This window comes from Miniopterus schreibersii, assembly GCF_964146895.1.
Source record: "Miniopterus schreibersii genome assembly, chromosome: 18".
Classification (NCBI taxonomy): domain Eukaryota; kingdom Metazoa; phylum Chordata; class Mammalia; order Chiroptera; family Miniopteridae; genus Miniopterus; species Miniopterus schreibersii.
Genome location: NC_138121.1, coordinates 4,080,503 through 4,210,569, shown reverse-complemented (window position 1 = coordinate 4,210,569; position 130,067 = coordinate 4,080,503). Strand labels below are relative to the sequence as shown.

Sequence of the window (130,067 nt, the reverse complement as noted above, 5' to 3'; positions counted from 1 at the left end):
GTGTGTTTTATTTGGGAGGGAGGGAGGTTGGGCCTAGGGGTGGAGCTTCTTGGCCTCAGATTAGGCAGTGACTGACACCTTAAGCCCCCTGTCGCCTTTATATGGAAACATTAAGCTGCTCTGGAAGGTCAGGGGCGGATGGGGGAGGACTTCAGGCTCTGGAGCCTTTCCCTTCCGTCCTGTCTACCTGTCTGCGGGGCAGGGGGTTGCCCTGAGTCCTAGTAGCATCCGCCCCTGAGAGCTGGGCCATGTTGGACGCAGACAGGGCCCCCTGGAGGTGAAGCCCCTGCCCCATCTGCTGTGGGAAATGGACACAGTCATGTCGGCCTTACCAGCTGCGTATGGGACTCAGGATTTATTTGGGATGCAGTCCTGTGTTGGAAAGGCTCAGAACCCAACTGGCACCCACCCCCGCACTGCATGGGTCTGGGAGGTCTCTGAGCCTGTTCCGCAACCTGTGAATTGGGGCAATGACCCTGAACTCCCAGTATCCTGAGCAGTCAAGGTGAGCGGTGGGGTCTGGTGGAGTCCAGTGGGTGGGCTGTGGACATCCAGGGAGCTCATCCCAAGGCCTGGGACATATCAGGTGCTCAGAACATCCTATGATAAGGTTGTCCATGGTCTGTAGCCTGAGCCCAGGGAGCCCAGGATTTGCCGTTTTGGAGCTGAGGAAACTGAGCCAAGGGACAGACCAGCAGCTGTTTCCTGTGAAAAGCAAAGTCCCCAGGGTTGTGGTTAGAGAGGTGAGTGAATGTGAGGAGGCCGAGCCTGGGGTGGGGGCTGGGTCAGTGGGAAGCTAGTCCACCTCCCCCTACCCTGTCATCTGTGGTTTCTGAGATGGGAAGGAGAACATAGTGGGCACTTCTGGGCAGGAGAGGACTATAGATGTTGAGGGCAGAGCCTGGATCCTGACCTCAAACCTGCCCTCTTCAGCGACTAGCCTCAGTTTAGTAGCATCTCTAATAGCCATAGTAGTTAAAGGTGAAAAGAGAGGGTTGGGATACATCATGGATGCTGGACACTGCCAGGCCCAGTCCACTCTGACCTGAGCTGCGGTTTTGCATCTGTGGAATGGGCCAAAAAAAAGCCACAGGTGGCAGGGCTGTCCAGGGGGTCATGGACAACAGGTGCAGAGCTGGAGGTGGGGCAGCGGAGGGGAAGGGGGGAGAAGAACCCCTTGGTACTGAACTTGCCATTGACTAACAGCCCTCTCTTCAGATTGAGTGCCCCCAGCCCTGCCAGGAAGCCCATCAGGATTCCAGAGCCTGACACAGGGGCACATGATATGCAGGTGCTTGGTAAATATTGATGGAACCGGTATGCCAAATATTTCACTCCTAGCCCAAACGGGTCCTGAGGTCCCCCACGGTAGCTGCTGGAGGGTGATGAGGTCTGCAGTTCCATACCCTGCCCCTTCCTCTCCTCCACCCTGTCTAGCTGATGAGGTTCCCTCCCATTTCACAGATGAGGAAACTGAGGCTTGGGAAGGGATGTGACATCTAGTAAGTGGCAAAGCTGGGATTCAACCTAGAACTGCCTGATTCAAAAGCCCAAGGTCTTTCTTCTGGATCCTTCTTCCCTTCAAGGTGGTGGGTTTTTATTCCCATCCCATGGATGAGTAAATAGAGGCTCCAGAAAAGGGAGTCACTTGTCCCAAGGCTCATAGTGGGTCAGCAGCTGAGCCAGGATTGGGCCCTGGGTCTATATGACTGGAGGCCCTTCCTGACCTTATAAAGTCCAGTTTCCCCATTTTACAGTTGAGGAAACTGAGGCTCAGACTTGCCCAAGGTCTGACAGTCAGGGAGTAGCTTGGGTTGTGTGTGTGTGTGTGTGTGTGTGTGTGTGTGTAACAGCTTCATTGAAATACAATTCACATACCATACAACTCACACATTAAAGTGTACAATTCAAGGGTCTTTAGTACATTCACAGAGTTGTGTAATCATTACCACAATCGATATTAGAACATTTGTATATCCCAATAAGAAATGCCATGTCCTTTGGCTATTAATTCCCAATCCTTCCATCTCCACAATCCTGGGCATGACTAGTCTACTTTCTCAATTTATATAGGTTTGCCCATTCTGGATATTTCAGATAAATGGAAGTATACAATGTGTGGTCTTTTGTGATGTTTTCAAGGTTCAACCATGTTGTAGCATTTGTCAGTACTTTCACTTTTATGGGTAATACCGAGGAGTAGAATTGCTGGGTCACATGGCAACTCTATGTTTAACCATTAAGGAACTGCCAGGCTGTTGAGGGTGCCAATTTCCGCACATCCTTGTCAATGCCTTTTTCTGGTTTTGTTGTGTATTGTTTATTATTCAGCCGTCCTAAGTAGATGTGAAGACGTATCTCTCGTGGCTTTGATTTGCATCCCTGTTGGCTAACGATGCCATGATTTTCATGTGCTTATTGGCTATCTGAATATCTTTTTTTGAGAAATGTCTATTCAGATCCTTTGCCTATTTTTAAATTGGATTGTCTTGTTATTATTGGGTTGTAAGAACTCTTTATATATATTTAATACTCACCCGAGGATATGTTTTTATTGATTTTTAGAGAGAGAGGAAGTGAGAGAGAGAGAGAGAAACATCAGTGTGAAAGAAAAACTGGTAGCTCACCCATTCCTGGCACCTCTGACACTTCTGCCCATTTCCTGTCCTCGCAGGTTCGGGGCGCCCGCCCCCCACTAGGCCAAGTGAAGGGGGTGTCCCCGCCTAATGGGCCTGGCCGAGGCCCTGCGCCGCCTGAGCGGCGCCCTGGAGTCGGGGGCCAGCGGGGCGGGCGATGAGGAGGCCGGGCCTGCGCTGTGCCGAAACGGGTGGGCGCCAGCCCCGGCGGCGGCGGCGGCGGCGGCGGGGCGGCGCCGCGGGCGCTTCGTCAAGAAGGACGGCCACTGCAACGTGCGCTTCGTGAACCTGGGGGGCCAGGGCGCGCGCTACCTGAGCGACCTGTTCACCACGTGCGTGGACGTGCGCTGGCGCTGGATGTGCCTGCTCTTCTCCTGCTCCTTCCTCGCCTCCTGGCTGCTCTTCGGCCTGGCGTTCTGGCTCATCGCCTCGCTGCACGGCGACCTGGCCGCGCCGCCGCCCGCCGCGCCCTGCTTCTCGCACGTGGCCAGCTTCCTGGCCGCCTTCCTGTTCGCGCTGGAGACGCAGACGTCCATCGGCTACGGCGTGCGCAGCGTCACGGAGGAGTGCCCGGCCGCCGTGGCCGCCGTGGTGCTGCAGTGCATCGCCGGCTGCGTGCTCGACGCCTTCGTCGTGGGCGCCGTCATGGCCAAGATGGCCAAGCCCAAGAAGCGCAACGAGACGCTCATCTTCAGCGAGAACGCCGTCGTGGCGCTGCGCGACCGCCGCCTCTGCCTCATGTGGCGCGTGGGAAACCTGCGCCGCAGCCACCTGGTCGAGGCCCACGTGCGGGCGCAGCTGTTGCAGGTGCGAGGCCACCGCCCAGCGAGGCAGGGGGGGCCGTTCGCCGGGCGGGTGGGAGCCCGGGGGGATTGTGGCAGATGTAGGCCTGAGGGCGAGGTGTGCCCGCCCTGGAGGGTGCATGGACTACAATTCCCAGCAGTCTCCCGGCCGGGACCCTCTTGCTCCACGTGTGGCCTGAGGTTGAGTCCCGGAGCAATGGTAGGAGATATAAACCCAAGAGAGAAGTCTGTGACCAGCTCTTCTTGGAAGCCTAGACGTGAGACAGATTTTGAGGCATAGAGAGCTTTCTGGGGCTTGAGGATGGGCCCCCAGTGGGATTGCGAGAAATCTAAACCTTGGGACCACACCTAGCCTGCAAAGCCTCTGAACTACAATTCCCAGAAGCCTCTGGGGGCAGGGTAAGTTCCCCCCACGAGATGGTCTGAGGAGGCGCAGTTTTGTGCATGGTGTAAATCACCGCTCAGGTTCCCAATTTCCAGCGCCCTATGACTGGCAACTGTGGGATTGTGGGAGGTGTAGGTCCCAGGATGGGGTGCAGCTCACACCTACAGAGCCCTGGAACACAATTCTCCATGATCTCTGGGGGGTTCTGGAGCCTTAGTGAGAAACTTTGTTCTCCACTTCAGTGGCCCAGTATGTCCCACCATCCTCCTGCTTGGAGGAGTATAGGGCCGGGGATGGGAAACTTGAATTTTAGCTTCTCGGCAAAACAAAATAGCAGCTCCTATTGGCTCCTGGGGTAGTGGCTTCCTGCGTCCTGCAAAGGGCGCGTTAGTATTTCTAGAATTGTAGTCAAACTGCCCAAATTCTGGGGCTAGCTGCCCTTGTCCAAGTAGACACTTAATCTTGGGCTGAGCTTCTACTTGGGTAAAAAAGTGGACAGGGTGGTGGTAGGAACTACAGCTCCCAGCAGTGACTGGGTTCTCTCAGAGACAGGTGGGAGAGAATGGGTCCCAACCTCCACCTCTGTCTCCAGCTTGACTGAGACACCAGGATTCATGACCTGGGAGGGATGTTGTCAATCCCAGAAGTCTGTGGGGTGCTGACATGGCCTGGGAGGTGGGTATGGAATCAATGGGGAGGTGGGGTGAAACTATCCTTACCTGGCCTGTAAACTGCACACCCTCACCCCCCCCACACACACATATACACAAGGGCCTGCAGCGCTTGTCATTGGGGTGGGGGTGGGGGGCGGAGAGCCCAGGGGCCAGCCTGAAGCTGTGGTAGAACACAGGATGTCGGACCTAGACTGTCACCCTGGCTTATCTTTCTCTGGCTGTTTACTGAAAGCCATTTTTCTTTTTGTCTCCTCCTATTGCTGCTTGGATGTCATCCTTATCTTGTTTCTTTGACTTCTCTGTCTTGCTGATTTCTGTGGCTCTATGCCAATATCACTCTATTCCTCTCTATCTCTGGGTCTCTGACCCCTCTTTCTATGGGCCTCCATCTCCCTCTCCTTCTGGGTCACCATCTCCCTCTCTCTGGGTTCTTCTACTCACCCACCCCCACCCCTGCCGGTCTCTGCTCTTTTCTTTCTCTGAATGCCCCTTCCTATCGCCATCTCTGTCTTCATCCCCATGCTCTCTGATGTCTGTCTTCGGCCACCTGGTTTTTTGCTGCAGCCTCGTGTGACTCCGGAAGGTGAGTACATACCACTGGACCACCAGGATGTGGACGTGGGCTTTGACAGTGGCACTGATCGCATCTTCCTTGTGTCTCCCATCACCATCGTGCACGAGATTGACTCCTCCAGTCCACTCTATGAACTAGGACGTGCCGAGCTGGCCCAGGCCGACTTTGAGCTAGTGGTCATTCTGGAGGGCATGGTTGAGGCCACGGCTATGACCACACAGTGTCGCTCTTCCTATCTCCCTGGTGAGCTGCTCTGGGGCCATCGTTTTGAGCCAGTCCTCTTCCAGCGTGGCTCCCAGTATGAGGTCGACTATCGCCACTTCCATCGCACTTATGAGGTCCCAGGGACACCAGTCTGCAGCGCCAAGGAGCTGGATGAACGGGCACAGCAGGATTCCCACAGCCCCAAGTCTAGCTTCCCTGGCTCTCTGACTGCATTTTGTTATGAGAATGAACTTGCTCTGAGCTTCTGTCAGGAGGAAGAGGAAGCCAAGGAGGGGGAGGAGGAGGAGGCAGAAGATGGGGCCACCAGCCCCCGAATACTCACACCAACCCTGGCGCTGACCTTGCCCCCATGATGCCAGCTGGTGTCCCCCATGTGCATCCCCTTCCCAGAGGCAGCAAGATGGAAAGATCGGGCCCTCTCCTGGGATGGAGCCAAGTGTTCCCCAAGACCAACAGGCCTGCTGGATACATTATTAGCTGGTGAAGTTCTGCCATGCCTATGGACCCACCATGGACATACTGGATTTTAATTCCTCTGCATTGCGTGCTCCCTCCTGAGACCCCTTTATCAGCCTGATTCCTGAGTCTCACCAGAGCTAAGAGATTCAGGATTCTGGACCACCCAAGAGGCAAGGGCAGGTGGTTCTAGATTCTTCATGGGGCTGGCTTGGGTTGTTGAGCAGGGTCAGGAATCAATGGTATAGACTGCCTCTGGGGGAGGAAGTCAGCAGCTCTCAAGCAGCAAGAGAGGTCAAGAGTTTATAGGTCTGGATTGATCTAAGATTCAAGGGACTGTTGTTTCTTTACTCAGCCAACCAAGTAGCAAGTCATTTTTTCTAGAGCACCTAAGGAGGGAAAGTTATGGAATGCCCTAAAAATTCAGTACTCTCTTGATTAACCAAAGACAAGGAATGTTGACTGCAAGTCAAGAAAAGACCTGTGGTTCCAGAAAGCCCATGTTTTGAGATTCTGTGAATCTAGATTCACCACAGAGACAAGTACTGATGGTTCTTGAATGGATTTCACCTAGATGGCAGAACTACTCCAGAACCCAACGAGTTGCGTTTCTAGAATGCACAAAACAATGGAGACTCTGTGGGTATAAAAGGACTAAAGTGACAGATTGGGAGTTCTTGATATTAAATAACTCCAGGCCACTGGCTGTAGAACATCGAAGCAAGGGGATAATCAGTGCTTCTAAATAATCCACAGGTTGTTGTTTTTTAAGTGCCATTCTAGAATGTCCAAAGGAATCAAGATTCTGTGGCTCTAAATTGATCACAGAGTCAAGGAAGGAGTGTTGATTCTAGATGACTTCCTTGTGGTTCTGTAATGCCAAAAGGAACCAAGGCTTCAGGGATCAAGAGTTGCCCATTATCAAAGCCTGGAAGTTCTAATCAGCTCCTAGAATGTGGCAGTTCTAGGAGGTGGACTCAGGATTTGATAGGCAGCATTTCTGGGCTGACCTAGAAGGTGGACCCAGATAAGACCCTGCGAATAACAGGGCTAGTTATTGGCCAAGGGAAGTAGAGGCCCAAGGCGGGTGAGTCTGCAATGCTCTGGAATCCTACACCTAGTGATGTCTATCTATTTCTTAAAGATGTTATACATATGTGTATTATATATAATATAAATACAGATATCTAATTTTTCCCATGGTTCTTAACAGAAGGGTTAGAAATGGAGCTTGAGCTAATTGGAATGGAGTCTCTTACAAGGATCTAGGAAGCTTTGCTCTAATCCTAACTCTGCTTAAGCATCGTGTGACTTGGGGCAAATCACTCCCTTCCTGGCCTCAGTTTCCCCCTCTGTAAAAATGCGGCATTGGAACTTGAACTTCTCCAAGGGCCTTTCCACTAGAATGATTCCTCACTTCACTGAGGGTACAGTGGGGGTGAGGGTCCTAGATTTCCCACCTCTCCCTGGTGCTGGAACTCAGGGCCCTTTCAGGGGCACCTGGGATGGGAGATTCCCCTGGAGGCTAGCTCTGAAATTGGATGTCTGAATGACAGAGCAAGCAAGGTATAGTGTGGGCTGTGGCTAAGGGCCAGAATCACCTCCTCCCTGGTCTAGCTTGGGAACAGGGGAAGGAGGTAGCTCAATGGTAGGGGAAAGTATGTATTTAGGGGGAGACATGTCCCCCCAGGTGGTGTGTCTGAGTGTGCTTCTGGGGCTTGGCCTCTGCCCATGCTTCTATCTACCTAAGTGCCCAGCAGGCAGGGAGCCAGCCACAGAAGGAACCAATGCCAGGGATGACATGTTCCCATCCTTGTGTCCCAGGATTGAGGGTGGGCACTGACAATGCCCATCAGCCTGCCCAACTACTGCACCAACCCAGGTCCCCCCTTCTGGCTTTCCCCACCTTCCTTTATCCTTCAGAATCCTCACATAATAACCGGATGGGATTAATTAGCTGGCGGCTCTCCCAGCTCAGGGTGTCTGGGTTGGGGGCAGGGGGCAATGGAAATAGGGATGGAGAAGGATGTTAAGTGTGAGGTAAAGGGACAGGGAAAGGGTTCTATTTGAAAGGGGGGAGTGGGGTCAGGGCTGGCACAGCCTGGGTTTCCACTGGGGAAGGCAGGTCCTGGTCATAAAGGTCAATGAGATTAGGAAGCTCTAGTCTGTCAGCTTAACCAGGTCCTAGCCCTGAATCTACTCCACCTGCCTCGCTCAGGGGCGGCGAATGCGGACGAGGGCCAGATACCCCTCAGCCCCAGTTCGGGACCTGCCCATGGCAGGGTGCCCAGGTTCTCCATTCCGGCCGGGGTCCTGCACCGGCTTTGGCAGCAGGGAGTGGGAATGAGAGGTTGGGGTGGGGTGAAGGCCTTAGATTGAGAACTCTGAGAGGCGGGAGGAGAGCAAGTGTGAGAGGCGGGGGAAACCTGACGTGAGGCGAGTAGGAGAGGAGGGCGAGGACTCCGAGAAGGGGTAAGGAATCCGAGAAGGCGGGAGGGCGCCGAGGAAAGGGGCGTGGTCGTAGGTGGAGGATGCTAAGATACGGGGAGGAGTTTCAGGGAGGGGGAGGGGCTGGCGCCAGGAAGGCGGAGCCTGTGTTTTCACTAGATTTGCGATTCCTCTATTGTCCCATTCTCCTTCACAGATACCAAATAGCGTGACATTAAAAAGGCAGAATAAGTCTTTGTTTCACCACTTCTTAACTCTCAGGAGACTGGGGTGGTGGGGTGATGGGAGTGGGTAAGAAAGGGGTCTGGAGATCGGAGGGGCCAAAGCGGGAGAAAGGAGGCCGAAAGAAAGGGGAGGCAAACCTGCCCCCGGTTGCGGGGCAACCGCTGCTGTCGAAAGGCAGCTAGGTCGCTAGGAGGTGCGGCTCACCGTAACAACCGACAGCTGGGGCCCCGCCCCTGGCAACAAGGCTAACAAAGTACCGCCCCCCAGCAACATATAACTAGCGGAGGGCTCGGTTTAACAAGTACCCAGCCGAGGCGCCCGTAATCCTTGCGCAGGCGCAGTCCTCTTTGCTCCCGCGTAGTCCCGCTCCAAGCAATTCCTTTCTGAGGTTTCTCAGAGGCGGGCAAACCGGCCAAGCGACTTCTTTTGTTTCAGAGGCGGTGCCCAGCCCTCGGCCCGCTCTCCGATTGGCCCCACATACTGTCCACCTCCGGCCGGACCCGGCTACGTCTGCTCCTTGCGCGCTTATTGGCCGTGGAGAACGGTCCTTTGGCAAGGAGGGCGGAGCAGACGAGAGGGCCCGAAGTGGATTGGGCGGTGTCAAGACGAGGGGCGGTCCCTACTGGCGGGGCGGTTGGGAGACGAAGGGAGAGTCTTTTCAGCGCTGAGGACTGGCGCTGAGGAGGCGGCGGTGGCTCCCGGGGCGTTTGAGCGGGCTCACCGGAGCCCGCGGGCCAACGCGGAACCAGGCCCCACCGGCGGGACCGCCCCGGACTCCCCCCGGGCCTTCCTAGCCGCCATGGAGGACGGTGTCTATGGTAGGTCGGTGAGGGGTGGGGCCGGTTGGAGCGGATGAAGCCTTTCCTCCCGAACGTTCGGCCGCGATCGTTTCCCCCGATGCGCGCCTCACGGAGCTGTTCGGCACCGTCGTGGGGTCTCGCTTTTGTGGGGCACAGGATGGGCTTCCGGCGGGGCCCGAGAACGGGGCGTTCCAGGCCATTGTTTGGGCCGATCCTGTTTCCGGTGGCTGCGGGAGGGGGCGGGATGGAGCGGTGGAGTCGAGGCCCGGCGGAACCATTCCCCCTGGAGGGGCCGCGGGAGCCCAGTGCCTGCTGGGACCAGGGAGGGGGGCTTCTGGGGGCTGTGGGGTGAGGGAGAAATCTTGGGGCTACAGAGATCCCACTAAGACCGTGGCCTTTGATGCCCCGCCCCCTTCCCCAACTCTTACGAGCTCTTATCAGCTTCCCCTGCCATAGTTGCTTTTCATGGACCCAGGAGTCCCGACACCCAGGCATCCAGCTACATCCCTAAGAATGGAAATAAAAAACTAAGGCCTCAGCCCTTTCCAAGTAATGAACCAACAATTCAGACTTACAGCCCATTCTTCCCCCAGACCTAAGAGTTCAGATTCCCAGCCCCCTTCTCCCTAAGACTCAGGAGTCCGTACCCCGGGACCCTCCAACCCCAAGACTCAAGAGTCTAGATCCCCAGCTCTGTCTCCCCTAGAGTGAGGAGACCAGGCCCCCAGCCCCTCCGGCAGACATAAGGGGCCTGACCCTCATCTTCATCCTCCTCCTGAACCTAGGAGTCATGCCCCCAGCCTTGCAATCCCCCAGGTTGCAGGAAAACAGACTCCCAGTCCCCAGAACTGACCTCCAACCCCTGACCCCCAGAACCCCCAGACCTGACTCCAGAGGAGCGGATGGAGCTGGAGAACATCCGGCGGCGAAAGCAGGAGCTGCTGGTGGAGATCCAGCGCCTGCGGGAGGAGCTCAGTGAAGCCATGAGCGAGGTGGAGGGTCTGGAGGCCAATGAGGGCAGGTGAGGGCTGGAGTGGGGCACTTGGTTGGGTCATGGGGCCAGGCCAGGACCTGGGATGCCCGGGCATTGACCCTCCATTCCCCTGCTCTCTGCCTCTGCAGTAAGACCTTGCAGCGGAACCGGAAGATGGCAATGGGCAGGAAGAAGTTCAACATGGACCCCAAGAAGGTGCTTGGGGCCACAGGGCTGGGGTCAGCCTGGCAGACATCCCGCTGGGGGTTTCTGGCACCTCCAAGTTCCAGTAGTGTGATGGTTAAAGGCCTGCTTTAGGTGGACAGACTTGGTCCTAATCCCTGTATTTTGATATTGACTGACTGTCCATTTGTTCTCTGAACATTAACCAAGTGCTCCGACCTCCTTACCTTTGCTTGTGCCATGTCCTCTGCCCGGAGATCCTCTTTCCCCTTTTTGTTCATATTTCTGGACCCACTTCAGGTGTCATCTAGAGTCCCAGGAGGAGATCGTGTCTGGTAGGAACCATGGACAGTGACATGCACAAAAGAGAGTTGACCTGTGCCATAACAGAGGCACAGTGGCTGTGGACACTCAGAGGAGGGAGCCTGGTGCAGTTAGGGAGGGCTTCTTGGAGGAGGGAATATTCAGGTCAGGTTTGAAGGAAGAGTCGTTGTTCATCAGGTGGAAGAAAGATATTTGTTCATTCAGTCACTTATTTTATACCCATTTCCTCATGCCTTCCTTGGGCCTGCTCCTCTGCTAGCTAGTGCTGGGGACCTAGAGAGTGTTCAACCCTGCTTTGCCCTCAGGGAGCCTGTAGACATGATTACCATAATCCAGAGTGAGATGGGTTTGTAATGGAGGTCCTCATGGCATACAGAAGGCCAGAGTCCGGCTGGAGGTTTGGCCCTCACAGTTCTTGAAGGACTGCTGTTTACTAAGTTTCTCACTTTATTCTTCCTGCCCCAAGCACTATAGTTTGTTCAGTCATTCAACAAACATCTGTTGAGCTCCTGTTCCTTGCCAGACCCTGTTCTTGGTGCTGAAATTGACCAGGCAAAGGCAGAGGGAACAGTAGGTGCAAAGGCTGTGTGAGGTGGGAGGGAATGGTATCTAAAGACCTGAGAGAAGCCTGGAAATGACACCTGGCCCTGCTCCGTTAGCATGGGGGTGAGTTTGGGTGCTGAGGTTTCTGGGGAGGTCGTGGGAGTGGCTTTCTGAACATACTGGCACTGAGACCCAGTCCCCACCCACTAGGGAATCCAGTTCTTGGTGGAGAATGAACTTCTGCAGAACACACCTGAGGAGATCGCTCGCTTCCTGTACAAGGGCGAGGGCCTGAACAAGACGGCCATCGGAGACTACTTGGGGGAGAGGTGAGATTCCTCCCCAGCTCCTCTGGGCCTCTCCCCACTACTCCCTGCATCTAGCTCCTGCCCTCACACTGCCAGCTCCTCTTTCCAGGACAGGCCCTGATAGACTAGCCTTCCAACTGTGACAGGATGGACTGACACAGGGATCTGGGGACTGTCTGAGCGTCTTGGGGGTGTGGGGACCTGTAGACATCTGAGAAGTGTGGGGACCATCCATTTATGACTGGGGATGGAGAAAATCTGTGAGTTTCATAGGAATGTGAGGATCATGTGTAGACAACTGGTGTGCATGGGAACCGTGTGGACATCATCAGTGGATATCTGGGGAGCATGGGGATCCGTGGAAGCCTGGGAGCATGAGGACCTCTGTGGACTGTGGATTGTATGGGGACTGTCTAAAAGTCTAGGGTGCATGAGACTGGACATTGGGAGTGTATGGGCACCATCTGTGGATGTATGGGTGCTTAGGGGTTGTGTGGATATCTAGGGTGTATGGAACTTTCTAGACATCTGAGGTGTATTGGGACTGTCTGTTGATGTCTAGGAACCTTCTGTGGGCATCTGGGGTATGTGGGGGCCCTCTGTAGATCCCTGGGGACCATCCATGGACATCTGGTATGTGTGGAGACTGTGGACATCTGGCACTGTGAGGATCGTTTTTGTGGACATCTGGGGTGTGGGGACTGTCCACGGATATTTGGAGGGTTTGGGGACTATCTCTGGACATCTGAGGAACCTAGGAATGATCTGAGAGAGGTGACAGTAGGCAGAGCATGTTTGCTGCATTTCACCCAGCTGTGCAAAGGTCAGCCAAACCAGGGTTCTTGCAACAGATAGTCCTCCAGAGAGCATATTCTGAGTATCCCTGCCCTGGTGCCACGCCTGTGATGGGGCCAGGCCAAAACTTTCACCCTCTATGGAGGCAGCTGGGGTACAGAAGTGGTGGCACAGCCTCCCCAGTGCTTTGTCCACTCCCACCTTCCTAAACTCCTTTTTGTGAATGATTGTGTCCCTGTCCTCCCAGGGAAGAGCTGAACCTGGCAGTGCTCCATGCCTTTGTGGATCTGCATGAGTTCACCGACCTCAATCTGGTACAGGCCCTCAGGTGAGAGGGACTGGGTTGGAAGGTCAGGAATGGACCTGTCAGGCCTCTTTCTGTACAAGTGGTGATGCCTACCCAAAACAAAAACAGAAACAAAAATTAGGGAATTGGTTGCCGCATGTAACACAAAGATCCACATTAGATCCTTCAGGCATAGCTGTATCCAGGTGCTCAAATGGTGTCAGAAGTTCAGCTTTATCTCTCGGTTGTGCTTGCCACTATGTTGGCAATGCTCTCTGCAGGCCCTCCTCCCACGGGACAACACAAGCCTCTAGCAACCTTCAGGCCTCTTTAGCAACCTTAGCAGAAAGAGTAGTTTCCTTAAATCCACCAAAAGTCCCATAGTCAGTGCTCATTGGTCAGACTGAATCCTGTGTCCATTCCAGAAACAGCTGCTGAGGCCACAAGGGTTGGTGCTCTTGACTAGTTCCTAATATGAGGACTGAGGTTGGGAAAGGGCTTCTACCTGTCCCAGCAGCCAGCCTGACCCCTCTCTAACGCAGGCAATTTCTGTGGAGCTTCCGCCTCCCTGGAGAGGCCCAGAAGATTGACCGGATGATGGAAGCCTTTGCCCAGCGATACTGCCTGTGTAACCCGGGGGTTTTCCAGTCCACAGGTGGGCACCCAGACTCCTGGGGCCTGGAGGGAGGGGCTGGGGGCTTGAATTCCTGGAGCCCGGGGGGCAGGAGGTAGGGGGGCCCACCTACCATGTCGTCACCACTTGGCTGTGCTGCAGACACCTGCTATGTGCTGTCCTTTGCCGTGATCATGCTGAACACCAGCCTTCACAATCCCAACGTCCGAGACAAGCCGGGCCTGGAGCGCTTTGTGGCCATGAACCGGGGCATCAACGAGGGCGGAGACCTGCCTGAGGAGCTGCTCAGGGTCAGGCCCCTCTCCCCTCCCCACAGCGCGTCATCCATGGGTCTCCCCCTGAGCGCTCCCCCTGGGATCCGCCCTTCATGGTCACCATTTCTTTTCTCTCTCCCCAGCTGCTTCTTTCTTTGTCTCTTTCCCTCCTCTGACTCTCAGGGTCTTGGTCCATGTCATTATCCACCTCTGTCTGTTTCCATCTGTGAGAACTTAGTAGGATCCTACAGCTGCGTCTGTCTCCTCTCCGTTTTGTCTGTCTTTCCTCCTTTCTCTCCTCCCGGGGCTCCCTCCACTCCTGCCTGCTGCTTCCCTTATCTCTCAGCCTCCTCCCCCTCCGTGGGCTGTCCCACCTCTGGTCTCATTGCCCTCCGCCCCTGCCAAGTGGCCCTGGGAGGGTCCCAGGGGCCTGGAGTGACTGACTGGGCTCTCGCCCCTCAGAACCTCTATGACAGCATCCGAAACGAGCCCTTCAAGATCCCGGAGGATGACGGGAATGACCTGACCCACACCTTCTTCAACCCAGACCGGGAGGGCTGGCTCCTTAAGCTGGGTACGTCCCCTGCTGACCCCGCTGGCTCCCTCTGCAGGGGGAAGTTAGTGTGCCTGGGCTCTGGACTCGGCTTCCACACGTGCCTGCTGTGTGACCTTAGGCGAGTGATTGGACCTCTCTCAACCTGTTTGTACATCTGAATAGTGAGGCTTAAAACAGATCAGGGCTGCGTGCTGGGCCCAGGCCAGGGCCTGGCGTACAGGGGCTCCATGACATTTGTGGGTGAAGAGGAGGTTCAGGAGGGCTGACTGCTGCCAGGCTCTGCTTATGAATAGAGACCCTGGCCAGGGTGGAATGTGTGGGTGGGGTGGCACCAGCAAATTTGGTCAGTTAGCAGGGGTCACACAGGTGCCTCTTACTGAGGACTGGAGTGGTTCTCAGCCCTGGCTGCACAGGAGAGTCACCTGGGAGCTTTTAAGCCCCGATGGTTGGGCTGCGAAGTCAGGATCCGGGGCAGGAGAGCCATCAATCATGGTGAAAGCTCCCCAGGTGGCCCTACAGCAAGCAGAGCTGAGGTTGAGAGTGCCGCTTGGAGCCATGCCTGGTAACGGTGGTGCCACGGGAGCGTTAATGTGGCTTTTTAATGGAGAAGCCATGAATGGCTGCTCCAGGAGACAGAGTCACTGAGGAGGAATCATAGGCCAGTGTGGACAATGGACACAGCCAGGGCAGTGGGAGGCCCAGAGGAAGTCCCAACCCAGTGCAGGGCCAAGGCAGGACTCTGCTCCTCGGGGCCTTCTTGCTCCTCCCCAGTGTGGGATTGTGCTCCTGAGCCAAGGCACACTTCTCCAGCCCCAGAGCAGATCCCCACCCAGGTGCAGATGGGTCCTGGTGCACATAAATGCATATTACTTCCACCAATGTACTGGGGCCCTTGGGTTCCTGGGGGGATTTAGGTGCTGCCAGGCCAGCGGTGTCCCGGCAGTGAGGATGTGTTGTTGGGATAGGCACCTTCACCGGGAAGATTTCCCCTCCACACCACTCCCATCAGCAGGCATCCTTCCCGTTTCCCAGATTAGGACATTGAGGCTGGGTCACCATCCAGTAGCTGCAGGGCAGAGGTGGCCTTGGACTCAGATCTCTAACCCAAGCACGTCTCTGCTTTATGGCCATTAGAAAAAGGCACTTCTTAAATACAGGAGAGGGCTCTGGTAGTGGCTGTGTTCACAGCGATGGTTGACAAAAGCTATTATTACTGTTCCTATTTAGTCCTTGCACCGCAAAGAACACAAGCAGGTCATCTGGAAGCAGGAAGGTGGCCTAAGAGGGCAAGAGGTTGTACTGAGGTCACACAGCCAGTTTGTACTAGACCTGACATGAGTCCCCACACCCACTTCGGGCCAAGGACTGGGGTTGTGTCTTCTCCCTCGTGGGGATGCCCTCCAGGGGAGAGATTGCTCACAGTGGCAGTGGAGGGCCCTCCTGGCCAAGGACGTGTCCTGAGGGTGGGCTGGAGCCGGGCACTGGTGAAGGAGGTGCTCACTGCTGCCTCTGTGGGGCTCAGGGCCGCCGCCTCCCCAGGAGGGAGAGGACCTGGCCGATCCTCCCTCATGTGGATGTAACTGGTTTTCTTCCCTCTCTCTCCCCCCTCCTTCCCTCTCTGCGTGTTTCTCTTGCTGTTTCTGTCTCTGGCCTACCCCCTGAGCATTCCTTCCCTCGCCCTCCCTATTTCTGTTGCCTGCGGCTCTTGGGGGCACCCCATTCTGCCTTCCCTTCTCGCCTGGTCCTGCCTGCTTTCTCGCTGTCTGCCCCAGGAGGTAGGTACACGGCCGTCCTAGCTCCCCGACACTACAGGGAGAGGGGGCTGGGGGCTCCAACTCTTGGGCCCTGGGCTGACCGACAAGCTTAGAAAGTGTAAAGCCCCGCGCTGGGGGTGGGCCAGTTCCTGGGGCCCAAACACGCCTGGCCCTGCTTGTCTGTCTCTCCCGCACGTCGCTTTGTCCTAGGCCGCGGCAGCCCGCCCCCTGCGCTTGCTCTGCCTCTCACTCCCCTCCCCCCTCCCAGAGGCCCTGTCCCCGTGCTGAGCCCAGGCCCCCTCCCACCCCTTCCCTTTCAGGGGGCCGGGTGAAGACGTGGAAGCGGCGCTGGTTCATCCTCACGGACAACTGCCTCTACTACTTTGAGTACACGACGGTGAGGACGGGCGAGCTGCGCTCCGGGCCCTGGGGGGAGGGGGCGCTGGGAAGTCTGAGTCCTGTCCCACTTGCTCTTTCAGGACAAGGAGCCCCGAGGAATTATCCCTCTGGAGAACCTGAGCATCCGCGAGGTGGACGACCCCCGGAAACCGGTAAGAGCGTCTCTGTGCCCCTTCCTGCGCAGTGGGGGCGCCTCTGGCCCGCGGGCCGCTCTTACCCACCAGCGCGCCTCTTCGGTGTTCCCCAGAACTGCTTTGAGCTTTACATCCCCAACAACAAGGGGCAGCTCATCAAAGCCTGCAAGACGGAGGCGGACGGCCGCGTGGTCGAGGGGAACCACATGGTGTACCGGATCTCGGCCCCCACGCAGGAGGAGAAAGACGAGTGGATCAAGTCCATCCAGTGAGCGGGCTCCGGGGGCCTCGGGGCGGGGGGCCGGGCCGGGCCCCGGGGCCCTCACCCAGGGGTCCCTCCCCTTCTGCAGGGCAGCCGTGAGCGTGGACCCCTTCTATGAGATGCTGGCGGCCAGGAAGAAGCGGATTTCTGTCAAGAAGAAGCAGGAGCAGCCCTGACCCCTTGTCCCCAACCCCATTATTTATTACTGAGCCGCCCCGCCCGGGTGGCCGGACCCCTGGGACTGGGGCTGTGGATCCTGGTTCCCGTTTGGAAAACTTACCACCTCTAGTTCCTCTCTCGTTATTTGTAATTAACACGCTGTTGGTAATATTAATTATTGAACTGCTCACGGCCTGCTGACCCCTTTATTTCTTGGGGTTGACAGAGCTGATGTGCTTTGGGAGACAGCCAGTCAACCCCATCCATGACCATGACCGGTGCCAAGGGCACTGGTCTCTGTTGGGATCTGTTAGAGCACAAGGCAAGGGTGCTGCCCAACAGGGTAACCCCATGGGGGCCTCTGGGTGGCTCAGTTCTGGTTGCACCCCAAGCCTGCATGGGTGGAGTAGTGGGAGGCAGTTAATGTGGCTGGAGTTAGTGTTGCTTTAGTTTCACTAGAACCGGGTATTCCCGGGCGAGGCACAGCATCCATCCCAGACCTTACCTGACAGCCCCGAGCTGGCAGATGCTGGCCCCTCCCTTAGTCCTCATGAGGCTTGTGGTCTTTGATGAGCAGCAAATAACAGCTGATGGGGTTGTTAGCTGGGCTAGTGTTTTGAGGGGAAACCAGAGAGCTGGGAGGGCCTGGGAAGGATGAATCGGGAGAAAAGGAAGGCCTGGTATCGGGCACAGCAGTGGGAGGCCTTGCTCACGCCTTCAGCAAGAGGTTGCTGGTGTCGGAAGTGGGCTGGGCCCCTCTTGGATGGTGCCAAGAGGGCAGGGATGTGGGTAGATGGACCGGTTTCTCAGCTGGGGATTAACCTCCTGGTGAGGACATTTTACACCAAACAGGGATGGAGAACCTGCGTTTCTGTAGCATCTCGTCCCTGGGAATCACAACCTTGAAGTATAAGGACCACCTTTGAGGGCCCGTGAATCCCAGGTACTGGCCTGTCCAAGTTTGCCCTCCAGCTTGGGGTATGTATGGTGTCCCCACAGAGCAAAGAGAGGTGGGTTGGCAAATTGGGCGACCCACCCATGTCACTCTCCTATGCTCAGATCTGCAGCCTCACCCTGGGATTTGCAGAGTGCGGTTTCTCCCACACTCTGCATCCTCCAGAAGTTGAATCCCTAATTACTGAGCACTCCTGGTGGGATGGGGAGGGCCCGGAACCTTGGAATCTCAGGCCTTGGTCCCAGCCCCCCTTTGGTCACAGGCATCCTTTGGTGAACAGCGCTCCTAAGTGCAGTAACACCCTCGGAGGAGGCATCCTATCTCCTGTGAGACTGTCGGGCTACAATTCCTGGCAAGCTGTGCAGCTCTGGGTACCCCACTGACAGGAGAATCATTCTCAAAGTCTCCAGGGAGTTGTAGTTTCTCAAGACACCACTGTCGGGATTACCTTAACCTGGTTCCCAACCCTTGTGCAGGTTGGGAAAAGAGGCCCTGACTGCTTTAACCCCTGGGGGCTGATGGGAAATGGAATTCCCAACTCTTCCCAAAGGTTTCATGGAAATGGAGTCATCAAGCCAAGAAGGTTCTGGTAAAAGATCCTTGGGTAAATAAAGGGCCCCATCACTAACTCACCCTATCCTGCATTCCCACAGAATGAATCCATAGGTACTGAGTGCCTACTAGTGGGGAAATAGCTGGCTCAGTGCAGAGGCCCTGGAAGAGCATTCCAGGCAAAGAGAACAGCATGTGCAGAGGCAAAAAAAATGCATGGTGTGTGGGAGTAACTGACAGCAGACCAGTGTGCCTGTTTTGTGGTGACAGTGGGGGAGGGTGATAGAAAATGAAGGGATGCATGGGCCTGATCATTCGGGGCCTGGGACTTACAGAATGTATTCTTAGTTGATGGAAGCCACCCAGGGGTGTGAAGCAGGAGAGTGACTTAGATGCCTCAGTCCCCAGGCTGCTGCAGGACAATAATTTGGAGAAGGGCCGGCTGGTGGGAGGGAGGTAAGAGGAGGCTGTGCAGTCATCCAGGTGGAAGAGGTTGTGGCTGTACAGGTGGAGAGAAGTGGCCTCATGTGAGTCCTTTTGGAAGAAGAGCCAGTAGGACTTGCTGAGGGCTGGGTCAACTCAGATTCTGGCCTGAGTATCTGGTGAATGGCAATGCCATTTACTTTGATCATTTGAAATGATCAAGAGGGAATTTTTGGTGGGGGCAGTGGTAGGAAATCAATGCTTCTGTTTTAGCCAAATTAAGCTGGATTGTCGGTGGAACATTCAAGTGAGACTCCAGTCATTCAAAATTGTCCTTCAACTGCTCCCTGCCTCCATCTTCTCTGCAATCTTTTCTCCCAGGACCCCAAACTCTCAACCCTCTTGTTACAGGTGTCCCTCCAAAACCTATATGTTGAAGTCCTAGCCCCCAGGACCTCAAAATGTGACCTTATTTGAAAATAAGATCATTGCAGATAAAATTAGTTAAGATGAGCTCATTAATATGGGCCTTAATCCAATATGACTGCTGTTCTTACACAGAGGGAACTTTTGGACAGGGAGACAGACACACCGGGGGAGAACACTGTGTAACAATAAAGGCAGAGCTCGGGGTGATGCATCTACACACAACAGAACCCCAAAGATTGCCAGCAAAACACCAGGAGCTGGGGGAGAAGCAGGGAACACATCCTCCCCTCACAGCCTTAGAAAGAACCGAGCCTGCTGGCACTTTGAACTTGGACTTCTAGCCTCCAGAACTGTGAGACAATAAATGTCTGTGATTTAAGCCACCCAGTTTGTGGTACTTTGTTAAAGTAGCCCTAGTGAACTAAAGCACCCCTCCTCCCTCAGACCCAGAAGTCTGGGCCCTCACCACCCTGCCTGGCTTGGTTCCATGCAGCGCCCCAGGGCAGGCAGGGGTCAGTTCAAGTGCCACCAGGGCTACGAGCAGTGGCGGTAGTGGGAAAAGGCCCCAACCTAATCCTCTCTCCCTTTCACCATCCATCCCCAGACTCCAATGTGACCCTAACGCCCACATCATCTGGAGCTAGGAGTCCACAGCATCCCAGCTGGATACCCTCCTGGTACCCAGGTGATGGAACAGGCTGAAACCAGAAGATCGGAGCCAGACACAGTCAGTAGGGAAGACAGAGGTGGAAGCAGAACCGGTCAAGAGTCAGGAGCCAAGAAACAAGAAACCAAGACAAGGCAGAAAGAGACAGGAAGGCGACGGGGAGACACAGACAAAGGGGCAAAAGTAGTGACAGGCAAACTCGAAGAAATAGAAATAGAATCAGATGGGAAAAAGAGCCGAGTGACAAAGACCCAAATGGAGAAATGGGAAGATTCCAAGACGGGGGTGACCAGAACTGGGCCTGGTGAGACACGGAGGTCAGAGGGACAGCACCGAAGGGAGAAATGTCAATGGAGATGCAGTTACAGGGAGGGCTGGAGGTGAGATCGTCAGGGAGGTGGGTGGTTGTATGGAGAAACAGGTAAACTGAGGAAGGGCCACAGTTGGCAGGGAGATAAAGGGCGACCTTAAAGGAACAGGCAATGCCACTCCGAGGTGTGTGGAATGTGGTGATGATTCGTAGGTGCTGGCAGGTCACTTTTGGCCACCGCCGCAGGTCGCTTTGTGGAAACACGGCTCTGACCATAATCTGTGACCTTCCCCGACCCTTGCCAGCGCCTCATGGCCTCTTGTCAGCTGAGGCTGCAGCTGAAGTCAGTGATGCAAACACCAGCCAGGGAGCTGGGATCCAGAGACGCAGGAGCTGGGGCTTCACAGCTGTTTGTCAGCCTCTCTGAGCCTCAATGTTCCCATCTGTCATGCCGGGTGGTGAGGATGGCGACTCCAGGGTGGCACCTGCTCCTACACCCTCCCCTCCTCGCCCCCTGAAACACACGCAGGCCCTGCGTTCCTCCAAAAAGTTGTTTTTGTCTTTTTTAAATAATGTGAAAATGCCACGCGAAGGTTTGAACCGGAAGCCCCTCCGGGGGCCAGGCTGGGGGGGGCGGGGAACGCGAGATGGGGGAGCCAGGTCCCCGAAGCCTGCTGCCCCTATCTGAGGCGGGGGTGGGTGAGGCGGGGCCTCCGCTGTGCCGAGGGGCTCCAGGCCCAAAAAGTTCAGCTGTTCCAAGAAAGGTGGCTCACCAGGGAGGGGGAGGGGCTTCCTGCCTCATTTGGCACCAAGGGGGTCGGGGGGGTCAGGGGAGCCGTCAGGGGGGCTGAGGGGCAGGGGGCCAGGGCCTCCCGTTTGGCACATGGTGGGAGAGGAGGAGGGCCCAGCCTCAGGGGCCTCCCCAGAGGCGGTGTCTGTGGTGGTGGCAGTGGCTCCCTCGTCCACAGAGGATTCTATTCTCAACCCCTCTTCTGGGGGAGCAGGGGGGTCGGGTCTTCGAGGGGTCAGTTCTCCACGGGGCCTGATGACAGAGTGGAGAGAGAAACAGAATTACTGGGCCGACAGGCTCATGGCTTCTGGCTCACTCAGAGTGAAAGCCAAACCCTTACTGTGGCTCAGAGGACCCCCCAATCGGCTGGGCCCCCTTTCTGTCCTCAACTCCCCCTCCCCCTCATTCACTCTGCTCCAGCCACAACAGCCTCCTTGCTGTTCCTTCTAGGCTCCAAGCATAGCCCTACCCCAGGGCTTTTGCACTTGTGGTTCCCACTGCAGAGAACCCCTTTCCTTAGAACTCCATGAACTCAGGCCCCTGCCGTGACGCCTCCCCCCCCCCCCCCCCCCCCCGTCCTCAGAAGCCTTCCCTGGCCATTTCCAGTCAAGCAGGTGCCTCCCCACCCCATTCCATCACACTGGGCTATGGTTCTTTTTCTTTCTCTCTTCTGGGATAATCCCAGTCATTGTTGAAGAGCTTCCTGTCTGCTGCTCCTCAAGAACGTAGGCTCAAGGACAGGCCTGTGGTCACTGCTGCATCCCAGTGCAGAAAGCGCCCTCGCACCTGCCTTCCCCACGACCCCGCCCCTCCCAGTGGAAAGAACTACCCCCTGCCCCATTCCACACGGCCAGGGAAACAAGGTCTCTGGGATGGAGGACCTCACTCAGGGCCACTCATCAGGCACCCTCGCTCTCCACCCCACACCTCTTTCCTGAGTGGCCTAGGTCAAGTCAGTGCCCCCGCTCCATCCCTGAGCCTCAGTTTCCTTCTCTTTAAATGGGGAGCATGACCCTCGTGTCCTTTTCAAAGGAGTGGGGAGACTCGGATACATGGCATCACTCAGCATCCAGGAAACATTTGTTGAGTAGGTAGAGCCACGGTGAGCACAGGGGTCTGAGGAGTTAGGGGGCCCTGCTTGGGCCCCCATGCCACGGTCCTGCGTCACTGCCAGGCTCTGTGCTCCCCAGCCCAGCTGCAGTGGGACTGGCTGCCGATGGAGTAAAGGGACTTGGGGATTCAGACAGTGAGGCCGTGCCTCTCCCCTCCTGGTGATTAAAGATAAAGTCATCTCCATGTCTGCCACCAGCCTCGGCCCTGACTCACCACTTGGCCACTGGCCCCATGTCCTGGAACCCACCTCACCCTGTCCTCATGGGGGCCTCAGAGAAGGCCTCTGGGAGGAAGTGACATTTGGGGAAAAACCTGAAGACGTAGCCAAGTGAAGAGTCAGCCCTCGGCCCCATCCCTACTGCCCTTGACTCAGTGTGTACCTGAATCTCCCTCCTGGACTGTGACCCAGCCTCCTTCCCAGTCTCCAGTCAGCCCCCAGTGGTCCAGGGGGGTCGTCCTACACCCAGGGCTGAGTAGCTCCATCCTCTGTCACAGCCCTCCCATGGTTTCCTAACACCCCCAGGACTAAGTCCCCACCCCTCAGCCCACCCCCAGCCCTACATTCGTACATCGTCTGCCCACCCCCTCTCACCTCACCCTCTCCACCCTCTATCTGCCCCAGTCTCTCGGTCACCCCCAAACACACTGCTTCCCTTCTGTTCCTTCAGCTGGCCAAGCTCTTTCCTGCCTCAGGCCCTTTGCGCAAGCTGTTCAGTCTGCCAGCTCGCGTCCCATTCCTCTTCACCTAGTTAACGACAACCAACCCTCAAGTCCCTGGTTAAATGACACTTCCATGGGGAGACAAAGCCCTTTCCTCCTATCATCAGCTTTCTCAGATGACTGTGGGGTCAGTGTCTGGGGGTAGGGCGGAGCTCATCGATCTTGCTCAGCAGGGGATGCCGGTGCCCAGCACAGCGCCTGCGCACAGCCAATGCTCAATAAACAGCTACTTATTTAAGCAGAGTAACAGCTGCCAGTTGGAGACCACTTGCTGCTACGGGCTCAGACTCCATGCTCCACACATGGGGAGGATTAAGCCATGAACCCTCTCAACAATCCTATGAATTTGAGCCTGTTTATCATCCCCATTCCACAGCTGAGGAAACTGAGGCACAGAGAGGGAAAGCAACTCGCCTTACATCACTTAGCCAAGGAGTGGCAGGGCCAACTCCTGGACTCGCATGACTTGGGAAAGCAGGAATGAACGCGCCCTGAAAAGGTCCAGTTGTCCCTTCTACCTTCTCAGCTCTGTCCAGAGGACACCTGCACCTGCCTGGCCCAGTGCAAGCCTGGCATCCAGGGGAGTCCTCAGCATTGGCAGCAGGAGGCAGCAGAGAGCCTGGGTCTCATCCCCTCGCTAGCCCCAGTCCTGCCCTGAGACATGGCTGTGGCCTCCTCTCTGTGAGAATGGCCTTAGCTTTGGGACAGTCAAAAACTAAGGGTGACATGCCCCTCTCCCAAAGTGGTGGTGAGGATTAGCAATATGATGTATGTGAAATACCACGAGAAAGGAACTTGACGAACACTGACTACCGGAGAGGGCACGCACTCCGGCAGGCAGCTGGGTTTTGCATCCGGGCTCCTCCTTCCCACCTGTGCCTGGGTTTTCTCTTGTAAAATGGGGATGAGACCAGAATGGCGTCACAGCGAGGATTAAATGGGTTAAGGTGCGGCAAGCATACGGTAGGGCCTCTGTGAGTGCTTGCTGTTATTACTAGCAGTGCTACCACTGTTATTGCTGTGGGACTCCCTGGCCAGGCCCTCTCTGCTCGGGTTCATACTACCCAGCTTTGAGCATGCTGGTGTCCCCTCTCCTTGTCTGCCTCTGGTCACTGTGTACTCCCGAAGGGAGGTGGGCTGAGGATCCTGAAAGTACCCCGCAGGAGCCAAACCCAGAGACAGGGGAAGATTCGGAAACCTTACAGAAGGGGAAACTGAGCTCAGGGAGGCCCATCTGGACATTGCCTGGTCTGGTTCCAGAGTTTGGTGGGGTCTCAGTGATGAGCAGTGTTGACAGAGAGAGGAAGGAGGAGACTAAGAGAGGGAGGCAGGGAAATTCAGAGGCAGGGACAAGAATGTGGCGGGAGACAGACGGGAACAGAGAGAGCTCGGCAAAGGCGAGGGCAGGGCGGAGGGTCTGAAGCACCCTACCTGCGGGCCTGGCGTCGGGGGCCCGGGTGGGGGGCCCCGGGGTCTCCAGCGCAGGCGAGACGGAGAAGCGGGAGAAGCACAGGGGGGGCCCTGGCGGGGGGAGGAGGGGGAAATCCTCCGCCCATTCGAAACTGCCTCCTAGCGAAAGCGGGTGAGGGGGAGAGGAGAGGACAGGTCAGACCCTCAGACGCGCCTGAAGCCCGCCCACTTCAGCGGCAGCCCTCAGGCCCCGCCCCTTCCCAGGCCCCACCCACCCGGCCCCGCCTCCGAGCCCCGCCCCCCTCACCAAAGCCGCTGTCGTTGCTGGGAAACCCATCTCCGGGGGTGGCGGGGTGGGGAGGTGTCGGGGGCGCTGGCGGCGTTGGCGCTGGCGGCGTTGACGGGTCCGTGTCCCCCTCGGGGGGGCCCTGGACGCTCAGTTCGTTGGTTGGGGTCTCCTGTGAAGACAGATTAGGGGCGGAGAGAGGGGGCGAACCGTCACATCCCACCACTGCACCCCAGCAAGCGACAAACCCCGCTGACAGTTCTCTGTTTACTGCTAAACGCTCTGGAGAAGGCTGCAGCCCCTAACCTCCCTAATCTACCTCCTACGCCTCAGGGCAGCCGTAACCCCACCCTCCCGAGGCTCCGCCCCCGAGCGCGGCGCCCCGCCCCCTCACATCCCCCCCCCGGAATTCTCTCCCCGGGGGCCCCGAACCCAATAAGTCTCCGTAAATCCCACCCGCCTTCAGGACACCTCCCCATTACCAGGCCCCGTCCAGTGCCCAGGCCCCGCCCCTGCCCTGCAGGCCCCGCCCCGCAGCCCCCGCCCCGCCCTGCAGGCCCCGCCCCCGGCCCCTGCGCCGCCGCCGCGCACCTGGTCGAAGAGGTAGACGGTCACGTCCCCGTGGAAGGAGACCATCTTGCGCTTCCTCTCCAGCTCGCTGTCCTCGGACTCGTCGGCCCCGCGCGGTGACTTGAGCAGCCCCCGCAACGGGCGGGCCGCGTCCGCGTCGGCGCTGCTCACCACGACCGGCACCGGGGCTGCCCGCGACCTCCCGGGGCCCCGCGGCCCCGCCGCGCCCGCCGCCTCGTCCTCCTCCTCGTCCTCGTCCTCCCCGTCCTCCTCCGCCGACCCCGGCGCCCCCACCCCGCCGGCCTCCCCGCCAGCCGCCCCTCCGTCCGCGCCCTCCCACGGGGGCCGCCGCGGGCCCGGCCCCGGGAACGGCGTGAGCGTGAGCGGAGGCAGCGCCAGCGAGAGCCGCGAGAGCTTGGCTGCGGGAGAAGAGACCCGGTGAGCCCGCCATCCTGGGGCGACTGAGGCGCGCCTCCCGTGTGCCCCCGAGTGACCTCAGGTCACAGTCTGGGCCTCAGTTTCCCTTCTTGCAAACCCAAGGGCTGCAATGGGGCCTTTCTCCACCCAGAGCCAGAGAGATCGACTCCTGACCCCAGTGCTTAACCCTCCCCAGTGCCAACCTCTCCCCCACGGCCCGCCAGACCCCAGTGCCCTGGCCCTGCCCACCTCTCCAGGGCCTGTCCCCCCCTCATTCTGACTTGTCTTCCATCCCGCCACAGCCCGCCTCCCTATTCCTCCCACCTCTGAGCTTTTGCATAGGCTGTTCCCTCTGCCTGGAACTTCCTTTTCTAACTCAAGTCCTATTCATCCTCCAGCTGTATCTGGGCTTCCAAAGCCTTCAGAGGTCTCCCAGGAGGTCACCAGGCCAGACCACCACCTCTGCACCCCACAGCGTCAAGCACCTCTCCTTCCGAGCAGATTATCTCAGTATATAACTGTATTTCTGTGGCGATGTGATTAATGTTGGCCTTTCCACAGAACAGAGACTGAGCCCGGCTCATTCTGGCTGCAACCTCAAGCCCCAAGCACATAATAGTGTTTGTGGGATTAATGAATAAATTAATCGCTGCTATGTGATGTTGACCAAGGTACTTTCCCTCTCTGATCCTCAATCACCAGACAAAACTGGGGTATCTAACCATCTCTAGGCCCTGGATGAGATCAGGTCCCTGGAGAAGGAAACCTGGCTTCGAATCCCTGGGCAAGGAGATCCACCTCTCTGAGCCTCTGTTTCCTCAGTGATAAGTGGACAGGGGCCACTCATTCCATTAATGCATAAGTGAGTGTGCCAGGCCCTGTGGGGGATGATGGTGGGGATCAGAGGAGGGTGAGTGTGGGGCAGGGAGGAAGATGGATGTGGACCAGGTCACTCTCTTCCCCTCATTCACTCTACTCCAGCTTCACTGGCCTTTTGCTATCCCCGAACATGCCAAGTTAGTGCCCATCTCAGTGCCCTGTACCTGATGTCCACCTGGCTCATTTCCTTCATATCAAAAGTCACCTCTATATTGAGGCCCTCCGTGGCCACCCATCTCAGGGTGATAGGGTGGACATGCTGTATAGAGAGAGCTATCAGGGGCTGTGAATACCCAGAGGAAGGACAGGATGACAGCCTTTAGAAGTCAAGAAGACTTCCCAGGGCAGGAGAAATTTGAATGGGGTCTTGAAGGATGAGTAGGAGTTCACCTTTTTTTTTTTTTTCCTTTTTAAAAAAAGCAGGCTATTCTCAGCCTCTTCTCACCCAGCAACATCAAACCCACCTCCACCCCAACCCCACCTCAGATCCTGAGGTATCTTAGCTGCTCATCCCCTGACATTTTCATGCTGCCTTGGGTCTTTCCTGACAGCTGGTTGCAAACTCCCCACAATAGCCTCAAGGAAGTGGTAGTGTTCTAATAAAATGGGATTTGAGGAAGGAATATTCTCTGCCCATACCTCTTCCTGACCTTTCCCTCCTGAGCCACAGGCTCCCCTGGTAGACACGATGTAACCCTTCACTCAAGTGTGGTTGTGAGTTTGTCAGTATGAAAGAGCCCTGTCACTTACAACTTTCAAACCAGTATTTAAGGAAATCAGGCCTGCAGGTGATTCCAGTGGAACCACAGTCCCTACATCAAATAGGGGCTTGACTTCCATCCAATGACATGGACCACCTCCCCATTCCTCCCCCCTCTGAGCCTTTGCATAGACTGTTCCTTCTGCCAGGAACTTTCTTTTCTAACTCAATTTATCTTTACTCTTCATTTACCTTCTCTTAACTCGCCCCCTCTGTAACAAAACACTTCCTATGTTCCTATCCAAATTCAGTTCCCAGAAAAGGCATTTCTAAAGCTTTCAGGTCACCAATACTATGGGGGCAGGGCCTGAGACTCCCTGGGTCCCAGCCTTGGGCAGCTCAGGGCCTGGCACACTCCACAGATGCCTCAGCTTGTTGGAAAATGGAAACCAGAGATCACATGTTGGCAGCCCAGCCCACAGATAAGCTCCGTTTGAATTGGTTTCAGCCTTTAAAACACCAAGAGCTCTGGCTTAAAGGGGAAAAGCAGCAGATTTGGCAACCCCAAGGGAACATTCCTGAATGGAGCTGACAAGTGGCTGCATTTCCTCCCCAACTCCCACCCCGCCTCTCCCAGCTGACCTCATTCATTCCTTATTACTGTCTACCCCCCCACTCCCCCACCCCCCATGGGGATCTAAATTTGAGACCCTGGTCTATGAATCGCAATAACAAAAGCAGGTGCTGAAGAGCGCCAGTCACTGAAAGTCTGAACTCATTTGACCCTCACAACAACCCTATTAGGCAGGTGCTATTCTTACCATCCATGTTTAGCAGATGGGAAAACCGAGGCACAGAGAAGTAAGGTCATTTGTCCAAGGTCACAGAGCTAGGGATCTGGGCCCAGGCAGTGCTGCTCCAGCTTATGCACTTGTCACCACCAGCCTGACCTGTCCGCTATCCAAGAGCCTGAGATTCTCAACTGTGCTCCTGGGCCCCCGACCTCGCTCCCACGCTCCCAGCAGCCTCCTCACCTTTGATCTGCTCGCTGTTCCCCTGAGGAGGTCCCAAGTCCAAGAATAGTCGTGGCATCTCGGGGCCCTTCCTCTCGGGTTTGGGGGGGTCCCCGTCTCCGCTGGGTGCCGGGTCTCCGCCGGCCCTGCTGTCTGGGACCCCGGACTCGCCCTCGGGGGCCACCTCCAGCCTGGCTCTCTGGGGCACTGGCTCCGGCCTCCTCGGCTGCGCTTCCGGGGGTGGCAGAGGTGGCGGCGGCTGTGGCCTCGTGCTGTCTGCCCATCCTGCCTTTGCGTCCACGCCGCTTCCGAGGCCGCCGCCGGGGGCCATCCCCGTGCCCACTGGGGCTCGGCCCCCACTCCCGAGGTCCAGCCTCCCAGCCCCGGGGGCTCTCAGTGCCCCCCCAATCTCGGGGACTCTCCTCTTGGTCCCCAGTTCCAGCCCCCCGCTCCTGGGGACTTGGCCAGTGGGGCCAGGGGCTGTCTCCCCGCCGTTCTGGGGCAAGGCCACTGCGCCGGCTGTGAGGGCTCTCTCCAGCAAGGTCTCTGGGGCTGGCTCCCCTATCGTGGGGGCTGGACCCCCACTCTCGGGCATCTTCTCCCAGGGCCCTGGGGCTCTCCAAGGCCCAGTCTCTGGCAGCCTCTCTGTGTTCCTGGAGAGTCTCGGGCCCCCATTCTCTGACACCGTCTCCTCCGTCTTTGGGGGTATCAATCCCCCATTCTCCAGCACTGTCTCTTCTCTCTCTGGGGACCTCAGCTCCCCATTCTCCAACACTGTCTCCTCCTTCCTTGGGGGGGTCAGCTCCCCATTCTCCAGCACTTTCTCTTCTCTCTCCGGGAACCCTGGGCCCCCATTCTCTGCCACCTTCTCCTCGATGCCTGGGGCTGTCTGTCCCCCGTTCTCCAACACTGTCACCCCGTTCACGGGGAGGCTCATGTCCTCGTTCGGGCTTGAGGCTTTCTTCCCGCTGCCCAGGACTGTGGGGTCCCTGCTCGGGCCCGGGGCTTTCTCTCTGTTCCCGGGGCTTCTCCCTGCCTTCCTGAGCCCCGTCTCTCGGGGGGTTGTCGCCTTCTGCCCCAGGAGGTTCCTTGTCACGTCCTCCCGCAGGGACATCAGCAGCTGCTCGGTGCTCACTTGAACTACGAAGGTTGGCTTCTCCCGGGTCCCCGGAAGTGGGAGGGGACCCGGGTCTGGGGGCGGCCGGGGCGCTCCTGGGTCGGGGGGCTCGGGGGGAGCCCGTGGCCGAGGGACCCCTTCCTCCTCGGCTGCCCCCCCGCCTGGGAAGGCTCCCTCGGGGGAAAAAGGGGTCTCGGTCTCGTAGCCGCTGTCCCCCGGCTTGGGGCCCGGAGACGACAGGCCTGAGCCGGGACTGGCCACGGCCGAAGGGGGGTCTGGGGAGACGGCGGGGTCCGTGGGGGCCCGGGGAGGTGGCGGCGGGGGGGGGGGAGCGGGTGGTGGCCCCCGCCCGGGGTACTGGGGCGCCGCCGCCCCCATAAGGGGGTCCAGAAACTCGGGGGGGGCCGAGGAGGGGGGGGCCATGGGCAGGTCGGCCAGGGAGCCCCGCTCTGCCCTCAGGGACGAGTCGTCCTCGGGGGGATGGGGACAGCCAAGAGCAGGGTGGCCCCCCCAGCCAGCGACGGCATCCCCCCGCTCCAGGGGCAAGCAGGAGCAGGCCCCCTCGCGGCTGCACAGGGGACAAGGTAGGTGGCTCCGGCGGCTGGGGCCACCCCCAAGGCTGCTGCTGTCCTCTCCTGGGGAGCTGCCCTCCTCCTCCTCCTCCTCCTCTTCGGCCCATGTGGTCCCCCGCTCCCCCAGCACCTCGGCAGGGTCTCCGGCCAGGGTCTCCCCGGCGCCCCGGCCCTCCGGGTCCCAGCCACTCAGGAGGAAGCTGCCTGACGCTGAGGACTGGGCCGGGAAGGGCCGGGGCGCGGGGAAGAGGGGGGAGGCCCAGGTCTCGGACACCAGCTGGGGGACCTCGGAGGGGGCCTGAGGGGCCTGAGGGGCAGGCACTCCTGTGTCCAGGGGGTCCCAGTCATTGGGGAAGAGGGGCTCGGGTGGGGAGCCATGCTCCTCCAGGCGGATGTAATACTCGCTGCTCACAGAGGGGCTGCGGGCGCTGATGACCGGCAGCACGCTGGGCGTGGACAGCGCCTCGTAGAAAGGGTTGGAGGGGTTGGCATGGGGGGCCGGGGGTGCAGATGCCGGCTGCCAGGGTGGCGCCCCCCCACCCCGGCCAGCTCCCCGCCGCGCCTTCTCCCACAGGCACTCAAGGTTGAGGCCACGGCTGCTCTCGGTGACCGTGAGCACATCGTCAGGGTCAGCCCCAGGGAAGCCATCCAAAAGGGGGAACTGCGAGGAGAGGGTCCCTGGGCGGGGTGCGCTGTGGGTGGCGGGCCAGGGCCAGGGGAAGGGACCATCTCGGGGTGGGGGGGGTGGAGGTGGGGGTCGTGGGGGCCGCTCAGAGAGCAGGTAGGTGAGCTGCAGCTGGAGATCAGAGGCTGAGGGGCGCTGGGCAGGCGGCCGCCAGCAGGACTGCAGAATATCGTACCTGGGGGAGAGGAGGAGACAAGATTGGGGCAGAGCCCTGGGGTGGGGGGGCAGAGACCAAGATACAGGGGAGCCAGATACCCAGAGAGCGGGGGACAGAATCCCAGGGAGAGAGAGACAGAGACCCAGAGAGAGGAGGACAGGGACCTAGAGGAAGCGGGGACAGCGAGGCCGATGTGAGGATTTATGGTTAAGGCGGCCTTCCAGTTTGGGCTGAGTCTGGAGTCAGAGAAGAGAAGCAGCAGAGGTCTTCTAGGGGTGGAGAAACCCGGGTTCAAACGCCAGCTCTACACTCAACCCCAGCAGCAAACATCCAAGTAGCAGATGCTGGCAGAGGGGTGGGGACATTCCTGCACCACACTGGGGGCCGCAACGGGTGATGACAAAGATCGTGGGTGGCCTGTGAATGGAGGATTCTGGGACCATCTGGGGTGGGATGTGGAAGGTCAGGGGTCTGGGGCAGGCCCTGCCCTCACCAATAGTCCGCATAGGGCAGCTTGAGCCTAGGCCGGGCCAGCTTGACATGCTGCTGGCGGACCACGAAGGCAAGGACCTCCTCGTCTGACAGGTGGCGGTAGGGCTGTGCCCCAAACTCAAACAGCTCCCACAGAGTCACCCCCAGGGACCTGTAGGTAGCAGAGGGCAGAGAGAGATCAGAGCCCCGCCCCGACCTGTCTGGGGGCCTCCCCTCTGGGCCTCAGTTCCCCATCCGTGAAGCAAGCACCGTGCGACCCCCCGCCCTGCCCCGCCCAGGCCCCTCACCAGATGTTGCTTTCCCGGCTCTGGTCCACCACCATGAAGGTCCCGTGCAGCTCCCCCAGCAGCTCCGGCGCCGCCCAGCGCAGCGGGATCCACAGGCGCTCGGGGGTCAGGTAGTAGTCCTCCTGGGGGGCGGGCGGACAGGGTCAGCGGGGTCGAGACACCCCTACTGCCCTCAGCCCCGGCGACGGAAGGCAGGCAGCCCCCACCTTGTAGTTGCTATGGGCCAGCCCGTAATCTCCGATGCGCACGGTGAGGTCAGAGGTCAACAGGCAGTTGCGCAGGGCCAAGTCGCTGGGTGCGGGAAAGGGGCGCAGGTGAGAAAGGGGCAGTCTGGGGCAGCTCACCTTCCGGGCGCCGCCCCTTCCTCTTTCCTCCTCTCCAATCCTCCATCTCCCCAAGGCCCCTCCATCTCCTCTTGACCCCTCCCCTTCCCTGACCCCTCCCCCTGCTCCCCTCCAAACTCCTTCCTCTCCTCTCCAGCCTCCTGCGCCTCTGTGTGCCCTCCAGGGCTTTCCTCTTTTGCCTTCGCCACTCCAGCCTCCTCAGCTCCGCAAGCCCCTCCCCGGGCGCCTCATCTCCTGCCTCTAAGCAGTCCCAACACCACCTTCCTCCCCGTGGCCCCCCGCTGGCACCTGTGCACGTAGTTGTGGGAGTGGAGATGCGCCAGCCCTCGGGCAATCTCCAGGCCCATTCTCTGCAGTGTCCGAAGGTCTCGAGGGGGCAGCTCAGGGGACAGGCCCTCCGGGGGCCGCTGGGCCCGGAGGTAACGCTTCAGGTCCCCCTGGGAGGAAGGGCAGGGAGAGGTCAGCACCACCACCCCCTCCCAGGTATCCACACATCCAGCCAACCCGAGGAGAGGGTGGGGAGGCCTCGCACTCAGCTGGCAGTCCCTCTGAGCTTTAGGGGGGTGAAAACAAAACACAACTCACTGCTAGTTCAGTGGCACCACCTGTGGACAGAGTGCTCACCTTAGCGCTTGTCACACAGGTGTCACTGTGATGATGACCGTGCTATTGTCATAGTCCTAGGACCCTAGGCACACCTGGCCCCCACCCTGTCCAGCTCCCCACTCCTCCTTCCCATAGAACCTCACCAGTTGACAGAACTCCATGATCAGCAGAAAAGGCAGGGTCTCCACGCAGACGCCCAGGCACTGGAGGACGTTGGGGTGCTGCAGGCTCCTGTGGGGGTACAGCTAGATCAGGAAACAGCCCTTTCCTCCAGCCCAGCCCAGCCCCTGGCCCACCCCGGCCACCCAGCAAAACCAAACTGTTGCTTCAACCTGTTTGATCTCCGTTTCCTCACCCATGGTCTCCCCCACCACACACAGACACTCTTTCCCCATGTCCTGTCTCAGGACTGCCCACTGTCCCCCAGTTCCTGGGCCAGACCCCCAGGTGCCTCCCTGTCCCACCTTCCTCTTCAGCCCCAGCCTTCCTGTCCTCTGACTCTTCTCTACCCCCTCCTCTCCCTACAGCCCCAGCTCAAGCATCCTCCCCACATCCCGGCCTTCCTGCCTTCAGTTTGTCCCTGACCTGCCGCTCTCTTGCTCACAGCCCTTCATGGCTCCCCAGCATCCCACCTGGCTCCTTCCTCAGTCTTTCCTGGCCCTCCAGCTGGCCCACCGCCTTCCCCAGCATCACGTCTCACCCCCGTGTGCATCTCCTTGGGGCCTTTGCACTAACAGTTCTCTGTGGGTTACACCCGCCCGTCAAAGTCCTCCTCATCCCTCAGGCCTCAGCTCAACATCATTTGCCCAAGAAAAGTCACTGACCCCCAACACTGGGGGGCGCCCCTCCGTTCACTAAGCAGCCAGCTCTACTGAGACAAGGATTTGGGGCTTTTTGTTCAGGTAGCCACGTCCCCAGTGCCTCAGGCCAGTAGGTGTTCAATAAAAATGTGTGGAACAAAGGATCTGGCCTTGCTCCATGGCCTGGGGTCTGTGGGAATATTCAAATGCTCCAGGCTTGCAGCCCAGAGCCCGGTGCAGGGTAGGTGCTTGGTTAGTTATTTTCCCTCTGTCACTTGGCTCGTGCACTGAGAGCCGTCCATGGCCTGTGTTCCAGCCTTCTCCACCTGGGAGAATAGCGCCTCCTGTTGCTCCTGCTTCTATCACAGACCGGGTATGTGCTGGGGCTTGAAAACTGGCTGGAGCCCCAGTGCAGGAGATTTAGAGTGACAGGTGTAGCAGGAAGCTTGGGACCACTGCACAGCTACTAATCTGAGCCAAGGCCGGCCACTCTGTTAGCAAATTCTCCCAACAACCCTAAGAGGCAGGATGATGTTTCCCATTTGATCCAGAGGAAATGGAGTCTCAGAGAGGCAAAGTGACTTGCCCAGGGTCACACAGCTGGGAATTGATCTCAGGTCTCTGGCTCGCTCTGTCTACTGAGGGCTGATGGCACTTGTGCTCAGGTGACAACAGTATGGACCCTGAGCAGCCAGTGTAGTCCTACACTCTCCAACAGAACCTTCTGTGCGTGTGAAAATGCTCTAGATCTGAGCTGTCTCACATGGGAGCCACTGGCCATATGTGACCACGGAGCACTTGAAATGTGGCAAGTGTACCTAAGGAAATGAATTTTTAATTTAATTTTATTTGATTTAGCCCAAAGTTAAATAGCCATATGTGGCTAGTGGTTGCCAGCAGAGATGGGCAAATAAGCAACTGAGCAGATGAAAAAAATGACACACTGGATATGTATTATGAAGAAAACACATGAGCTGATGTGATGGGGGATCCCAGGGCCTGCCTTAGATGGGGGGGAGGGGGAAGGCCTCTCTGAGCTGAGACTTGAGGAGGGGAAGGGTCAGAAGCTGGGGGTGGGTGAGCCAGGAATGATATTCCAGAGGGAACAGCAAGGGCAAGCAAGTGTCCTGAGGCAGAAAGGCTGACAGATGGGAGGGTTAGTGAGGAAGGTGGCTGGCACAAGGGGTTCAGTGGCAGGAAGGGCACAGGGTCAAGCTGTGCAGGGCTTGTGGGCTGTACACAGGCCATTTGGGATGCCCATTCAGAGCCCTGGTCTACCCTTTCTCACCCACAAGCAGGGGCCTGATTACCCAATGCTTAACACAGGGTAATCTCGCATCCTCTCAGCTGCCCTCTACATAGGAACGCTCGGGCATCCTGGACTCACTTTCCAGGTGAAGATATTGAGGTTCAGAGTGGAGGGGGCAGGCCTCTGGCTCTGATTCTGGGCTCTCCCCTTGCCCTCTTCATATTGCCTTTCATATACCTGGCTCTGTCCCAAGAAAGAACATGAAGCTCAGAGAGGAAAACTCTTGACTGAGTGGCACAGCCCGAACGAGGTAGATCCAGGATTCAAACCCAGGTCGGACCCCACACTATACTCCTCTCACTCCCAAATGTGACCTCCATGAGGCGTAAACCAGGATAACTGGGCCTCCAGGGCCCATGTCAGCATACCTGTAGGGCTGTGCTTCTGAGATGAACTTGCGCTGCTCCAGGGGCCCTGCGCTGGCACGGAGCTCCTTCACCACCACCTGGGCTGGGGTGTAGTCTGAGAAAATCTCTCCCAGGATCACCTGGTCAAGGGTACCCGGGAGTCAGTGTGCACCCGGGATTCCCCAGCCCCCTCCCCTGGGACCACCTCCACCCACCGCAGGCTCCCAACTTCCCCCCCTTTCCAGGTTCTCCCCTCATATCCCACCACCCTTGACCCCCACCAGACATGGGGTGAGAGACTCACAGGCCCAGAGTCCGATGGATGCAGGGACGGATGGAAGGATGGACAGACTGACGCGTGGAAAGCCAGGTGGCGAGGCGGAGTGACCAATGGAGTGAGGAGGGAGGTGCTGATGGACAGATGTGGGGGGTTGGAGGGGGTGGGAATGGGCGAGAGGTGGACAGAGGCAAGGGTGATGGGTGGGCTGAGGGGGCAGGGGAGGAGGCAGGGAGCAGATGAGAAGTGGTCGGAGCAGGGGGAATGGACACAAAACAAGTACAACCCCGGATTGTATGGACCCCCTGCCTCCCACCCCCAGCCCACTCACCTTTCCAAACCAGCCACTCCCAATCTCTTGTAGGTAGCTGAGGTGCTGGCGGCTAAGGCCCAGGGGAGTGGTCATGTCTGGGGGAGCAAAAGGGGAAGGCCCCTGAGCCTCTCTCCCTTCCCAAGTGCCAAGGACACCTCCCAACTCCATGGCGACTGGGGGTCAAAGCAGGCACCAATCTCTCTTCATTGGCTGCCCCCAACATTCCAATGATGGGACCTCAGCCTCCTCATTGGCTGCCCCCAACATTCCAATGATGGGACCTCAGCCTCCTCATTGGCTGCCCACAGGCTCCAGTATCCAATCCGTCCTTCCTCTTGTCATCCCTAAAGGTTCTATGACCAGTCTTGGGCCTGCCATTGGCTGCCTCTGAGATTGAGATCTAGGCTGTCCTCAGCTTTGATTGCCCCACCATTGATTGCTTCATCCAAAACCCAAATCTGGTTTTGGAATCTGGTTTTGGATTAAGCAATTGCTTCCACCCAGATGATCCCTGGCCCCTCCAGGGTCAAGCTTCTGTGGCTCCCACCTCCACTTTTCCCCTTGGCTGCCTGGGGCCTCAGCAAGCTGGCCCCTGACGGAAGACTCTCAAGACCATGCGATCCTAGACAGGGCACGGGGCAGTACCTGAGTGTGAAGGCTGCGGGGCAGGCATGGGCAGGGAGACCTCGGCCAGTGGTAGGATGTAGACATCAGGCAGCGACTGTGAGGAGGAGGTCTCCTCCGCCGGGGGAGTGTACTCCCCGGAGCAATCCTCCCCTTCAGGGTTCTCAAACTCCTGGGCCGGGAGGGGTCGGGAGGGGAGAATTCAGGGCTGAGACATGCCACGGTCCTTCCTGTAAGTATCTCTCCCCATCTTTCTCATAACTGTCTCCAGTTCCGGTCCTATTTCCATTCCAAGCCTCAGGCCCTTGCCATAGCTTCAGGACGAAAGGTGCCCTCGGACTGACTGCCACTCTCCCTCCCAACCACCTGGGTCCGGGGAAAGGCCTTGCTGGAGTCTTCCTCCCCACTGGAGCCCTATCAAGCGCCTCACTCACCTTGAAGCCAACATCGCCCCGTTTGCAGCACAGACAGGTGAGGAGGAGGAAGATGAAGGCCAGTAGACCCGAGCAGGAAATGAGGACCACGGCGTAGGGAGGAGCCAGAGGGGCCCGGCCCAGGGCGAATCCATCTGCGGGCAGAAGGCTGGGCTGGCGTCCCCACTTCAAGCCCCTGGCTCCCGGACTCCATGCCCCTCCCATCAGGGCCAGTCTTGACTACAACTCCCATGACGCTCTGCAACCAGCGGCCTCTTGGCAGAGGAGCCGGATGGCCCAGTGCATTGTGGGAGTTGTAGTTTGGAGCGGTCTCAGGTGATTGGGGGTGGGGTCCCTCCTCTGCCCCAAGCTGGGACACCAGCCCCCGCCTCCATCACTTCACCCAGGCCTGGAGGAATTCCAGTGAGGACTGAAGAAGGCAGAAGTAATAGTGGAGCCTGGAGCTCCCAGAATTTACCGTCTTCTCCCACCGACAGCCTCATTACCGCCTGTTTGGGGAAGAGGGTGAGCCCCCAGCTGCAGGCTGGCAGAAGATTCTTGCCCCATGCTGGAACCCCCGAGTTAGTGAGGTTGAGGCATGTCTCTTTTAGGGACACTTGGAGCGCACACATGTCCTCTGTCCCCAGCCCAAGCCCCTGAGGAGGGAACCCCGCAAGCCCTGGGGCTCCCCAAAGCTAGAGACAGCCTCCTGTGCTGTCTGCCTGAGAAACAGTCTTCGTCCCCGCGGTCCCCAGTTCTCCCAGAGGCCCTGTCCTTCCCCGGCTCGCTGCACACACCTGCACGCACACATGCGTGCACACACACATGTTGCCCAAATGGACCCCCTCCCCACCCAGCCCCCGGCCTTCCTCCCACAGGCCCTGCTGACAGAGGCTCCGTCTCCGCGGCTCCCCAGGCCCCGGCGCGGCTGCAGGAAGACATGCACACAGGTGATGAGGCCAGAGCCCCGCGGACAGACCCCTGGGCCAGCTGGGGCAGGAGTGGGGCCCGATGGACAGCCGGATGGCCGGACAGACTCACCGGGGTGGGCCGGGGACGCCAGGCAGCCGGAGGCAGAGACGGCCGCGAGGAAGATGAAGGCGCCCGGGGCAGGCATCTTGGCGGTGATGGAAGGGAGGTGGAGGTGGTGGCGGCTGGGGAGGAGGGGGGGCGGGCCCTCAGCCCCCAGCCATGGGGACCCGCGCGACCCTGGCCTCCCCCCGGCCTAGGAGAGGGGCAGGAGACGCAGGACGGGGGAGGGAGGGGTTGCTTACTGGTTCAGGTGCCCCCCTCCCCCTCTTTGAAGGGACAGACAGATGAAGGGATGGAGAGGAGGACAGAGGAGAGGAGCTAGGGAGCCGGGGTTGCTGGGGTGGGGGGGAGGGTAGGATGGGAGGGGGGGGGAATAAGGGCCCCGCCCCCGAGGGCAGCCAGGATTGGGGGAGCAGAGAGCCTGTCAGAGGAAGGGTGGGAGGAGGGAGGAGGGAGGGAGGATGGAACGTCGTCATGGCAACTGGCTCCCCAGCAGCATTGGCTGCCAGGAGGGAGGGGAGGGGAGGGGGAGGGACAGACAGGGACGAGCAGACCCTTGGGGTGGGGGGCGCAGGGACCGTCATGCCAGTCCCGGACACCACTGTGACATGCCAGCAGCATGGACACGTGTGCTCCACGCCAAGATGCAGATGTCAGGCGGGCGTACGCAGCCCACACATGGCTGACACAAGTCGCAGAGACCCTCTCAGACAGGCACATCACATACAAAGGTGGACAGCCATCGGCAGACGGGGACACGTACACGTCACACACAAAGACGCAGGGACGAGGGGCTGCGCTGGGAACACGAGCAGGCCGGCCCCCAGCACAGCTGCACCCGGCCACGCGGAATGGCAGAGCTCCACAAAGACCCACACATGCCACAGACGAAGTAAAGCCGGAACACACAGATGCGCATGCCACAGACAAAGATCCACGCGGAAGCCACGGTCACACACCGAGACATTCTCACAGACACACACAATCCACAGGCAAATGGGCAACAAAGAACGCCCACAGGCACAGCATCACATCCACAGATGCACACAGACACGCACCTTACGCAAATACACACAGGTGTCACTTTCACAGACATTCAAACACATGACACACCAACATAGACACGTTTCACATGCACAGATATGCAGCCACACAGCAGATACATGGAGGGACACACATATAACATACGTGAATACACAGGCACACAACATAAACACAGGTACGTGAAGACATACATGTCACAGACCCACATTTCACTCTTGAACACACACATCGCATGCACAGAAACCCAAGGACAGACACAACTCAGGCATGGTTATAGACACACACGACACACTGGAAGAGTCACAGACATACAAAGCTACACAAATCACGTACAAAAATGCACAAATACATCACACACTGATGCAGACCACGTAGAATACATACAGAAACACGCAGGCACACAGCACAGGCGCACACATGGAACACAGAGACGCCCGGGGATGGACACTTCAGAAACACGTTTCACAGAAGGCTACGGGAGATGCATTACCCCACCGCAGCCACACATCACACACGGGCACACGCAACACACACCAAGATGCGAAACACGTACGAAGATACACACAGACATACGCATCACAAATGCCCACCTTGCCTATGAGGTTACGCAGCCAACACAGCATGGACACTTGCCTCACACAAAAGATACATGATCATATTTTTTTAAAATATATTTATTCTTTTGAGCGTTTACTCTGCGCCAGGCATTGTTTCTGCGCTTTACACGTATTACCTTTTAATCCTCACAGCAGCACCCCCATCGTGCGGATGAGGAAACTGAGGCACAGCGAGGGACAGTCACCCGCCCCAAGGCGCACAGTCAGGAAGTGGCAGAGTGCGGACTGGAACTCGGTGCGTCAGGGACACAGACAAAACAGACAAGCACGCACACATCGAGCGCCAGGCCGCCGCCGCTGGGGGCCCCGCCGCCCCGCACAGCACCCCGAGCTGCAGGCGCACCGCAGGCGCGGACCCCCACCCTGCGCGCGGCCGGCTCGGGGGCCTGCGCGCACCTGGGAAGCGTCCCTCCCGCCTGGCGCCGCGCATCCCAGACGCAGCCTCACCGCACTGCGCGGAGGCGACTCAGACGCCGCTCCCCCGCGCGGTCCACCCGCCTCCGCCTTCCAGCCGGGGCCCAAGACCCCCCGGGGGCGAATGCGCCGCCCTGGCCTTTCCGCGCACCCAGGACGGGCGGCTCCCAGCGCCGCAGGGCACAGCCCTCCTCATTGGGGACCCCAGGGAAGGGACCGGGGCTGCGGGGGTCTCGTTAGAGAAACTGAGGCAGGTTCATCGCTCCAGGAGGGTGGGAAGGAGGGGCTGCCCCGACCAGGGCTGTACGAGGCTTGACCATTACGCAAGTAGAGAGAACGAAATTAGGCGGTTGGGGGTAGCAAATATGCCACGATCTGCCCCCTTGGCTGAAGGGCACAGAACCAGGCGGAAGCAGAGGTTTGTGGGAAGTGTAGTCCCAGCCCTGAGGCTTGTGGGAAATGTAGTTCTGGTTCATCCAAAAGGGAGGCTGGGGTTAAGCATTTTCGCCGGAGGAAGGAACGGCTGGATGAGGGTAAGAGGACGCGGAGGCCCCTGCCACGGTCTTTGGAAATGATGTGGGCAGAATTCTTGACTCCTAGGGAACGGCACAGGCGGACTTACAGTCCTAACTCTGTCCCCGTCCCGCTACTTGTTAATTATTCACTCAACAAACATTTATTAAATGCCTACTATGTGCTTAGCCGGGCCCTAAGCCGGAAGCGGGCGGTACAGCAGGAAACAAGCCAATCCAGCTCCCTGCCCTTCACGGGGTGGGGGTGGGGATGGGGGTGTGGCGGGGGGTCACAGGGGCTGCCAAATGCCCACTAGAGCCATTACCGAGGTGTGACTTACAGGTTGTGGGTTGCGACCATATTTTGGGGGGATAGTAAAATAGAATAAGCTAGAGCATATTCGCTGTAGGGGAAATGTCCAGGTATGAGAACCTTCATTCTGACGGGCCCCTCGTCTGAAGCGCTGGGGGCCAGATGCGTTCAGTCTTCAGTACAAAGGGTAAATGCTCTCTCACAGACAGAGGGGAGCTGGACTACGCGGACAGAAGTCCCTGCCCCTGGTCCCTGTCGGTCTGTCCTCATGCAAACGAGGACTGCACATTCTCATGGTTTGATTGGTCCGAAAGGCACTGTCCTGATTGATTAGAATGGCACTGCTCTGATCCGTCCGTGGAGATGCTGATGGGCTATAGCTGCTCAGCTCCTATTGAGTGGGGACAGCCTCAGTCCTGTCGGTTGAAGTAGGGTCCCAGGAGCTCCATAAGGGCTGCTCAGATGCCAGAAAGAGAGCAGGCGGGCAGTTCAGTGCAGAGTTGAGTGAGAGGCCCCTGTGTAGAAATGGAAGCTGGACTCTGTTTTTTTAAATTTGAGCCCAGTTAGCCACCAGGAGCCCTTCTTATCAGGTACCTTCTTTTCCAGGGGCCACAGTAGTTGCAAATTAGTCGCAGGGATGTAAAAATAGGGAATATAGTCAATAATATTGTGATAATTATGTATGGTGCCAGGTGGGTGCTAGAAATATCAGGGGAACACTTTGTAAAGTACACGATTGTCTAACCACTGTGCTGTACACCTGAAACTAATATAAAACAATATTTAATGTAAACTGTAATTGAAGAAATAAAAAATAAACTTTTTATTTTTGGAGCTTAATTGATTTTAAAACAGTGGACCTGTCCATCAGCCGGTTTTCCAAGTGTGGGTCAGGGTCCCCTAGGGGTCTCCAAAACCCTGCCAGATTATTTGAGAAGTCAGAATTATTTTCATACTAACACTGAGAGGTTGCCTGTCTTTTTCATTCTGATTGTCATGTTTGTACATTGGAATTTTCCAGAAGCTACACAGATGCCCTATGGTGACTAACACAGAAGCAACTACAGGGATCCAGCTGTCTTCTGTTGAGCCAGGCATTAAAAAGATTTGCAAAATGGTAAGAGCAATGCCACTCTTCTCACTAATTTTTTTTGTCTGGAAAAATTATTGTTATTAAAATTGTTTTGAATGTTAACTGCAATGGGTTTATCATTGTTATTTTTAAATGCATTCATAAACAAATATTCTAAAAATGTATCAGTTTTCATTTCTAATGTGGTAAATTGGTAGATATAACCCACATAAATAATAGCCCTTTGGGGTCCTTAATAATTTTGCGAGTGTAAAGATTTGTGTCTAAGTATGTCCTGTGGGTCACAGTAAAGATTGAAATAAGAGAGAAAAGAGTTAAACAGAAATACTATCTGAGAGAAAGTGACATATAGCTGAGGCCCTGAGAAAAAGAGAAGGAACAGTGTGTTTGGGCAGAGGGAACAGCACATGCAAATGAGGAAGAAGGTAGGAGGTGGCCGTTGAATGGGTGAAATGAGCACAAATATTTAGTTTGTTCTCATCGCAGGCCAAGCTCAGACGCTCACCCACCCTCATGGATCCCAGCCTGAGGTAGGGGTAGCCAGTGGGAAAGCCATCACACAAATAGACGTGCAACTTGAAATGGTGTTAAACGCAATGAGGGAGAGGATAGGGGTGTGATTTTAGACTGGAGACGGAGTCAGGGGAGGCTTTTCTAGGAAGGTTACAATGAAGCCCAGGACTGAGAGGGGATAAAATAGGTAGGAGAGCAGGGCAAAGAGTACTGAGGCAGAGGGAACTGCCCTGGGATGCCTCTGAGGCTGGACAGCTGGTGTGGCTGGGTCTGAATGGGTAGGAAAATGAGGACATGAGTAATGTCAGAGGGTTGAGCAGTAGCCATATGGTGAAAAGTTTGGGTTTATTCTCAGTCAGTGAGGAGCTATCAAAGAGTTCTGTCTGACCTGAGGAGGGACAGGATTGTCCCTGGGTGCCAACAGCTCCCTCTGTCTGTGGTGTAGGGAAAGACAGGGTGGGAGCCAGAGCCCAGGGCTGAGCAGCGTCAGTGGGCCAAGTGAGAGATGGCGGCGGCTCAAGCCAGCTACTGGCAGTGGAGGCAAAGAGGGGCAAATGGCTTCAGGACAGTAACCAGTGCCGACAAGTATGTGGGCCACTCGGAACTCTCGGACTTTGCTGGTGGGAATGGTGCACTTTAGAAAACAGTCTGGCAGATCCCCAGAAAGGTAAACACAGATTTATCATGCAGCCCAGCAGTTCCCCTTCTGGGTATTTACACAAGAGAAATGATAGCACGTGTCCACACAAATATTTGATATGAATATGAATGTCCATAGCAGCATTTCTCATAATAACCAAAATGTGGAAGCAACCCAAATGTCCATCCACTGATGAGTGGATAAACAAGAGGTGGTCTATCCAGACAACAGAATATTATTCAGCCACGAAAAGGAATGAATTCGCGACAGATGCTGCCACATGGATGGACCTAGAAAACATTATGCTAAGCGAGAGAAGCCAGACACAAAAGACCACATATTGTAGGACCCCATTTATAGGACATGTCCAGAACAGGCAAGTCAGACAGAAGGTACACTAGTGGTTGCCTTGGGATGGGGGGAGCTAGGGGGTTTCCTCCTGGACATGTGACACATTAGGTCTTTCGTTTCTTCGCTTTCGTTATTGCCGTCTCTCCCAGTAGAGCCCCATAAGGGCCCAGGTCCGTTCCTCCTGTTCCCTGCTCTCTTCCCAGTGCCTCCTAGAGTTTCTGGCATGATACATAGCTGCTGAATGAAGGAAAGAATTCAAGGCCATTGCCTACCGATGCATTTGCTGCTGGGTTAAAGCCCTGGCCCCTCCCCAGTCATTCGAGTGTCACCCACTTGGCATGAGTTGCTGGCATTTGGGAGGACAAGAGGGGTGGTGCTGTGGGGATGCAGGAGGGTGTGCCACAAGCTCCCGGAAGGGTGACATTTGGGCTCAGCTGTGAGGGATCAGGGGCGAGGCCGAGGCTGGGGGTGGGAAGTGGAGAAGGGAGGGCATTCCAGGCCAGGCCACGGACGCAGTGCACGAGGGCCTGGAGGTGAAACAGGCCGGGATGTTCAGGCAGCTTCCGCCAGCCCCACCCACTGCCTTTCCAGCCCGGCAGCTTGGGCCCAAACCTCACAGTCATTGCCGCCTGGTATCTCGTTCTCACACCCCCACTCCCTCCCTCAGCTGGTTCTGCTTTAAAACTATTCCCAGAGCCTGGCCACCTCTGGCCACCTCTGCCCCCCCCCATCACTCTTTGCTGCATGGGACGGTGCTTGGCCCACGAGCCACACCAGCCGGGGCTGTCGGAGGTCGTTTGGAGGGCGCCTGCCACAATATGGGGCCAACATCCCATGGCAGTAAAATAGCCAACATCATCCAGTCCGTTTGTTTGTGACACTCAGCTTTCAAACTGGTGGCTCAGATGTTCCCTGCCGGTGGGCGACATTCCTCGCAGCCTCTGGGGGACCTCACTCCTGTTCCCTGTGACCTCACCGCCCTTTAGACATCCATCCAGATGTCCCCACGCCGCCTTCGGGCTTTGGGCTTTGGGCTTGGGCATCTGCTGTTGGTTTAAGCGAGAGAGTTGCGCTGTTTGGATGCAGACTCGGAAAGCCGGGGTTAGGTTAGGCTCGGGCGCGGAGGGCGGGGAGCGAGCGCGTTCGCCAGGCGCCGCGGGTTTCACGGGCATCCCATAGGCACGTCTTTTAGGAAGTCGGAGCTGGCAGTTAAAATGCGATTATCAGATACGAGAGACTTGGCCGCGATTACCTGGGGCGGGGGGGGGGGAACGACGACGAGGGGTGCAGAACACACGAGCCTGGCTTGTTTTTTTTAATCTGGGTGCTGGGTACTGGGTGTGTCCTTTTGAAATTAATTCATCAAGCCCTGGCTGGTTTGGCTCCGTGGTTGGAGCGTCGGCCTGGGTTCTGAAGGGTCCTGGGTTCGATTTTGGCCAAAGGCACGTACCTCGGTTGCAGACTCGATCCCTGACCCGTCAGGGTGTGGGTGGGAGGCAGCCAACTGATGTGTCTTTTTCACATCGGTCTTTCTCTCTCTCTCTCTCCCCCCCCCCTTCCACTCTCTGAAAAGCAATGGAAAAAGTATCCTCGGATAAGTATTGAAAAAAAAGAAATTAATTTATCAAGCTGTCCACTTCTGAAATATATTCTCATATATATACACACACACACTGGAGTCCAATAAAAACTTTTCTAAAAAATATGTTTTTATTGATTTTAGAGAGAGAAGAAGGGAGAGGGAGAGGGAGGAACATCGATGTGAGAGAGAAACATCGAGGTACCACGTGACTAGAGGTTACCCCTATGGCCCAAAACCCCCAGAATTTATACAAAGTAGCCAATTCTAAACTGCTCATCCTGCCCTGACTTGCCTTTCCCAAAGAAATCCCAGTAAAGGCTCTGATTAGGCTTCCCCACCAAACCTCACCCCATCCCCACCCCGCACCTGCCCACCAACCAATTCTCCAAGTCTCCAGATACCAGCTGGGTGTTCAAAAATTCAATTCACTTCTGACGCTACCCAGAGTTAGCGGGATGAACGTGCATCCCACAGATTAAGGGCTCAGTCCTGCAAGACTGTCCCCACTCCAGACACCAATTGCAAGTGCCAAGTTGTCACCAGTACTTCTGACCAACTGACTACAAATTGGGAATTCTCATGATTCACTTCTTGGGTTCAATAATTTGCTATGGCAACTCACAGAATGCAGGGAAACAGTTACGTTTATCAGTTTATCAGGATGTGATAAAGGGTACAGGTGAAGAACCCCATGAAGAGGGGCCTAGGTGAGGTCTATCCATCCACTTTCAAAAAAGAGATGTAATTGACACGTAACACTGGGCAAGGCTACGGTGTACAGCGTGTTGATTTGGTGCATTTATATATTGCAACAGGATTACTGCCTCGAGTTGGCCAACAGCTCCATCAGGTCACATTATCACTTATTTGTTTTTCTGTGGTGGGAACCATGAAGATCTAGTCTCGCCCTGGCCGGTGTGTTCAGTGACTGGAGTGCCGACCTGCTCACCAAAAGGTCTTAGGTTTGATCCCCAGCCCCGGTGGGGGGGGTGCGGGAGGCAACCAATCGATGTGTCTCTCTCACATCGATGTTTCTCTCTCTCCCTCCCCCCCTTCCACTGTCTCTGAAAATCAATGGAAAAAATATCCTCAGGTGATGATTAACAACAATGACGACAAAAAGATCTAGTCTCTTGGCAACTTTGAAGTTTATAATACAATATTGTTGCTTATAATCACTATGCTGAGCATTAGATCTCCAGGACTTATCAGGCTGGGGGGTTTATATTCATCTTGTTTTTTAAAAAAAGAATTTAAAATTGATTTTTATAGAGAAAGGGAGAGGGAGAGAGAGAAACATTGATGTGAGAGCAAAACATCAATCGGCTGCCTCCAGCACACCACCCACCGGGGATCGAGCCTGAAACCCTGGCATGTGCCCTGACCGGGAATCGAACCAGTGACCTTTTGGTGCATGGGAGATGCCCAACCAACTGAGCCACACGGGCCAAGGCTATTCATCTTATTTTTACAAGTCAGGTTTATTGAGGTATCATTTACATAAAATTGTACGACTCTGGACAGTAAAACCCATCCTCTTAAAGTACATGGTGCAAATTTTATTATATATTTATTTATTGTTTTAAAGAACAGTTTCTTGATTTTTAGAAAGAGAGGAAGGGAGAAGAGAGAAACATCAATGTGAGAGTGTAACATCGATTGGCTGCCTCCTGCCCGCCCCTACTGGGAATGGAGCCCAGACCCAGGCATGTGCCCTGACTGGGAACCGAACCAGCGACCTCTCGGTGCACAAAATGACACTCAACCAACAGCCACATGGGCCAGGGCTCCATTTGGTGAGCTCTGACATACATGCACCCCCGTGAAGCCGTCACCACCATCAAGATGGTGAACACGCCGTCACCCCCGAAAGTCTCCTGTGCCCCCTTATAGTTCCTCCTTCCTCTCCCTACCCCCACCCCCAGGCCCCCCCCAGTTTTCGGTCAGTGTAGATTAGCTCACACTTTCTAGAGTTTTCTATAAGTGGATCGCATGGAGCGTCCTATTTTTTGTCTGCCTTCTTTTGCTAAGCAGAATTATCTTGAAGTCGTCCACGTTGCCACGTGTCGAGCGGCATTCCGCGGTCCGAGTGTGTCATGTTTTGCTGATTAGCCGCCTGTTGACAGACATCTCGGTTGTTTCCAGTGTTTGGTTATAGCAAATAAAGCAACTGTGAACATGTGTACAAGTCCTGGTATGAACATGACGTGCTTGCTTGCTTTCTCTTGGGTAAATACCCAGGAGTGTGATTGCCGGGTCATGTAAGTGTGTGTTTAACTTGATCGAGACAAACCGTTTTCCCAAGTGGCCGAACCAGCAGTATCGGGCTCCAACCGCTCCACTAGGCCTAGGCCTTTCAAATTCTATTTATTGATGAGAGAGAGAGAAGCATGGATTCATTGTGCCACTCATTCACGCATCATTGGTTGATTCTTGTATGTGCCCTGACTGGGGATCGAACCTGAAACTTTGGTTTATCAGGACGATGCTCTAACCTACTGAGGAACCCAGGCAGGGCTAGGTCTTTCCAATTTTAGCCACTCTGGCGGGTATGTGATATTCAGACACCAATTCCGGTTCTAATGTGTGGGTTTTCCCCACACCAGGGAATCCCCAGTGCTAGCTGGGCGTCCTAGAGTTCAGCTCAATTCTGAGACTACCGACCTAGAGACAGCGCCAAGTCACGCAGGTTGAGGGCTCCGTCCTACAAGACTGCCTCCCTCCCCCACTTCAGATGCCCACTGTAAGTCCAGGTTGTCACCTGTGCTTCCGACCAGCTGATTGGAAGCTCCAAGGACCCCCTCCTTGGGTTCGATTAATTTGCTAGAGCAGTTCACAGAACTCAGAAAAACACGTTACTTACTAGATGACCGGTTTATTATAAACGTGAAGCTCAGGAACAGCCAGATGGAAGGGACAGATGCACAGGGCCAGGCATGGGGAGGGGCCTCGGAGCTCCCGTGCTTTCCCCAGGTGCGCCACCCTCCCCACATGCACGTGTCCACCGACCCAGAAGCTCTCCGCACGCTGCTTTTGGTGTTGAAGGGAGGCTTCATTACGTAGGCATGACTGATGAAATCCTTGGCCCTTGGTGATGGAGCTCCAGCTCCAGCTCCTGGCCCCTCCCTGGAGGCCAGGGGTGGGACTGAAAACTCCAGCCCTCTAATCACATGGTTGGTTCCCTTGGTGCTTCCCGAAAGTCACGTCATTAATTTAACTCAAATGTGGTTGAAAAGGGTGTGTTCTGAATAAAAGGCACCTTTATCACTCCTGTCACTTAGGGAATTCCAAGGGTTTTAGGAGCTCTGTGCCAGAAATGGGGATAAAGGCCAAACACATATTATTATAAATCACAATAACATAGCATGCATCGAACTTTTCGGTGCATTTCAAAGTGAGCTGCAGAAACCAGTCCACTTCACCCCTAAGCCCTCCGACAAGCCCATCGTTAACTAGAGTTCTGTTTTCCCCCAGTTGTATTTTTTTAATGGGGTGACGTGTACATACTATAACATGCTCAAGTCTTAATTCATGCATTCTGAGAAAGACCTGACTTGTGTGGCCCTTTTCTGCTGCAGTCCCCAATCTGAGGAGCTGAAGAGCCTGGCATATTGTCCTGTTTAAGACACCCCACCTTCTGATTCCTCTCTCCCTTTGTGGATTCCTTTAGCTGGGGCCCTTTCGCCCCTGTTTTCCTTAAACCCGAAGTGTGTACAGAGCAGGATTCTCTTCATGACATTGAGGGGCCACCCTGTGCCCTGTAGGATGTGGGGCAGCACCCCTGGCCTCAATGCATTATTCCCAAAGCATCTCCTACCCCAAGCTGTCACAACCAAAAGTGTCTCCAGACATGGCCAAATGTCCCCTCAGTGGACAAGACTGTCCTCAGTTGAATACCACTGGGTGAACCTTTGTGGTGTGAAGTCTTCCCATTTGTCCCAAGAGCAGTGGGTCTCTTATGGTGATGGGGGTGGACATACTTTCTCCTCCAGAGGTGGCCAACCAACACGGACATAGACAGTTACACTCAGACTCCCCGAGCTTCCGACGTCCTCAGCCTGGGGACTGACTTTGGGAAGTTGTCCAAGGGTCGTGATGGGCAGCCAGGGTGAGGACTGGCCACCCTGTGCCACTGTGGAGCAAGTGTGCACTGTGGGCCAGGAGCTGTTCAAGGCATTTCGTCTCGAACCCCGTTCAAGCCAACAGCATGGGCTGCCAGGTTCGAATCCAAGCTGGGTGAGTGACGTCAGCCCTCTGAGCCTCAGTCTCTACACCTGTAAAATGGGAATAATAATAGCACTGACCTCATAGGTCATCCCAAGGATTAACTGAGTAGCCGAGTAGATCTCCTGGCCCTGTGCCGGGCACTGAGTAAGTGCTATGTAAGCGTTTGACAAATACAATAAAACTATGACTCGGTATCTTGGAATAACAAGAGTGTCCTTGGCTGCATTTGTACATTGGCAAGGTGTGTCGGTTCCCCTGAGCTGGGAGAGAGCTTGCCACATCGGGGATCAACCCTGGGTCACAGAGGATCAGTGGGCTTGGATCCAGCTCCCCCACCTTTCTGTTCTTCTGGCTGACAGGCACTGTCCCACCTTCTAAACTTTGTCTTTCCTTTTCTCAACTCGTTCGAATGCTTGATCAGATGTCACCACCTCTGTTTAAAATTGTAATTCAGCCCTGGCTCATTGTACTCAGTTGGTTAGAATGTCATCCCAATATGCCAAGGATTTGAGTTCCACCCCTAGTCAGGGCTCAGTTGGTTGAGCAGTGTCCCATGTACCAAATGGTCACGGGTTCGATTCCCCATCAGGGCACAGGCCCAGGTTTGGTGCGGGCTTCATCTCCAGTAGGGGACGTGCAGGAGGCAGCCTATCGACGTTATACACTCACATCGATATTTCTCTCTCTCCCTCTCCCTTCCTCTCTCTCTAAAAAATCAATAAAAACATATTTTTTAAAAAAGAATCAACCAATGAATACATTAAATAAATAAGTAGAACAAATCGATGTTTCTCTCTCTAGCTCTCTCTAAAATCAATCAATAAATGTTTTTAAAAGCTGTATTTTAAAAAATTGCAATTCAATCCCCCACTCTGCCTTAGTTTCTCTCATAGCACAATATTTACATGTTTATCTGGAAAGCTCTCCCTGTGGGACAGCCACACACCATTTGTAAGGCTATTTGATAATATTCTCATATTTTTAAAAAATTCATTTGAGAAAGGAGGAAGTCTCTAATGGACACGAAGGTGCTGTATGGACCACCAGCTGCCCCTCACACCCCTGCTCCAACCACACTGCCGCCTCCGGGTTCCCTTGTCACACCAGACTTGCTCCCACCACGAGGCCTCTCTGCACTGGCTTTTGTCTTCTCTCTGTCCGCAACCCTCTCACACCATCTCCTCCTGGCTCACTCCCTCACCTCCTTCAGGTCTCTGCAAAATGTCACCTCCTCTGAAAGGCCCACCCTGACCACCCCACCTAAAACAGACCCTGGTGCACTTTCAGGCCCTTCACCTAACTTAGGTCTCCTTCCTAGTACTTGTCACTCCTTGCCATTGACGTGGTTTTAACTGCCTGTCATCTTTCTCCATTACTTTTAGTTTCCTAAGGCTGCTGTAACAAATGGCCATGGAGTTAGTGGTTTAAAATAATACATTTTTATTATCTTACAGTTCTGGAGATAGAAGTGGTTCTTACAGGGTTAAAATCAATGTGTCAGCAGGGCTACTTCCTTCTGGAAAGTCCAGGGAAGAATCTGTTTCCTGCCTTTCCCAGCTTCTGGGCGGCACCTGTGTTCCTTGGCCCTTGGCCCCTTCCTTCATCGCCAAAGCCAGCAGGGGAACATCTTCAAATCTCTCTAGCCCTGTCCAGTGTGGCTCGGTTGGTTGGGTGTCTTCCCGTACATGGAAAGATTGCTGGTTTGATTCTGGGTCAAGACACATGCCCAGGCTGTGGGCTCGATCCCCGGTCAGGGGCATGCAGGAGGCAGCCAATCGATGTTACTCTCTCACATCGAAGTTTCTCTCTTCTCCTTCCCTCTCTCTCTAGAAATCAATAAACTATACTTTTAAAAATATATCTCTTTATTGATTTCAGAGAGAGGAAGGGAGAGGGAGAGAGAGATAGAAACATCAATGATGAGAGTCATTGATCGGCTGCCTCCTGCACGCCCCTGACGGGGCATCGAGCCCGCAACCCGGGCATGTGCCCTGACCGGGAATCGAACCCCGATCTCCTGGACCCTAGGCCGATGCTTAACCGCTGAGCCACACCTGGCCGGGCAAAAAAATATTCTTAAAAAAGAAAAAAATCTCTCTAACTAGGACCTTCTGTGTCCATCATCATTTCTCCCGCTGTAACTTCGACCCTCTTTCACTTTTAAGGACCCTCGAGATTACCCTGGGCCCACCCAGATAACCCAGGGTCATCTTCTCATATCAAGATCCTTAACTTGGTCACATCTGCAAAGTCCCTTTTGCCATGTGAGGTCACATGTTCACAGGTTCCAGGACTGCTTATGAAGACATCTTTGGGAGGGGCCATTCTTCAGCCCACCACAATTCATTCTCATTATTTGTTCACCTGTTTCCCTAGGGCCTGGAACAGGGCCTGGCATTCCGTAGGCGCTCTTTCGTAGGAGTTGTCCAATGAATGAATGAATGAATGAATGAATGAATGAATGAATGAATGAATGAATGAATGAAAGTATGAGTCACAAGGAGCACATAGGGCAGGATGGATGCTTGGTAGAGCAGGTTTTGGGGGACTGAGGGCCAAGGAGGAAGTGCTAGCCCCAGAAGGAAGTGGGGCGGCGCCCCTTGCCCAGGGCAGGACAGCAGGAGCAGGGATGAGCAGGCCGGGCAGGGCGCGGGAGGCGGGATGATGCGGTGATGGGCTGGCCTGTTCTCCCACTCCAGCCGGCCTTCCGCCCACCTACTCACCCCCCACCCCGGCTGGGCCCAGGCCTCCGGAGCCACCGGAGGGAAGGACGAGAGTGTGTGGGGGTTCAGGGAATGCCCGACTGGCACAGCTGGTTTGGCAGGTCCTGGCATCTTGGCAGAAAAAAATGCTGGGGACAAGTGAGGATGTTGCTGGGAGCGGACAGGAGGACCGGAAGACTCGGGGGAGGGGCGGCTCCTTTGTTCATGGGTCTATCCCTGTGGACCCCAAACTCTCATATCCAACACCCCCACCCCAGAAACCTCACTTAGCTCTGTCCATGCCAGCCTCAGGGACCAGGAACCTGACTCCCACTCCCAACCTTTGCCCTCAGACCCCGGAGTGCAGGCCCCCAGCCCCTCCTCCCTCAGACCCAGGAGTGCAGGCTCCAAGGCTTAGGTTTCCTCACACAGTGTCACCACCAGGCTTTACTTCCCCAACCCCCTGCTCTGGGTGCCTGCATCCGTCATCTCCTGTGACCAGGCAGCAGGTGGGGCCCCAGGTTCCCAGCTCCCCCAGCCCCAGCATCCCTGCAGGGTCCCAGCATCCCCTCCCGGAGACCAGGTGTGGCCCACCCCGGCTGGGAGCGGGTGGGCGGGGCGGCGTGTGAGTGTGTGGGTGGGGCTGGGGCCACAGTATCGGCCCCGGGGCGGTTCCTCGGTGGGATGGAGTAATCAGGGTGGAGAGCAGAGAAGGAGGTTTCTACTGTATGCACACCCCAAGATGGACCGGCTGATTAGAGGGGAAGGCTGGGGGGAGGGAGTCATGCTGGCTCCGAGGTGTCAGCTGCCCTCCTCCCACCCCACCCAGGGTGTCTTCTTCTCCTTCTCAAAGGGGCCCTCGCAGCCTTGGAGACACTGGCACCTCCACCCATGACCCATCCTTTTCCTGGGTCTGGATGTCTCAGTGTCCCAGTTTCATCTCTTTCGGGGTCACCGGAATCCTGGCCCCCAGCCCCTCCTCCCTCAGACCCAGGAGTCCAGGCCCCCAGCCCCTCCTCCTTCAGACCCAGGAGTCTAGGCCCAGGCTCCAGCACTGTCCCCCCTCTCCACCGCATTCCGATTCCTGGTTCTGGGCTCCAGGATTTGGGAGCCCTGCCCCCAGTCTCTGCCCTCTCGGGAACCCTGCCTCTAAGCAGCCAGAGTTGGCCCGTCCTCAGCGCTCCCAGAATTCCTGGCAATTACTAGCTTTTAATGGAAAGGTCAGGCTCTGGAGGTGACAATGGCCCCAATTCTGTGGAAATATGACCTCGTGACCCAGTGACCTCCCTTTGCCCATGTTTAAGTTCCAACAGGGAAGTAGCACATCATGGGGCTTCCCAGGTGGGAGCCTAGAGACAGGCCAAGGAATTTATCTGGGGGCCAAGGCAGAGGCGTGTGCTTCAGGGCTCCCCATCTCTGCTCTCTGCCCTCAGCCCAGGAGACAGCATCTTGCTCCCCTTTCACAGTCCGTGAGATTTGAGGTGGAAGTGGGACCCGCTGGTGGTCAGCAGTGCATAAAGGTGGTGGGTGGTCATCAGCCCAGCCCAGCCCTGTCTGGCTCTGGTCCCTGCTACCCTCAAGCCCCCAGGACCCAGGAATGCCCCCCCCCGCCCCTCCCCTGCTTCTCCAGATGTCCCTTCTTAGACCTGGGGAAAAACTTCCCAGCTGTCTCTCCAGCCTCTAGGCCTTCACCTGCACCAGGCCCTCCACCTGGATGCCTTCTCTACTCTGGCCCCTCACCTGGTGAGTTTCCCTACTGGGGCATCCTTGCCTGGACCCCCAAAGAGGCCAGTGTCTATGGGCAGGACACCAAGCAGTCTGAAGTTACCCCAGGTCAGCAGTCAGTCCAACCAGGACTTAGCTGGGTGTGTCATCCTAAACCTCCTAGCAGCCACATTTTGTTAGAAAGTAAAAAGTTTTACTCACCTGCTTGGTGAGATTAATTTTAGGACTATGTTTTATTTAATCCAATATATGAAAAATATCATCATTTCAATATGTAATCAGTATAAAAGTTACTCTTGGGATACTTTACATGCTGTGTCTCAATTCTGATGCTTGGTTTCCAAGAGTTAAATGGAAATGTAGTGTTTACTTACCTGTCTCATTGGGGGATGACCCAGAGGAGGCCTCCTCAGATATTAGTCAGAGGTATAGATAGATGATGGATGGATGGATGGATGGATGGATGGATGATGGATGAATGGATGGATGGATGATGGATGGATGGATGGATGGATGGATGGATGGATGATGGATGGATGGATGATGGATGGATAATAGATAAATGGATAGATAGAGAAATGGATGGATGATGGATGGATGGATGGACAGCTGGATGGATGGATGGATGGATGAATGGATGGATGGATGATGGATGGATGGATGATGGATGGATGGATGATGGATGGATAATAGATAAATGGATAGATAGAGAAATGGATGGATGATGGATGGATGGATGGATGGATGATGGATGGATGGATGGATGATGGATGGATAATAGATAAATGGATAGATAGAGAAATGGATGGATGATGGATGGATGGATGGACAGCTGGATGGATGGATGGATGAATGGATGGATGGATGATGGATGGATGGATGATGGATGGATAATAGATAAATGGATAGATAGAGAAATGGATGGATGATGGATGAATGGATGGATGGATGGATGGATGGATGAATGGATGGATGGATGATGGATGGATGGATGATGGATGGATAATAGATAAATGGATAGATAGAGAAATGGATGGATGATGGATGGATGGATGGACAGCTGGATGGATGGAGGGATGGAGGGATGGATGGATGGAGAGATGAATGGATGGATGATGGGTGGACAATTGCTGCTCCTCCCAGTGCCCCCCCCATCCAGCTGGCACTGTGTTTCCCACTTTCCTCTCCCCATCCCCCTCCAAGTCTCTTCCCTGTCCTCCAAATGCCTAGACACCCCCAGATCCATTTCTGTGGGGTCAGTGGGCCCCATTACGGTCCGTGCCCTCCCGTCATTGAGGGCACCACCACTCACTCATTCCCATCCCTCTGGGATGATCCATTTCTTCTGTCAACAGCATTTATTGAACACCTGTGTTCTGGGAGCTCTTCCCTCAGGACACAGTGGGGACAAACAACTCATGAGCCCTGTCTTCACGGGGGTGACAGTCTAATGAGGAGACAGGCAATAGAACCAGGAAGGAAAGCAGGAGGCCAACAGTGGTGAGTGCTATGGAGAAAAGTCAACCGGGAGGGAGAGGGAGACATTGGTGGGAGGGCTCGGAGGGCGGTGACAGGGCAGACCTGGGTGAAGGGTGGTGGTGCAGCTCCCAGGCCTGGGGAAGAGCATGTCAGACAGGGAACAGCAGGGGCACAGGCTGGAGTGGGTCTCTAGGTCCCGTCCCACTCAAACAGCCTCCAGGCCTGCCCTCTCCCTTCAACACCCTCTTCTGCACCCCCATTGGGTCTCCCTGGATTTCTGTCCCCCTGGACTGCCCCCCTTTCCCTTCCTGTCTCCCTCAGGGACCTGGGAGTTTGTTCCCCTCAGACCCTTACTCCCCCCTTCAGGAACTTGAGGTTTCTGGCTGGCACAGTGCCCCTCCCCTCCACTTCCCACAGCACTGTGGGGGACCTGTGACGGAGTTCAGTGGAGGTTCCAGTGGGAGGGACAGGACAAGGCTGTCACTTCCTCAGAGCCAGGAACAAAGGGTCTTTGAAGGCAGAATGAGGGCGAGGTGACCCAGGCCCCAGGGCCAGGTGAGGTGTCGCCTCAATCCTGGTATCAGGGAAGTCCACTGAGCCCCCAACAGGGACAGCAGGCCCTCTTGATTTCCTGCCTCCCTGCGAGGGCGCCCTTTTCACAGATGCGAACATCGAGGTTAATACCGAAAGCAGCCGAGGCAGGATTCAAACTGAGTCGTGGTCGGGTACGGGGTGGGAGGAGGCTCCCCGCACCACAGCGCCTGGGGATGAGCCTCTGGGCAGGTGAACCGAGGGGTGCCGTGTCCGGGGGGGGCAGCCCCTCCACTTCTCTGAGCCCCCCTCTGTGTGCCACCTTACCTCGCAACAACACGTGGCAAACTGTGATTGGTCAGCACATAGAATTTTAAATAGTGATTTTTTTTTTCTTATTCAGCCAAAATTTCTCTGGCACATACTAGAAAAATGAGAAATTTCTAGAAAGGTTCAACCAAAACGCTAATTAATGATGGTTACCTTAGTGGGCAGAAGGAGGGTCACAGGGACCCTTACTTTCCTTCTAGATTTATCAGCTCAGATATTTAAAAAAAAAAAAAAAAAGGCACACACACTCCTTTTGTCCTACAAAACGAAGTCCCTGTGGTGCGGGGACGGGTCTTTGTGACCACTCCAGGTCCGAGGCCAGGAGGCCAGCAGGTGGGCGCAGCCGGGTTTGGGGGCGCTGAGCAAAAGGGGACGCTGGCTTTACCAAGCCTCCCACTTGAGAGACGTTTCACCCGGTCGTCACAACAGCCCCGCGACATAAGTGCCTCTTACAGTCGGGGAAGCTGAGGCACGAGGGGCGGCGGGACCGGGTCCAGGAGCCAGGCCGGGAGGCGCTGGAGCCGCGGTGCAGGCAGGTGCCGCGGCCGGCGGCTATCCGCTCATCTCTGCGTCTCTCCGTCTCGCTGTCTCTCACTGTCTCTCACTGTCTCTTACTCTCTGGTTTCTCCATCTTTTCCTTGGCCTCTTGCTCTCTGTGTCTCTGTGCCTCTGTCTCTCTTCTTCTCTGGGTCTCTCACAGTCTCTGACCCTCTCTAAGTGCCCCTGTCTCTCTGTTTCTATCTCTGACCCTCTGTGTATTTCTGTCTCTCTGTGGGTCTCAGTCTCGGCCTTGGTCTCTGTCTCTCGCTGTCTCGGTCTCTCTGTTTCTATCTCTGACCCTCTGTGTACTTCTGTCTCTCTGTGGGTCTCAGTCTCGGCCTTGGTCTCTGTCTCTCGCTGTCTCGGTCTCTCTGTTTCTATCTCTGACCCTCTGTGTATTTCTGTCTCTCTGTGGGTCTCAGTCTCGGCCTTGGTCTCTGTCTCTCGCTGTCTCGGTCTCTCTGTTTCTATCTCTGACCCTCTGTGTACTTCTGCCTCTCTGTGTCTCTCGCTGTCTCATCTCTCTGTGTGTCTCTGTCTCTCGTGTCTCTGACCCTCCAAGTGTCCCTGCCCTCTCTGCGTCTCCTGTCTGTGCTGCTGTGGCCCCGGCCGTGTCTCTCTCTGTCTCTTTCCAGGTTGTGCCTCTCCCAGTGTCACCCCCCAAGGGCAGTTTCTGTCCCCCGTGCCCCGCGGTACCCAGCCCTTAGAAGAGCGGCTGGCAGGCAGGAGGCGCTCAGTAAAAACTTGTTGAATGAATGAGCGCAGGCCCGGGACGGGATTAGCTCCTCTGTCAGGAGGACAACGCGGGCTGCGGGTGGGCACGCCGGCCAGCCGCCTGGAGGGCCGCGGTGTGGGGGTTGGCGCCGAGCCCCCAGCCTCTGCCCCGCACGCTCCTAGGTGCCCAGGGCCTGCCCATCACCCCTCCTCCCCACTCTCGGAGAAGGGTGGCTCCCTCCCGGCCTCTCCCCGCTGGTGGAGGCGTGGGTAGCAGCTGGGAGAACCGGCTGGGTGCTGCCCCTCCCCTTGGGTGCGGAGGTAGGCACCTGGCGGGTTCCCCGGGTGGCAGACGCGGCTGCTGCAGACGCGGCTGCCGGTCCCTGAGCCGCCGTCGCTCCCCGCGTCCTCCCCTCCCCACCCTCGCCCGCCTGCCATGGACGGGCCCGCGGAGCCCCGGCCCCCGGCCCTGTGGGGCACCTACGAGAACAACATCTCGGAAATCAGGTGAGACAGCCCCGGAGGAGATGGCCTGAGGGAAGAGCCGGCCTCTGTGAAGTTGGTCCCGGCCTCCTGCAGCCTCAGGCCCCAGGGCTTGGCCGCCGGACTGGGCTGGCTCGGTCACTCTGGGGTGCTGGTTCCTCTTAGAAGGGAGTGGGGGACTTGGACTGTCCTGAGTCACCAGCTGGGATGCCTGGGGTATCCGTGTCCCTCTTGGGGCCTCAGTTTCTCTGTCTGTCAAAGGGGCCCACAGCCGTTCGTCTCCCTGATGTAGGACTCGGTGCGAGAGCAGAGGGTTTGGCGCACAGTAGTTGCTCAGGAAACTTGAGAACCCGCTGTACCCCTTTCCTCCCTGGACACCCCAGAAAGCCCGCAAATCGGGGTGCTTCCCCTCACAGTGGCTCAGAATGTGCTACCGGCTCCGTTGGGGTGATGGGAGAGCAGAAGTGGGTGGGATTCAGGATACAGCTGAGTCCCAGAGCCCGAGGCTGTGTCCCAGGGCCTGGGGGCTGGGAAGGTGGCTCTGACTCCTCGGACCTCATAGGAGTGGTTAGGACAGAGCACTCTCCACCTCTTGAGCGTGACTCCTTTGTTTCTGGGGATGGGTCAGATAGTTATATAGTACCAGCTTTCCAGCTGGGGAAACTGAGGCTGAGAGGGAAAGTGACTGTGATCGTGCAGCCAGAGCAAATTTGAACCCAGTATGTCTGACCTCAGAGTCTGTGCTTTCTCCTCTCCTCAGCAGCCTTGGTGATACCTCTTCCCCATGGCTCCATTTTTCAGATGAGCAAGCAGAGGCTCAGAGAGGGCAGGTGGCCTGCCCAAGGTCACACAGCAAGCTGCTTAGATTATCTGCAACTCCCAATATCTTACACTCTGCCAGGCAAGGGCCTCCCACTGTCTTTCTGGGCCCTTCCAGCCACCTCAGGGTATACTGCTTCTGGTCCTCGTCTCCCCTCCCTCACCCTGGTGCCCCAGACTCCAGAGATTGGAGCAGCTGGATTCTAATTGCTGTGTGACGTAGACAAGCCTCACAGTGTCTCTGGGCCTCTCAAGCTCGGGGAGGTCACGAGGCTGGCCCAGCTCTGTTTAAGGAGGTCCTAGTGTTCTCTTCTCCAGGTCCTCCAGGTCCTGCAGTTTCTCCCTGCAGAGATAAACTGGATCCCCACCTGGGCTCCCAGCTCTAAAACGGTTTCAGCCTCAGTTTCCTCATCTGAAAAATGGGGGTAAATAACCCTCACTTGTAAGATGCTTCTAGACTGAATGTCTGTATCCCCTGAGACTTTCAACTTTCTTTTTCATAAGCTTCTGCAATCCCTTGGACCCAGAAGGATGCCTCTCATGAGGGCCCTTAACATCCTTTCTGGGGCTTCATCCCATAGCCCTCAGACACACAACACCCCCACTGAACTCAGCAGCTTCCCAAGCATTGTTCCTCCTCCTGGGTTGCCGTCTCAGGGATGCGCCCATCACTCACCAGGATGACCCCCATGCATTGTCCTTGTCCCTTCCTTCCTTTCCCTCCCACAGCCTGTCACTGCCCAACCCCACTCTCCCCTAACCTGACTCTCTTCATTCCCAGGCCCCAACTCAGGCCTCCTCTTAGCCCCTAGAGCCTCATCCTAGCCTCCCTGCCTCCAGTCCTTCCCAGAACTGCCCCTCCCTGGCTCCCAATCCCTAAGTGACTCCAAGCCCTGCCACACTGGCCTCCCAGCTCAATCTCCTCCCTCGCCTGCATTCCGTCTAGCCCTTGACCTCAAATTTCTCAGCCACACCTCACCATTCCCTGCCCCAGTGCCTTTGCATATTCGGTTCCCTCTGCAGGGATTCCCAGAGAAGTCTCTTCTAATGGCCACATCTACCCCTGGCCATCCCCAGCTCCAGTGCTTCCATGGCTCCCCAGCGCCCGCGGTGGTGGTTTCCAAAACATTTTAAAGACACAGAGACCTTTGGCCAAGAGAAATCTTACTCCCGAGCAGAACTACATCGCAGAGGTCAAGACGGAGCTGCCCTGCTTTAAAATGGGGGAGCGGGCCTGGGGTCCTAGCGCTTGCCTTGCTTCTTCTGTGGCCTCGCCTCTCTGCTCCCACAGTCAACACCCTCCATGCTAACTGGGCCCCATCTGGCTGCTCCCACGGCCCCTGCGGCCTGGATCACCTGCCTTTGGGCCTTTGCGCCTGAAGTTTCCATTGCCTGGGAGGGCCGCTCTCCTTCCCACAGCAAACTTTTCACACAGTTTAAGACTGGGCCGCCGCAGGGAGATCCCTGATCATGCCTCTAGTTTCAAACCCATGCCATGGCACCCAAATGCTGACCTATTCCCAGACAGGGACAGTGTGGGACCACCCCTGCGGTCCTCGGCGCGGGGGCGGGGCACGACATCTCCCAGAATGATGTCAGGGAATGAATGGAGGTGAGTGAGGCGGCCGCTGAGCCGAGCCGGCAGGGTGATTAGTCAGGATGAGAAGACGGGTGAGGAAGGGTGAGGAAGGGCAGGGCGCAGGAGAGGCGACTGCAGGCAACGCACAGCAGCCGGGGAGGAAGGGAGACGCTGCGTGGACCCAAGGCGCCCACATGGGCAGTGACCTGAGTGACTCTCAAAGTCAAGTCTAAGAAGCAATTCTCAGACACTGCCTGCAGCCCGATGCCATTTTTAAGTCCCCTTTCTACCCCTACAAGAAAAGTTAAGCAATATAGTGTTTGGGGGATACAGGCCTATATGATGAAACTGTCCCCCCAAAAGCCAAGCAACTGACAAGGATTTAACTTGGGATAGCGGTTGTGAGGAGGAGGCCCAGGGGACAAGAAGGAGCCCAGAGACACCAGCAAGGCACATCGCTCAGAATGTTCTAGTTCATGGGGTTTGTTACCCATTTGCTTTATGAATTTTATGTTCCATGTACCTTGTATGTCTGCGGCAGGCTGAAAACATAATAGGGGCAAAATAAAAATTTTAAGAGAAAAAAGTTAGAAGCAGAACGTAGGCAGGACACGGATAGTTATGGTCAGTTTACAGGCTGTGCAGCCAATGTGGGGACGAGCCCTGGGGACATTAATCCTTAGAGAACTTTTAAAAATATATATTTTTATTGATTTGTAGAGAGAGAGGAAGGGAGAGGTGGAGATAGAGAGAAACATGGATGTGAGCGTGGAACATGGATCGGCTGCCTCCTGCACGCCCCCTACTAGGGATCGAGCCAGAAACCCAGCATGTGCCCTGACTAAGAATTGAACCCGAAACCTTTCAGTGCCCGGGACATTGCTCAACCAATTGAGCCTCACCAGCCAGGGCCCTGGAGAGCTTTTTAAGTGCTTACTGTGACTTACTCAATCCTCACAACAACCATTTGAGATGAACTATTATCATCCCATTTGTGATTGAGACAGCTGAGGCCCAGAGAGGTTGAGTGACTAGCCCAGGGTCACACAGCTGCCAAGTGGGGTGGAGCCAAGATTTGAACTGAGGCAGGCTGACTGGACAGGATGGGCAGGTGTGAAAGGAATTAGAGGGTGAGCAAGATGAGGGAGGGGCAGGATCAGGGAAGCAGCCCCTGCCCAGATAGGAGGCTTAGTAGGTTCTCAGAGCTTTGGTATTTCCTGGGATATCCTGAGTGCCCGGCTGTGCCTTGACCAGCCCCCTCTGGAGAGGGTCAGGGCCAGGAGAAGCCAGGCAGCATTTGGACCTGTGTTCCAGCTCCTCCCGGCCCCCACTCCTTTGATCTTGAAGTCCACGTGCAGGCCCTTTCTGATCTCAGCCTCTTTATGGCTGAGATTGCCAGCCCTGGTTTTACAGCCCCAGCCCCTCCTCCCTTGGGGGAGGGCCGAGCCACTCGAATGATTTTATGGCTACAGCCCTGCCAGCCACAGAGCTGCATTTTCCGCAGGGAAGGAGGGCGCTAATAAAAGGGTTTTAAGCAATAAATAAATAGTAAGCCATTGGCCCTAGTCGCCCGAGTGGAATTTGGGCCGGCAGAGAGGAGGGGGTTCTGGGCGCCACTAGCAATTAAGGTGCTTTGGTGAGATTAGAAAAAGATGCTCACAGACCCCCTTCCCCTCCCCCTAGCACCCCTCCAAGGCCCCAGGCTCGGAGAGTGGAGGGAAGGTGTGTCTGGGTGTGGGGCGGTGGGATGCGCGCCCTGCGGCCCTGCATAGGGAGAGGACGTGGAAGCAGGACCCCCTTGGAAAGAACCGAGCAGCCGCGTTTGCGGGCGGGAGGCTCTGAGGGAGGGTAGGCGGGCCATCAGTGGCATTGAATGCAGAGGCAAGGAGGGAGACCCTGGTTCTGCCTGGATGCCTGGCTCCGCAAGGTCCAGAGCGGGGGAGTGGTGAGGCCAGCTACTCACTGGGGGAGTTGGGCCCAGGCCAAGACCTGAACCAGGACCCCAAGGACCCTGCCGTGCAGGCAAGAATGCCCGTCACACAGCTCACAGGCAGGCAACCCCGAGTTCCAGTCCCCATGATGCTTACTTTTGCGGGGACCCGCCGGGCCCAGCGGCTCTCGGGGCTGTGAACCCGTCTCTCTGTGAAGGGGCGCGGTGGTGGCCGGACCGGGAGGGCTGGACCGGGCTTCCCGCTGAGCGGTGCACAGGGTGCCCTTCCTTCCTCCTCTAATCCCCAGACTCCTCTGCAGCCAGGGACTCGGGCTGCGAAGGGTGGTCAGGACAAAGATGGATAAGAAATGGGACTTTGCTGAGCGGGCGCCGTGAGCCAGGCTCGGTCTGAGGGCCCTTCCAGTCTCCTAACAGCCCTCCCTGTGAGGCAGCCCATGTCATCCCATTTTACAGATGGGAAAACAGGCCCAGAGAGAACCCATACATCTGAGATTTGCTCCAGAAATCTCACTCTTAACCCCACGCTGGAGAAAGGGACCAGACAGGGGCCTCGCACCGTGGGAAGAGGCTGTCCCTCTGTGGCCGTAACCTTCACCAGGGGCCTTGTCACCCCATATGGGATCAGTGTGTCTGTGCCTGTCTGTTGGTCCACCCTCCAGACCAGCCCTCTCCCATAGATGCACAGCATCAGCCCCCTGGAGGTAAACATTTTCTAGCAGCCACGTTAAAACAAAAGTAAAAGAAAACAGGTGAAATTAATTTTAACTGTACATATTATTTCACCTGGAATATCTGATATAGCACCATTTCAACATGTGATCGACAGCAAAGCTTATCAGTGAGAGATTTCACATTCATCTGGCCTCACGCGTTCTCTCAGGACGGCCGACTCCATCAGGAAGATGAGATCTGTGTTCAGACCTCATCGCCCTGATGCCTGGAAGCGGATTTCTAGGCCGGAGTTATTCCAACACTGCCTAAAAAGTTTTCCAATAATTGACTTGCTTGTCAGTGTTTTAGTAATCACTGAATTATTCAGGATTCAGTAATCACTAAATACAATTTTAAAAAGTGGAGGGCCCCAGTCGCACCAGCAGCGTTTCAAGGGCTCAGTAGCCACATAAGGCCTGAGACACAGAAGGACCTTTCCATTGCCAGGAAACATGCTGTGGCTGGGCCGGGAGTGCACCAAGGGCTGGGAGAGGCACATAGTAGGAGCTTAATAAATGTCTACTGGCAAGGAGAGAGCGGAATTTAGAGAGAAAGGCAGGAGAGAAAGGTTGGGAAGAGCCTTCAGGCTAAAGGCACGGCTCCTGCAGAGATCCCGGTGTGGCTTGCGGAGCAGTGGAGCAGGGAGTGTGTCGGGAACAGGTAGAACTTGGCAGTGAGAACTGAAAGACACTGGCTGTGCTGGCGTGGAGGCCCGGGGAGGGGGGCAGTGCGGCCCATGGGGGTGCAATGAATCTGCTGGGCTGTGAGGGCCAAAGCCAGAGACGCAGTACAGAGAACCCTGAGAATTTGAAGAGAGTGATTAATTTCTTTAGCTAGATTTTTCTCTGTTATTGTCATTATCACAAAAGTAACACATCAAAGTGATATATATCAACTTTTTTTAATCATTTAAGAGTCTGTCCAGCTTTTAAATGTGGAAGAATTGCCAAGGTGGGGGAAAGAATGGGGAGCGGAATTTACCTGATCAGACCTGAAAACCTACTGTAAAGGTATCATAATTCAAACAATACGGCCTCCATGCTTTAACCCAGCAATTCCGAGGCTACTTCTTTGCCCAAGAGAAATGAGAATGCAGGTTCCACACAAAGACAAGGACGGTCACAGAGGCTTTAAGCATAGCAGCCTGGCCTGGAAGCAGCGTTAACAAGGGACAGATAGCACACTGATTTGTGCAGATAGTGGAATCCTACTCAGCCATAAAAAGGAACAAAGACTAATATACACACAAACACGGATGAATGTCAAGAACGTTATGCTGAGCAAAAGAAGCCACATGCCAGAGAGTACATTCTGTAAGATGCCTGGGACCAGCCAACTCAATTTACGATGGGACAACTCGGAGCAGTGGTGGCCTCTGGGGAGGGGGTGCGGACTGGACCTTGCTGGGGCGATGGGCTGTCCTGTATGGGGAGAGGGGGCTGGATGGCACGGCCGTGCTACGCATTTGTCAAAATCCACTCCAGATTAGTGCGTGCCCTCAAAAGGAATATAACTTTAAAAGAACAGCCCAGCCGGTGTGGCTCAGTGGTTGGGTATCGACCTCTGAGCCAGGAGGGCAACGTTCAGTTCCCGGTCAGGGCACAGGCCCGGGTTTCAGGCTCGATCCCCAGCAGGGAGCGTGCTGGAGGCAGCTTGTCCACATTTCTCTCTCATCCCTCTCCCTTCCTCTCTCTCTAAAAAAAACACACAAAAGAATGAAAGTGGAAGTGCAGCTGGTTTTAAAAAGACTGAGGTGGCTGCAGGCTGACCGGAAAGATCGCCGTGATATAGTTGGGAACCGAGAGATAAGCAAGGTGCAGAGCGAGGTGTGAGGAGTGTATGGGTGCTGCTCGGAGGGAGAGGGGACCGCTCTCCCTGCCCTCCCCAGCACGCCCGCGCCTTTCCCTCCCGCCTCCCCCCCCACCCCCCAGGCGGTTACCTTTGCCCTTCTCTCTCCTGAGCTCCAGGGCCCTTCTCTGGCCTTGGTGACTTGCTTTCTGAGCCTCCGCAGCCCAGCTGGCTCCCTTTTACCACCTCTGCCACTTTCTAAATAAACTTTCTCTTATTAAAAAAGAAAAAAAAAAAGAATAAAAATTTAAAAATAAAAATAAATTTTTTAAAAGAGGAAGAGGAGGGGGGAGGGAGAGGGGAGGCACACCTGGGCTCCTGCCCTGGGACTATATGTTTGCTGGGCTTCTAGAAACCCACAGAACTGGTCCTCCAAGGCTGGCATGACAATGTTGGTGGAGACTGTGAGCTCATGAACAAACCCAGATCATAATAAGCATATTTTAATAAGTATATTTTTATTAATAAATAATTTGTTAATAAACCCTGATGATCAATAGTTATAGAGGTAGGATCCAAGAATTTATTTTCCCAATTAGATTTTGTGAAAAGAAACAAGTAATACATGTGTGTGGTATTAAGGCGGTTTAGCAGATGTAACAAACATCCCCCAGCCCCTGTTTCTGGAGCTTCACATGGTACAAGTTCACCGCAGGCCCAGCTCCAGGCCCACATGGGCTCCCCTGGCCACGCGATCCGGGGCCCAGGCCCTGCCATCCTCCACCCGAGGCTCCCAAGTCCCCTTAGACGCCTCTGGTGGCACCAGCCAAGGGGGCAGAGGCAAGCACAGGGCAGTCACTGCCGCTGTGTTCTCGATTCAGAGCTCAAGCCATACAGAGAGGCATGAGGTGGGAAATGCTAGTTCCCGCAACCACCCCAGCCCCAGGCCTGGAGTAACCACTTCTAATGCACATCCCGCCAGAAAATTTCTCTTCGTGTGCGTGTCTTGTCTTCACTTATTATTATCATCTTTTTAAATCCTTACCCAAGGACATGCTCATCGATATCAGAGAGAGGGGAGGGGAGAGAGAGAAAGAGAAACATCACTTGGCTGCTTTCCAAATGCACCCCAACTGGCAGTCGAACCCGCAGCCTAGATATGTGTCCTGACCAGGAATCAAACCCGCAAACCTCTGGTGCAACCAACTGAGCCACCCGGCCAGGGTGTCCACCGAGACCTCTCGTGTGATGCATTTCCAAGGCAGCTGCAGCCCTGTTAGAGCATCTCACCCTAGACGCCCCAGCTGCACGTCGCCCAGTAGACTCCAGTATCTGTCTGTGGGCTCTCTTTTAATAGATGATGTCTGGGTACAATTTCCTGCACAAATCTGGGTGCACCAGTTTTGAGAACAGTGTGTGTTACCCAAATCCCCGACGAGACAGATGGCTGGGTTCCAGTGTCTGCGGGGGGGCTCTGATCGATTCACCCAGCCTCCCTGTTGCTCAGGTTCCTCTTATAAACGAAGTTGCAATTTCTATATATCCTGGTGTGTATTTCACCGAACACTCCCTGAGTTTCTGGGGGTCACGTTCATTTGTACATCCAAAAAATATAATGTCGTGTTGCCTGCATGTCAGATGCTGGTTCTTGGAGGCGGGACAAAGTAGAGGGAGAATTTCTGCTCCCTCTGTTCCCCTGCTAGTGGAAAAGACTGGTTTAAAGAAGGTAATAGCCCTGGCCCGTGTCGTCCCGACATGCTGACTTTGCTGGTTTGATCCCCGGTCAGGACACATATAAGAATCAACTAATGATCCATAAATAAGTGGAACAACACATCCATGTCTCTCTCTCTCCCTTTCCCTCCCTCTCTTCCTCTCTCTCTGTAAAATCAATAAGTAAAATTTTCCAAAAAGGCAGGCAATAGACAAAATAATTACTAAGTACTAAAAGGGCTTTGAAAGAAGCAAACAGGATGCTGAGATGGATAGTAAGGCGCATGGAGGGGTGTCCCCGGCGTTAGCGGAGGTGGCCTGAATTACAGATGTCAAGTGATCTCCCAAAGAGGTTCTCTGATTGCCCTCCCCCCAGCACCCAGACACTGGCACCCGTCTGGAGGCTGTTCCTCTGCACTCTGCGCTCTGGCCAAGGCCTGAGTCATTCAGCCCGAGTGGAGGGGCCCGGACAGCTGGGGACACTGGCCCAAGCGGGATTCAGGAGGCGAGGAAGGGCAGTCCTGTCACAGAGAGCAGCCCGGGAAAGCGGGGCCTGGGCGCCCGCCGCACAGCCTGTTCCGGATGGAGGAGAGCTGAGCCCGGCCCGGGCTGCGGCGCCCTGGCCTCGCTCCCCAGGGAGAGGCACCTTGTGTGAGTCAGCAGGACAGCGGGACTGCTGAGGAGGTCATCATGGGCCCAGTGGCATTCTTGGAGGGGAGGGCTCCCCGCAGGAGGAGAGGGCAGTTCCAGCCCCACACAGACCCGGGACCCCGGCAGCCCACCAGCTCGCCTCCTCTGCACGCACTGTGCAGCTCAGTGCCACCTCCTCAGAGGGCCCTCCCCTGGCTCCATCATCTACACTGCACCCCCCCCCCCAGGCATTCCCTGTCCCTCCCCCACCTCCTTCATTCTTCCCATCACCGTTCATTCAATATACTACTGAAACACACTGAAAACCTTTTGTGTTCACTTCATTGCTCATTCAAACTTAAGCTGCGGCAGGATTTTTTGTCAGTTGCACTCCCTGCTGTGTCCCCCAGCACCTCGTACAAAGTAGGTGCTCAATAAATATTTGTGGGCTGAATGAAAGCATTTGCCCCACCCCAGGCAAAAAAATAAAAAGTCTAAAGCTCTTGGGGGTGAGGAGCTCTCTTTGGACATCAGACTGGAAGTTCCTTAGAAAAGAGGTCCCAGTTACTCTCCTGCCGCTGCTTATTTTTCAAATGAGAGTGGCCTCGGGTCGCACAGCTCATCCGAGGCAGGCCTGTCGCCTGGGCAGGAGTTGCTCTCTGCACATCCCTGGGTAGGCAAGAGGCCCTGGCCAACTGGATGCCTGATTACAATAATGGCTGGTGGACAGTAAGCATTTCTAGGATGAGGTTCCTTTTAAAAATCATACAGTAAAATTGATTTTTTTGTGGGAGTCTATAGTTCTATGCATTTTAACACATGTATTGATTTGCGTAACCATCACCACAGTCAGGACCCAGAACCTTCCCGTCACCCCTTTGTGGTCACCTCCTCCCCATCCCAGATTGCTCTCTCCCCGCCACACAACTACTGATCTGTTCCCTGTCCATATAGCCATGGCTTTTGAAAATATCACTGGATTAGTTTCCTCTGGCTGTGGCAACAAATGACCACGAACTGAGTGGCTTAAAACAACACAAACTTATTCTCATCCGCCTGTGGGCTGCATTCCCCCTGAAAGCTCCAGGAGAGGACCCATTTCCTGGTCTTTCCCAGTTTCTAGAGGCCGCCTGCCCCCCTTGGCTTGTGGCCCCTTCCTCCATCCTCAAAGCCACATTGTGGCAGCTTCCAGTCCCCCTGCTCTCCGACCTCTGCTTCTGTTATTACTCTTTCTCTCTGTGATCCCTTCTTGTAAGAACCCCTGTGATTTCATTAAGGGCCCACCCTGACCATCTCCCCATCTCAATATCGTTAACATAACAGTCTCAGCTGCCAAATCCCTTTTCATGTGCTGTTAACATATTCCCAGTTTCCGGGACTGGGACGGGGACATCTTTGGGGCCATTATTCAGCTCACAACAGCCATATAAGTGGGGTTATAGGTTGTGACCTTCTGAGTCTGGCTTTTTTCACTTAGTGCAACACCTTTGAGACTCGTCTGTGTGGCTGTTGGTATCTTTGTGGTTTATTTCTTGACATGGTCAAGTAGGATCACCTGTGTGCATGTACCGCTGTTTACCCACTCGCCTGCTGAAGGGCGTTCAGGTTGTTCCCAATTTTTGGCGATTATAAATAGTGTGGCTGTAAACATGCGAGTAGTTGCCTGAGGTCGAACCCATGTCTTCCAGGCGCCCCCACCCCCCACGCCCCAGAGCCCCTGCCCAGAATGAGCACACCTGGGGGAACCTCGTGAAGGAGACAGGAGGCACTCACCCCCCCACGGCCCAGGGCGGGTAGGGATATAAACTGTGGGGCCACACTGCCCGCGTTCAGATCCCAGCTCTGTCCTCTGCAGCTGTGTGGCATTAGCCAAATGACTTTGCCTCCCTATGCTTTGATTTTCTCATTTGTAACACAGAAGAGTAATACCACCCGCCTCCTAGGGCTAATGAGGAAATCAATGAATTAAGGCACAGAATTTAATAGGGAGTACTGTGCCAGGGAGTGTTCTTAGTGTTGTTTTTATTTTTTCAACAAATATTGACACATCCTCTGTGTATGCCAGGGTTTTGGGGATTAGCAATCAAGACAGACCAAAAAAAAAAAAAAATCTCTGGCTGCATGGATTTTACATGTAAATGGAGAAGAAAGGCAAACAATGAACCTAAGATGTAAGCATAAGAGCTCCTCAGGGGTGACAAGGGGCATGGGAAAGCAAGCAGGGTGGGGGGGCGTGGTGGGTTCAGTTGTCAACAGGGCGTCAAGGGAGGCCTCAGCTGCGGGCAGTGATGTTGGAGCAAAGACCGGAAAGAGATGAGGTTTCCTAGTCACGGGCCTAAATGAGAGCTGAGAGAACAGGCAATGCAAGGGCCCTGGGGCATGATCAGCCTGAAGCTTAGCTTCGAGATCAGTGGGGCTGGAGCCAAGAAAGCAGGGCGCAGGGGGGACATAAAGGCAGAGAGGTACAAGGGAGGATGGTGCTGGGCTTTGCAGTCATCGTGAGGACCCTGCTTTGACTCTGAGTGAGAGGGGAGGGTTTTGAGCAGAAGAGGGACAGAAGGCCACTCAGGTGAGAACTGACTTGGGACCAGGCGTGGAGGCAGGGAGATCAGTAAGGAGATGGCAGCAGCAGTCCAGGCAAGAGGCAACAGCAGCTTTTAATCCTTACCAAGTTCCCTCACGGGAGTCCTTCTTTCCTCCTTCTCCAGATGAGAAAATTGAGGCCCAGAGAGGTTAAGCTATGTACTCAAGGTCACACAGTTGGTAGAACCTGGGTTTGAATTCAGATCTGTCCAACTTCAGCACATCTTCCTTCCCCACTGGGTGGACTGGGCTGCCTCTGGAGTGGGTGACAGCCCCCACTGCCAGGGGATCTGCACTGGGGACCGGATTGTTTATTGCACACCTGTTATGTGCCAGGCACTGGGGATAAAACATGGAATGAGACAGAAAGACTGTGTCCCAGTGGCAGAGGAAGGAAGGGGTGGAAGCTCAATGACAGCTATCTACTGAGGCATCCTTTGAAGCCTGCTGTGTGACCTTGGGAAAATACATTAACCTCTCTGGGCCTCCATTTCTTCTGGCACCAAGCAGTGCTCCCAATACCCACTTCATGGGGTTCTGGGAGGAGTCTCTGATAATGCATGTCCTTGGCATAGAATTTCCATAAAGGTGGCTCCCCTACCCCACCTCCTCTGCTGGGGCCAGAGGGAAGTCAGACAGGGTCTTGTGGGTCTGAGGAGGCCAGAGGAATGGGCAGGCCTAGGCTATGCAGGGCCTTGAGTCCGGGCTGAGGAGCTGCAGCCATGCAGGGGACAAACAGGAGGGAGCGAATGGAGACTGAGAGTATAGGGACGAGGCTGGGTTGAGGGTCCAGGGAGCAAGGAGGAGGCCTGAGCTGGACTCGGCAGTGAGGACAGAGAGGGAGGCCAGGGTCTGGCAGACTCTGGGAGTGGGAGGCAGGAGGGTGGACAGCGTTGGGCCATTCTCAGAGTCCCATGTCCTGGGGTCTCCTGAGCAGGGAGGCCAGGCACCTTCTCAGAAGCTGAGTAGGTGCTCTGCCAATTGCTGGTCCCGTGGGCCTGGTCCTCCTGCTATAAGCCTCTGATTCAGCTCAATTGTCACCTTCATTCCTCTGTTCCAATCGAGTGACAGTGGTATGCCATGCCCTGGACGTGGTGTGGGAACAAAGCGGGCTTGTGACCCAGGGGGAGGAAAGGTCACCCTGGGCCAGATTTGATTGACAAGGCTGGGAGAGAAGGCACACAGCACCTGTTTTTAGGACACGCCTCACGATTCAGCCAAGCAGGAGTCCGGGCAGGGGCCTCCCTGGCCTCAGTGTGCAAGCACAGAGACAGGCAGGGGAACGGCATGCCTGGCAGGAGGAACAGCAGGTGCAACGGCCCGGAGGTGGGAACAGTACTCAGCACATTGAGGGCCTTTAGCTGGAGTGTGGGGTCCATGGGGAAGGAGGGACTGGGACAGAAGCTGTCTATAGGACTGAGATTCCAATCCCAGCTTGGCTTGGTACTTGCCGTGTGGCCTTGGCCAAATCACTTCCCCTCCCTGAAACCCCATTTTCTCACCTGTCGCATCATCCCAATACAAGGAGATTTAGGTTTTTCTCCCATTCATGCCTCGTACTTAGTGAATACTGATGCTCAGTTATTCTTGAGCAGCGGGTAGTTCTGGGCTCCAAGGGTGCAGTGGTTTGGACTCTGCTGGCCTGGAAGGAAGCCAGGCTTTGGGAGTCTCTAAAGGCCCCACAGGGAATTCTAAAGTGCCCGGGCTGAGAACCGCGGAGGCAGGTGGAAGACATAACCAGGGCTCTTTGGCTTTCCTTCACTTGTTCCTGCTAAAGCCTTCATGCATTCGCACATTCATTCATTCACATCTTCACTCAGTTAGTCAAATACTGATTGAGCACAGCCGATGCCCCACCACTGTGGATCGCACCCTGGCCTCCTGGGGTGTGGCTCTGACCGATCTAGAGACGGTAACTGCTCATTTAAGCATTCAGTGAATATCCAGGGACTCCTGAGGAGCGCAGGATCTTTTCCTCTTTGGAGTCTCCATTTTCCTCTCCTATAACCTGGGGAGGAAAATTTTCCCTGAAGAGCAGTCCGGAGGTCAAAGACTAAAATAACTCCCATGGTGAACCAAAGCGTCAGTGTCTTCAGCATTTATTAGGAGCCAGGCACTTCACATTTTTATTCCTTTTAAATTAAGCTCTGAGGTAGAGATTACCGTTATCCTCATGTAACAGATGAGGAAACTGAGGCTCAAAGAAATGTGAACTGTTGCTGGAGGCACAGAGTCAAGGCCTAGGCACTTAGCTGCTAATCTGCCTGGTAACTGATGACCTCACAGCTCCCACCCATTTGGCTAAATCTGCCCAGCAACCGGTGACATCACTAAGACTACGGCTCAGGCTCAACCAATGGGGTACCTGATAACATAACTGATCAATACAGTAATTATGATGTGATGAGGGCCTACTGAGTGCCAAACGCTGCGCTGAGCAGCCCCTCCTCTGGGTTCACACAGTGTCCAGTGTTGCCTTTATTACTGTGCATAATATTTTAGCCCAGATGTATTGATTGCAGACCATGAGCCAATCATTTTTATGGCTATTGGCACATTAAACCCTCCCACTATTTCTATTGTTAAAAATTAGCAAACACTTATATACTGTTTACTCCATGCCAGGCACAGTTCTAAACACTTATTTCATGCTCACAACAACACTGTGAGGTAATGATTATTATTATTTTCATTTTATGGCTGAAGAAACTGAGGCACAGAGAGGTTGAATGACTTGCCCAGCTGGTGGGGCATAGACTTCAAACCCACATATTCTGGCTCCAGTGTTTATGCCGTTAACCAAAACACCGTGCTACTTCTCTTATCCCAATGTTACCGGTGAGGAAACTGAGGCACAGAATGATTTAAGCACCTGGCCTCAGCTGGGCTAGAAGGTACCAAAGCCAGACTCTGAGCATGTGCCGTCCAGGTCCACAGCTGCTCTCTTCCCGCCTGAACCGCTGTGGTTATTCAGAAGCAGGGCCTGCAAAGCCCCACCCTCAGCTCCCTCCCTTTTTCCCTGGGGAACAGCCCCGCCCCCAGCCAGGGATAAAGGGGACTTCACCAGCAGACCATAGGCCATGAGCGTTGCCAGCTTCCTGAGCAGTCCCCTTGGGACGCTGCCCTTTGGGAGCCCTGGCTGTTGGGCTGAGTTTCACCAGGGCCCCCCAGAGCCCTCCTGTGACCCATGCAGGGGACACAGATCTCTATGTAGCTTTTGTCCTTCTGCTCCAGCCTGACCCCGATGCCAGGCCTTGGAGAGACTCCCCACCCCACAAGTCCCCCAATCTGGTGGAGGGAGGCCTTCGGGAAAGACCCTGGGAGCTTGCTGGGCACATGGCAGCCCTCAGTGGGCCTCAGTTCCTCATCTGTCCACTGGGCAGTCAGGAAAGGCCTTTGCAAGCCGGCTGGGTTTTCCACCTCATTGGACCTCTCCTCCTTTTTATTAAAAACAGCTGTTTTTGTGGGAAGAGTATGTTTTTCCTTTAATGCTTTACTCATTCATTTAGTAAATGTTTTTGTTGTTGTTAATTCTCACCCGAGGATATTTTTTCCATTGATTTTTAGAAAGAGTGGAAGAGAGGGAGGGAGGGAGAGAGAGAAACATCGATGTGAGAGAGACACATTGATTGGTTGCCTCCGGTACATGCCCCGACCTGGGCCGGGGGTCAAACCTGTAACCCAGGTACGTGCCCTTGACCAGGAATAGAATGGAGGCCCTTCACTGGGCGTGTTTCTGAGTGTTCATCTGGGCAGTTGGATTCCAACCCTCTTTATGTAACAGGCTTGAAACACCCTCTTCGCTAACTTGAAATGAAATCCACAGGCGATATAACCTACTTACAATTTTTGCCCCAGTTCAATGTATTGTCCTAAGGGTATTATACAGACACAAATGGACAGTCGCACAGTGTGGCAGCTGAGACTGGGCAGATCCCGGTTTTGTGGGGCCTGGGGCTTATATCGTTTTGAGGGAGTTCTCCTTTAAAAAAAAAAGAACCAGTGGAGGTGACGACAACCTTAGGTAGAGGGAACGGCTACTCAGAATGAGAAAAGACATTACAGCAACATGCTTCATTTTGAAAGCTGGCCAACAGTCCAGACATTCCAGAAAAATAACACACGAGCTGCTGGTTCACAACTTCAAACCCGAGTCTCCTCCTCCACAGATATTTCCGGTGCCCGGTGCCCTGGAACGCGTGACATCGCGGTCCCCAAGCCTCCGTGTCATCACGCCCAATTCCTGCACCAGGCAGGCCCGTTGTAAGGTACACAGACGTGACTGTGAATTTCATCAGCATCCCACAAATGGGACACGCTGGGGAAGTGTCCCCAATTCAACTTCACCTTAGGTCCCCCAAATCCTCACCCCTGTCCCACACCACGGCCAGGAGACTGCAGGGAGGTTGCGACAGAAGGAGCCAGCGGGTTAAATGGATGGCTCTTTAAGCATCTCGCTTCGGACGATTTCGCTTCCATGACCTGGAAAAGGAGCTGGAGTGAGGGGCTTGGAGCTTAAGACTGTCGCAGCTCCTCGGGGTCGCAGCTCCTGTCCGGGTCAGCAGGTGGGCCCTGCTGCTCCGTGGGGGGGCAGGAGGGGCAGGCGCCTGACTTCTCCGGCCTTGGTTTCCTCACTGGTAACATTGGGGGGGTGAGTTAGCGTCTTCCTGGAGAGTTGGGGTAAAGAGTAAATGTATGGGAAGCATTTAGCCCCACTTTGCAGGTGGGGTGTGCTCCACGTCCTGCCAGCTGTGTGGCTTCGGGCAAGTTGCTCAACCTCTCTGTGCCTCGTGCCTCATGCAATGGGAATAATGATCACTGTGGCCTCACGGGATTGTTGTGGGGTTTCGGTAAACCGTTCTCACTGTGCAGATGGAAAAATGAGGCGCAGAGAAAGCTCCTCGCCAAGGTTCCCCTAGCAAGTGGGGTGCCCCTGGCCCATCTCCCTGCTCGCCCTCCCTCCTCCCCTGAGACTCTCGGCTGCGGTCTCTACCGCCCGCCGGTGTCCCGGTGACCTCAGCTGGGAAGCTGGACGCCCTGCAGGGCCCTGGCCCTGCGCCCTCCCGGTGACCCCTGTCCCCTCCGCCTCCGTCTCACGGGGTCTCCCTCGCCCTCCTGCAGCCAGAAGTTGTCAGGCGAATATTTCCGGTACAAAGGCGTCCCCTTCCCCGTGGGCATCTACTCGCCCGAGAGCATCAGCATCACGGAGAACGCCGAGGTGCAGGACGACGACATCTTCATCGTCACCTACCCCAAGTCAGGTACCTGCCGGGCGGGCGGGGAGGGGTGGCCGTGGGGGAGACACCAGCCCCAGGGCAGAGGGCAGGGGGCTGGGCTCTGTGGGGGCTCACTCAGCGTCCTTGGGGTGGCTTTCACAGAGGAGGGCCAACTGCAGCATTTTCTTCTCTCAAGTGATGGGTTGGCTTCTTTTCTTTTTTTTCCCAAAACTCTTTTGAAATTTTTCAAAATATGACCTTTACACTTTCAGCATGGAGGCCTATGAGGGTTTTTTGGGGTAACAGCTTTGAGATACAGTTTGTGCACCATCCAGTTCAACCCACCCATCTTAAAAATGTGTGATCCTATGGCTGTTGTGTAGTCACAGCTGCGCCACCATCACCACAATCCATTTTAGAGTGTTTCACCCCCCCAACAGGAAACCTGTCCCATCAGCGGTCACCTCCCGATCCCCACATTCCCGCTCCCAAGCCCCCAGCTCTCGTTAATCTATGTCCTGTGCCTGCATTTGCCTGTTCCGGGCGTTTCCTGTGGTTAGAGTCGTGCGCTGCGCGGCCTCTCATGACCGGCTGCTTCCACCCAGCACGAGGTTGGCAGGGTCCATGCTAACCACGGACGGGTCCGCTGATTAGCACTCACTAGGTTCCAATCCTTTGCCTTTCTGCACAATGTAAACCTTATACACGACCCCCCTTCTCGTGCACACGCCACGTGCACACATACGCATTTGCACAAGTATTTTTTTATTATGTAGAATAAACTCCTAGATACGAAATGGCTTGGTAAAGGGCCGTGCATTTGAAATTTTGATGGATGTAACCAAATTTCCCTCCATCCACGTTGTAGAAATCTGTCCCCCAAATCACAGGCTGTGTTTGAACCAGCTTGGAGCTGCACGGTGGTGACGTTTGCACAACGCGCGTGTGCCTAATGCCACTGACTGTACCCTTAAAGCGGGTAAATTGGTAAATTTTATGTTCTGTATATTTTTATTATTAACTAGTAACAGGGGATTAAACCACCAAGGGGTAAAGAGAACCCCAACGGATACAGGAAGAACCAGCACAGGGAGCAGCCAGTCCCTCTATGGCCCAAGCAGGACACCGAGGAAATTTCCCGGCCTGGGGCGAGGGGAGTAAATGTCACTGAGTCCGTGGCGTGCTGGCCTCGGTCCTCGCAGCAGGCGGCGGAGAGGAGCCTATGAAAGCCGGGCAGAGAAACCACATGCCCCGCGGGATTCCTCCCGCGCCCTCTACTGACAGAGCGTGAAATTGCACCGGCTGGCAAAGGGGGATGTGTGCGTGGGCCCAGCCCCGCATCAGGGCACAGGGCCAGGAAGAGTGGATCTGGACCGAGAGGCAGTGTGCTGAGAGCTGGCACCGGGTGGTTGTTACAATCCAAGGCAATATAGTACTAATAATAGGTGATTGTTAACATTTATTATTCTTACTATTTCTGGCCTGACTTGCCTGTTGTCTCCTGGAATCCACACCTGTGAACTGGGTCATTGATGAGGTCCCATCCTCCTACATGTCATTTATGGCTCCCCCAAAAATCAGGGGGTTACTCCCAAGAAGGGGCAGGGAAAACAGCTGAGATTTTTTTTTCTTTTAATGAATGTTTTTTATTTTTAGAGAGAAAGGGAGAGGGAGAGGGAGAGAGAGAAACATCCAATGGTCGCCTCCTCCACGCCCCCTACCAGGGATCAAGCCCCCAACCTGGGCATGTGCCCCGACTAGGAATTGAACCGGCAACCTTTCGGTGCACAGGACGAAGCTCCAGCTGAGCCACACCACCCATGGCAAGAGCTGGGATTTTTAGGTCAGACACCTGGATTCAATTCCAGCTTCCCCTACGTATTAGAGAGTCCTTCAGCCCTGCTACATTAGCCTCAGACTCTCAGAGGCTGGAGCCAATAGAAGTTGATTTCTCATGCGGTAAACACCAACCTGTGTAGGATGCAGGGAGGGATGTGTGTGTGTGGTGGGGGGTGGGGGGTCCAGCAGCTTTGGGCAGCCTGGCTCTTTCGGGCTGTGGCTCTGCCATCCGCGGGAGCCTCAGTTCCCACTGGCATCTCTGCCTCCAGCCAGCAGACAGGGGAGCGAGAGAGTGGGGGTCACGTGGGAGGTGTTTATGGGCCAGGCCTGGAACTGGCTGTGCATCATCGCTGCCACCTGCGCGTCCTTGGCCGGGGCTCAGTCACATGGCCCCACGCAGCTGCAGAGGAGGCTGTGCAGTCCCGTCATATTCCCCGTAGGACAATGAAGCGGGGTTGGGTGGACAGCTAGAAAGTCTCCGCCACGCACCGCTTCCTAGCTTTGCCACCTGGGCCAGGGACCTTGTTTCTTTGAGCCTCAGTTTCCTGCTCTAAAAATACAGAACAACCAACTCCACCTTTTCCATGGTCGTGAGGAATCCATGCAATAAAATATGTAGCTATTTAAACGAAGCCATTGCAAATCCCATCCTATCCCCCTCTTCACCCCTCCCCACCTCCGATTCATTCGCCTAACTTCTCCCGCCAGGCACCAATTGGATGATCGAGATCCTCAGCTTAATCATAAAGGACGGAGACCCCTCCTGGATCCGCTCGGTGCCCATCTGGAAGCGGGCGCCCTGGTGTGAGACCATCATGGGTGCCTTCAGCCTCTCGGACCTGTCCAGCCCCCGCCTCATGAGTTCCCACCTCCCCATCCAGCTCTTCACAAAGGCCTTCTTCAACTCCAAGGCCAAGGTGCAGGAGGAAGGAGGGGTGGGAGGCGGGGAGAGAGGGCATAACTCACTGATGAATTCAGCACATATTTACTGAGCGCCTACTATGTCCTGGCCCTGATCTAGAGCAGTAGTAAAAAAACACAACGCGAGCCCACAGTCTAAAGGGGAACGGGCAGAGGATAGATGGAATAAATAAGGAAAATACAAAATGTGTCCAAGATGAAAAATTCACATCGTGAAGGAGGAGAGGGTGAGGGTTTAGAGTTAGGGGTGGGTCAACGGAGTCCCCAGTGAGAATGTCCCTTTTGAGTTAAGACCTGGGAGGTGAAGGAAGAAGCCAGGAGGGTGTCTGGGGGAAGAAAATTCCAGGCAGAGGGAAGAGTAGGTGCAAAGGCCCTGGGGTGGGTGTGATGTGCCTGAAGACTAGCAAGAAGGCCCGTGTGGCCCCAGCCAAGTGCGCCGGGGAGAGAGCCTTGGAAATGAGGTCAGGGAGGTAATGTGGCCAAAATGTGCAAGGCCCTGTGGGCAGTGGAGCCAACGTAGGTTTTCACGGGCGCCCTCTGGTGGTGAGGTGGGGAACAGCCCGTCGCCCCGAGATCAGAAGCGGGGTGAGAGTCCAGGTGGGAGGTGCCGCTGGAGGCGACCAGGGTGGTGGCCGTGGAGGTGAAGAAAAAGGGCTGTATTTCAAAGGTCGAAGCAGAACGATTTGCTGACAGATTGGATGTGGGTGTGAGAGAAACAGATGAGTCTCCAGGGCAGTCCTGTGGCTTCAGGAAGTGGGAGTAGGGGACTGCGATGGGGAGGCAGGGAGGAGGTTGGGGGGCAGAGAACCGGGGCTCTGCTGTGGCCCATCGATGTCCAGGTGGAGGCTGCCAGTGGGCAGTGAGACAGCTGAGTCTGAACTTGACAGGCGAGATCTGGGCTGGAAACGAGTATTTGCAATTTGTAGATAGATAAACAATGAGGGCTTGAAGCCAGGAGGCTGGTGGGCTCACCAAGGCAGTGAGTGTAGACAGAGGCAATCCAGGGGTCCCCAAGACCACCCTCAGGCTCCAGATTCACTAGAAGGGCTCAGGACTCAGCAGCACTGTTAGACTCACAGTTGCTGTCAGTACAGTGAGACGATGGCGATTAAACTCAGCACAGGAAGAGGCCCGTGGGGCAAGCAGACCCGGCTCCCGCTCCCATCGCCTCCCCCAGTAGACTCCCGGGGCGGCACTTACCCCAGCAATGCCGCAGGCGCGCAGCATTGCCCCCAGGGCTGCTCACCCGAGCCTCGGGGTCCAGGGTTTTGGTTGGAGGCTGGTCACGTGTACATGGCTGACCACCATGTGGCTGTCCTTGGTCTTGGGGAAGGAGACAGTTGACAGGGAAGGACATGTCTGATGGGACTGGAGGGGGGTTGGTTATAGAATATAAACCTGGTGAATAGGTTGGAGCCAGGTAATCGGGGCCTCAAATGCTAGGCCTAGGGTCAGAAAAAGGGGCTCAAAGCACACAGCCTCAAGGGCTGGGGTCCTGGCCGTGTCCGACACCTTCTCCCCTCTCCCCAACACCCACATACAGGTGATTTACATGGGCCGGAACCCCCGGGATGTGGCGGTGTCGCTCTATCATTACTCCAAGATCGCCGGGCAGTTGAAGGACCCCGGCACACCCGACCAGTTCCTACAGAACTTCCTCAAGGGCGAAGGTGAGGACGGGGCTGGGGCTGGGGCTGGGGAGCCCCTTGAGGCCCAGGCGGGAAGAGGGACAGAGGAGGGTGAGGAGAGAGGCAGAGATACAGGGCGTTATAAAGAGTGATGGAGGCAGAGAGGAGACCAAGAGAAAGTGAGAGACAGAAACAAGCGCAGAAGGAGATGGGGACAGAGAGAGACAGGGAGACAGAGGGACATGGGGCACCCGATGTGGTGGGCGGGAGGGAGGCATCCAGCTCCGAGGGGCCAGGCCTGGGGCCACGTGGAGCTAGTCAGGCCCCCTGAGCCCCAGCGGTGGCTGTTGCCTGGCCCTCACCCCTCGGCCCCTCTGCCCGCAGTGCAGTTCGGCTCCTGGTTCGACCACATTAAAGGCTGGATTCGGATGCAGGGCAAAGAGAACTTCCTGTTTATCACCTACGAGGAGCTGCAGGAGGTGATTCCCACCCCCCACCCCCACCCCACCCAGCACCCCCACTCTCCCCTCCTCACGGCCCCCACTTCCCCTCAACTAAGGCCTGCTCAGCTGCGGATACGCCACAGCAGTGAGCAGAACAGGGCCCCTGAGCCCAGGAGTGGCGGAGGGACCATGGACAAATAAATAAAATAGATGGCAGCTGGGGAGAGAGCTAAGGAGCACCGGCAAGTGGGCAAGGAGGGCAAGGAATGTGTGCGCAGGATTTTAAATAGGGTGGTAGGGGGAGGTGGGATTTTAAGTAGGATGGGAGGGGAGGAGGAGAGGGAGCCATGGAGATATCCTGGGCAAGGGGGACCAGCCAGTTCAAAGGCCCTGGGGTGAGAATGAGTGTACCTGGTGTATTCTAAGGATTGGACCAGGCCTCCTGGCCAGAGCCGAGTGAGTGGGGGTGGGGTGGGAAATGAAGGCAGGCAGGACTGTGGCTTTTCTCTGAGTAGGTGGGAGCCATAGGTGGGTTCTGAGCAGGGGAGGTGACAGGATCAATGGCATCATGTGAAACTGTGGCTGTAACCTGAAAAGAAGAGGGAAACAGTGGAAGGAAACAGCCTTTGGGGTCAGACTGGGGTCCTGTCTGGACTCCAACAGACATAGCCTGGGACAGGCACCTGGGAGAGAGATGCCTTCTGGCTGGAGCAATCAGGGAGAGCTTCCTGGAAGAAGGGGCCATGCAGATTGCCTATGGCTCTGCCCAGCTGCGAGGAGGATGCTGGGCTTCTAGCGGGAACAATCTACAGTGAATGTGCCCAGCTGTTGCAGGTCTTTAGCAAAGACCTCTCCTGAGAGCCCCAGAGCCTGGGAGGCTCCCAATACGTGTCCCTTCACCAGCAGCCCAGACATGTTCCTTTTGTGTGCGCGCACTTTGTGTGTGTTTTTTATTGTGGACAGTGTTACAGATGTCCCCCATCCCCGCTCCTGCCCCCCTCACCTCTCCTTCCTGTTGGTACTTCTTGTAGTGCCAATAGCTTGGATTTGGGTGTCCAGTGAGGCAGCAAAAACTCTCTCCGAGCCTCATAGGTCTCCTTAAAATAGGTGAAAAATGCCAGCTCACGGGGCTGTTGTGAGGACCACAATTCCGGGCATGGCATATTGCAAGCCCCTGACCGGGTGGGTCCCGAAGCGTAGCAGCGTGTAAAGTGAGAGTGACTGGGTCCTGAGCCAGGGCCTGTCTGGTTAGTATCCTGACGGCCAAGGCCACACACCCAGCGCTGCACACGGACCCTCACGAACCCCCGAGCCACGGCGGGCTCGAAGCGCAGGAGGCGGCCGGCACATGGAAAGCTTCGTGGCTCACCCCAATATTCTCATTCTTCCCCATTTTCAGAGGAGGCGGGCGTTATAAGCGAGGGGGAGCTGGGAACTTGTCTGAGGCCGCAGCTCTTCCCCGAGGACCCCTCGGGTTCTTTGTTTTTTTCATCCTGGTCAATTCGTTTTGATGGAAAGACCCAGAGAAGATTTTGGCGTCCCCCCTCCCCCTTTGCCATCCAGCTTTATTCTCCAGGCTCAAAACTGGGCCACGCAGCCTGCCAGGGCTTCTGGGCTGCCCCTGGTGTGAGGACCTGCCAGCATGTTCGAATTTCTGGGACACGGCGGCTTCAGGATGACGGGCGGGTGGTTACGAAAGCGAGCGGCCTGGAAACCCGGCCGGGGGCTGGGGCGCTGCCGAAGGCTGATCGTCGGGGTGCAGATCCGAGGCAGCGAGCGGGCCGGGGCAGCTCCTCCCTGGCTGCGTGATCCTGGACAAGTGTCTTCCCCTCTCTGGGCCTCCGTTTACTGATTGTGGACACTGACGCCTCTCTACAAAGCTATTGGCAGGATCAGCACAGATATACCTGAGGGGTTTGGACCAGAGCTTGGTATACAGTAGGCGCTCAATCCATGGTGACTCCAACCATCATTGTCACGGGGAGGAGCTACTTGCACTGCATGTGGAGGGGAGATTTGCCAGGTGTGGAAGGGTGGCACAGGGCTTAGGGAGGAAAGTGCAGGGGATGGTGAGTCCCAGGACGAGGGAGTGGTAGCTCCTGGGAAGGGCCACCGTGCCTGTCCTTGAAAGTCAGGCCTGGGAACTGGAACTCTTGCCCTGGGGCACTAGGGAGCCACAGGAGGGCTGGGAGAAGGCTTGGGTCTGGGTGTGGAGGACTGGAGGCAGGGAGTCCAGCGAGGAGGCCGGGGCAAGAGTCTATAGGGACAGAATTAGGACTGACCAATGTCAGGGATATAGGGACACAGAGGGGACGTGACAGAGAGTCAAGGGCAGAGGATGGGGCTGATGGCTGACAGAGGCAGGAAAGGGGAGGGGGCAGGGGCAGGCTGGGGGGTCGGGCCCTGTGCCTGGGTGGATGATGGAGCTGTTCTGGGGATGGGGACCTGGGGGCGGAGCAGGTTTGGGGCACAGACTGGCTGGAACCTCATTTCTAACCTGAAGAATGGTGATCCTACATAAGGTGTTGGACTGACCTCTGCCCCCTGCTGTGACCCTCTGACCCAGCCTCACCCCTTCCCTCCCACCCACAGAACCCTCCAAATTCCAAAACTACAAAAACCCTCAGAGGCCATAGTCCAACCCTTTGGCGTGGAGGTGGGGAAACTGAGGCAAAGAGGTGGCGTCACCCAGACATCCAAATTCTGGGTCTGGTGTTCCTTCCTCACCGGGGCCCCTCCCTCCGCTGCCCCCTCCTCCCCCTGGCCCCCCTGACCCCTCTCTCCTGCCCCCAGGATCTCCCCGGCTCCGTGCAGCGCGTCTGCCAGTTCCTGGGCCGGCCGCTGGGCGAGGAGGCGCTGGGCTCCGTCGTGGCACACTCGGCCTTCGATGCCATGAAGGCCAATGCCATGTCCAACTTCAGTCTGCTGCCCCCCAGCCTGCTGGACCAGCGCCACGGTGCCTTCCTCCGGAAAGGTACGGGAGGGACCTTTCGGGGGCCAAGCCTACTAGGCCACTGCCTGACTGTGTGGCTTGGGCAAGTTACTTAACCTCTCTGCACCTCAGTCTCCCCAGCTGTAATCTGGGGGTGCTCTGAACAAAACTGCCTTCACAGCATCATTTTGGACCCAGGGTTGATGACACACAGGGCTTAGCGCAGGGCCTGGACACAGCAGGTGCTGCAGATGTGCCTGTCACCCCAGGCCTACCCCCCCCCAACTGCAAATGGAAAGGCCACGGCCAGCTCTGAACCACAGGAAGCTACACAACATTCAAGTGTTGCATTATGGGGCACAGGTGGAAGTGTATTAGTTTGCTGTGGCTGCTATAACAATACACCACAAACTTAGTGGCTTAAAACAACACACATTTATTCTCTTGTAGCTCTGGAGGTCAGACTCCAAAGTCAGACTCACTGGGCTAACGTCAAAGTGTTATGTGAGATGGGCCACGTTCCTTCTGGCCACTCTAGGGTAGAATCATTCCCTGCCTTTCCAGCTCCGGTCCTGCCTGCACTCCTGGGCTTCTGGCCCCTTCCCTCCATCTGCAAAGCCAGCAGCGTAGCATCTTCTCTGAGTCTGACCCTCTGCCTCCTCTTAGGACGCTGGTGACTTCATGGGGTCCACCTGCATAATCCAGGATCACCTTCCCTGTCTCAAGACCTTTAACGTAATCATATCTACAAAGTCCCTTTCGCCACAAAATGTCACCCATTCATAGGTTCCAAGGATTAGGATGTGGATGCCTTGGCGGGGAGGGTGTCATCATTCAGCTCACCGCAGAGAGCCTCCCAGGCCTCAGTAGGGGTGTCATGTAGGATGTGGTATGTGCACCTCTAAAATGCAAACTGACATTGGCCCCAGGATTCCAGATAAGGGGTGGAGCCCCGTGGTAAGGAACCTGACGCCTGCCCTGGTCAGGTGGCTCAATTGGGCATCATTCTGTGCGGCGAAAGGTTGCCGGTTCGATTCCCAGTCAGGGCACATACCTAGGTTGCGGGTTCGATCCCCGGTCAGGGTGCATAGGACTTAAAAAATTAAAAAAAGAAACCTGGGGCTGGGGGGATCCCATGCCGGGGGCACAGGAGACTAGCAGGGTTCCCACCCCTCGCCTGCTCAGTTGCTGTGACCGAGCAACTCTGTCGCAAACCTGCACAGTGCGTGGCGTCAAGTGGGTGCAGGGGAAGCGTTCACTCTCAGCGTCACAGCACTGATGCAAGCAGTGTAGGACGGCCCTGTTCTAGTCCTGAGGTTAGTGACAGGTCGCAGAGGTGACCAGGGGCTGTGCAAGGTGTGCAGATGCTAAATGGGGGCTGGGTATTCCGGGCAGAGGGATTTAAGGGGTCTGGGGCAACGTGGAGGAAGGAAAGAGGTCTGCTGTCAGGATGAGCCGGGCAGGGAGAGCGCGAGGACGGAGGGGGCAAGAATGGAGCCCAGGGCCCTGGCGAGGTCACAGCAATCCCAGGAGTGAAAGGGGGAAAATGGAGATGGGGCGGGGTGGGGGTGGGGGTGCTTCTGGCGTGGGGACCAGCGTGGGCAAAGGCCCAGAGGTGAGACAGGGGAGCTGGGATTGGGACAAGGCTCCTCCCAATGCCCCCCCTCACCTCGCATGACCTCCCTCCCGCCAGGGGTCTGCGGAGACTGGAAGAACCACTTTACGGTGGCGCAGAGCGAGGCCTTCGACCGCGTCTACCGCGAGCAGATGCGGGGGATGCCCACCTTCCCCTGGGACGAGGACCCCGAGGAGGCCAGTCCGGACCCCGACCCCAGCCCCAGCCCAGCCCAGGCCTCCGAGCACCCCCATCCGTGACCCTGAAAATAAACGCATCGCTCCTGCCCTGGCTCTTTGATGTGCTATGGAGGTGGCGGCAGGGGGCGCGCTCGAGGGCGGGTGGAGGCTGGGTGGGGGCCCTGGCCTGGCACCAGGGCCTCTGGAGGGCAAGGTCCTCTTCTCCACCTGGCACACCAGTGGGGTGGGTGACTCAGAAGCCCCGCAGCACTGGGCAGGCTCCTGGGTCCTTGGGGAGAAAGGGGCTGGGGACCAGAACTTCTGGGTCTGAGGGAGGGGCTGAGGCTGGACTCCTAGGTACCCTGCTAGCTGTGAAAATGCAAGTTTCTGGCATGAAGCAGGTTTATTCTGAGCAGAGGTAAAAGGGAGCCCCACTCAGTGCTGGCTGTAAAGTGGGCTGTTGAGGGCGTCAGAGCCCTGCCCAGTCCCTCTCCAGGGCCCTGAGCCGCTCCCAGCAGGTGTGTCCCCACCCATCTCCAGTCCCTCATTACTCAGTTCTGCTCCCTGGATTGGGGTCTCACCTCCCCTTGGCCAGGCTCAGGTTTCCCACACTCCTGAGCAGTGGGTCCCAGGGACTCCCCATCTTCACCCCACACAACCCAGCGCTGGGCCCCTCATTCAGGCCTTCCCCCAGAAGTTCTGACTTGGCCGGAGGGGATGTGCGCTGCTGTAGGATCCCAGCTGGGTGAGACGTTCTGCCCATTTTCTAGACTGTGACACTGAGGTCTAGAGTGGGCATGGGGCTTGCCCAAGTTCTAGAATAAGTGGGGAAAAATCCCTTCTGCTTCCCAGACTCTGAGGCCAGAAGCACAACAGCCAGGCATGGGCTCCAAGCAGACTGTCGTCCAACTCCCAATGTGGCTCTGGCTTCTGTCAGGGTCGCCCCCTGAGTCCTGCCCGGGTGGCCCAGTCTGGCTGCCGGCCACCTCTGGGTTCCGGGGATCTGGGCGCAGCATTGTCACCAAACCTCCTTCGGGTTGGGGACAGATAGCGGAGGCGGCGGGAAGGGATGAGGGCCAGGGGGCCACTCCAGGGCTGGGACCCGGCCAGGGGATGGGAGTCCGCCTCACCCCTGGGGGGCCCTCCAGTGCCCCGCTGCCTCATCAGGGCCCTGGCTGGGGTGTCCTTGGAGCCCCAGGACTTCTTGAGCTGTGGAGGGAAAGAGAAGGAGGTGAGAGCAGGCCTCTGGGGGCTAAGTCCAGGGCAGGAAGGGGGTGAGGGAGGTGAAGGCTGGAGGAGGCGAGGGCAACAGAAAATGAAAGGAGGGAGGTGAGATAGGAAGGAGAGATGACACGGAAAGGGAGGTGAGAGGAGGGTGTGGAACTCAGAGAGGAGGGAGAAGGCCCCTGAGCTCCAGAACCAGGAGGGAGGTGGACAGGGAGGCCTGGGACCCCCAGACCTCTAGAGGGGGCAGGAGGTGTGTCTCCCCTGCAGCTTGGCAGCTGGGGAGGAACAGGAAGCAGCCAGCAGCCGCCAGGGTGGGGGGAGCAAATATTTGCCAAGGGAGGCGATGCTGGGTAAGGGTGGCTGAGGACCAGGTGGAGGCGAGGACCTTGGCCCTGCCCTGCCCATCCCCCTTCTCCCCTGGGACTGAGGGAGGCAATTTCTGGAATATTTCTCCCTCGCCCTCAGAACAGGCCTCTAGCTCCCACTTAGCAGATGGGGAAACTGAGGCTTAGAGGGGGGCCCAGCTCACAGAGGGACTGTCCCCCAAGTCACCCTGCATCCGGGGCTAGTCTGCCTGCTTCTCCCACATGGCTCTGCTCTGACCCCCTCAACAGCCCACTTTACAGCCAAGGACACTGAGGCCCTGCCCAGCTACCCCTAGAGAATGGGGTAGGCCCTGTTGAAACCCCAGTGCCTTAGCAACTGCGGGGAGAGGGACCCCCTCTGAGCTCATGACACTCGAATCTGGGAAGCCCCACTTGAGAGGCAACCAGGGCTGAGTTCCAATCCTCCCTGGTGCCTCAGTTTCCCCATCTGTGAAATGGGTGGGTGGACAGATGTAATAACATCCACCTCCTAGGATTGTGGCAAAGGTTAACTTTAACCGCTTCTGTGAAAGTGCTTGGCCTGGGGCCTGGCACATGGGAAGGTGCCTACAAAAGACCGCTGTTTCGACCTTGGCAAGTTAGTTAACCTCTCTGGGCCTCAGCTTTCCCATCCACAGAAATGGGCATGATACATGTCTTGCCTCACTGACCTGGGATGAGGGTGTCATGAAATAAAGCCCATTTGGGGAATTTACCGTAAGAACGATCACTATTCTATTTCACTCTATTGACCCCTCCTCCCAACCAAACAGGATGAAGCAGCCGCTCAGCCCATTTCCTAGATGAGAACGCGGAGGTTCCAAGAAGGCAGGTCCCTGCCCCTGGGGTCCTCACAGCCGGTGTATCCTGGCAGGATTCACACCCAGGGCTCTCGGGGTCTCTGCTCCTTGCCACCCAGCACTCCCTTGCCCAGCACACAGCGTGGGTACAGGAAACGGGTGGTGTGCTTAGAAACTCAGGGGAGCAGCTTGGCCTCCCCACCCCCAGGGGGCCAGGCACATAGTAGGCCCTCAGAAAACAGCAGGTGCCCTTGAGCCCAACTGCGTGACCTTGGACAAGTGCCTTCCCCTTTCTGGGCCTCTTCTGCCTCCACCCTCCTCCAGCTACTCTCATTCTCAGGCCGGCCACCAGGTCTCACCTCGATGTCATGGTCACTGGAGTCAGACAGTTGGGACAGGCGGCTCAGGTCCCACAGGGATCGGCTGGGCCGGGCTGGAGGGCCACTGGGGGTCCGGGAGTGCTGGATGCTCCTCAGGATGTCACTAAGCGCAGGCCCCGGGACAGCCTGGGTCTCCTGCTGGTCTCTGTCAAAGACTCGGCAGGCGGCCAGGCGTTGGGCCAGCGGTGACACATCAGGCAGTGGCGGTGACGTGGGGGCCACGGAGCGGCGGCGGGCCACACTGTGAGGGCTGCGGGCCAGCTGCAGCCCCCCCAGGGCGCTGACGAAGGGGCCCGGGGTGGGCGCAGGTGGGAGCGGCCAGGAGGCCGCGTACAGTGTCCGGAACTCGCGGCTGAAGGCATCGGCGATCTCACCGGTCAGCAGGGTCACCAGGCCGCGGTGCAGGCGGGAGTCACTCCACGTGAAGCTGGGTGGCATGGGGAGGGGGTCAGGACCTCCACGCAGCCCCAGAGACCCAGCCTGACCCCCATTACCCGTCCCAACCTGCTCACAGGGCAGGCTGTGTGACCGTGACTTCAGGGAGATCCTGCCACCCTCCAGCCACAGCAGCCCCCTCTGGGGCGTGGGGACCACCAAAGTACCTATCTTGTGAGAACAACATGTTAAGAAAATTAAATTATCATCTGGACTCAGATTTGGTTTAAAACTGGGCTCTGCCCATTCCCATTGAGGGATGCCTCAGTTTCCCCCTCTGGAAAGAGACGGAATTCATCTTCTGACACAGGGGCTGTTTTGAGACTCAGCTGCTCCCATAAGGAGCCTGGTTTGTTACACACGTGCCGTGTGCCAGGCTCTGGCCATGTCTGCTCTGCGTGCCCGTTTGCTCATCTGGAAGACGGAGCTAAAATGCAGGAGGATTCGAACAACAGGATATGGGTCGAGCTCCCTGCACCGTGCCCAGCAGTGCCCAGCGCTCGAAGCCTGTAAGCTGTGGTGAGCCGTGCCCTTCCGAGCCCTGTCATCATGGTGGTTGCTATTTAAAGCACTGGTCTTGCACACAGCAGGTGCTCAATAAATGCCCTCTTTGGAATGAAATAAACCTGGGCTCTAATCCTGGCTCTGGGGCCGTGGACATGTCACGCCTCCTGAGCCTCAGTTTGCCCATCTGAAAAACGGGCTCACCATGGCACTTGGCAGGCACAGCACCCAGCACCCAGCAAGGCCCACAACTCAGTGGCCAAGATGGCAAGTGTTGGGCCGAGCGTTCTTACCTCGGCGGGGTGGCAACGTCCTCACTCCCTGGCAGGTCAGCGGGCCAACCTGCCCCTCAGATGGTGACACCCCTCGCCCACCTATGATCTCACTCCCAGAGTGGCCAGTGGAACCCTGAGGGGTCTGTGAGGTCACCCTGGCTGCTCCACAAAGACTCTCGTCGAGCAGCAGCCACTGGCTGGTCTCTGTCCTGGGGAAGCTTCTGAGACCCAGGGACTTGAGAGCCGTGGTCACGAGGAAGCTCCCGAGAGGTACGCGGAGTGTTGGGGACCAAGGACACTCCAGGTGCTGACCCTGGGAAGCCAGAACCAGGGCCAAAAGTCTTGTGGGGTCACTCAGCAGTTCTGGGAGGCCCACGAAGCCCAGGGCACTGTCACCGCTGCCATGGTCCTCCGCTGGCTGCTGCTTCTAGTGATAGCTCTGCCCCTGGGCACAACAGGCATCAAGAATTGCATCTTCTGTGAGCTGACCGACTCTGCCACCTGCCCTGGCATCCCCATGAGCTGTGGCGACGACGAGGAGTGCTTTCTGGGCCAAGGAACGGCCCCTGACCTTGGCCCCATCATCAACAAAGGCTGCATACAGTCTACTTTGTGTGGCCGCCAGGAGCCCGTCACCTACCAGGGTGTCACCTACAGCCTCACCTCCAAATGCTGCTATGACCAACTGTGTAACGGGGCCTCTGTCCCCACAGGGGGCCAGGTGGCGGGGGCCGCCACGGGCCTGGCGCTGGGCGCACTGCTGCTCCTCCACTGACTGTGACCAGCGTGGAGGGCAGGGCCTGGGACAGGTCTCGGGGCTCTGGCTCCTTGTGCCTGCGGCCTCCACCTCCTTCCCCCATTAAATGGCCAGAGGCCCTAGACAACCCCTTGTGGCCCTGGCTTCATCCACTCTGGGCTGTCCCTAGGAGCCCGGGGCTCCACGAAGCGCTGACGCCCGAGCCAGTGGTGAGCACCACGCCTGCTGGGCTTCGCTGCACTGCCGCCTCCTTGGCCGAGACGTGTTATCTTTTCACATTTCCATCAGGAGGCTCCCTTTCATTGGCGGCCTCTTAGAGTCAATAAAATGCTCTAAATTACTATTAATAAACTACAGCTGATATTTATGAAGCACTTCTTACGTCACGTGCCAGGGACCATGATCTTGCCCAGTCCCTACTCCTGGGAACGTAGAGTCCCTTTGAAACGTTTCAGTCCCCGGCATCTACTGGGTGGTTCGCAAGGTGTGGTCCCCGGACCAGCAGCATCAGTGTCAACTGGGAACTTGCCAGAAATGCCAACCCTCAGGCCCCATCCTAGGCCGGCTGAAGGGGGTGGGGCCCAGAACTCCGTGTTTTAACAAGACCTCTGGGTCATGCTCAAGGCCAAAAACTACTGGTCTGGAGCAACAGTTTTCAAGGTTCTCAACAGGCACTTCTGCCCCTCGGGGGCGCCTGGCAATGTCTGGAGACTTTTGGGGTTGTTATAACCGGGAAGGGGATGCTACTGACATCTACTGGGTGGAGGCCAGGGATGCTCTCCGGCACCCTACAATGCCCAGGAAAACCCCCCAGGACAGCTGTCCGGCCCCAGAGGTGAGTAGTGCCTCTGTCCTGTCGGGAAAGCTCGCTCTGAAGTCACTAAGCGTATGATCCGTTCTGCAGGGGGCACACGGAGGGGAAGTCAGTTGCCCAAAGCCACACAGCCGATAACTGGCAGAGCTAGGACTTGAACCGAGGACATCTGGGCCCAGGTCCCCTCCCCCTGACTCCCTGCTGTGACCCAAAGGGGTAGGTGCTCCTTATTCACCTTTCCAGATGGGGACACTGAGGTTCAGAGAGGAGGAGGCCCAGTGTCACAGAGCCAAGAAGTCGCAGAGCCAGAGCCCAGGGTTGGCTGGACCCCAAAGAGAGCAGAGGAGAGACATCCGAGGGTCTGAGGACTGGGCCATTTGCACGCCAGGTCTCATTTCTTTCCAGACACTCCAAGGGGTGGCGTTACTCACCCCAGGCAGAGCTGGGACCACAGTCCTGGTCCTCTTGGTTTTGAAAATCCCAACACACTGCAGGACCCTTTCTCCAGATGGGAAAACAGGTCAGAGGGATGGAGACTGACCCTAGGCCACTAACCAGGCCAGCAGCAGGGCCAGGGCTCCAACCCCAAGCCCTGGCTGCCCACAACACCTCCTCTCCAGGCAGGGTTTAGACCCATTTCACAGATGAGGAACGAGACGCTGAGAAGGGGATCCAGCCGCTCTCTGGGCACACTGAGGGAGGTTGGGGACAGGACACGGGGCAGCGAGGGGGCTGCACCTGTAGGATCCTGAGATGACCCTCTCGCCGTCCAGCAACACAAACTTCTCCTTCACCGCACCGGTCACCTGCTGTCGCCAGCGGCTCTGGAAGCTGCATCCCCGCACGACACGGATGTCCAGGTTCTGGGAGGTGGGGAACACACCCTTGCTCAGGCTGACCTCACAGACCTCCACATGGGGGTCTCTCTAGGCTGGTCCTACATGGGGGGCCCATCACTTTGTAGAACGGTCTGTCCTAGCTTCCCCAGAGCCTGCAATCTTGGGTCTCAGGGGTCTCCTGGAGGGAGATTCCCCCAACTCAGAGGGACCCCAGTAGGAAGGCCCACCCCACTTCCCCCAATGCCATGGGCATCAGATCTCAGGGGACCCTCTCAGCTGGCATCCACCTCGCTGACCCAGGACCCCGATGGCATCAACCTCTGTTGCCCCCAGCACCAGGGGACTGGGGACTCAGAGGTCCCTTCAGCCAGGCCCCCACCTCAGTGGCCCAGGGGTTCACCCCCAGCTGCTGGGCCAGCGTCAGGAAGGCAGGCAGCTGCTGGCGGTCCAGGAGCAGGTAGACGGGCACCCAGCGACGTGTGGCAGCATCCACCAAGTCCGAAAGCAGGTCTGGGTCAGTGAATATGTCCATGACGATGGCCACCAGCTGGAGGGCAGGGAGAGGGGCTGTGGATAGAGCCTGGCGCTTGGGGGACACTCAGAAGGTAGGGCCCTGGTGGTGAGATGCTCTGGAGGCTGAGTTTGAGACCTGGCCTCTGTGGGATGTTCACACAGTGCCTATATGTGAGTGAGAGAGAGGCAGTCCCTCCTGGAGACCCCGGCCTCTAACTGCTGAAGAACTGTCATCAGCCCTGGCTGGTATGGCTCAGTTGGTTGGGTGTTGTCCCAGGCACCAAAAGGTTGCTGGTTCGATTCCCAGTCAGGGCACATGCCTGGATTGCAGGCTTGATCCCTGATGGAGGCCATGCAGGAGGCAGCCAATCAATGTTCTGCTCTCGCATCGATGTTTCTCTCTCTCTCTTTCCCTTCCTCTCTCTCTAAAAATCAATAAAAAATTTAAAAATATATATATATCTTTATTGGTTTCAGAGAGAGGAAAGGAGAGGGGGAGAGAGAGAGAGAAAACATCAATGATGAGAGAGTCATCGATCGGCTGCCTCCGGCATGCCCCCAACTGGGGATTGAGCCCACAACCCAGGCATGTGCCCTGACCAGGAATGGAAACCCAGTTGCCTGGATCCTACGTTGATGCTCAACCACTGAGCCACGCCCAACAGGGCAAAATTTATTTTTTAAAATATTGTCATCAATTGCATGTCGACAATGGTGAAGTGTCCCCTGAGCTGTGACACTCCATGGCCTTGCTCTAGGGGTAAGTGGGCTGAGTGACTTTCCAGCCCACTGTGGGAAACTGCACATCTGGGTCCTCAGGGGTGCCCTGGACACCAGGGGTGGGGTGAGGGCTGACCTGCTGGGTCGCCAAGGGGAGCTCTGGGGACTGCCAAGGGCCTGGGTCTTGCAGGCAGGAAAAGGTGGTGATGAGCCCTGACTCACTGGCTCAAATCTCTGCTTGGCCACTTCAGGCAAGAGACTTAACCTCCCATGCCTCAGTTTCCTCATCTCCTCAGTGGACACAGTAAGTCCCAACCTCACAGGGCCCTTGTGAGAATTACATGTTAACCCAGGTGAATTAGTTGGTATCCAGATCTTGGGGAGAGGATAGGGACCCTAATATCTAAGAGGGTGAAGATGAGATCTGGGGTTGTGGACTCAGAAGTCCCAGGAGGGCCTGAGTGAGAATGCCCCAGGACATGTGCACTCCCAGGCCCGGTAGCTGGCATGTGAGTATGTCTGGGTCTGGGGAATGGACAACAGGCCCCCGAGGCCCTGCTCCCACCTTGCAGGCGGCCTGGATTTCCTGGCGCACCAGCTCCTTGAGGGGTGGGTGGCCCTCGCCAGGTGGCTGGGTGTACAGCTGCGCCCGGGTGATACCCTTCCAGCCGGAGTCCTCCGGCCAGCCCAGCCGCAACACGGGCACCGGCTCCTCCGACTGTCCAGGCCAGTAGGTCAGGCTGTTTGAGTCCCCATTGGTGACGGTGGCTCCCTCTGCTCCGCTGGTCTCCTGCTTGACTGCTGTCCAGTTCTCAGCCGCTGCTGCCAGGCCCTGGAGCTCCTCCCAGCCCAGGAAGGGCCGCAGCCCCTCGCTCTGCACACAGGCCTTGAACGCCTCTGCGCCCTTACTCAGAAGAGCCTCCAGCGCCAGCCGCTGTCCCTCGGAATACAGGAAGCCAGGGCTGGTCTCCGTCAGAGGCAGCCCCCCCGGCCCTGGCTCCACTCCTTCCAGTGCTGCAAGCTGGGAGGCCGCCATCGGGCCACGCAGGTGGGTCTTGAAGCTGGGTGTCTGAGTGTTTGGCAGTCTCTGAGGCACTGACCATCTGGGGGTCTCCTGACAGGCAGACCCTATACGAGGCTCCCAGGGCAGCCTGAGAAAGTCCAGATGGCTCCCTGTGCTGTCCCCAGCTCACCGTCCCGGCAATCAGATTGCCCAAGTGACTGACCGCCCGACGCTGCTCAGATCAACTGCCCACCAGCCTCCGTGACCGGCTGGCCGTCGGACCCTCCTGCCAGCTGTCTCTGATGACCTGGCTGACCACACAGCTGGCCCTGCGTGTGGGTTAGGCTGACCACCTGGCACTGTCTCCAAACTCTGTGGCCGTCAGCTGCCCATCTCTGCTACAGCACACGACAACCTCCAGCCTGCTGGCCACACGGTGCACCAACTGACCCTTCCGCTGGCTCAGGCTTGGTCAGGCAGACCACCCACCTGTCCTGGCCAGAAATCTGCTGGCTGCCTGACCATCTCCCGGCAACAGGCTGTCTGCCTGTCTGCAGCCACCTGAATGTCCTTCACCAGAGGGAGAGTGGGCTGCCTGTTCACCCCTGGCAGACAGCACGTCTAACTGATCCTCTCCGGCCGTCTCTTCAACAATCAGTATCTGACCAACCAGTGGAACTCCTAGCTGTGTCCAGTGGATGTTTCTCTGGACAACTGGCCGGCTAGCTCACCAGCTCTCACTGGCTGACCATCCTGGGCACCTCCTCTGTGAGTCTTGGAGAGATGTACTCCAGCCCTCAGCCGGGCATCGCCCTTCCCCAGCCAGGGAACTAGGGCTCCGCTGTGGATGGAGGACCGTTCCTGGGCCTTCACACCTGCTCAGGCTGCTACAGTGGAGGATGCGCTCCAGAGGGGTTCATTACCAAGGAACCAGCCCATGATCTCCACAACCCATCTAGGCCGAGGGCTGGACTAACTGGCCACCATTCCTGGGACTGGTTGCCCCTGCCTGTACCTAGGGGCTGCCTTCTGAGCTACGCTGCTCCCTGGCTGAGCTGACCGTCTTTTTGGCCTGAATTCCACTATCTCCTGCTAGCTGACTGCATACTTATTCCTAATGAAATAAGGGCAAGACCACTCTACATCATTTGAGGCTCCTGACCCAACCTGTGAACCCCCGATCCCTGCAACCCCCGCCTTCCACTCACAGCACCCCGGCGCTCCCTTCTGCCAGGTCGCAGCTGACTAGCCCTGCAGTGAGGAAGAGGAATAGAGCGAGGGCCCCTCTCCCTCCCGTCCCAGCCAGCTCTCCATTCTTTTCCCCTCCTCTTGCCTTTTCAGGACAACAGAATCCGGGTCTTCAGACCTGAGCTTATTTCTGCGGTTCTTCCGGCAAACTGGCCTCATTCATCAGGTTTCACCCTGGGATCCTGGGGACCCAGCCCCTTGTGCAAACACGGGAGGGCCCATACAGGTCCCTACGGGAGGTCTGAGGTGTGGGGCCCAGGGTATGAGGTCCCAACCTGGAGCCCACACTCACCAGGCTGCTTGCCGAGGCCAGCTGCCTGCCAGACTCAGGTTTCGTGGGAGGGGGAGTCCCTCACCTGTTCCCATACACCCTTTCCCCACCTCATCCACACTTCCCTGTCCAAGCCTCGCCCAACACCCCTAGTGCTGGGGAGAGGAGCATGGGTCCTTTAAGAGGGAAGGGTGGGGCCAATCCCAGGAAGTAGTTGCAGGAACACCTGACACCTGGGGCTCTTGGGAAGGTGGTGGGGCTTCAGCAATAATGGGCTTCAAGAGACCAACAGGTGCAGGGAGGCCCAGAAGCAGAGCTTAACACAGGCCTACACCGCCAGGGGGCGCCTGCTGGCTGAGGCGGACAGACACCTGAGACCACCCCCCTAACTGGAGTGACTGGTCTCCATGGAGACCGCATGGTGGCCAATTCCCCAAAACAAATGCCTTCTGGTCCACAGGTTGCCCTCCCAACCCCATCCCCCAATAATATACACAGGGCCATCAGAATCCACAATCTTTTTAATAACAAGGTAGGATCTGGGGTTAATTTTTGTAGCCACGGCTGGCCCGTCGGCCTCTTGCGCGCTCGAACTTCCGGCCCTTGGATCGCACGTAGGGTCTATGGGGAAGAGAAAGGAATTACATACAGATGGAGCCAGGGCATGACTGTAGGCTGGGGACTCCAGAGTGATGCTGCCTGATAGAGCAGCACAGGACACCAGAAGGGGGCCTTAGTCAACCCAAGAAGGGCCAGTGGTGATACCAAGCGGGCTGCTGGAAAAGCCTGGCAGTGCAAGAAGCCAGGACCAGGCCCTGGTGGTGTCAACCTGAGATGGTAAAATGTAGGCCCCACCTGGGAGAGGCCAACTTGGCCTAAAACAAAGCATGCATCCGTAACACTAGCTGCACAGGAAGCTCAAGACCCAGGGGAGCCCAGCTTTAAGCTGAGATTTGAAGGAAAAGTGGGTACGAAGAGGAAGGGAGTTCTAAGGAGGCCCGAGGCTGGACTACTGTGAGAAAGAAGAGCAGCTGGAAGCACACGTCAAGGCCCACCCTGCACTGTGGGTTCTGGGGGAGTCAGGGCTGGAGCACAAGGCTGGGCATACTCACTTGGTGTGGCTGTGAGGGGTTCCTGGGGCCTTGCCGAAATGCCTGTACACCTCTCGGCCCTTGCGAGGACCTGGGGAAGGGAAGGAAGGGGTGGGTCAGGCAGAAACCCAGCCCCCAGAACTCCTGCAAGAAGTCACTCTCCAGGGCTTCGGTTGACAGGGAGGGTGAGCAAGCAGAAGGTACAGTATGGGAAGGTACAGTGTCAGCAGTCACACAGCTCACACACCCTCACTCGCAGGGGACCAGGCCCCACCACGGGAAACTAAGCGCTGCTCACCAGAAAGCAAGACAGTGCCACAGCCCTTGGGGGAGTCCAGGGCCAGCTGGTCAAAGGTGAGGATCTTGCCCCCAGCCTTGAGGATGCGGGTCCGGGCGCGGCTGCTCACACGAAGTGCACACACCTAGGGAATAGAGAGGACAGGTCCAGTCAGAGACCCCTGCATGGCCACCCAGGGGTTGCTGGGACTTAATGACAGAGCAGTCCTGCTGCATACTCGGCCTGATAACTGTTAGTGGGAGCATCCTGAGCTGACAACAGCTGTTTTTATCACTTTACTTCTAGAAACTCCTTCAAGACTGTGACAACTCAAAATCGTTCTGTATAAGGAAACTGAAGCATAAAGAGATTTAGAACTTTGTCCAGAAACGACAAAGTGGCAGAGAAATCTAGACTCGAACCCAGGCTGTCTGGCTCAAGAGCCAGTACTGTCAACAGGGCCCCAGAGGTCACCATCAATAATGCCAATGACAAGCTCCCTTCCACCCCAAAAGCCACTTGGTAGGTGCGATACCTGCTCAACCCAGGAGGTGAGGCCAAAGACGCAGCATGAGCCCAATGGCACCACAGCAAAGGACAAGCCAGGTCTGCAGGTCCACACTGAACCTGTGCTCTGGACATACCCACCACAGAGCCCCTCCCCACTGACCTTCAGTTTGGGCACCTCCTGGACACGCACGTCATCAGTTATAGTCCCCACGACCACCGCGGTTTTGCCCTCTCGGCCAGGAAGCTTCATCTTCCGGATCTTTGGGGGAAGAGATGCACAGTCAGCCTCACCTGGTGTTTAAATCCAATCCCGCTGCTTCAGACATCCAAGGAACAGGATGGCTGTGCCCTGATTGGGCTAAACCCACCCGTATCCCACCGCTCAAACTAGCACAGGCCTAACCTCAGGTTCAAGCAGATTTCTCAACAGACCTCCCCTATAGAGGGTTCTTGACATCTAAGACTTGTGTTATGTGACTGGAAGCCTCAGGACGATCTCATGAAGCCACTGTAACCACCCCCAGCTCACAATGAGAAGGAAAACAAATCCAAGAAGCCAAGCCAGTTGAATTAAAAAAGCCCAGCTCCAGGCACAATCCAGTTGCTCCCCAGGCTGGCTATGCTCCCCGAGACAGCCCCTCACCATCCGGGAAAGGGACAGAGGTGGCCGGTTGGTACGACTCATGAACAACCTCTTCAGCACCACTTGGTTGAAGGTGGAGTTGGTTCGTCTGGCCAGAAACCTGTATAGCTAGAAGGGAAGGGAAAAGGGGGATGAGAACCCAGGGCAGCCCACACCCCCCTCCTTCCCACTTTATAAGGAAGGGGCAGACAAATGACTTCTGGCTTTCCCCTATCCCAGGGAGCTCCGGGGAGAGCGCTAGCCCAGGTTCATCCTGGTCAGCGCCCCAGAAAATCCCCTTCTCACCCCCCAGCTGTATACAGCCCAGAAGCTGAAAACGGTGGCCCTGCCCAAGGGTCACACGCCCCAACCTCACCTTGACCAACAGCCTTAGGTAGATGTCCTGGCTCTTGGGCTCCTTGCGCCGAACTTTTCTGTCTTTGTTGTGGCGGATGTCGACTCCCTGAAGGGTGAAGGGGAGACCATAGACCCAACTCTGACCTGGCAAATTCCTCACCCATGAACGTTCTCAATTATTACTTATCTTCCAAACAGAGCTAGAGCCCCAGTCTCTGCAGAGACAACAAATCCCAGGTCCACCTCTGGGAAAGTCACTTAAACTCTCCGAACTTCAAGTGAATCCTCTGTAAAATGGGGCTAACTGTATATGCAAAGCCTTCAGCGCATGACACATAGCACCTTGAAAATTTTAACACAGTAGCCACATTAACTCAATAAACATTTTTATCTCTTTGTAGCTGTCTTTTTCAACGTATATAAACTCTCAATGCTTGCTCCCACACACGGAGAATGACCAAAAACATTTAGACCTAGGGGAGGCACCAAGTAACCACCAACCTTTATTTAGAGCTTTCCCACCTTTGCCCTAAGACAACAGGCAAGCCCACCATTCCCACTACATCCCCTGCCTGTTTTTGTGAGGCTTCCTTTTCAGACTGTTATGAATTGTAAAGTACTACTGGATAGCTCCCATTTAACCAACACTTAACATTTCCAAGAACCTATGGTGAGCACTTCTTACAATGTATTTCTCCCCCAACTCAAATCTGTGAGACAGAATTAATTTTGTTCCCATTCAACAGATGGAGAAAGTTGGACACAGGATGGGAAAGCAAGATCACAGGGTAGGCAGGGAGCACAGACTGGCAGGGAGGCTGCCTGTCCCAAAACCCGGGCACTGGACGCTCGACAACCCCCAGAATCCAACTTTTCAGGCTGGGGAGTGACAAGTCCGTCCGGGCAGGGGCAGCAAAAGGCAAGAGATTTGAGTGGGCGTGGGAACAGCGCCCGGGTCCGAATCCTGGCTCGGTCATTTCCAGACATTTTGACCCCGGTCGTATCACAGCCACTTCATACCTCAATTTGGGCCTCTATTCAATAGGAGCCATAATGGAGAGACGGGAGAGGAGCTGGAGGCTGACATGACACTCCCATCCCTGCTCTTCGGGAGCCCATAAATAACCCCGCCACTACCGGAGTTGCCTCCTACGGACACCCCCGGAACCCCTGCCTCCTTATGGCGCGCCCCCAGCCGTAGACCGCGGCGGATGGCGACGGATGGTGGAACCCCGAACACCTCAAAGCACACTCACCATGATGGCGCCTTCTGTTCCACCAGCTCCGGAAAGAGAGAAAGGAGCCGAGGTGGGCGGGGAAAGCCTTCAGCGAGCGGCGCCCAGGTGACGTCACACTAGCGCGACCCGGCACGCTACAGCGACTCCGGCTTCTCTATGGTGGGTCGGACTGTCGGCTAGATGGGCGTTTCCGGAATAAGATGAGTGAGGGGAGGGGAAACAACCAAAGAGGGAAAAGTGTTTCGTCTAGGAGAGAAGGGCCAGCAAGTCGGGGGCCTCTCTGGCCCCACCCCGTCCCTGTTCTCGATACTCTTCCGGAAGAAAAGGATCTGGGAGCAAGAGCGATGTCGCGCAGAACTAGGAGGACTCGTCGTGCAGTGACTCTCTGGCCCGAAGCCGACAACCTCTCTGTGGCTTTCGGAGGACTGGGCGGGCCGAGTGTTGGAGATGAGGAGGCGGGGCTGAACAGGCAAGTCTGGACCTCTGGAAAACCTCTGACTCCACGCTCGGGTCATTTCCTTATCTGGCTGTCACATCTCCTGCGTTTTCCAGGCGCTGCAGCCGCTCCGGAAGTCCTCCTTGAGATCTAATCCGAGATCTTCCTGCTGCAGCCCAGTCTATAGCAGCCTGCATTTTTACCTTTTAGGTTCCGTTTCACTCTCTGCCCCCAGATGGCCCTTCCCTGACCCCTTCTCAGCCTTTGCCACCTGCGGGCTGCTTTTCTCAGCCAGAGAGATTCAAGTGGCCCAGCGGGTTCGTTGTGAGGGACTAGCGCAGAGGAGGCACACCGAGATCTCGGGCTTGCGGGTGGAGTACAGAAAGGGGATGGGTAAAAAATATTTTGAAAGGGGAGGAGCGACTTAGAAGGAGACAGAGATTCGGAGGGGAGAAGGAATGGAGAACCAGAGGGGTAGTGGACAGAGACCTAGAAAGAGCCGGGGGGGGGGGGGGGGGGGAATGGAGATCCAGGGAGGGGCAGAGACATAGAAATATTGAAGTTCCAATCCTGGCTAGGCTGCTTAATAACAGTGTGACTTTGGGCAAATCATTTAACCTTGCTGTGCTTTACTTTCCTTATCTACAAAAAGGAGATGACAATAGACTTGGCATATAGGATGTTTTCCAGCATTATGTGAGTAAAAATCCTTAGGACAATACCTCCCAGCAGTAAGTGGTCAGTAAAAATTAGGCTCCACCCCTACGTATTGACTTTTAGTGGATGAGACAAGATGAACTGGTTGGGCAGTGAAAAAGTTGACCTCTTCTTTTTCTTTTCAGAAAGGCCCTGCCCCTTGGGCCTCCAACACATCCAGCCTGGCCTGCTGTAGTCTGCCTTTGATACTCCTACTTACTCACTTCTCCTCCACAGATCCAAAGGCCAGAATGGTGAGACCTGACTCCTTGCCCACACCACCCTCCCATGGCCCGCCACCCAGGACTGGGGTCTTGTTGGTAACACAGCAGAGGGTCGGCGTATGAATGGACACCTTGAAGCAGAGGAGCAGTGGGACCAGGTAAGGGTCCATCTGAAGTCAAGATCACCATACCATGGGACAGTTTACTCCTCCTGTTCCCTCATCTCTGTAACTTGGTCTCTGTCTTTGAGTCCCAGTCTCTTAGGTCAGTGTGTCTGCCTTTCTCCCAGGGCCCTAAGCTCAGGTGCTGTGTTTCTTTGTCTTTCCATCTTACTGGGTTTCTGTCCCTCTCTCTCTCTGGGTCATTTGGCAGGCACGTATTACCTGGTGCTGTTGTTATTCTACATTGTTGACAATAAATGAACTCCTTCCTCCATTTATCTCTTTTTAGCAAGCTGTGTCCCTATCTCCTTTAGCATGTGTCTTTCTCTACAATTCTGTTTCTATGTCTCCTGATACTATTCTTGCCTTGATTTCTTTCAGTTTCACCAGGTCTTTGCCTCTGAATGTCTCTCTGTCAGCATCTTTGCTTTCTGTCTCGGTCTCAGTTCCTTTCAGTCTCTGGGCCTTAAGTATTTTCTCTCCCATTCACCCCTGCCCTAGAAGTCTCTCAGATACTCTGTCTCCCATCTCTCTCCTTGAATCCCTGTCTTGCCCTGTAACTGGGTAATCACTAGGCAGATGTTTATGTCAAACTGCCTCCACTCTGGTTTGTGTCATTTTGTTGTTCTTAATCCTCACTGGAGGATATTTTTCCATTGATTTTGTAGAGAGGGTGGAAGGGAGGGAGGGAGGAGGAGGGAGAGAGAGAGAGAGAAACATCCATGTGAGAGACACATCAATTGGTTGCCTCCTGAATGTGCTCAGACCCTGCAACCCAGGTACCTGCCCTTGACCAGGAATAGAACCCGTAACTCTTTGGTGCACAGGCCAATGCTCTAACCACTGAGATACTGGCCAGGGCAGCTTGTGACGTTTTTAAAAATTGATATACAATTATTATATTAGTTTCAGGTGTACAACATAATGATTTCACATTTGTATATATTGCAAAATAATCACCACAAGTCCAGTTACCATATGTCACCTTACAGAGTTAATACAATATTACTGACTGTAGTCCCCATGCTATATAGTACATCCCTATGGCTTATTAATAATTTGTGAATTAATGAGCCCCGCCCCCCAAATTTTCATTCCAGAAGTGTCCGCCTTTCTCTCTCTCTGTCACTGTCATTTTCCGGGGTTTTTGAGGCCTTACCTTGCACATTCTTAATTCTACTGTCTTTGTCTCTTTGTTTATATCTCTGCTTTTCTCTGCGTCTGTCTCTCTGACTCTCTTTATCTGAAGAAGAGACTACACTCTCCAAGTCTCTTACTGCCTCTGACTGGTTCTCTGGGTTTCTTACTAACTCCCTTTGCATACCTCTGGGTCTTTGTTACCGGCGTTAGGGTCCCTCTCTCTATCTGCATCTAAAGACCTCCCTCCTGTCCCTTCTCTTTTATAAAAATCCAATGGATAGGACTAGCCCATTGCCCTTAACAAACATGGCGATATGACACCGCCTCGGCAGCGCGTGTGCCCTCAACTACAATGGCAGTGGATCTCGCGAGCGCTGGGGCTCTCTCGCGGCAGGCCCCTGCGCCAAGCTCGCGGGTCTGCTGGACCCACCCACCGCGAGCCCTCATTGGTGCGGCTCAGGCCAGCCGGACAGCCATTGGCTGAGCGGAGGCACACTCCCCCCCACACACCCCTGGGTCAGATGGGGGCGGTTGGTGCTGACTTGAGGGGCCGTTTGGAGGAGGACCCGGCGTCTGAGGAGGGTGCGGGGGTCCGGGCAGGGACGCGAGTCTGGGTTACCGCGGGACCAAGAGGAACGGAGAGACGCAGGCCCAGGACTGGGGTACCAGGGTTATGGGATGGAGATGGAGAACCAGAACCGGGGCTGAGGGATCCAGGAATGGAAACCCAGGTCTGGGACTGGGTTGTGGAAATCGGGGAGGGGCAGGGGGAGTGGAGGCCTGGGGCTGGGGTAACCGGACGCAGACTCAGGCTTATGGATTGGGGAGACCTATGGATAGAGACCCAGCCCCGGGTCTGGGGTACCTGGAGGGGCGGAGAGAATGGAAACCATGACAGGACTCAGACCCAGGACGGGGAGATCTAGGGCTCTCTGCCTAAACCTGATTTGAGGGGGCGCAGGAGGGGGTGCTGAGGGAGCTGCCCAGGACAGGGGGCAGAGGTGACTCAGGGTGAGGCCACAGATGGGGGTGTGTCTGGGCGGCTGGTGTGGGTGGGGGAAGGTGAGGGGCAGGACTGGCAGGTGGCTGAGTGGGCGGAGCAGAGGGGAACAAAGGTGAGTAAGGAGGAGGAGGCCGAAGTAAGGCAGAGGGCAGGGGGAGAACCTCTGGGGAGGGGAACCTCAGGCCCGGCTTCCATTCCCTCCCTGGAGAGCAGGCGGCCAGACCACCCAGGTCAGTGCTCAGGGTCCAGCTCTTGAACCCTGTCCCTTACAGGTGCCTGCATGTAGCTCCTCTAGCTCTCTAACCCCTTAGTCCCTCCATGTCACATCTCTTTCTCAATCTTTACTGGTGTCTACACCTTTTACCTCCTGCCTCTCTCTTCTCTATCTTCTCCCTTGTCTTTCTGACCCTCTGAGGGCCTTCTGGAGCCGCTACCTTGTTACTCTCCTACCTTCATCATCCCACTTTTCATTTCATTAAAGCTCTTTGTCTCCTCTCAGTGTTTCTCTGGCTCTCAGATCTCATCCCTCTTTTTCTTTGTGTCCAAGTGTCTCTCCCTTGTTACTTTCTCCATCTGGAGATGACTGCATGTGTGTGTTTTGTTTTTCTGTCTTTGTATGCTTGCTTCTTCCAGTCTCCACCATCCTGATCTCTGTCCTCAGCCTAATTTTTCCCAAAGTCCTTGTCATCCAACACACTATATTTTACTTCTTTATCTTGTTTTTCTGTTTTTGTTTTTTTTTTAAAGGTTTCTGTAGCCAAGCAAGTTGGCGATCTTTTTTTTTTTTTTTTTTTTTTAATATATCTTTCTTGATTTCACAGAGAGGGAGAGAGGGAGAGAGGGAGATAGAAACATCAATGATGAGAGAATCATTGATCGGCTGCCTCCTGCATGCCCCCAACTGGGGATCGAGCCCACACCCTGGGCATGTGCCCTGACGGTGAATCTAACCCCGATCGCCTAGATCCTAGGTCGACACTCAACCGCTGAGCCACGCCCGGCCAGGCATTGTTTTTCTGTTTTCTGATTAAAATAAAAACTCCATGAAGGCAGGGATTTTTGTCCATTTTGTTCCCTGCTGTGTTTGCTAGGCCTAGCATTGTGATTGGCACGTGGAGGGTACTGAATAATTATTTAGGGAATGAATGAATGAATGTTTGCATGCCTGGGTGTGGACCCTCCAGGATGCTAGCCTTCCTATCCAACTGATTTCTTCCCTGCATCCTCAGGGTCACCCCACACTTGTCATCTGGGCCTGTTTGTCTCTGGTGCACCTGTGACTGCCCCTCATTGTCTCTCCCCGTCCACAGGCCCTGCCCCTGTTTCCATCCATCTGACATGGGGGTCCTCAACTCTGACTCCTTCCCTTCCTTCCCACAGAGGCCAGACCAGGAGCTGAGCTGGAGCTGGGGGCACAGGCCTAGGACTGCCCTGGACAGGGCTGGGGCCATGGCCCCACCGCCACCACCACCATTGGCCACCAGCACTCCACTCCTGCATGGCGAGTTTGGCTCCTACCCAACCCGAGGCCCACGCTTTGCCCTCACTCTCACACCACAGGCCCTGCACATACAACGGCTGCGCCCAAAGCCTGAAGCCAGGCCCCGGGGCGGCCTGGTCCTGCTGGCTGAGGTCTCAGGCTGTTGTACCCTGCGGAGCCACAGTCCCTCTGACTCAGCGGCCTACTTCTGTATCTACACTTATCAGCGGGGCCGGCGAGGGGGCCGACGCAGAGCCACACGCACCTTTGGGGCTGATGGGGCAGCCACCTACGAGGAGAACCGGGCTGAGGCCCAGCGCTGGGCCACTGTCCTCACGTGTCTGCTCCGTGGACTGCCACTGCCTGGGAATGGGGGTGAGGTCCTGGGCAACCTCGATGTCCCTGCGGATCACCCTCTGTGGGCATCTCTGTTTACTTTTCTGTGTCTGTGTGATGTCTCTCTGGGTCTGTATTGAAAGAGTGTTACCAGGCAGAGATAGGCTACAGAAGGAGCAAAACCACAGGCTGAGAACAATTATTTGTGTCTGCTGCTCTCTCGCTAGATTTTTGTCTCTGTTCCCTCCCCCCTTCCATGGGTCCTGACCACAGATGAGTCAGAGGCTCCTGGGCTGATGAGAGCAACCAACTGAGACATGATCAGTCACCACCCAGGGCGCTCAGAGGTGGCATCTAGAATATTAGCCTGTGGGGGTCCAGAAAAGGCTTTCAGGCAGAGCCCCCACCCAGGGTTCCCAGTTGGCACAGGAAGGTAAAAATTCAAGGGTCCCCATCTGGTGGGACTTCCTTGGTCCTCCAGGATCCTGCTGGCTGCCTGGGGGATGGCCCTAAGGGATGGTGACAGTAATGGAGCCTCACAGAGTGAAGCAACCTGATCTGGGATCTAGGTGTTCTTGGTGAGGAACGTGGAAACCCAGCTCTTCTTCCTCCCACACGTGGGTCCAAAGGGCACTGGGATTAGACACCTAAGCCCTGCCTTTGTCTCAGAAGGGGCTGACCTGGGCAAGTGAAGCCTGGGAGAGAAAAAAACTTGATGCTCTGGTGCCAGTCCTCCACCAGTTCCATTGGGGGCTGTTTGCAGTTACTGTTTCTCAGGTCGGGCCTGGGTCTCTTGTCTCTAGACTCCTTCTCCTCTCTTTGCAGAAATCACCGCCAATCTTCTGCCAAGGCCACCCAGATTGCTGCTATTGGTCAATCCCTTTGGTGGGCGGGGTTTGGCTTGGCAGTTGTGTAAGAACCACGTGCTGCCCATGATCTCCGAAGCTGGGCTGTCCTTCAACCTCATCCAGACAGGTAAGGGCGGCGTCAGGATAGAAGGTGCAGGCTTGGGGCCGAACTGAGTCCTGGGGAGTGGAGGGGTGGGGTGGGAGGGGAGTAGCCTGCCTCACCACCTGGTTCCCCACATTAGAACGACAGAACCACGCTCGGGAGCTGGTCCAGGGACTGAGCCTGAGCGAGTGGGATGGCATCATCACAGTCTCAGGAGATGGGCTGCTGTACGAGGTAGGGCAGGAGCCCCAAGCCCTGAGCCCTGGGGGGACTGTGGAGACCAGGAACAGTACCCAGGTGTCTGGTCTCCGGCCTTCCAGGTGCTGAATGGACTCCTAGATCGCCCCGACTGGGAAGAGGCTATGAAGACTCCTGTGGGCATCCTCCCCTGTGGCTCAGGCAATGCATTGGCTGGAGCTGTGAACCAGCATGGGGGGTAGGTGGGCTTTTCCTGCCTCCAGTGAGCCTGAGGGTACCCTGAAGGAGTGATAATGGGGACCTGGCACATCTGCCCCTCCCTCTGCTAGTCCACTGTCAGGTTAATCAATCTGGCATTTTTGCTGGTCTTGTTCCCAGCTGTAACCCTAGTGCCTAGAACTGTGCCTGGCACACAGGTGACACTTAGTGAATGTTTGTGGAATGGATCAGCAGGGAACCAGGCTCAGTAAGAAGAGTCCATCTGGAGGTGGCCAAATGGCTGTGGGTGGGCCCCGGGGACATGGCCTGCCTGGTCCTTTTGTTGTCTGTCTGTCTCCTCCCTGCCCTACACTGTTTCTCACCCAACTCTGTTTCCTCTTTCTGTGTCAATCTATCTCTGGCTCTGAAGGTTTGAGCAGGCCCTGGGCATTGACCTGCTGCTCAATTGCTCACTGCTGCTATGCCGGGGTGGCTGCCGCCCGCTGGACCTCCTTTCTGTGACCCTGGCCTCGGGTTCCCGCTGTTTCTCCTTCCTGTCTGTGGCCTGGGGCTTCATATCAGATGTGGACATCCAGAGTGAGCGCTTCAGGGCCTTGGGCAGTGCCCGCTTCACACTGGGCACGGTGCTGGGCCTTGCCACCTTGCACACCTACCGTGGACGCCTCTCCTACCTCCCTGCCACTGTGGAGCCTGCCTCACCCACCCCTGCCCATGGCCTGCCTCGTGCCAAATCTGAGTTGACCCTGGCCCCTGTCCCACCTCCACCCATGGCCCACTCACCACTTCATCGCTCCGTGTCTGACCTGCCCCTGCCACTGCCTCAACCTGCCCTGACCTCCCCTGACTCACCTGAACCACTACCCATCCTGTCATTCAATGGTGGGGGCCCAGAGCTGGCCAGGGACTGGGGTGGGGCTGGGGATGCTCCACTGTCCCCAGACCCACTGCTGCCCTCACCTCCTGGCTCCCCCAAGTCAGCTCTACTCTCACCCACCACCGAGGGGACACCAGAAATGCCAGCATCCTCTGGGCTTCTGCCTCCCACCCCTGATGGTGACCCAGTAGTCATCTCTACTGGAGGTCCACCAGACCACCTGCTCCCTCCTCTGGGAACCCCGCTACCCCCAGGCTGGGTGACACTGGAGGGGGACTTTGTGCTCATGTTGGCCATCTCACCCAGCCACCTGGGGGCTGACCTTGTGGCAGTTCCCCACGCACGCTTTGATGATGGTCTGGTGCACCTGTGCTGGGTGCGTGGTGGCATCTCACGAGCTGCACTGCTGCGCCTTTTCCTGGCCATGGAGCATGGTAGCCACTTCAGCCTGGGCTGCCCGCAGCTGGGCTATGCCGCAGCTCAAGCCTTTCGCCTGGAGCCGCTCACTCCCCGTGGAGTGCTCACGGTGGATGGGGAGCAGGTGGAGTACGGGCCCCTGCAGGCGCAGGTGCATCCAGGCCTCGGTACACTGCTCACTGGGCCTCCAGGCCACCCTGGGCGGGAGCCCTGAACCTCACAAAACTTGGAACCCGCTATTGTCAGGGCCTACATTCCAAGGGAGCAGAGCCTGAGCTCCGGGTGTGGCCTGGCTGCTAGAGTTAGGGCGGAGGCCCCATGTGCAGGGACTCTAGCCCAGTCTCAGGACTGCGCCAGCCTCCAGGGGACTTGAGGTGATGCTAGAGGGTGGCTTGAATGGTAGGGGGTGGGGGCCATCAGGGTCACAGGAAAGTGGACTCTCCCGGGGAGGGTAGTGCCTGACCAGTGAGGGAGGGATTCAGTCCAGACCCTCCCAGCTCACTGAAGACCAGGTCAGCTTGTTATATCCTCCAATATACAGGCTGGAATGTACAGGCTGGCCAGTCAGGGCCCGGGTCTCGCCCTGTCCACTCCGGTGCCTCCATTTAACTGGCCAATCAGCCCAGGAGGGGCAGGTTCCCCTGGGCCAAGGATAGCATTTGCACTAAGGTTCCTCCCCCGCCCCCTCAGTTGCAGCGGGGAAGTTCATTTCTCGTTTTCTGTCTCCTGTGTGTCTCCAGACCCCAATCTTCAAAGCAATTGAAAAGGTCTATGCAATAAAGACAGTCACTACATTCCTCTTAGACCCTCGCCACTGCCTCTATCCGGCAGCCTGTGGGAGGGATCAGACTTCCAGGAGCTCCTGACTTTCATGGCCTGGAGCCCAGACCTGCCCACAGACTGTGGCCAGTGTGACCCCCTGGCCTTGAACTGGGGCCAGGGAGCTGCCTCCTCCCCACGACAGCTGGCTCTAAGGTTATCAAGATTTATTCAGGATAGTGTTAACGGAGGCGATGGGAGGGTGGGGTCCCTGACGTGCCATGGGCACACACAGAGGACCCTCCCCGCCCCCTCAAGGGAGGGGGGAGGCTCGCTTTTTCTTAAAAATATAAATGTATTTATCTGCATCATCACATCCCTGGGGCACCCAGCTGGCCCGCCCGTGGACCACAGGATGGGGAGGGAATAGGGTGTCAGGGCGCAAGTCTGAGTGAGGCAGAGTAGAGCTCCGCCGGGTGGGGGCAGCCTCACAGGGCTCCGTGCTGGGCCTGGTAGCGGGACAGCACAGCACGGTAGTGGGACAGCTCCTGGCGCACGGCCACCACCTCCTGCCTCAGCAGAGCGTTCTCCTTCTCCAGGAAGGCCGCCCGCACCGATATCTGGTTCTCCTTAAGCCGCCGGGCGTCGCGGGACCGCTTGGCTGCCTCGTTATTCTTGTACCGCCGGCTCCAGTACTTCTCGTCCTGGGGGTGCGGAGGTGGGAAAGCACTGAGGTCCCGAGGGGCTCCCCCGACACAGCGAGAGAAGGGAGGAGTGGCTTTGCTTGTTCCTTCAAGGACCAGAGAGAATCTAAAGGACCTTCACGGCTCCTTGCCCAGCAGTGGAGCCTAAAGGATACCGGGTCTCCCCTGAGATAGGTACCCAGGAGTCTGCCCTTCTAGGGCCCTGGTTGCTAAGGAGAGCAGGCCCCTAGCAACAGCTAAGGCATGAGAGGCCTCCACCCCAAACAACTGGGCTTCAAATCTCCAGTGTGCAAAGCAGACCCCACCCTCCTCACTTGACAAAGGGCCTGCAGTTTGCTCCTGGCTGCAAGGATGCTTGTTCCCTAGCAACAGGGCCTTCAGGGCATGAGAGATCCCAGTGAAAAGCATTGCCCTATACATTACCTTTCCAGATCCTGGTTGCTAAGGAAAGTCTAGCCTCCCTAGTGGTGGGATTTGATGTCCCATAAAATCTCAGAGCTAGTCCCTTTGGACCTGGTTGCCAAGGCAACTTCATCCCTCCTCATCAAACAAAAGTAAAGTCTAAGTGGTCCCAAAGACTGCAGCTGGTTTCTGACCTACTGGCCTTGAATAGAGGCCAGGGAGTTGCCCCCTACCCAACAGGTCCTGGTGGCTTGAAGAGTTGTCCTTTAGTGAAGGAGCTATCTTGAGACCTCCCCACGTGACTATGCCCAGGGTTTCTAGTCCTGGAATTGGGTTGAGGAGGAGGACCACTTCTTACCAAGGAGCACCCAGAGTTCTGAAAGATGCCTCTTGACCCCCATTTAATTAAAGCCTAGTTCCTGCTTGCTAGGGCAAATCCAGTCCCTTGCAACAGGGCCCTCTGTCAGGAGAAATCACTGATCTAGATTGGGCTTGTAGGCCGGTCCTAGCTGCTTTGAGTAGTTGTGTCTTGCATGAAGGTATGGCAAAGTCTTTTGAGAGAAGCCCAGGGACCTCTTGTTAGGGGAGACCCCAGAATTGGGAGGCCAAGTGCTAGAAAGATGCAGTCACTGCCCAAAGCACCCAAATCAGAATATGGCCCTGGCTGCCAATCGGAACCTGAGGCCTCTTGCCTATGAGGCAGTTTAGACCCAGGAAATAAGGTCTAGAGGACTGGCAAAGTCTGCATCCTAGGCTGATGTGATCACCCCAAAGGATGCCTCAAATCAGAGATCAAAAGACAAGCCCCGGCCTGGCTGGCTGGCTGCTAAGAGACAGACTGATACCCTACTGCTAAAAAATGCTGTCCTTAGCATCTGAGCCTGACAGAGCCTGAAGCCTGCCTGCCCCACTGAAGGGTTTGGGTTTGGATGACAGAAGCTCCAAGTCTACAACTGGTCCAGCAGGGCTGGCTGAGTCTGTCCCATAATTATACTATCTTCATAAATCTTAAGCCCAAAACTTTGACCCCTTGCACCACATGGCTAAGGAGGACTGATCCTTGGCTGTAGGAGAACCTGAGAGCTAATCCTAGTAAGAACCAAGGCCTGACTGTGAGGAACCCTGGCTGTGGGGGCTGTACTGGCCAAGCCTGTGTCCTACATCTGGTGGAGCTCACCTTCTGTTCCTCTGGCACCTGGATCTTCCTCGCCTTCTTCATGATGGGCTGGGGCTTAAGTTCCTCCTCTGAGAAGCGATGTCTCCGAGGGTCAAAGGTCTCATGGCCGGGAATGCTTGACAGAGCTAAATCAGCGGGGTCAGGTTCAAAGGTCATCAGCACCTCCACGGTATCTGGGTCCACAGGGCTGGGTGTGTCCCGAGAGGTCAGGCCTTGGGGAAATAGAATATATCACCTGAGTGTGTAGTTATTTGGGGGAGGAGGTTCCCAGATGCTATCCCCTACTCAGGTATCATATCCACCACAATGAAGGCTAACATAAAGTTTGCCAGGGATCAACCTCCCTAATATAAAATATGAAGGTTCCCTAAGCCATAGATGCTTAGAAATCATGGAACGAGCTCCTTTCACAAACGGGGAAACTGGCCCAATCATTACCTAACTTGCCCTAAGTTACACTTGAGTCTGAGCTATTGCTTCTAAAATCTCAGGCCTTCAGAGTCTGTGTTAGCTTCATCCCCCTAGACTAGCCTGAATCCTTACCGAATCCCTGACCAACACCTAGACTCCAAGCTGTTCAGGAAAAAGGAATCCAATGCGCTGAAAAGACCTTAAAAACCTCTTAAGAACTAATAGCTCTCAGGAGTTAGGGAAGAGAAACGGAAAGGGCTCTGCGATCCCAGGCAGTTGGTTCAAGAGGGGCAGGCGGCCTGTGCCTTTAAGGACCAGCAAGCAGGGTCAGCTGAGGACACCAGTTCAGGACCTAGTCACGTGCCGACGCCTGCTTCCTCCCCACTCGGCCTCCCCACCCCGCCGGCCACGGGCGCCCTCACGTTCCCCAAGCCCCGCCCCCTCGCGCGTGACCGCGCGTGCGCGCGAAGCACGGAGGAGGTTAGGGGAGGACTCACGTGGCGCGGGAGTGTGCGGCTGGGAGGGGGAGGGCCCTGGTTCTGCCCGGAGGTCGGACCAGTGGCAGGTGTGTCCAGGAATCCACGACCTGCTGCCCGACCCTGGAGACCCCAAGATGCCAGAGGGAGCACATCTTTCCTCTTGCTCCCTCGGGTCTCTCAGCTCGAACCTCTCAACCTCCAAGGATCCAGTCCCCCCTGCTCTCTGGGGAACACAGGAGAACCGGCTCCCTCCATCTTCTCCCCAAGGCCCTAATCACTCTCCACTGGAGTGCACACGATTCTGGGATCCTAGGCCCCTCCTCTGCCTGCAATATAGGAAGCTCGACCCTCACCCCAATAGAGGACCTAGAATGAAGATCCTCGGCCTTCTCCCCCCTGCTGGCCTGCAGGGCCTGGGGTCTTAGCCCCTCTCCGAAGGGGTACCCAGAAACCAGAGCTGGCAGTCCCTTATGTGTGGAGAAACCTAAGTCTGTGCCCAGCCCTCACCTCCCCAGTAGAGGGTCTAGGAGTTCCGTCCTATCCCAGTTCCACCAGTTCCCGCGCCCAGAATATGGGGGTACAGTCCACTTCTCACTATATAACTCTGGTATTCTGGGCTCCTAGTCCCGGTTCCACGAGTCCCCACATCCCACAGAAAAGTCCACACTACCGCCCCACTAGGCAGACTTCCTGGAATTCGGGGCCCTAAGTCACTCCTTTCTTACGGATCCTGGAGACCTAGTCGTTGATCCACTAGGGGACACAAATCTGATCTCTCCCAACATCTCTCAACTAGGGGTCCAGAATCCAGGAGCGCGGGCCTACTCCCACCGACTGGCCCCGGGTGTCGCGCAGCCCCGCCACTGAAAACTGAGTCCCGCCCACCCAGGGCCCTGCCCCAGCCGCTGCACCTGCGCGGTGGCCGCCCGCGGCCCCCAGGGCAGCCCGGGCGGGGGCGTGCCCCGGCGAGGAGCGAGGAGAAGACGAGCCGCAGGAGCCTGGCCCCGGGGAGGGTGCGGGCGTGCGCACGGGCGAGGGTGCGGGTGACGGGCCACCGGGGGGCGGCGGACTGGGTGGGAGCCCGTGCTCCAGCAGGAAGGCGTCCAGATCCACGTACTCCACGTCGCCGAAGGGCAGCGTCCGCTCCCACAGCAGCGGCGCTAACAGACTCGGGCCAGGCGTGGCCGTCGGGCGCCCCCGGGGGGACCCGCCGCCCACCACCGCCCCAGCTGGGGCATCCGCCGGGCCCGCCGTCTCCAGGCCCGGCCCGGGAACCGTGGCTGCCGGCAGAGCCGCCTTGCGCTCCTTTTCCTTCAGGAGACCTGGGGGCCAGGAAGACCGGGCAGGGCAGGGAGGGAGAGGAAGGTAGACATGGAGAAGAGACCCCGAGTCAGAGAGACAAGAGCAAAGGGAGGACAGAGACCCACACGACGGAGATCCAGAAAAAGAGGGGACAGACGGGGTTGGGGAGAGACCGGAGAGGGAGGGGACAGAGACTCGGAGAGGGAAAAAGACCCATAGAGAAAGGTCAGAGACGGGGGCGGCAGATACACAGAGAGGGGGACAGAGACCGAGAGAGGGAGAGAAACTCAGAAAGAGGGGAGGTCAGAGATGCAGAGAGAGATAGGGACAGAGACCCGGTAAGGGACAGATATAGAAGAGGGACGGAAGTTCAGACAGAGGTAGGTGGAGGGTTGGACAGGAGAGAAAAAAGAAGGCTCTGTGATTCCTCTGTAACCTACCCCCCACTGCGCACTGTACCCCGGCCTCCCTGCCCCCACACTCTGTAAGGGACAGGAAGGGGCTCTATTCCTGGGGCACATTCCTCATCCCTAGACTCCATGTGACCCCAAGAGGCCCCGCCCAAGCCCGTGTCACTACCGTGTGAGCATCAGACACACCCCCTCCCTCCTCCCTGGACCCCAGGGGTCCAGACTCTCGGAACCAAAGGGAAGAGGGGGATGGGGCCTAGATTCTTGGGTCCTCCGGGATGAGGACACTGGGGGGGAGGGGGGCCTGGACTCCTGGGTCCTTGGGCTTGACGGGCTTGAGGGCCGGCACTTTTGGGTCGTGGGTGCTGAGAGATCTGGGGACCTAAACACCTTAAGTTAAATGGGTAAAGGTTAGGAGGATGTTTTCTCCGAACGTAGAGGGTAGCTGTGGACCCCCCTCCCCAGCACCTGAGTCCCTAAGGGAGTAGGGTGTCTGAGTTGGGCGAGGTGGGGGCTAGAACTCACAGCTGGCTGGTTCTTTGGGCTTGCTGGTCCCCTGCAGAAGGCTCCGCAGCCCAAGCAGCGCTCCCCCGCCAGGGGGGGCCCCGGCCGGGCCGCCCAGCAGCAGGGGGGCCGGGGTCCTGTCGCTCACGGGCCGCGCCATCGCCGGGCACCTGCCCGCAGGCTTACGGGCTCATAGAGAGGCGAAGAGCTGGCCTGCCAGTCAGCGGTACACTCCTGTGGTTCGGGCGAGTGTCTGCCCAGGGGCGGGCGAGCGTAGCTTGCAAGATTCCAGTATCCAGAACAGTGCAAATCCTAGGAGCGACGGTGATTTGCAGTCCTCGCTGCAGAAACGTGCAACTCTAGAGGGTCCCAGGAGACCATGCAGTCTGGGTGAGGGAGTGATCAAATCAGGCAGCCAGCTCTTTGCAACAGAGGGTTTATGGGGACTCGAGGCGCTCCTTCTACAAGGTGGGCGAGCCTGGCTCTTCAAAATCGGCAGCTCTCAACCGAAGGCGCTTTGCAATCTGCACCAAGAGGTGTGCGCGGAGGGGCGGGGGAGGGGGCAGGAGGAGGCGGCTGCCTTGAGGCGTGGCCAAAGCAAACTTCTTTCGCGGAAAAAAAAATGCCAAACCAAAACACCCGATGCCTCAGCGAACACCCCTCCTTTCGGCCCCCGCCCGCGCATGCCCTGCCCCGCCAGCCTCCTGGGCCAGGCACCTCAGCCCCGTGCCTCCCTCGGGCTGAAAGTGCTGGCCAATTGCGTCCCTACCCCTCGAGACGCACAGCCAATGGGGCCCCTGGATCCGCCAAGGCCCGGGATGCAGGAGGGGCCCAGTGCGTGAAGTTGCCTGGCCTTTGGGTGAGAGGCGGGACCCTGACCTACATTTGGCCAATGGAGACGGAGCTGGGGGCGGGACCGTGACCCAGTTCGAGCCAATGAGGCAGGCGGGAGGAGGAAGCACATGGCTCTGCGCGTGCTGCCTGACCTGGAGAGTGGGTAAGGGGGGAGGAAAGGGGCGGCTTAAAGGAGCCGCATATCCAAACGACTGTTTGGGAAACAGGAAGCCAAAACCCGAATAGTGAGGTTTAGCAAAAGGGAAATTGGTTTCTAGAAGAAAGTCGCTATTCTCCAATAGCCGGCCGCGCCTAGAATCAGACCACTGAGAAACAGGAAGTATTCGGTCCCTTTAATAGCTTTGTTTTCGGGGTGACTCCCCTCCTCTCTTGGGTAGGGTTGGGAAGGGCAGGCGCAATCCTCGATGGGGAGTCTCAGCGACCGTGGGGGGCACCATCCACTGTAAGACATACGACACCGATTGCGGACGTTAGTTTAGGGCACGGTAGGATGGACTGCGCAGGGGGCGTGCAGGGGGCGGGGGCTGGGCCGCGTAGGGCTCTACCACCCGGAGGCTGAGAAGGGGGAATCGGAATATACCAGGTTGAGAAGCTGGGAGAAATGGTCCGGCAGTGGGCCGAGCCGCAGAGAGGCAGCAGGAAGGTAGAATAGGGACGTTCAGTTTCAGCATCTGGCTGAACTACGTGAACGTATTTTTGAGCGGAGGGGGGACCTGGACTGTACCATGTTTGAGAAGCCAGAGGGGTGGCGGTTTAGATCTCAGGGCTGAACCGAGAGGAGGGAGTAGGAAGGGAAGGAGACTGAACCATTTGATTCTAGGTAGGGGGGAGCTGTCAGGTTATGGAACAGCATAGGGTTATACCACATGGAAACAGAAAATGGATCTGGATTCTACCACTTTGGAAAGCCATAGTAATAAGAACAACGGACCAATAGTTATTCGTACCGTAAAGAAACCCTGGATCTTGGGATATATACCAAGTTGCAAGTTACAAGCAGCGAAGAGGAAAGACAAATCATGGACCAGCGATGGTCTATGGTGGGGAGGTGGACTGTAGCACGTTGACACATGGGTGGGGGGGAGCGATTGAGAACTCAGGAGGCTGGACCATACAGCAGCAGCAGAGGGTAGGACTTTATCATACTGACAGACCAAGGGGAGACACATAGGGGGGTTAGACCAAGATGTGGTGGGGGGTGCAGACTGGACCATACCATGCAGGCGGTAGTTGGGGCCTCGGCAGCGCCTCTCGGGGTGCCGGGGGTCCCTGTTGCCCCTCAAGGCCCTGTGGGCCAAGGGCTGTAGGGGCCGGCCGTTACCGCTGAGGCTCTGGAAGATCTGGGATGGAGGATTCTGGCTCAGGAGTCTCAGGGAATGCATCTGCCACGGGAGGGGAGGGGTGGTGACGTCACACAGGAAGTCCTGTCCCAGGGAGTGGATGAGAGGGGCCTTACTCAGCTCCACCCCAGCCCCAAGGGTCATCTGACCCTGACCTTTGCAGTTTCCAGTCAACATGGGAAGGAGGGTGGGTGAGGCAAGGGGGGGCTGGTAGGGTAGACCAAGGGTCACCTGGAGGGAGGTGATATTCAGGGCCCGGTCAATGAGGATCCAAGTGACAGTCTCAGAGCAGGGTGGGGTGCTGAGAGAGCCCTGATAGGTGATGAAGCCAAAGGATTCCGGGAATAGAAGCTCCAGGCTCAGGTCTTGAAGAAAGTAGGCATCATCTGTGGGCATATTATGCCACAGTGAAAAGGGATTCCCCTCTGAGCTCCCCTCATGTGCACCCCCCCCTCCCCAATGCACCATGAACTTACTCTTGTAGGAGATGCGGGTGATGGTATCACGATTAAGGAGGCGGCTGAGGAATGGGTTTGAGCTGCCAGCCACCTGTGTGGGTAGGGGTATGCGAGGTGAGGAGGTAGGAACCCAGAAATCCAAGCCTCCCATCCCTTCCTCCCCCAATATCCAGGAGTCTGGGCCTCCCAGCCTCCCTCTTCCTCAGACCCCAGAGTTCAGTGCCCAGCCCTTCTCTCCCTCCCCCGAATCTTGCCTGGGCTCACATTGACAAAGAGGCTGAGAATGGCCAAGCCATTGGGGCCCCGGGAAGCAGCGCTGAGGTTCCCATAGAGTTCTTGGTTGAAGTGGATGAGCTGCACCTGGGAGGGAAATACAGGGAGTGGGGTTCCCCAGCAGAAGGGGAGGAGAGAATGGGTGCAGCTCTGTGCCTTTGGGAGTCTCAAGTCAGGTTAAGGATTAGTGCGGGGGGGGGGGGGTGCAGTTCTGTTGGGGATGATTTGCTGAGGCATTAAGTGGAGGGTGAGGTGGGAGGAATTGGGTCGATTGGGGCAAGGGTCAGAAGTCAGTGGCCAGCACCTCAGCAGAGAAGCCCTGGTGGTTGATCTGGTGTTCAGAGCCAGCTCCATCACGTGCTCCAAATAGCAGCCGAAGTTCACTGAGTCGGTGACTATAAAGGAGGGGACCCCCAGACACATTGACCACAGGCCGGGGTGCAGGCAGGAAAGACACGTGGCGACCAGTGTTATACAGAGTTCCCCGGAGCTGTGGGAGAAGTGGAAGGTGACATGGGGACACAGATCTCTTTCCTCCCATTTCCACTCCTGCATTTCCCGCTTCCAACAAGCATTTAATCATTCAGCCTAGTTTGAGCACCAGTGACTTTCTAGGCTCTGTGCTGGTCCATAGCAGGTGCTCAATGTTGGTGAATTTACTTAATTAAATATTTATTGAGTTGCTACTATGTGCCATGGATAACAGGAAGAGACAATGAACAAGTAAACAATCCTGGGCCTCATGAAGCTGTGTTCTGATTGGGCAGAAACAGACAATAAATACTGATTCACATGAGTAACTGCTTAATTAATTATATCCTATGCTCCAGCTTGGAAGAGCTGGGGGTTATGAGAAAGTGTAATGGAAAATCTGGCCTAGATTAAAGTGGATGGGGAGGTCAGGGAAGGCTTCCATGAGGAGGAGACATTTGAATGGAGACCTAAAAGGTTAGTAGGGGTTAGTTTCAAAGAGCAAGGAGAAGGGCATTCCAGGAGGAGGGAACAGCAAGTGCAAAGGCCCTGAGGTGGACTATTTTAGTGACAGTGAAGAGGCCAGTGGGGCCAGAGCCATGAGCAAAGGAGAGAATGGTGATGGGAGCCAGATGTGCAATTATGGGGTGTTTTGTATTTTTATTTAAATAATTGAGTATATATAACACAGTGCCAGGCAAGTGTTTGCTATTATTACTTATTCTGAGAGAAGGATTTTGAACAGGAGAGGTATGGGATCTGGTTTGTGTTTTTAAACATCTCTCTAGCTGTAGAGTGGAGAATGGATTGCAGGAGGCAGAGAGGCAGGCCAGCAAGGAAGCTATGGCACCAGCCCAGGTGCAAGACTATGGTGGGAGCAGTGGCAGAAACAAGAAGTGAAAGGATTTGAAAGATACTCAGCAGGGAGACTGAAGGGCCACTTTGCAAATGGGAATGAGGGAGAAAACAGGAAGGGAATGGCTGCAAGGCCTTTAGCTAGGGAAGGTGAGTGAAGAGTGGTGCTGGCTCTTATGAGAAATGGTACTGCAAAATGGGCAAGAGCATGGAAGCTGGGACAATGCTGCCTGGGTTTGAGTCCCAGTGCTCGCACCTCTAGCTGTGTGACCTCAGGCAAATAACTTAACCTCTCTGTGCCTCAGTTTCTGCATCTATAAAATAAGGATAATATTAGAACCAATTTCATGGGGTTGCTGTGAGGATTAGAGGGCTTAACAAGCTTTTAAGACAATGACTGGTGTGGGAAACATCATTTTACCATTGTTTCTACAGAGATGGGGAGACCAGTGAGCCATGTGTGGGGAGGGTGACCCATTTTAGGGTGGAAGGGGCCTCCTCTTCACCCAGCATGTAGCCCTGATTCCCCAAGGCTGGCCTCCCACCTCAGGGCCCACCCCAGCCTCCACTCATGCCCACCCCAGTGGATTTGGTAACCCCCCCCGCCAGTCCCCTTACCTTCTCTCCCCCAGTGCTGAGCCTCAGTGGCGGCAGGAAGGGGTCATAAAGAACCCTCTTCAGTTCCACATCCACGGGGCTCTGCCGCTTCCCCACCGCACACAGACTCCAGGCTGCGTTCACCAGGCCCCAGAACGGAGGCCCTAGGGGCAGGGGAAGAGGCAAGGCAGAGCAAAGGGAGTCAGAAATACCGACTGGATCCCAATGTTGGCATCTGCGGAGAAGGCTGTGGTCTGGACTCCTGGATCCCAGGAGAGGAAGGGCTGGGGACCTGGACTCCTGGATCTGAGGGAGAAGGGGGCTGGGATCCAGAATCCTGGGTCCTAGAAGAATCTTGGCGGAGTTTCCTAAGACCCTCTAATACTGCGAAAACTCTCCTTGATCGAACCGATCTTAAATGAAGTCATTAGGGAAGGAACTACAACTCCCAGCAGGCCCTAGGGCTGCCAGCCTATTCATTCACTGCGAGTCTGCCCCAGAGCCTATGGGAGTTGTAGTTCTTTCAGTCTCCCCTGCTGCACAGCTGGATAATGAATGTACTGGGGAGAGGAGTTGCAAGAGAGGGCTGGACAAGGCAGGGGAGGGGGTCACTGAGCCTCTGGTTCCTAGCAGGAGCCAGGACTTGCCCGCCGCTTTCCCTGCACACACACACACACACACACACACACACACACACACTCACACTCTTCCACATCCCTCCCCCCTTCCTTCCACTCACTCCCACTCACTACTTGAAATGCGCATGTATAATGTCCCATGGTGAGCCACTGAGGTTCAGAGGCTGGACTGGACTCCAGAGGGATAAAGGGAGGGGCTGAGACTCCCGGGGAGGAGAGGGTTCCTGGGTCCGAGGAAGGAGGTGCCCCGGGCCGGACTGCTGGGTCCCCTCCCTGGCTGCACCTGGCACGAAGTTTCCCTGGAGATTATCCTTGTAGCTCCACCAGTCCTCGGGGTCAGGTGCAGGTCCGATGTGAGCTGGGGAGAGAGAAGCCTGAACCCCTCTCCTTGGCACCTCCACCCCCGTCCCTCCCTCAGGAGCTCCAGCCCCGACCCCAGGCCTTACCTGCCGCCCCCAGTGCAGCCCAGAGTACCAGCGCTCCAGGGGCGCTCAGACTGGCTGCACCGCCCATCCCCCGGAGGCCTCTGGGAGACCCCTCCCCAGTGCCACGGCCCCTCTCTCAGCTCTTCCCTCTCTTCTCTGTGGGACCTTGTCCCTCCAGGACTCCCAGCCTTCCTCTTCTCCCCACGGGGAGTCCCGGCTCCCCAAATACCAAGCCAGCCGCGGACTGAGATCCCCCCAACCCACTCCTCTCTCCTTCCCTCTGCCTCTCCTCCTTCCTCGCCTTCCCCCAGCCCTCCAGCCTCCCTCTGCCTCCTGATCTTTCTACTCCTCTCTCTGCCTGCTGCTTCTGCCTGAGGTTACCTCTCGGTTTCTAACCCACACCCCCTCTTGGCTCTTTTCATTAAGCTCTCCCAAACCACCTAACTCCACGTCCCCATCCTGCTTCTCTCACCTCCCCCTCCCTCTCTCTCCCTCCTCTGCTCCTGCCTCTTCTTTCCCTTCTCTCCCTCTTTACCTCCTCTCTCCCCCCCTAAGCTTCTCTCTCCCTCCTCCTCTCCTGCCTCTTCTGTTTCTCTGTCTCTCTCTTCTCTCTTGTCCCTTCCTCCCTCCTCCCCCTCCTTCTCTCAGCGTTATTTAATTTTTTTGTGGTTGTTGGGGGGCGGGGGCGGGTGCTCTCACAGCAGCGAACACTCCTCGGGCTGGTGTGTGTGTGTGTGTGTGTGTGTGTGTGTGTGTGTGTGTGTGTGTGTGGTGCCCAAGGGGCTGGATACCTCGAGGGGTCGCGGGGGCCGTGGGGGGGGAGGGGGGGCCGGACACCTGGGGCCGGAGCTGGCAGTTCCCATCCTCCGCAGGAGGGGGAAGGGGGGCGCTTAAGGTGGAGCTGGGAGAAGCCTCCCAGGTCTGCGTGCTCAGCGCCCTGACCCCGGAGGAGCCGGGGTCCCCCTGCTCTCGGAGACCCTGACTGGGACCTGCACCAGCGCCCGCAGCCCCCGCGGGGTGCTCCCCTCCAGCCTCCACCAGGGGCTGCCTTAACCCGGCTTGGGGATCCCCTGGGGGACTGCGGTGCGGTGAGGGCCGCTGACCAGGAGGGGGAGGCAGAGACCAGGAGAGGGAGCGAGGGGCGGGGAGGACGAGCGGGGAAGGCCCGGGCGCGCGCGGCGGGGAGGTCGCGGGGTGCGGGGGCGCTGGAAGGGAAGGGGAGCCTGGGGTAGCTGCGGAGAGACGTGGCGGAGGGAGATGGCGGGCTGGAGATGGGAGGAGACACACGCACTGAGTGAGAGAGAGAGGGACAGAGGCGGCGACCCAGGATGAGCTGCGGACGGAGGCGGGGAGAAGATGCAGACGCTCGGGGGACAGACATAGAGACACACAGAGAGAGAGAGAAGCAGAGAGACCCAGAGGCAGACACCCACTCGCAGGTTAGAGATGGAAAAACAGGCTGCCCGGCAGGAGCGGGTGCGGAGAGACCGAAACAGAAAGAAGAGAGAGAGACGGGGGCACAGCAAACCCTGGACAGACAGACAGAGGCGCAGAAACACACCTGGAGCCAGGGACAGAGGCCGGAGAGGAGAGGCGGGCACGCGAGCACATCTGTAAACAGAGATATTCGGGCAGAGAAAGAGATCTCAGCAGGGAGGAACGGAGGCAGAGACACAGGCCCACGCAGAGGGAGGCAGAGACACAGGCCCACGCAGAGGGAGGCAGGCCCCGAGACAGACAAACTGCCCATAAGGGCATCAGAAAGAGGCAGCAAGGACAGAGCACTGGAAATGGACGTTTAAGGACCTAGAGATGGAGGAGACAGAGACACCCAGAGAGCGCAGAAATGGAGACGAGAGAGCACGAGAAAGAAAGGTGTGTATTAATTACCCATTGCCTCATAACAAACTGCCCTGAAATTTAGTGGCTTAAAGCAACAAACATTTGTTGTCTTACGGTTTCTGAGGGTTGGGAACTTTGGAGCAGTCTAGCTGAGGGAAGTTACCTGACCTCCAGGCTGAGTTCAAGGCTTTCTCTGGGCTCTTCCAGTGAGCTGATCCACCTCAATGATCCACCTCACTGTTTCTCACTCAGAACTGGCTCTGCCTCCCATCCCTGCTCATAGACCTCCCATAGCTCCCCAGTGCCCCTGAGGAAAAACCCAGGCCCTCAGCCTGGCCCTAGAGGCCCCCCATGATCTAGACACCACTAGTTTCCAGCTTCATCTCTCTTCTTTTACCACACCAGGCCCTTTGGCCTTTGGCCTTGGGACCTTTGCAAAAATGGTTGCCTCTAACTGGGGCTCTTTCCCAGTTCTCTGCTGGGCAAATTACTACTCAGACTCTTATGCACTACAGAGTCTGCTCTTGTAGGAAGCCATTAGCAATGCTGAGGTAGGCAGGGGCCTCCTCTTAGCTCAGGAAGCCACCTGTGGCGCCTCCATTTTAATGCACAGACAGACTGGGCTTGGTGCCCGAGGCAGAGGGAATGACCATGCTGGAAGTGGGTCCCAGATGTGGATTTCACGCCTATTGGTCTCGGGCGCTGGGAACAAAGTTTGGGCCATGAGGAACATATGGGGCTTGCCTACTCCTTACTTTCATCTCCTACCTTCCCAGTCCCTGGGTGGGAGGCAGTAGGGTCAGGCCTGTCCAGGCCTGCCTGGTTCCCACAGCCCCTCTTGGCCTCTTCACCCCTTTTTCCTTGCTCTCAACTCCTACTTCCTTGGGGAGCCCAGAAAAACCTCCTTGATCTATGTCCTAGCCTCTGGGCTCTCCTCTTCTCGGGGAGATGTGGCCGCTGTGTATTTAATGACAACAAACTCAAATGGCCCTTACTCTGTGCCAGGCATTGTTCTAAGCCCATGACATACACATATTAACTCATTTAATCTTCATACTATGCCCTGTGGGTTACTTCCCATTATTATCATCATCACCCTCATTTTATAGATGAGAAAACTGAGAGGCAGAGAGGGATTTGAGCCCAGGCAGTCTGGCTCCAGAGCCCATGATCTTCATGAAAATGGTCCCTGGGACAGTGCCATTGATAGAACTTTCTGCAATGGTGGAAATGTTCTGTATCTGCTCTGTTCGGTATGCTGATCACCAGCCACTTGGAATGTGGCTAATGCGACTGAAGAGTTAAATTTTAAAATTTGTTTCATTTTAATTAATTTAAATTGAAATGTGGCTCCTGTATTGGACAGCTCAGCTCTAGAGACTAAATTTGAGTGCCAACTGCTTGCTGTGTAATGGTTGCTGACTCCTCACCTCTCTGAGCTAGTTTCTTCATTGAAGATGTGGTTAAGAATTCTGGCCAAACCCAAACACACCTGGGTTTGATCCCTGCCTTCATCTCAAGGCAGAGTCCCCCTGGGAGCCTCAATTTCTTCATCTGTATAATGGGAATAATAATAGGACCCACCATCAACCAATGAATGCATCAATAGGTGGAACAACAAATCAATGTTTCTCTTTCCCTCCTTTTCTCTCTCTTTCTCTTTCAAAATCAATAAATAATTAAAAAAAAAATAGGACCCACCTCTTTATTCAACAAATATTTATTGAGTACCTATTATGTTCTAGGGACTGTGGTAACAGCATGGAACAAAACAGACACAATCCAGGGTCAGGGCAGCAGAAGGTGGAATGGAATGTCATGGCCAGACATCAACTACTTCCAATCTTAGCCACTCTTTTCCTGGAAATGCCAAAAATCTGCTCTAGCACCACGTGATGTCATAGTATATTCTGGGTTCTGATTGGCTGAGGGTCTGACACAAACCCTGTAAGCTAATTTTCCTAAATATCCTTTCTCTTTTCTTTCCTTGTCACCAAAACATCCTATTTAGCTGGGTGCAAGATAGCCCAGCATCAAAGGCTATGTTTCCAACCTGTCTTGCAGCTAGGTGTGGTCATGTGACTAACTTCTGGCCAATGAGAACAGAGCAATTGTGTAGCAGCTTTTGGCAAACATCCTTATAAGTCAGCTGTGTGGGCCTTTTGGCCTTTTTTCTTTGCCTTCCTCCATTCTGCTGCATGGATACAGACGTGATGGCTGGAGCACTGTCTGCCATCTTGGACCACGGGGACAAGGACCGTTCTAAAGATGATGGAGAGGAAAGCTAGTAGGTTCTTGGTGGCTTGACCATCTCCAGACCTCTTCTATGGAAGAGAAATAAATTTCTGTCTTAAGACAAAGTTATTTGGGGTTTACTATGACTCCTAATAATACAGATGTTTGAGGCATCACTTCAGGTTCAGTTGGGTTGCAAGTTAGACCATTCATTGATCAGTTTTTCAAAAAGTATTTATTGAACATGTACTATGTGTCACGCACCTTTCTAGATACCAGGGATACAGCCATGAAGAAAACAAAATCCCTGCTCCCATGGAGCTCACATTCTAGTGGAAGAGATAGAGAAATGGTAAACAGAATGACAAATATTTAATACATCAGTTGATAAGTGCTAAAAAAATAATAAAACAGGACAAAGAAACGAGAATGATTGGTAGGAGCTTCTGTTTAGTTAAGTGGGTCAGGGTAGGCCTCTCTGATGCTGTGAAATTTGAGCAGAGCCATGTAGTGGAAAATTCTAGTGCTCACCCATGTCCAGCTGTGGTAGGCCCCCCCAAGATGTCCACACTCTAATTCTTGGAACTGGTGAATATGTGACCTTACATGGCAAAGGGGACTTTGCAGAAGTTAGGAAGGTTAAGGATTTTGAGATGGGGAGATTATTCTGGATGATTTAGGTGGGTCCCATCTAATCACATGGGCCTTTGAAAGCAGAGAACCTTTCCCAGCTGTGGTCCAGAAAAAGATGTGAGGACAAAGAAGAGTCAGAAGAAATTTTAAGTGTGTGCCATTTATAGCTTTGAAGATGGAAGAAGAGGCCATGAGCCAAGGAATGCGGGTGGCCTCTACGAGCTGGAACTGATAAGGAAACACATTCCCGCCTTTTCGGCCGCCACCCGCGCCTGCTGGCTTTCACGCGCTCCGTAGGCAACAATTTGGCCAGCACTTAGTGACGTCATATCAGCTTTCTCACCGGATTGGCTATTTTGTCAGGGAGCGGCAGCCCTACTTGGGCTCAGCAGAGGCCTTCTTCATTTGCCCCTCAGAAACCTTCCCAGCACAGATTAGGGGTCTGTAGCCAAAGTTCCTCAAGATTTAAGACTTTACTGATGAGACTAGCTGCACAGGATTCAGGCCAAATGTCCTAGCCAGGGACCCAAAGGTCCCGCTTGCACTTTGTCGCCTTTGGTCAACAGGCCTTGCCGCCCTCACGGGGCTGGCGCAGGCTAATGACGTCAGGAGCTGCACGGCATCTGATTGGCTCAAGGGACGCGCCATCGAGGTAAAAGTCTCTGCTCAGGGTCTATTCTAAGTGCACTGGTTGGCTCTCGAGGCCTTGCAGGTGGGGCTCTAGTGCTCCGGCCCGGGACTCGGGGTTGGAGGCCGCAGGCCGCGGCAGCCGCCCCCTCGCTCCTCCTGCTGCAGGCGCCGCAGAGGCCTGGCCCAGCGAGGCCTCCAGGCAAGTGCGAGGCCGTGGCGGTCGAGGACCAGGCGCGCGGGGTCCGGGCCGGGGCCGCCCGCCGCGCTGCCCAGCAGCAGGTAGTGGGCGCCGGGCTGCAGGCGCAGGCAGCCGCAGGCCAGGTCTGCGCTGGGCACCCAGGCCTCCTGGCCGCCGCGGCGCACGGGCCGCGCAGGCTGCTTGTACACGGCCAGCACGCGCAAGGCCAGCCGCCGCCACGCCGGGCCCACCCCCTCAGACGCCAGCACCTGTGCGTGGAGAACTGAGGGGAGGAAGGATCTCAGCCGGGTAGCTGGGAGCCCCCTCGGGTCCCGGCCTCACGTCGGAAAGGGTGAGTCTGTGGGAATGGGGCGGAGGCGCAGACATGGGCGCTTGAAGGGAGGCAGAGGGCCTGAGGTAGGCAAGGCAAGGCAAGGGCCTGTTCCCTTCAACCAGTTCCCCCTTCTCCTTCCATCCCCAGGAGGCCACCTCTCTCTCAGACATGTCAGGCTGAAGGAGAGAGTGAAACTGGGCCAGGCCAAGAACATAGGGAAAGAGGAGGCATAGGAGGAGAGGGAACACCCCCTTTCCACTGCCCCTACCTCCCAGTTGTCTCCTGTCGCATTAAGTCCTATATTAGGAAGGGCCCTTTAGAGTCTAACACCCCTTCCCATTTAAGATGAGAAAATGAAGACCAGAGAAGGGGGTGGCATGTCATCGGGAACCTATGCAGCCACTGGCCTTTTTCTCCCCACCACTCACCATAGTCCAGTTGGCAGTACCTCCAAAGGCTCATGTGTACCCTGGTGTCCGAGATATTGCAGTAGTTGTGACACTGAGGGTCTGGGGAGGGTCAGGCTGTCTGCAGTGGGCTCCTGAGGCCTGGACCACAGCATTCTGCCCCTGCCCATCCCCACATTCCATCTTGATGGACAGGGATCAATCAGCCCATCCCAATCCCTCTTGCTGGTAGGGATCTCCACACTAGCCTGTCTTACCGGAGCTGTAAGCACTAGAGGTCGTGGCAAGGGTCGTTGTTGCCTCTTGGATTCCTATGAGAGACCAAAGGAGAAATTTAACCTTAATCCGCCCCCCCCCCCCCCAAGCAACCCAGACATCCATCTATTCCCTTAAGGCACAAGAGGGCAAGCATCCTTTGCCCTTCCCAGGACCTGAGTCCCAATCCCTAGCCCCTTCTTCCTTCAGACCCAGGAGTCTGCACCCCCAGCCCCCTCCTCCCTCAGATCAAGGAGTCTAGACTCTCAACCTTTTCCTCCCCAAGGCCAAGGAGACTGGAATTTCAGTCCCCACTTCCCCAAGAACCCAGAGTCTGGCCTCCAGCCTCTAGCTCCCATCCCAGGGACCGAACCCTCATCACACTTGTCTACTGGAGATCTGTGATGTCTCATTCCAACCCCATTTAGGACTTGTGGCCCCTCAGGACTCACGCTGGCAGGGCATCCTGGGGGAGCCACTCTGCTGGTAGCCAGGACCACAGCGGTTGCACGTCAGGCCGGTGACCCCTAACTTGCAGGAGCACTGCCCGCTGGTCTGGTTGCAGGTGCCACCTATTGCCCCAATAGGGTGGCACTGGCAGGCTATATGAAGAGAGGATCTGGAATGTGGGGTGTCTGGGGCCTAGATGTTCCTTCCTAATTCCCCAGGCCCCTCCTCCCTCAGACCCAGGTGTCTGGTCCTGCCTCCTTTCCAGACTGTACTCACCCCTGCAGGCTTTGCGGCTGGTAATAGGCTGCCTAGGGTCCCTCCAGAACCCTGGTTGGCAGTAGTGGCAGTGCCGCCCAGCTGTGTGGTGGCGGCATCGCTCACAGACACCCCCACTCCGGCCTCCTGACAGCCTGAACAGCTCAGAGTTGAACCTGCAGCGTCTGGCATGCTGGTTGCAGGAACAGGCTAGGAGCAAGATGGAGCCCATCAGACCCATGCTTTCTGTTTCCTGTCCCCAGCTTTCCCCCCACTGCCCTCAGGAAATAGACTGTGGGTACAATGTAAAAGAGACTGCCAGGGGGTACCTGGTTAAGCCTGGATCTCAGAACCTCTTCATTCTCATCTTTAAAATGGGGGCACTGGACTGGAGCCGGGTAAACCCAAGGGGACTGATGAACCTCAGTTGTGTGGAACCAGGGGGCTTAAAGAAGAGTGGCAGCTCTGGGCGTGGGCTATGGAGTCAGACCCTGGTGTTCGTGTCCCACTGTGTTTCTTGGGCATATGACTTCTCCTTTTTGTAGCTCAGCTTCCTTTGCTGTAAAATGACATTTATAATATCTGCTTCATGAAGTTTAAATAAAAACTAATAGATATAAAGTGCTTAACACAGGGCCTGCCACAGAGTATGGACTTGCCCATTTAGAGCTTCCATGTGCCAGGTGCCATGTGCTGAGTGCCTGGTGTGTTGAATTCCCACAGCAGCTCTGTGAGGTTGGGGCTATCATCATCCCCATTTTATAGATGTGAAAACTGAGGCACAGAGAGGTGAAGGCACCTGCACCAAGGTAACTCAGCTAAAGAGTGGTCAGAGGCAGGATGGGAATCCAGGCCTTCCGGTTCCAGTCTGTGCTCTTAGCAACCCCACTCCAGTGCTTCTCACATAGCTCACAGGATTCTGTGACATTGTGTGCATTAACCTGAGAGCACTTCAGGTTTTCTAAGGCAGTGGCTCTCAAATCTTACTACTTATCAGAATCACTGGGAAAACGTTGAAAAAGAACCACACTGATTCCAGGGCCCACCTCCAGCACTTCTGCTGGGCCCAGGGATCTGTATTTCTAGCAAGAATCCCAGAGTGAGATGCCTATGCAGGGGGTTCATGACCACTCCTTGGAGAGGTCGAAGGAGTTTTGGACTGTAAGAGGTTTGAGAGGCCTGGACTGGCAGGTCCTGAGGACTCAGAGGAGTAGTGGGAAGGTCACAAGGGAGCTGAGATAGCTGTGTGTTCTTGGGAAAATGACTCTCCCTCTCTGAGCCTTGGTTTCCCCCCTGTTCAGTGGGGATCTCCGTTAGAGGTAGGAATGCTGTTCAGCTTATCAGTGAGTAATTAGTGAGCTTTGGATTCTTTCTGACCTGAGGGTGACCCTGTCACCTTAATTTTCTCTGGAAAACTCAGATGGGAAAGGGGTCTAGGCCACCACTGCTATAAAGCCTGCAGCTTCACCAGGGGTTAATCTCACCCTGTCTGCCTCCACCCTTCTCCATCACAACACTGTGGGTCTCCTGCTCAGGTTTAGAGGACAGTGCCCAGCTCTACCTGGGGGTGTGGTGATTCTCAGAGGGACAGCCTCCCCCACTCCCAGGTTCTTCCCAGGCCCAGGATGAGCCCTGCTGCACCCCCAGGCCATGTTAGTCTTTCCTGTCAGGGAGAGACAGGAGCCCCCTGATTGGCAGGTAGGCAGCTGGAAGTCTGGGGTGGCAGAGATGCTGGGCAGGCAGAGATGTGAGAGGCTGTGAGGGGAGGTGAAGAGGGGACCCAGGTGGAGAACAGCGAGGGGAGAAGCAAGGAGCTGGCAGCTCTGGGGTGGGAGAGAGCATCCTGCTCCTTAGGGACAAGGGACCAGCTGCTAGGGAGTCATGGGTCCTGGTGGTGGGTGAGGGTGGGGAGAGTGGGCCCAGAACTCACGTAGGCAAGTGTGGGGGTGCCAGGGTGTGGCAGGTCGCCAGGGCCAGTCTCGGTGGGATGGGCGGCAGCTCTCGCACCCAGGGCCGGTGGTGTGATGGCGGCAGCGGCAGCGGGGGGGCCGGGCGCGGGCAGCGCAGCGGGCGGCATGGCCGTGGCACTGGCAGCGTCCTCTCACTCCAGCTGCTGCCAGCCCTGCCCGGCCCCCAAACTCCACTCGGAGATGACTGGCCACCACACTGGACTTAGAGCCTGGCGGGGTGCGGAAGGTCACCTTTTCAGGCCCCCCCAAGGCCCCAGGCCAGGCAGGTCTGCGCCACAGCGATCTCCAGGGGCCTCCTGTGGCCCAGGTGGCCGACAGGACCAGGGCTGGGGGGCCTGGGGTGCAGAAGCGCAGGCTGACGGAAGTCAGGAGGAAGGAGCCCCCCAGGGCCAGGGTCAGATTGCCATTGCAGGTGGCCCTGGGGCTAACCTGGGCCCCTGTGGAGAAGGTGCAGGCCTGGGGACAGGAGGCCGCCATGCCAGCCAGCTGGGTCACGGGTGGGAGGCAGAAGCGGGGGCGGCCCCCTGGATGGTAGCATGGGTCTGAGGTGGCCTGGCTCAGGAGGAGCAAGAGGGCGAAGGTCATGGGCATGGTCCCAGCAGGGCAAACACCTGGGAGGACAGGAGTGGCCTCGCTGAGGGCCTCAAGCTGTCCTCAGGTGTCAGCCTCCCCCAGGCTCCCCCAGACCTCCTGAGGACCTCAGAATTCCACCCCCAGCCCTGCCCATGCCCCCTGCCCGGCTGCTTCTAAGCGAGGAAAATAGTTCCATCTGGGGAGAATTACTGTTTACACAACCCAAAGGGGAAAGAACGCAAGCAAAATCGAGAATTTTGCCTGAACTAATCCGTAGCTTAACACCCCAGAGCGATCTGTCAGTGTCAAGGGGCAGGGGCCCTGGGGAGAAGGTGGGGGAGACAGGTGGCGAACCTGAGGGAGGGTGATAGAGGGCACCAGGGGCGGTGGGGTCGGGGCTGGGCAGGGGAGGGGGATTTAGAAATGGATGAATCTCTGAGAGGAAGGAATAGAGAAAGGGACAGAGGCACAGCCAGCAGGGATGGAGGGAGAGGGGAGGCAAGCCTAGGGGAAGGGCCAGGAGCAGAGAAAGAACCATGGGGAGAGAAGACAGACACCAGAGGAGGCCAGGAGGCCCAGACAGACAGTAGCTGTCCACCCAGAGTCCACAGGGAGTAGCGGGAACAGGGGCCCAAAGAGCCTAAGGGCCAGTACAGACAGACAGGCTGGCTGGCTGGCTCTGAGGCATCCGGGATCAAGAGAACAGACAGCCTGGCTGGCCAGGGCCTGGCCTGCAGGAAGGGGAGGAGGGAAGGGGCCGGTGCAGGGCGGGTGATCAGAAGCGGGAGGCCAGGCCTGGGCCCCCTGGGATCAGAGCGGAGGCCCTTTCCCACGTGATGCCCTAACCCTGTTCTCCACACTCGGGGCACGGAGGGGATTATCACCAAACCACCCGGTCCCCCAGCCACCCACCCCCAGTCTCCTCTACCCTTAACCCTTTCCCCCCCAGGTGCAAAGCCCAGAGAACCTGCTAAGGAAGAGGATGGAAGGGCGGGGCTGGAAACCTGGGTGGCTCTGGGGCTGGGAAGTGGGTGCAGGAACCATGTGGGGTAGGGAAGGCAGGTGCTAGGTTCCCCTTAGGACTCCAAGTAGGAGGACACTCAGACCTTAAGTTCTGAGGACTTTCTGATCATCTCAGCCACCCCTCCATCTGCCATCCTAGGCCTCAGGGCCCAAGGATCTGAGCCCCGGCATTCTCTACTCATCCTAAGGTCCCCAGAGCAGGTAGGGGACAGATGTTGGGGGTGGTGAGTGTTGAGGGAGGAGAGAAAGAGGCAGGACAGGACAGGGCCAGAGGCCGGATTGTCCAAGGGGGGCCAGAGTCCTGACCTCCAGGATGGCAGAGCCAGGAGGGACTTGGTGCTGAGATGCCCCCACTTTCCCCTCCCAGGGCCGGCAGCCCCTAGTGAGGAACTCGCTCAGGTCTGGGGGCCTCAGAGCCGTTCTGGGCCCCACTGCTCAGGGCCCTGGCCCTGGCTCTGGGTCTGGACCCGGGCTGAGGGTCAGGGAGGCACCTGTGGGTGCAGGTGGAGTTACATCCTCCCTCAGCCTGATTTCACAGCCACCAGTGTCCCCACTGTTGTCGCCATGTGCAGAGAATGTCTCCCCCTGCCCCTGATGACAGGCACCACCCTCCGCCCCTGCAGAGGAGCCTGGCGCCATTTTGTGCTCTGGCGGCGGGCATTTGCGCACAGTCCCTGGGCGCCAGCATGTTAAGGACCTGGCCCCAAAACCCTCCCGCCTCTTCTATCTTGCCTGGGTGGTTCAGGCTGGACCACTTTCTGGCCCTCAGACCTTGGACAACCAGACTGTGAGTCCCCCAGTGCTCCTGAGGGACCCAGAAGCCACCCCTGCCCACTTGGGGACCCAGATGTCCAGCCCCCACCCCTTCTGGGAGCTAGAGCCCACCCCCAACCCCTTCAAAGAACAGAACCTAGTTGTGCTCCCACCAGACCCATAGCCAGGGACACGGGCCTGGGCGGCATGGGGGTCCATCTGGGACTCAGGCTCCTTTTCCCCACCTTTTTGGTAAGCACCCCGCTCCTCAACCCTGACGCTGGCCAAACCTGCACCCAAGACGAGAGTGTCCTCTGCGGTTAGTTCCTCAT

General features: G+C 56.3%; 11 protein-coding genes across 23 annotated transcripts; 5 read left to right on the top strand and 6 right to left on the bottom strand.

Moving 5' to 3' along the window:
- Positions 1–2,726: 2,726 nt before the first annotated feature.
- Positions 2,727–6,849, top strand: KCNJ14 (potassium inwardly rectifying channel subfamily J member 14; the record flags this gene model as incomplete). The annotated part of the gene is made up of 2 exons (XM_081118585.1): positions 2,727–3,443; positions 5,063–6,849. The coding sequence occupies 2 exons, from the start codon at positions 2,727–2,729 to the stop codon at positions 5,648–5,650; spliced, it is 1,305 nt and encodes a 434-aa protein (XP_080974711.1). The 3' UTR covers positions 5,651–6,849.
- A 2,182-nt stretch (positions 6,850–9,031) lies between these two features.
- CYTH2 (cytohesin 2) lies at positions 9,032–16,978 on the top strand. The gene is made up of 12 exons (XM_081119328.1): positions 9,032–9,244; positions 10,100–10,247; positions 10,349–10,415; positions 11,460–11,578; positions 12,600–12,680; positions 13,181–13,293; positions 13,414–13,562; positions 13,989–14,100; positions 16,157–16,233; positions 16,316–16,387; positions 16,483–16,637; positions 16,720–16,978. The coding sequence occupies exons 1-12, from the start codon at positions 9,226–9,228 to the stop codon at positions 16,805–16,807; spliced, it is 1,200 nt and encodes a 399-aa protein (XP_080975454.1). The 5' UTR covers positions 9,032–9,225; the 3' UTR covers positions 16,808–16,978.
- Positions 16,979–18,560: 1,582 nt separating this feature from the next.
- LMTK3 (lemur tyrosine kinase 3) lies at positions 18,561–37,521 on the bottom strand. The gene is made up of 15 exons (XM_081119329.1): positions 37,409–37,521; positions 36,389–36,522; positions 35,976–36,126; positions 35,349–35,425; positions 34,762–34,880; positions 32,428–32,515; positions 31,967–32,115; positions 31,541–31,625; positions 31,335–31,456; positions 31,049–31,198; positions 28,046–30,573; positions 25,037–25,434; positions 24,467–24,617; positions 24,181–24,318; positions 18,561–21,168 (listed from the first exon to the last, which is right to left on the bottom strand). Exons 1-15 carry the CDS (start codon positions 37,482–37,484, stop codon positions 21,152–21,154), a joined length of 4,383 nt encoding a protein of 1,460 aa, XP_080975455.1. The 5' UTR covers positions 37,485–37,521; the 3' UTR covers positions 18,561–21,151.
- Positions 37,522–57,031: 19,510 nt separating this feature from the next.
- SULT2B1 (sulfotransferase family 2B member 1) lies at positions 57,032–83,869 on the top strand. The gene is made up of 7 exons (XM_081119327.1): positions 57,032–57,233; positions 74,105–74,244; positions 76,747–76,955; positions 78,503–78,629; positions 78,972–79,066; positions 81,824–82,004; positions 83,656–83,869. The coding sequence occupies exons 1-7, from the start codon at positions 57,163–57,165 to the stop codon at positions 83,835–83,837; spliced, it is 1,005 nt and encodes a 334-aa protein (XP_080975453.1). The 5' UTR covers positions 57,032–57,162; the 3' UTR covers positions 83,838–83,869.
- An 820-nt stretch (positions 83,870–84,689) lies between these two features.
- On the bottom strand, positions 84,690–92,421 carry FAM83E (family with sequence similarity 83 member E; the record flags this gene model as incomplete). The annotated part of the gene is made up of 5 exons (XM_081118234.1): positions 84,690–84,965; positions 86,508–86,955; positions 90,052–90,176; positions 90,532–90,699; positions 91,951–92,421. 5 exons carry the CDS (start codon positions 92,419–92,421, stop codon positions 84,690–84,692), a joined length of 1,488 nt encoding a protein of 495 aa, XP_080974360.1.
- SPACA4 (sperm acrosome associated 4) lies at positions 88,146–88,517 on the top strand (the record flags this gene model as incomplete). The annotated part of the gene is made up of 1 exon (XM_081118235.1): positions 88,146–88,517. The coding sequence occupies one exon, from the start codon at positions 88,146–88,148 to the stop codon at positions 88,515–88,517; it is 372 nt and encodes a 123-aa protein (XP_080974361.1).
- A 1,989-nt stretch (positions 92,422–94,410) lies between the features above and the next one.
- On the bottom strand, positions 94,411–98,222 carry RPL18 (ribosomal protein L18). Its single transcript, XM_081118690.1, has 7 exons — positions 98,021–98,222; positions 96,784–96,870; positions 96,429–96,536; positions 95,946–96,044; positions 95,297–95,420; positions 95,020–95,089; positions 94,411–94,528 (listed from the first exon to the last, which is right to left on the bottom strand). Exons 1-7 carry the CDS (start codon positions 98,021–98,023, stop codon positions 94,453–94,455), a joined length of 567 nt encoding a protein of 188 aa, XP_080974816.1. The 5' UTR covers positions 98,024–98,222; the 3' UTR covers positions 94,411–94,452.
- On the top strand, positions 98,205–106,931 carry SPHK2 (sphingosine kinase 2). 9 transcript variants are annotated; one of them, XM_081118677.1, is made up of 7 exons: positions 98,205–98,471; positions 99,372–99,516; positions 103,043–103,517; positions 104,304–104,453; positions 104,569–104,663; positions 104,750–104,865; positions 105,256–106,931. In XM_081118677.1, exons 2-7 carry the CDS (start codon positions 99,478–99,480, stop codon positions 106,349–106,351), a joined length of 1,971 nt encoding a protein of 656 aa, XP_080974803.1. In that variant the 5' UTR covers positions 98,205–98,471; positions 99,372–99,477; the 3' UTR covers positions 106,352–106,931. The 9 variants fall into 9 exon arrangements, with proteins under 9 accessions (XP_080974803.1, XP_080974807.1, XP_080974804.1 ...); XM_081118681.1 differs by having other exon boundaries at positions 98,335–98,471; positions 103,043–103,163; XM_081118678.1 differs by having other exon boundaries at positions 98,460–98,648.
- Positions 106,932–107,107: 176 nt separating this feature from the next.
- Positions 107,108–112,958, bottom strand: DBP (D-box binding PAR bZIP transcription factor). 3 transcript variants are annotated; one of them, XM_081118687.1, is made up of 4 exons: positions 112,307–112,958; positions 110,981–111,391; positions 109,180–109,391; positions 107,108–107,600 (listed from the first exon to the last, which is right to left on the bottom strand). In XM_081118687.1, exons 1-4 carry the CDS (start codon positions 112,443–112,445, stop codon positions 107,385–107,387), a joined length of 978 nt encoding a protein of 325 aa, XP_080974813.1. In that variant the 5' UTR covers positions 112,446–112,958; the 3' UTR covers positions 107,108–107,384. The 3 variants fall into 3 exon arrangements, with proteins under 3 accessions (XP_080974813.1, XP_080974814.1, XP_080974815.1); XM_081118688.1 differs by lacking the exons at positions 110,981–111,391; positions 112,307–112,958 and adding an exon at positions 110,088–110,962 and having other exon boundaries at positions 107,110–107,600; XM_081118689.1 differs by lacking the exons at positions 110,981–111,391; positions 112,307–112,958 and adding an exon at positions 109,723–109,798 and having other exon boundaries at positions 107,110–107,600.
- Positions 112,959–113,451: 493 nt separating this feature from the next.
- On the bottom strand, positions 113,452–118,827 carry CA11 (carbonic anhydrase 11). Of its 3 annotated transcripts, none has more exons than XM_081118684.1 (9): positions 118,219–118,827; positions 118,056–118,130; positions 117,156–117,298; positions 115,516–115,701; positions 115,203–115,298; positions 114,957–115,029; positions 114,712–114,866; positions 114,357–114,522; positions 113,452–113,580 (listed from the first exon to the last, which is right to left on the bottom strand). In XM_081118684.1, the coding sequence occupies exons 1-9, from the start codon at positions 118,283–118,285 to the stop codon at positions 113,555–113,557; spliced, it is 987 nt and encodes a 328-aa protein (XP_080974810.1). In that variant the 5' UTR covers positions 118,286–118,827; the 3' UTR covers positions 113,452–113,554. The 3 variants fall into 3 exon arrangements, with proteins under 3 accessions (XP_080974810.1, XP_080974811.1, XP_080974812.1); XM_081118685.1 differs by having other exon boundaries at positions 114,712–114,845; positions 118,219–118,742; XM_081118686.1 differs by lacking the exon at positions 114,357–114,522 and having other exon boundaries at positions 118,219–118,825.
- Positions 118,828–123,627: 4,800 nt separating this feature from the next.
- On the bottom strand, positions 123,628–127,977 carry NTN5 (netrin 5; the record flags this gene model as incomplete). The annotated part of the gene is made up of 6 exons (XM_081119097.1): positions 123,628–123,998; positions 124,478–124,558; positions 124,714–124,767; positions 125,164–125,313; positions 125,438–125,626; positions 127,347–127,977. The coding sequence occupies 6 exons, from the start codon at positions 127,975–127,977 to the stop codon at positions 123,628–123,630; spliced, it is 1,476 nt and encodes a 491-aa protein (XP_080975223.1).
- Positions 127,978–130,067: the final 2,090 nt, after the last annotated feature.

Excerpts from the sequence above, each read along its gene's own strand:
- CYTH2 (XM_081119328.1), top strand. Across the intron at positions 10,416-11,459 it reads TCAACATGGACCCCAAGAAG|GGAATCCAGTTCTTGGTGGA; the intron begins GTGCTTGGGGCC and ends CCCACCCACTAG. Across the intron at positions 11,579-12,599 it reads GGAGACTACTTGGGGGAGAG|GGAAGAGCTGAACCTGGCAG; the intron begins GTGAGATTCCTC and ends CTGTCCTCCCAG.
- LMTK3 (XM_081119329.1), bottom strand. The coding sequence starts at position 37,484 with ATGCCTGCCCCGGGCGCCTTCATCTTCCTCGCGGCCGTCTCTGCCTCC. Across the intron at positions 31,626-31,966 it reads TCCCACAACTACGTGCACAG|CGACTTGGCCCTGCGCAACT; the intron begins GTGCCAGCGGGG and ends TCCCGCACCCAG. Across the intron at positions 31,199-31,334 it reads AGCCGGGAAAGCAACATCTG|GTCCCTGGGGGTGACTCTGT; the intron begins GTGAGGGGCCTG and ends TGCTACCTACAG.
- SULT2B1 (XM_081119327.1), top strand. The coding sequence starts at position 57,163 with ATGGACGGGCCCGCGGAGCCCCGGCCCCCGGCCCTGTGGGGCACCTAC. Across the intron at positions 57,234-74,104 it reads AACAACATCTCGGAAATCAG|CCAGAAGTTGTCAGGCGAAT; the intron begins GTGAGACAGCCC and ends GCCCTCCTGCAG. Across the intron at positions 76,956-78,502 it reads TCTTCAACTCCAAGGCCAAG|GTGATTTACATGGGCCGGAA; the intron begins GTGCAGGAGGAA and ends ACCCACATACAG.
- RPL18 (XM_081118690.1), bottom strand. Across the intron at positions 96,045-96,428 it reads CTCTGTCCCTTTCCCGGATG|ATCCGGAAGATGAAGCTTCC; the intron begins GTGAGGGGCTGT and ends CTTCCCCCAAAG. Across the intron at positions 95,090-95,296 it reads TGGCACTGTCTTGCTTTCTG|GTCCTCGCAAGGGCCGAGAG; the intron begins GTGAGCAGCGCT and ends TCCCTTCCCCAG.
- SPHK2 (XM_081118675.1), top strand. The coding sequence starts at position 101,181 with ATGGGGGCGGTTGGTGCTGACTTGAGGGGCCGTTTGGAGGAGGACCCG. Across the intron at positions 101,391-103,042 it reads ATCCAGGAATGGAAACCCAG|AGGCCAGACCAGGAGCTGAG; the intron begins GTCTGGGACTGG and ends TCCTTCCCACAG. Across the intron at positions 104,454-104,568 it reads CTTCAACCTCATCCAGACAG|AACGACAGAACCACGCTCGG; the intron begins GTAAGGGCGGCG and ends TCCCCACATTAG.
- DBP (XM_081118687.1), bottom strand. The coding sequence starts at position 112,445 with ATGGCGCGGCCCGTGAGCGACAGGACCCCGGCCCCCCTGCTGCTGGGC. Across the intron at positions 111,392-112,306 it reads GCCCAAAGAACCAGCCAGCT|GTCTCCTGAAGGAAAAGGAG; the intron begins GTGAGTTCTAGC and ends CCTGGCCCCCAG. Across the intron at positions 107,601-109,179 it reads AGGTGCCAGAGGAACAGAAG|GACGAGAAGTACTGGAGCCG; the intron begins GTGAGCTCCACC and ends CCGCACCCCCAG.
- CA11 (XM_081118684.1), bottom strand. The coding sequence starts at position 118,285 with ATGGGCGGTGCAGCCAGTCTGAGCGCCCCTGGAGCGCTGGTACTCTGG. Across the intron at positions 117,299-118,055 it reads CCAGGGAAACTTCGTGCCAG|GGCCTCCGTTCTGGGGCCTG; the intron begins GTGCAGCCAGGG and ends CCCTGCCCCTAG. Across the intron at positions 115,030-115,202 it reads TTCTCAGCCTCTTTGTCAAT|GTGGCTGGCAGCTCAAACCC; the intron begins GTGAGCCCAGGC and ends CTACCCACACAG.